Source organism: Anoplopoma fimbria, chromosome 11, assembly GCF_027596085.1.
Source record: "Anoplopoma fimbria isolate UVic2021 breed Golden Eagle Sablefish chromosome 11, Afim_UVic_2022, whole genome shotgun sequence".
Taxonomy (NCBI): domain Eukaryota; kingdom Metazoa; phylum Chordata; class Actinopteri; order Perciformes; family Anoplopomatidae; genus Anoplopoma; species Anoplopoma fimbria.
Window position 1 is genome coordinate 18,866,327 of NC_072459.1, and position 144,179 is coordinate 19,010,505.

Sequence of the window (144,179 nt, forward strand, 5' to 3'; positions counted from 1 at the left end):
GTGTACATTGCCCCGGGCAGCGAGGACAACTGTGACAGCAATAGGATGGCCTGCCTTGCTCAAGAGACCTGCAGCCCCGTCCTTGAACCCTTCACCTACCACGGCTATGAAGGAGTCATGAAGTTTGAGGATTGAGTCTGATTTTGTTGTGCACTGCTAGGTGTTAGCCCTTATCAACTCAGAGATGTGCTTGGGTTTATTTGTTGATCCATCAGGAAGCTTGTGTCAATGCTAAAATGTTTATAGAGGCTATTTAGGACAGCACATTATTACTGCTACATGTATGAGATGGTCAAGAAATAGAGTGAAGGAATTTTGCAACATTTTGTAATATGTGCTTACTTGCTGAGGTTCTCAAAGTGCATTGAGAAGATCAATACCACTATCATAATTGTGCGTTAAATACAGAGCTGGAGTTAGGACTTGGTTAGCCTAGCTAAGCATAAATTATTGAAGCAGGGGGAAGCAGCTAGCATTGTGCTTCTTGGAGGAGTTACATACCAGAAATATTTCTTAAACAGCCAGGCAAAGCTTTCCAGAGTTTGTTTTTACTCTGAGCTTGCCAAGTTACCACAAAGACCATATCTGGCAGCCAACACTAGATGATTAAACTTTTTTTTTCATGAAAACAGTGTGACTCCAATAAAACCACAAATTGTAATTTTGGCATTTCTGTTTATTTACCTGTTAAAGAAACAAGTTACACTATCTTAATCAGACAGCTTTATAGGTGCTGGAAATGTTATTCTTTACTTTGTATGGAGCCAGGTAGGCAAGCCCTATTTCCAGCTTTTATGCTAAGCTAGGCTAATCACTTCCTGATTGCAGCTCCATGCTTAACCAAAAGAGACTGGTATCAATCTTTTCTACTTTTGATAAGAAAAGAAATGCGTTTTCCAAAATGCTGAACTCTTCTTTTAAAATAGACCTGTTATTAGCCTATATGACCACAACAAGCTATAGTGAAGAAAATAACTTCATCACTCAGAATAGTCCTCCAAAAAACATAGTTATATTTGAGAAATTCAGCATTACGTTCAATCACTATGTTTGAGTAGTGCAGTAAATAATCTTTACTATCAGCAGTCTAGGACCATAGTGATAAGAAGTGTCATACTACCTTGACCGATGATATTTCTTTACCTTTACAAATTACCTTTAATTTACCTGCGATTAGGTCACTATCGCTTTTCAACTTGGAACACTGAAAAGTCACCCTCATTCATAAGGCTTCTATTATTACATGTTTTTCTAATTGTCAGCAAATTCCATTAGAAGTACGACCCTCGATATGTTCTCCATATCCTCAACCCCAAGCCCATCGGTTCCTACTCTAAACACAAAACTTCTGAAACAATAAAGGGTCAGACGTTTCCTAAAACAGCTGGTCAATGCAGTTTCTAACTTTACTCAAATAAGAGATACTGTTGCATTTGTTTTCACTTGGGTACTACTTTTTGTGGCAGATTAATTCACATTGTAGTAATCTAATATTAGTTAGAGTATTTTTGGCAGCAGCACAGTGTATGTGTGATTAATTCAACACAAACTTCAGTGTGTGTTCAGGGTATTGAAGGAACTTGTCACACAGTGTGACTCATTGGTGTTATTTTAATAAATTGAGCTCTGTGGCCACAGATGAAGAAGATATATAAGACTTGGTATACAGAAACACAACTTTTTTTCAGTAAGACCAGTTCATTGTTTGTTTTGATCTGGATCTTGGATTTGTCGACAAAAATAAATTATAAAATATCACCAGACTTACCCTTTAACTGAACAAAATATATCCCATCAATGCTGTAAAGTGTTAAGCTAATCACATGCAGCAACTGTTCAATACGTGGTAAATATAATTCAAGATATAATTCTGTAAACAAAATAAGGATTAGATTATTGACCTCTAGGGATGGTAATATCAGTCAGTCAATCTACCTCTTTGGTCCAGGCTTAATATCTGAACATTTTAGACGGATTGATGCAACATTTTGTACAGGCATTTAGGGTTCTCAGAGGATGTGTCATAATCATTTTAATGATCCTCTGACTTTTCATCTAGTGTCATCATCAGATCAAAATTGTATTTTGTCATATACTTTTTTAAGGTGGCGCTATGGGGTTGGCAATGTCAGTGTGTCTGGCGTCGCCAAGACGTTTTGGTTCATAGATTGTTGTCCCCAAAGGACGTTTTTTGATCCCCTGACTTTTCCTCTTTGGTTTATGACCAAATATCTGCATGACTAATGGCATATCTATCAGCTGTACCTTATGTTAAGTGCTAATTAGCAAATGTCTTCATACTAATTAGCTTAACTAAGATGGTGAAAATAGTAAACATTATACCTGCTTAGTATTAGCATTGTCAATGTGAGCTTGTTTGCATACTGATCCACTGTGCAGCTTCAAGGAGCTACTAGCATTCCTGTAGACTCTTAGTTTTGCTGTGCCTTTTATTGTATTATCATCAAAGTTAGCAATCCATACTGATTTTGTCTGCTTTCTTATTTTCTTCTTTTTACTTTAGTCATTGCATCAGTTAAATTGAAGAGGTGAATTTATCATTAGGGGAAAAAAACAGGTTAACAGGTATATGTGTTTGGTCAATATGTACCCAAATGGCGACGCAATTCTTTGTTCTTTTAATCTGTGTTTCTTACTTATGAACCACTGTGATATAAACTGTGACATAAACATTGTAAACTGACACTGTACAGCAGTGGTGGCTGGAGACTCCAAAAATTGGGGAGGGCAGGAGGGAAACAAACTATGTCATGTAGTATTAAAGTATTAAAGCATTATCCAGTTTCTTAAAATGTAATTACACTGATAATCATTGGATTTATTATAAAGTGTTACCGAAAATCCAGAGAAACAATTTATGGACTTTAGCACTTTGCTACAAGTTCAACTTTCCGTGGTGACTTTTCAAGTTTGAGCGATCACACTGTGAGGAGTCAGGAGAAGACAAAGAACAAAATAACCTTAGTTCATTCAATACATCCTTATCAGTTAGATATTGTGATCAATGAGCAATGCTTTGAGCTGTGTTAATGTAAGCATGCTAACATGCTCATAATGTTAATGTTAACATCCTGATGTTTAGCAGGTTCACCTTATTAGTTTGGTGAAACACTGTGCTAACATGTGCTAATGAGCAGTAAACACAAATTACAACTGAGGCTGATGGGAATGTCAAGAGATATTTGATCACAAACATTATTTTTAACAAATAAAACAAGGCAAGTGCTAAGCAAAGTGTATTTTAGAATGGACAGAAGGATGGACCAAAAAGTGTTTAATAGAAAAAGTTAACAGAATTCAATAACTGGGGAGGTGGTCTTCCATGTAATGTCTATACAAAGCCAAATCATTGTTCAAACCAAAAAATGATATTCACACATCTTCACTCACACAATATAAACAGCAGGAATCAAAGCTTGATTAAGTTATTATTATGAATATTAGTCAAAAGTAAGAGTATATAAGGAGCTTTCTCAAAATGTTATTTTCATCAGATCAAAGACAAAACAACATTTAGTAGCAGACACAGAGAAGATGAATCTGCAGGAGAATGATGTTATAAATCAAAATCACTACTTCTTTTATTTCTTCTCATAATAAAAGTTTCAGGAAGGTTACAGTCTCTACTCATGTGACTGAAATATTTTTTAGTTCAACTGAGGATTACCTTTACATTGTTGGAATTCCAGGAAGCCGTGGGTGTTTTTATGCACCTGTGTACGTGCATGCGTGCAAACACTTTTCAATCTTCTGATAGTAGTAGGCATGAAAACAAAGACCATTTAAAGCACACAGGAGTGTGAACACTTCCTTTCCTGACCGGTTTCGACACAAAAGCAACACTGAGTTTTATAAATGGCAAAATGCAAAATAGAGTAAAACAAAGGCAACAACAACAAATACCCCATATCTACAACTCTACATTAAGCTGATTCAGAATATAATTCCTCGTCCACTTCTTATATACAGTTTATGGGGGTTCTTGATAGACAACGTTATTATAACACAGTAAAATATTACTATTATCAACAAAATGTATCTATACTCAGCTGGTCCATTGCATCAGCCATATATAGCTGAATGCTAATGGAGCCGTCCCTTCACAAGGTTGCCCCAAATTAAGTAAGAAGAAAAAAAAAAAAAATCTAATTTCTTACGAATACTATTTAAACACTAGTATTTGGAAATATACCAAAAAAAAATGTAATAACTACTCAGCCTCTTCAATAGGTCATATTTTCTGGGTAACCATCAGCACCACCCCTTTATTCAATGTGACACAATGTGACTAAAAGGAGCAGTCAGTGGCATGGTCCAACTGTAAGATGTTGCCACTTAATTTGTACTATTGCGTATTGACATTGCTGTCTATCAAAGAAGCACTGGGTTTTTCTTCCATTCCACCCCTCTTAACCATAGACCCATATTTTTTATTATTTTTAGTGGGGGAGAGGATTTTTAGCAGGAGAAAGCAGGTTAATAGTACATGCCACAAAGAAGTGGTGGTAAACATCATCTGAAAACTGAGAACCTGATAAACTTGAGATGCAGCCCGGCACTGTGTGCCAAGTTTATCTAGCCATAGATCTGTAATGAACATTCCATTTTGGCTAGGCACCTATAACAAATGTTGAAGTTTAGAGTGTATAAGGGCCTATAGCATTATGAAAGAAGTATATGTTGGCCATTACTGTCCTCAATCAAGTCTCATAAGTTGTTGCAGCAATTTTGGCGTTTATACCATTTGCTAGTGCTGCTGGTGTAATAACATTAACATTCATTGCAATCCTTTCCAACTCCAATATTGAAACAAATCATTTCGTGGGGGTTGTATTGCTGAAAAAAAATAATGTATCATTCATTTCAAAGTCGCAACAGTGGCCATGCTACGCTGGAGACTATGAGGTAAGAACAAGTTTTATAACTTGGTTGTGATTGGTCAGGGAGCCCAATCCTGGAACACAGCACACTCTCAAGAATTTTGTACATGTGTCAACAGTCAATCAGTAGTCATAAAAGGTTATCCCAGTAATTTACCAGTAAATATGTGTGAAAGACGCTTTAGACCATGGAAGTCAAACATATGGTCTGAGGGCCAGAACAGGACCACCAAAGGGTCCAATCCGGCCCATTGGAGGACTTTGTAAGGTGAGCAAATTGAAAATACATTTTCAATACAATGCACTGGTCCACTGGGGGCCATGCTTTTCTAATAAGAATAGCATGAACAGAACTGTGCATCTTATCAATAATAAGTATCAGTCTTAGATTTATGATAACGGAATATTGCATAAGTGTGGTTTCAAAGGCAACATTGCAGTGAAGTGATGTAGTTTTCTGAACTCACCAGACTGTTCCAGCTGTTCTATTAATTTATTTTACCCACTTAAGTCATTACTTTCACATTACTGATTATTATTTATGAAAAATGTTGTGTAAACATTTGAGAAAGCACAAATAATCAAATAATATTATTACAGTATCGAGCTATATGGTCAAAAATATCGTGATATTTGATTTTCTCGCCGCAGGTCCTTGTTTTAGGATACGTTATTATAGATCCCACTCGCTTACGTACAGGCTACGTTGACACTGTCCCGTAGGCTGCTGTTCTGATTTGTCAAAAAGGACAAAAGTGGACAAGGTATCAGGTTTTCCAAGAAAACTGAACTAGTTTTGATTTCTTCACGGAGGTAAGTGGGAACCCAGTGTGTTTGGTGTGTTCACAGCACCTTTTCCACAGCTCAAGGAATATCATTGGCTATTCAGCGCCCCATCAGACTCATGGAGAAAAATACAAGAACTTACAATGACAACTGAGAGCAGAGATCATCAATGAATTGTTGGCAGGTTTGAGGAAACAGCTGTCTGTTTTTTAGTCGTAGCCGTGAGATCAGCGTACTGGGTTTTGTAAATGAATTGCTCATGAATTGTGACATTTTTCAGAATGTACTTTTTTTTACACTAAAATAGAGGGAAACATTTGGAAGTGTTGTTATAGGTGATTATGCAATGGTTTTACTGGTCTGTCCCACTTCAGATCAAACTGGGCTGTATATGGTCCATGAACTAAAATGAACTAAAATGAGACAGCCCTGCTTTATTTGGTCTTTGCGTTTCCCAAGAAAGTGTTTGCTTCTTAAGCACAGGAGGAGGCTGGACTATGTTCCTCATAGAAAAATAAAAAAGGCCACGTGTTGCATTCCAATTTATTCAAAATCTATTACTGAGTTAGTTTGAATTTGTTCAAACTAGACTTTTGGACAAAGTAACAGCCCTTACCTTGGGTTTTCCTTTAACCCTTTGCTTGCTTAAAATTAAACACAATTTCCGTGCATTTTAAAGTCAGTCCCTAATTTCACTTTGTCATTTTCCATAAAACAGTCAAGTTGCAAAAGGTTTTTAAAAGCACCAGGCTTCAGTATCACTTCATGAGGTTAACACAATACAAAACAACGTTGTAACATCACACTAAATCTGGTAAAAAATTGAAGACTCCAGATAAAAAAAATAATAAATGTTTAGGTGAAACCAGACTCTGTAGTTGCTCTATTCAAAACCAATTTGACAAAACATTTCTAGTTGCAGTTCAAGCCTGCTTGATCTCAAGAGACAGATACATGGAGGCACATTATTCAATTTGTATTCTTATTGAAGAACACGCAACCAGCAAGTTTTCTTCTAGCTTTAGAGTTATGAACACTGTAGCACACTGCTGTATGTTAGTGTGGAGCCGGAGCGTCCCAGGTTCAATGTGTCGTTTTTTTATAGGGATGTAATAGTGTCTTCAAATGTCAGTGATGCAAAGATGCTACAAGCACGAGACAAAACAAAGCAGAGTGGGGGGGGGGGGGAAGAAATAAAGAAGCAACAATCCTCCATTATGTCTTTATAAACTGTACAGTCAAATCTCTGTGTCAAGATAACTGCAACACTAAAACTACACAACTACAGCTGTTTTCAGAAGCCCAGAGAAACTTTGAGAAGAGAGTCCCTTGACGGTTTGAGGTCAACCGGGAGAAGACTGGACAAAGAAAAACTTCCCTGGGTGGGTCAGGCAACATGGAGCCAAAAAAAGACCCTTCAAAAACAGATGATAAATCCTGGGATTTATCCGAGGGGGGGGTAAACCTACAGATAATCCGGACAGGAAGAGAAACCAGCAGGAATCTCTGAGCTTCAGTCCCAGTGGAGCAGATTGGAGGACGGCCATGAAGGCGGTCTTTGCTACAGCAGCCTTCAGTCAGGATGATTATGGGTGTAAAAAAAACAACAAAAAAAATAAACAGTCTGAGGTCAGGTTCCAGAGAACTGGAAAGCCAAAACTAAAGGTTGAGTGTCAGAAAGCTTGTTGACTGCAGAGTAAGGACAGAAAATCAAAGATGGAGGTGTGTGTGTATGTGTGTGTGTCTTTTTTTTTTTCACATGCATTTTTATAGCTTCCTCTACATCATATCATGTATCATGTTTACAGCTCACTCTGGTTCCACATTCTGAATTGTGAACTCCATTCTATTTAAACTTTTCAATACTGAATATCAGCACACCGTCGGTCCAAAGGCAGCATCTGATTTGACACGTCATGAATTGTTTTGAGGTTGTAAAAAAACACCCAAAACCATCAGGTACTAGCTAAAGCTAGAATGAATCGTTTTGTGTTTCTCTATGCGTGTGTGTGTGTGTGTGTGTGTGTGTGTGTGTGTGTGTGTGTGTGTGTGTGTGCTTCTATGTGTGTTTTGTAGGGGTCGTCAGTAAAGAGCTTCAGCGTTGCTGTTTCTGGGTTTCTTGATCTTCTCAATGTTCTTCAGGATCATATCATGAAGAATCACCTGAAAGCAACAAGCAGAAATGTAGAGATTAACATCGTGCTGTCACATCTGACTTGAGCATTGAAGGAAAGTTCTGGTAAATACAACTCGGCTCTTATTTCCATTGTTTCAGCACCCTGCCCATCTGGTATGGATGACATGCTCATAAAAGTGAAGCCAAAACATCTTGACCGCCCCCTTGTGGCTGTCTGCAGTACAGGTCATGAATCCCACCCCCTCCATGGTAGCACATGGGACATAGACCAAACTACAAAAAGTACACCTCAAATACACTTTTCTCAAAAGATGGTTTTAGGGAGTTCACGCTGATGTATGTTAGTGTTCATTTTTATGATTGGTGTGGATTGAATTAGTTATTTGATGCTATAAAAATGCGGTGTGACCTCACAATAGACAGCTTTCATATAGTCACTGACTGTGTCGCTAGCTAGCTTAGCAGTATCTCTGACAGTAAGGTGAGGCAGCACAGGGTATTTTATAAGGTTGCTTTATCAAATTTGTACTTGAGGGAGTCCGAAACCGACATTAGCAAAGTAGAAAATATGTTTTTTTTGGGTAATATTTGGTCGCACATGCTGTCTGTATCTCCTCTGATCTCGGTGTTGGACCAAGATTCGAGCTGAGCTCCTCAGCGTATACATTCAGGTACTTTTTTTTGTGTGTATATTATATATATATATATATATATTATCCCTTTAAATCTCCCTTAAGATACCCTGAGGGTATTTTTCACAGAGGAGTACTGATTACTCCTCCATAATCTAGACATCAGGCTCATCCTGCACAAAGTCACTTCTCACCCCATTTCACTGACGCTTGTGTGGTCAAGGTTTTAAAAGACAAACTCACATATTGATTCCTGAGCTCTGAAACAATGATTTTCAAACTGATGTACTCCTTCTCATCAATCTCTGTGATGGTCCTCCTGTAGTCCTCCTAAAGAGAAGAGACACAGACGGTTAATTAGGAATACAACCGACCCAGGTTTTTCTTAGAGACATGCCAGGCTCCAGTTGCCGTCGACTACGCGCGTTACCCACCACATGAGGGTACTTGACAATTTTGGAGACCAGCTTGGCTCTCGTGATGTAATATCTGGAGATCTGGTCCAAGTAGGATGCTGCTTCAGACTCCACCGTCCTCAGCTCCGCCACTGTCTCCTCCTACAGACACATGGGACAAATGACACAAACAGACATAGAGAAAATGGACACTGTGAAACAGGAAACAGAGTATAGTTATATAATATTAACTTATTTTAGTTACAACTCATGTGTGGTTTCAGGAGTTTGAGGATTGCGTTATTACACCTCTATCATCAGTGTAAGATAGGAAGCTTTCCGTTTCCATGACAACCAGGAGATACCTGCTGTGAAGCATGTTAAGTGCTGCCCCCCAGTGTCAAACACAGGAGGACTGCAGAAACAGCATCCAATCATTGAAACATTTAGATACAGATAAATACTAGAGAGGAAAGCCAATAAGAATGAAGTCCTGTAGTGATGTGTTATGTAGTAATCTGTTAAAAATGGTGCAGCTTCACTTTAGTTTATTTTAGACTTATTAAAATGAATATGTCTAAAATTTGAGTTTCTTTGGCAGGTACGTTTGGACTGTCATCCACTGTATATAATACCTGGACTTCCACTGCTAGTGTACTTTGAGGCCGGTACTGAAAGCCAACATCATGGATTTTTTTAGGGGTATGATTTGGTCCCTGACCGACGTCCAATGTGCTATTGCCTTCAGTCTCTTAACAGAGCCCTATTTTGTCCCTGACCATCAGTTGGAATTACTGTAAACATTTAGGGGAGAACAAGAATTCCAATATGTTTCACTAAAATGTCAAGATTAGGACATGAATCCATCAATACCATAACTAAATATCTATTTACATTGGTTTACAGCAACAACAAAAAAACTAAGTGGTTAGCGGGTTTCGTTACTCTTTAATTCAGAATAAATAAATTGGGTAAACACTTTCTGTATATTACCAACAATGTGTGATTTTTAGCCTCTAATATGTAAAACATATTTTTTCCAGATGATGCAGTCAGTGAGGACTTACCTGTATGGAGACTCCAAAGTTATTTCCATCTTCTATTCTGGGGATGAGCAGCTGGACCCACATCTTTACCTGACAGAGTAGAGACAAGTAGCTGATTAGCTGATCTGAGGCTCTCAGGATGTTAACAGATCTACTATATAATCAGCTTGGGACCAGTCCAAGTTGTGCTTTTAAAAGTACCACATATTGCATGCATTGGCTGAAAACAATCAGTAAACAGTAACCTGAGGATGTTTTGGAGATGAGTCAAGTTACTGGCTAATGCAAACTCAACATTACCGTCTGCTACTTCACAATAAAAGCTTTCTACTGGCAAACGAGAACAAGGCTTTTATTTTGATGAAATTACAGAGAGCTTAGCGAAGCTTCGTTAGCAGAGCTATTGTTCAATTAAAACAGGTCTACACAACCAGATATGGACATATTCTGTGCCGTTTGGGCGGGTGATCAGTTTAAAGTGTAATATGGAGATGTAAGATGATATAACTTGGTGAGTTCTTTGCGATACCAGAGAAGATAAACAGGCTCAGAGCAAAATGAATGTAGCGCCGATGATGATGCAAGGCGACATCACCATAACTTTCCATTCAATGAGTCAGTGTGGATGTGTGTGTACGGACACTTACTGTGTTGCATTTCTCAATCAATGTCCTGATCTCTGGTTTGACTTGTTCAATCAGGTCCACCAGCTTGGTGTTACATCTCATCATCTCCTCTGGCACCACCATTGATTTGGTTCCTCCTGGAATCAAACACAGAGCCCACAGTTACAAACTCCTCTTCTCATCAAACACACCGTCCACAGTTACAAACTCCTCTTCTCATGAAAGAGTAATGTTCCTGCTGGTTCCAGTTCCCACACTCTGCTGCCTGATTTTAGATCAATACAAGACCATTGACATGCAGAGCAGGTCTTGGGTTGGTCTGGGTCTTGCCATGCCAGCTCACTATTCTTTTGCTTACTGTGTACTGTGCTCAAGAGGCATTTGCTTTAGTAGTATTTTACTGCCAATAGGACAGTCTTTTCATAATCATTTAAAGTAGGAGTGGTAAACTGCCGATTTAGGCAATATGACTTATTCATGTGAAATAAAACACAAAATGAGAATCTACATTATAAAACCGGGAAAACACACAAAAAAGGATCTGTTGAAAATCTCGTCTTCTGTTTTTACCTTGCCAGCTCTCTTGAGGGACTCCACCTTCTAGTTTCCTCTTCTTGGTGTTCTGCAGCACAAACAGAAGATGTCATTTCATTTTAGGCGTGCTGGACGCATGGCCTTGATGTTCTGTTGGTAACCCAACCCATCAATTTAGTCCAGACCGAAATACAATAGATTGTCATGAAATTGTGCGTTCACATTCAAGTCTGTGGCGTCACCCTGACTAGTCCCAAGTATGGGTCAAGCTCCCCAAAAAATTACTGGATACTACATTACCCACAATGCAGTGTGTACAAATGGGTGATCAAAAAACAGGTTCTAAATGAATAAAAGTCATAGTATTTACTCTCCATGGGCTGGTTTGTATAGGCTAGTAAGGAGCGACAGTCCATTACAGGGCAGAAAAACATTTATCATAAGTTGGAACGGGAGAATAAACTGGTTTATAGACCAGTTCCACTGTGAGGCTGTGACCGGTGTGCATCTTTGAAGACTTAGTAAGCTGATATTATGAAGTGTTTTTTGATGTGTCCTATGAATTTTATGTGTTCAACTGCGTCATCTTAAATCACACATTTCATTGTTATGCAAGTTTCCTCTGCACGTTACTCACGCAAGTTTAGTCACTTGTATTTATTTGCGTCGCTTGTGCGGGACCCGCCGGAGAGGAGGAGGGTCCTACCTCTATGTCATTTCTGTTTCAACAACGTCAGGAGGAGTCAACACTGATAGGCTTTTGACACAGTCATGATGCAAAATGCACGGTGGTGTAGTGGTTAGCACTGTCGCCTCACAGCAAGAGGGGCCCGGGTTCAATTCCCGGGCCAGACAACCTTCTGTGTGGAGTTTGCATGTTCTCCCCGTGTCAGCGTGGGTTCTCTCCGGGTTCTCCGGCTTCCTCCCACAGTCCAAAGACATGCAGCTTAGGTTAATTGATGACTCTGAAATTGCCCGTAGGTGTGAATGTGATGTGAGTGGTTGTCTGTCTATATATGTCTGCCCTGTGATAGGCTGGCGACCTGTCCAGGGTGAACCCTGCCTTCGCCCCATTGACAGCTGGGATCGGCTCCAGCACCCCCGCGACCCTTAACTGGATAAGCGGTTACGGAAGATGGATGATGCAAAATGGGCATCATTTATTATAATTATTGTTATTATATTTATTATTATTTGTATTCTTATTCTTGTTATTATTTTTACACATATTATTAACAATTAATAAAATTTAAACACATTTTTAGCTTTAAGTAACCCTTTAGGCCTTTGTTTATTGATACTTTGAAGTGAGTTTTTTCATGTCCTAGCATCATTTGACCTTCCCTACCAAGTTGGTCACCCAGACTCCCCTACACCTGCTAAAATGTACTGTAGACTCACCAAGTCCACACCATCATGGCTGTTAGTGAAGAGGATCGGCTCTGGGACTTTGAACTTGATATCTGAATGGATCTCTTTCAGGTCAACAACGTTGAGAATCGGCTCCTGGATAAAGACCACATGGAAAAGGTTGAAAATGAATGAACAAAATATATTTTATTTGTTACAAAAGGCCTGAAAAAAAAGGATGGACACAATTCAAGTATTTTTGGGGCATTGTTCTCACAGACAGTAGAGAGATGACAGGAAATGAGGCAGATAGATAATATACAGTATTTTCAAACTTGCCCCATCAACGCATTTAAAACTGCTTACATATCTAAAAATAATCACATAAATTCGCTTATTTTTTTAATAGGCAACTAATCATTAAAGTACTATAGTATCAATTTAGGACATATTTAAGGCCATGGGGAGAGCATTTCTCTATGTTTGCTAACATTAAAAGTAAAGTTAGGCGCTGCTGTTGACTTCCCGACTCAGAAAAAGAAAGAGAGAAGCAAAAGAGGGCGAGCGGAAGAATTGAGAGAGAGAGAGAGAGAGAGAGAGAGAGAGAGAGAGAGAGAGAGAGAGACAGTGCAGTGGTTCTGTGAATTAGGGCAAAAATATTTTGGGATCACTTCACAGCAGTTATGTTCTAAAGCACAAATAAATAGCCACCAAACATTCAACAGATGATTTACTGTGGAGACAGACGCTCTTAGTTTCATTTTCCTTCTCTGCATTTCAATCATTACATCCAAAGTGTATTACCGTATTTTCCGCACTATAAGGCGCACTTAAAAGCCTTTAATTTTCTCAAAAAACGACAGTGCGCCTTATAATCCGGAGCGCCTTATATATGGATTAATTCTGGTTGTGCTTACTGACCTCGAAGCGATTTTGTGTGGTACACGGCGCTCTGTCAACATGTTTTAGTAGACTTAGTAAACTACAAAGCCGCACCGCAGCAGCATCACGGCCACCGTAGTCAGGAGCGTCGCGGAGTAATACATACTGTGCTTCACCATAATATTACAGTGTGTGTGTATAAGGACCAACATGGCTCCTGTCAAGAGACACGCTTACGACGCGGACTTCAAACTCAAGGCTATCAGTATTTTATATATATGTATTTTACGTGTTATAACTGAACAATTTTGAGAGTTATTGTGAATACGCTAACGTTTGATTTAGCGGTTTCAGACTGTTTTTTTTTACGTGTTACAACTGAACAGGGTTGGGAGTTATTGTGAATACGCTCATTAACGTTTGAACAATGTTGAGAGTTATTGTGAACACGTTTAATAAAGTTTGACTGACTGACTGTTTTGTTTCGCTTAATGCGCCTTATAGTCCGGTGCGCCTTATATATGAAAAAAGATCGAAAATAGACCATTCATTGACAGTGCGCCTTATAATCCAGTGCGCCCTATAGTGCGGAAAATACGGTAGTTAATACTAAGCAGCAGGAAATGTCATTGCAGTGAGACAAAACCAAGGTTTATTAATTATTTTAAAAGTGTTTTGAGATTAAATTGTTGCTTTATAATACATCAGCGGACTAATTTCCATAGGTCTTTGGACCCCTATGGAAACGCAGACAACAATTGGCTGAAGGAATGTTCTAGTGCCTTGAAAAGTAGTCCCAGAACTGAAATTAGCGGGAACTTCTTGGTGTAAACGCTGCTATTGTTAGTGGAGGAGTCTGTCATTACCATGCTAGATTCAGATTGCCTTCGACACCAGGGATTGACAGGAAATAGCATGTAATCCAGTGTGGTATTTGATCTGAGCTACTCAACCAGGGTTTGTTGTGGTATTAAGGCGAATGTTCCTACTACAGGGTGTCACCACATCAACTAGGACTAAAATCTGTACAATCAGAACTGAATTGTGAAACGAGCTTTCAGTCACCTACCTTGAGAAATTGATCCAACTCCAGGAGCTTTTTAGGGAAAAAGCTGGCGACCAGGTGTTCGGCCTACAGCAACAAAGAGGAGAGAACATTTTGAGATACACTGAACTTTTTGCTAAAATGCTATCATGAGGCATAAACTGCACCAGAGAGAAAAAAAAGACAGAAGTAAGAAAGCAAACAGAGGATCAAATTGTGGGAGGAAATCGACTCACCTCACTGCTGATCTGCTCCCTGAATGTCTCCACCTGTAGGCAGATGGATGGGCAGTTAGAACACCTGTATATTCCTCAATGATTCCCCAACAGTGAGACACACTGGCTACTTTACTTCAGACCATATGATCTTCTGATGAGAAGACTCAATCCTACTCAATTAATTTGCCTGATCAGACAGGTGAGTACCGGTAGCTGGATTTTTTAGCCCGTCGGGGCATTTTTCTTGCTCCTGGCCAGCATTATTGTCAAGTAATGTTTAGCATCCTATTTGCATTGCTGACATTACTAAAACAGCCTAATACAATATTACAGCCTAATTCTAATATAAACCATTATGTTTCATAGAAAGTAGCCTACTACTAATTTGTTAAAGTCATTTGAAAAGTGTATACAATAATAAACAGCTGTACTGTATTTTGAAACCATCAAGAAAAAGTTTATCAAAGCTACCCATTTCATTACATTATATTTATGTAATACATAGGGCTGGGCAATAATTCAATATGATAATGTATTGTCTTTCAAAGGATATGTATGGAGATTAAATCATATATTGAGTCATCATGATACACAATAACAATGTCTTAATTAAAAAATAACAAGCACATAGCTACTCAAATTTATGACAGGAATAGCTGTTTCCAGGAATACCACAAACTATTGTCTTAAACTGAAAATTTTAAGATTTTTTTCTATAACATTTTTCTTGAAACTGTTAAATCGATTTTTGCACTAACGTTCTTTATTAACTGAGAACATACTCAGTATTTTTTATTATTATTTTTTAACCAAAAAAATGATTTATAACATGGTTATTTCCTATGGGCTAATGTTATATGTTCAATAATTACTAGTAATAGCGCTGTATCGCGAATTATTTCGTTATCGAGGTACGACATGACCTATCGAGTGTCGAAATATCGATCAGCCCTACGCAATCTGAATGATAAATAAAGAAAAGTTAATACAAATATTAATCTGGAAACGTTTCAATAAATCCTCCGCGTGTAGTGACAGACGTGATCATGAGAGGTTCCCACGGTATACACGCACAGGCATTTTAGTCACAAAAAACCAGGTGGAACGTGTAGAGTGGGAGTTGAGCTGCTCCGTGTCCAGGCCGGGGACATATGAGGTCCAGGCCCGGTGTGTCCATGAGGACTCGGACGGGCGGCTCTCACACTCACCCTGGTTTTCAGGTCGCGGTCGACCTTGAGAAGAGACGACATGGCGATGAATAAACGTCAAAACCCGCTTAGGTGTCCAGCAAAGCAAAACCTTTTTCCACTGTCGCTACAGCAAGCATGTACAGAACCGCCACTACGTTGGTTTCCGCAAGCTAGTGACGTAATCAAAAAGCGACACGACAGTGCGTTTGGTTTTCTTATTCGTACCGTCAGCAAGAAACCTATAAGTATCGGCTGACCGTCAGTAGGATGAGGCACCGCTCTCCCGGACGAAGCTGGGAAGGAAATCGAGCAAACACCTTATTGTAGCTCCAGTGACGATATTTATTTATTTATCTTTTTTAATGGAACATTTAATCAACATGTTACATTAAATTATCTCAGAAGCAATAATGTGTAAGCAAACATGTTAATGAAAATATTTGTATGGTAACCATTTAAAATTAATATTTATAGTTATGTTGCAAAAGTATATATAAACGTTTCCCCACATTTATTTTATATATAAATATATATATATATATATATATATATATTATGTATTATAATTATTGTTATTATTATCATTTGTATTCTTCTTCTTATTATTATTGTTATTATTTTTACACATATTATTAACAATTTAATCACCAAAGGTGAGAAAAGTGTAAACACAAATTAAATAACATGATATGATGATGTGTATATATATATATATATATATATATATATATATATATATATATATATATATATATATATATATATATATATATATATATGTGTATGTGTGTGTGTGTGTGTGTGTGTACACATACATACATATATATATATATATATATATGTGTGTGTGTGTGTGTGTGCGTGTGTGTGTGTGTGTGTGTGTGTGTGTGTGTGTGCGTGTGTTTGCGAAAAAATCGATTCGCCAATGCACAGCCCATCACAAAGCGCGTGGCCTCGGGTGGATTAGTGCGCGTCATAAAATAGAGTGCACGTTTCTGCGGTTTCGAGGCGGAGACGATGCGTGACGTTAGATAAACGTTTCATTTGCATGACCCGAGTTTCAACACGGATGTATTTAAGCCGAGGACAGTTAACTTGACCCGCCCCCGCCCAGTGCACTCAGAGTTTATAATCGAGTGCACATTACTTTCGATGTGTTTGTTTTTATCTGTTCACCGGTCTTAATTCATATATAATATAAATAGTGTTTTAATCATCCGATAACTGTTTTTTTTTAAAGCAAGTTGTATCTGTCTGTGAAAGAAGAGGCAGAGTTCCTGAGGGAAGAAAACTTTCTCTCACTATAGAAGGTTTTTCTTTTTACTGTTTTCTTTCAACCATGGCGTGTGAAGGAAACGGCATGTCAGGTAAGTTTTAAAAGGCACCTTTTCAACGTCTATTCAAGTCATTTTAAAGTTAATATTGATATTTTTCATTTCCATGTTTTCTTAAATCTTATTTTACACAGTGACATCGTTGTAACAATTTCGACAGCCGGAGGTTATAGTGCTTCCTGGCGTGATTTCACTTGTGTTAAGTTAATGTAGACTACACTGATACTGTTGTATCCCTCCACAGATGCGAGGATAGGAGAGGCCCTGATCAAAGAGTAAGTCTGCTTTCTATGATCTCGAGTTTCTAGAACCCAAGTTACATATACATTACATTACATTACATTACATTACAGTCATTTAGCAGACGCTTTTATCCAAAGCGACTTACAGGAAGTGTATTCAACATAGGTATTCAAGAGAACTACTAGTCACCAGAAGTCATAAGTGCATCTCCTTTCTTAAACAAGCATCTTAAAGCATAAACCAGAGCAAAAGTATAGTGCAGAGGCAGATTACTACGAAAACAATAATTGCAACAGACTAATACGAATACAATAAGTGCTACAAACTACTACGAATAGGATAAGTGCAGTAAACAAATACAAATTCAATAAGTGCAGCGAACTGATACGAATACAGTAAGTGCAACAACTAATACGAGTGCAATAAGTGCTACGAGGAAGGCTCAGGGTAGTTAGATTTCAAGAAGACCAACCACAGTCAGTTCACAATACAAAACCGAAAGCCACAAAAAGAAACCGATTAATCATCCAACTGAACTTGGGCTGATTTGCTGATTTATCGTTTATCCCTCTTTGGATTAGTGGCAGTTGCGTTTAAATTTTCATTTCATCATTAATATTTTTGAATAATAATTAAAAAAATAAACTCATGGTTCCATTTCCTGAAGACATCTGGATGGGTCCACATAGATCGTGTTAAATCAAATCAAAACTGGAGCTGTTTGTTTGATTTAGATAATTGATTAATCGTTTAAAGTACTGAAAGTAAAAGTACCGAAACAAAATTTTCTCAAATGTGAAGAGTCGTTGGATTCTTTTTCAAAGTATTACATTTTTTGAACTCTTGCTTTGAATAAACAGCAAGTTTTGATGGGCTTTTTCTTCTATGAGTGCAGTAAATCTAAAGCACAGCGGAGCACGCTCTATAAAGTATAATAAGACTTTCTTTCTACTGCCACTTCACTTCCGCTATGCTTAACATCATTTTTGTAAATGAAAACAACATTTTCTGATCCGACTCTGCATCGTTAAATTCTTTATATAAATCAAGTTTCAGTTTCACTTCACGGTCACAGTTGTTAAGCTCTTAGAGTAAATCATAAACTGTGTGTTGTATAATGACTCATATCAGGAAGACAATAAACGGACAAAAAAAACATTGCCCAAAATCTATGATGCTGTTTCTCGGAAATGGGTTTGTCAGCTTCTTGAAAGTTTATGGTTTCCTGTCACCTTAAACGTGGCAAGATGCACTGAAAACAACACAATCGTCGTTTATTTAAAGTTTATCTAGTGTTGCATCATCAGAGCTCCATCCTCATGACCATCAGCTTCTTAAACTGTTCAGCTTCTTCATTCTTTATTGTATTTTTTTCTCCATTGTTTATTTACGTGTCTTTGAATTTTCTCTGACTGTGTTTATTGTTACACACCAATACACCAAAGCAAATTTCTTGTTTGTGAAAAACTTACTTGGCAATTCACCGGATTCTGATTCTGATATAGCTTAAACCTGCATTCTCTCCACCGACCATCAGAAGGCGACTCCTCTGGTTGCAAAAATATTCAGAGTGTATGAAAGTCTATGAGAAAGTACTTCTAACTTGATTTATTACTTATCATGTTCATTTAGTGAATTATGGCCCATTTAGAGTCAAATAGACCATAAGGCATGGTGTGCTTTAGGGCGGGGCTACTGTGATTGACAGGTCTCTACCGCAGCGTGGTCTGGTCTTGGAGTTGACCATGTTTTCCCCCTAAGAACTTTAACCCTTTCACAATTCGTTTCACAGTTCATGAAAGTTAATAGTAACATGTTGGTCTCCTAAAAATGTCTTGTTCAGGGTTCAGTCGTCATTAGCTCCAACCTCTCGTGTCACTTCTGGTTCCAAAAAAACCAAGATAGCGACAGCAAAATTGACCCCGTTCCTCAAAACCGTAGCCCAAAAACCAATGGGAGAAGCCACGGTGACTATGTCCACTTCTTATATACAATCTATGGTTCATACTGAAAAATGACTACCGTATTTTCCGCACTATAGGGCGCACTGGATTATAAGGCGCACTGTCAATGAATGGTCTATTTTCGATCTTTTTTCATATATAAGGCGCACCGGACTATAAGGCGCATTAAGCGAAACAAAACAGTCAGTCAGTCAAACTTCCTCCACTTCCGTACCATTGATTCATTAATGTTGAATTCTCTCGCAGCTGCTCTATTCCCATGTTCTACTGCGTGACTGATAGCCTTGAGTTTGAAGTCCGCGTCGTAAGCGTGTCTCTTGACAGGAGCCATGTTGGGTCCTTATACACACACACTGTAATATTATGGTGAAGCACAGTATGTATTACTCCGCGACGCTCCTGACTACGGTGGCCGTGATGCTGCTGCGGTGCGGCTTTGTAGTTTACCAAAGTCGTACTAAAACATGTTGACAGAGCGCCGTGTACCACACAAAATCGCTTCGAGGTCAGTAAGCACAACCAGAATTAATCCATATATAAGGCGCTCCGGATTATAAGGCGCACTGTCGTTTTTTGAGAAAATTAAAGGCTTTTAAGTGCGCCTTATAGTGCGGAAAATACGGTAAATTAAGTCAGTCAAAAAAAGTCTGTCATTGCCTCACAATGCTAAGCACAAAGGAAAATGAGGAGAAGCCCGGGTCTCGGAATAGAAAACAAAGTTTATGTAAACATGACACGCCAATTTTCGGCACTTTTCCGGTGTGACGCCATCTGACACGTGTTGAAGTGAATAATTAATGAAGAAAAGAAAAAAGGATTTTGACAATTATTATAAGGGATTATCATACAAAACATACAATTAACATTCTCCCATCAAAGCCACCAGACTTCAGTCAGACCAAAGTCATTTTACCTCGCTGATCATCAAAACACACTTTCATTCAAACTTTACAGAAAGAAAAACTAAAACTCAAAAACCTTCTTTATTACTCTTTCCAAGGTTCCAATAATCACCGACTCATAAGCGTATACTTGCACTGATATTGGTTTTGGGTGGCTAAAATACTAGATCGCTCTCTTTAAAACCACAACACTCCATTAACATAAAAAGTAACTTACTCCTGCAGAACATAAAAGTATACATACAACCCCACTTAAAATATCCAAACTAACCCTTTCAGTTATTTCCAAACTTCACACAGCTAACTTTGACTCGGCTATTGCTAGCGTTCACATTATCCATAATCGTATTGATTAGCTTACCATGGTAACCCAGGTCACTGCTTTTTGTCAGCGGCTGAGTTGACGTTTCAATTTGCAAACCCTGTAAAAGAAAGCAAGTTGAGTCAACCTTTTAACAAGAACATATGCCATAATAACAAAAAATATCTTGTTTAAACAAGAAACCTTTCATGTTTCAAACAAGACAAATAGTACTGCTGTCAAAGTGGCTGCCGTAAAAATCACATGAGGTAAAGTTGTCTTGAGCTTGATTTGATTTTTGGTCATATGCACCCATCAATTCATTGATTAAGTTGCCTTTCACAGCTGTGACTGTGTCTTCAAATCTCTTTACAGAATAGTGTTTGTGACTACGGGTTGGGTTGGGTTGGTTTTAACGTCTTGCTCTCCTGCAGGGTCATAGAGGAGGAGCTGAGGGACGCGTCCTCGGAGGACGTCCCACCGCTCACCCCGCTGGCTGTGGAGGTGAAGACTGAGCAGGAGCAGAAGATTGTGACCCAGCTGGGCAAAATGATCCGCGTCATCGGCGACAGGGTCCGAGACGACAAGGAGTTCCAAGAGTGAGTCTCTCAGCCGCCGCGTCTCAGCGCTCGTGGTAGAAAACAGAAATGGAATGGGGTTAAATGTTCAAAGAGCGCTCTGTGAATTCTTTCATTGAAATAACCCCCCCCCACATCCTTTCTTGTGTTTCTCCTGCAGTGCCATAGACGGGGTGGCTTGTTTCTCCGGCTCTAAGTGGGACCGCTTTAAGGAAGTGGCAGACAAAGTGTTCGAACATGGGATCACGTGGGAGAGGATCGCCGTGCTCTTCTACGTTGCCGGAAAGCTGGCTGTCAGGGTGGGTTGGCTTCTTTTTTTAATCACAGAGCCTCACCTTTCCATCAGAAGGTGCGGACAGGGTCGGGACTTGTTTCTCTAAGAGGAAGGTTGTGTTTGCTCAGGCGTCAGTCTTTGACCTGCTGGCTGTAGAGGCTGTCAGTGCTTATGCTCGCTACCTAATTATTCTTGATTCTTAGAATGCAATCTGTCTTTGCACATCTGCATTGCCTTTTACATTTCTGCCTGCCAACAGAAGTATGAATGTGTTGCGGAGATTGACTTCTGCTACCTGTGATCACCCTGAACACCCTGCAAAATGTGACAAAAGCTGTTTTTTCATGACTGAAGACATTGAATATTTCATGCGCGTTTATATAAAAGACTTCTGGGAGATATTCAATTCAATTCAATTCAGTTTATTTTGTATAGCCCAGAATCACAAATTACAAATTTGCCTCAGAGGGCTTTACAATCTGTGCACATGCGACATCCTCTGTCCTTCCCTCACATCGGCACAGGAAACACTCCCCTAAAAAACCCCTTTAACAGGGAGAAAAGAGGAAGAAACCTATGGGAGAACGACAGAGGAGGGATCCTTCTCCCAGGATGGACAGAATGCAATAGATGTCATGTGTACAGAATGAGCAGCATAACAGAGATACAACACATTCAATGTATATGACATAAATGATTCATATAATAAGACTACTTATAATAACAGCAGCAATTATTACAGTAGAATTATAGCCATGAAAATAGGGATAGTAATGTGACTAATAATAATAATCGAAGTAGCAGTGGGTGTCAGTCGGCTCACAGCAGGAGGCACGACTACGGTCCAGGTACCACAACGATTCATGGAAACCTGCAGAGCGAGAAAGCAAAAGGGCTTCATATTCATATTCAACGCTCGTATGGCTGAATGGAGGCAAATCTCTGCAGCCAGGTCCCAACATCTGTTACAGCGGCACATTAAAGCTAGGGTGGGCGAAAACAGCCGTTGAGATTCCGTCGCGTGCTCTCTGGCCTCTCCCTGCCACGCTACCTGCTGTAGCTCCTCCCACCGACGTCAGTTATGCGCGTTCATGTGAATTCAGTTACATTGATAGGAAGACGAAACACGCAGGGACGCACCAACGCTCGTTGCCAAGGTGACCGGACAGTCCCACAGCCAATAAGAACGGAGAATCGGAGCCTCGCTCTGATTGGTCAAAGTGTACATGAGCGGTGGCAATTTTTGGGTGCGGCCCACAGAGGCAGGGGAGAGCAAAGTTATGAGCAGATATTCTCAGAGCACTTCACCTACATATAGCTGACTGGCTATTAGGACAGTTTTGCCAAATATTACAGTAAAGAAATTAATTAATTAATACCCACCCTAGCTTTAATGCTCATAGTGGACACGCGGCCACTTCCACGAGAATCCTGATGTGCAAGGGAAGGCAGCAAGAACAGAAGCTCTCCGGCTCTTGACTCCGACACTAGCCGGCCCTGCAGCAGGCAGCAGCTCTTTTTTTTTCCTCTCAGCTTTCTGTGCAGCATCAGGGGGACTTTTGTGGCTCGGCGGTAGAGCAGGTTCTTCAATCAGAGGATCTGCGGCTACCCTGGCTCCGCTAGTCCATGCTGCTAATGCTACGGTAGCTGTGCCTACGGTACCGATAAAACCTAAATCAAGTTTAAAGCAAAAAAACAAATCAATTCTGTTATTTCATTTATATATAGATATATTATTTTGCAAAAAAACTTAGGTTTTCGTTAAAAAATAAACTTAAACGTACGAGAAAATACCAGCCACCAAAGCGACAACTATCGTTAAGCATACCGATGTAGAACATATGAGGCTACCTTACATACAGGTAATAGCAAATATTTAAGGGTACATGTACGGCAACGTCTGTCCAAACATGTCTAAAAGACTGTACAAATTTACACTACCCATGTCGGATATAACTACATGAAAAATGGTGGATTATCTGGTCAGCTTAAAAAGCTTTACCTCACGACAACTCAATATTTTAAACCACATTCACAAGTTCAGTGGCTAAATCAACAGTAATAACTCCTTATCTCAATGTAATAAAGTATACACGTATTGTTTGGTGTGACTTCTCTATATACACATATCTCCTGCTAATTATTATGTGTAGTCGGTTGCCAACTTCCACGAGTAGAAATACAGAACGGCTGCAGATGGATATAAGCAACTTTTTATAAGCGCGTTTTGTTAAGAAGGCCATATTGTAACATTAACTCATGTGTGAGGGACGGATTAAACCTGACTGAACACAAATATTCAACCGGTGCTTATGAATGTCTCCTGAGTGCCCATAAGAGCTATCAGCATCTCTGAAACTGACCAACATGTCCAAACTGAGATCAGGGAAACATACAAATGTGGTGACAGTTCATTCAAAGCTTAGTAGGTGAGTGTGTCAAATATCATTTTGATTAATTTCTTTATATTAACATGTTAACAAAGGTAAATAACACATGCTTATGTATTTTAAATATTCTTCTGGCCACAATTTTTGTTAGAATAGGTCTATTTGGGAAGAATATATATATTTTAGATTTTCTTATGCCACCTTTGGTATTTCTATTCGATGCTTTACTCATCTGCCACAGAAGTGTAAGGTTTTGAGTTGACCTATGTTAATTAGGGGGCTTTTCCAAATAAATATTGATAAAAGTTATTGTTTGCAATTTAATGAGCATACATATAACTTCCTTTGCCCCCCCCATAATCATTTCTCTAGATCTGCCTATGCTGGGTTTTGATAACAAACTTTGGAATGACATGTTTAACAATCACACATGGGTGTAACATTCAGATGTCCACATCATTTTGTCAATGTTCCAGTTTATTTTTCAACGATAAAAAAATAATCTACAGCGTTCGGCAGCATCTTCACTTTGTGTGTGAATGTTTTTTTTGTGTGTTTCTGCTGTGCTTCAGATGGTGGAGGCTCATCTCCCTCAGTCAGTGAGGGAGATCCTGATGTGGACCGTGGACTTCTTCAGAAACAATCTACTGGCCTGGATTCGGGAACATGGAGGATGGGTATGTTGGGCCTTCTTCCATCTTCTTCTTCTCAGAGGACTTTCCTCTACTCTGTTCTGTTGGTTCTAATGAGACCTTTGTTCAGTTAGCCTCACTGTATGAGATTATACAGCTGTGTAGATAGAGCTATATTTATTTTATTTCTGTCTTCAAATTGCCCTTCCTAAGTCCCGCCCCCGTTTGCTCTGTGCTCCATAACAGTTGAGCTTAGATTTGCTACATCTAGTCAAAGGTAATATTACTACGGAAGTCACATTACACTGGTGTCACAACTTTCACGGACACATTACAGTATATGTAAGTTAAAAAAGTTAAAAATAGTTAAAATAGTTGTTGTTTTTTTCTCTGTCTGTAAATATAATATTTCAGTTATTGTTGTTTTTTCTACTGTTTTTTTTTTATTGCTTATTTATAATACTTGTTTTATTTTATTATTATTTTTTATTTTTATTTTTAGCTTGTCTTCTTCTACTATGTCTCTTGTGTGCACTTTACGCTACGCTGTTGTAAGTCTGCAAATTTCCCCGCTGCGGGACTAATAAAGGATTATCTTATCTTATCTTATCTTATCTTATCTTATCTTATCTTATCTTATCTTATCTTATCTTATCTTATCTTATCTTATCTTATGTAGTCACCTCTAAAGTTAGCTAATGTTGGGCTCAATGTAGCTGATTGGTCAAACACAGTGTACGGCTTCATTCACACAGTTTTGCTTCCTCTGCAGTGCACAGCACCACTATTAGGAAGACCGATGGATACTTCTCATAATGTTAGTTGTCACTTTCTGTACCAACAATAAAACGTTCTGTAGAGGACTGGGCTATAGATCGTGTTTTCTTTACCATTTTAATATCAGGTTGTTCAACTTTTTAAAAAGTAATCATCATTCAGTGACATAAATGTTATCCAGATAAATGTTATCCACACCTGGTGATCAGAGCGGTCTCTCCACAGATCAACAGTTTCTCGGACCTGGCGGTGGCGTCCATGCAGAGCGTGTCGTCGCTGAGCTCCCACAGCTACGGCCTCGCCCTCATCTTTGTGGCCGGCCTGGCTCTAGGAAGCGTCATCACCTGGAGACTCACCAGACAGCTCTGAGGAACGCACACACACACACACACACACACTCTCACTGCAGACCTGGGTCACCCTCGTGTTCAGAAAGTCATTATAATGTTTACCAAATAAGTAGTATTTGACCCGATTATAGTAGAAGCAGCCTGGTCTCCTAAAAATGACGTTACCATACAACAAAGACTGCATTGCCAAAGTAGTTTCGAGGAAAAACATATTCTTACCCCGATTACGTTAGTTTTTTTTACGTAACACAAATGTTTCTAAATCAAAACAAATGTTTTAATTGTATGAGAAAGTGTTTACAGAAAAAGTAAGCGTTTGTAACTTTAAAAAAACATAACAAACATACATATTTTGAGCCAAATCCTAATGATTTACCAACCATAACCAAGTAACATAGTTGTGTTTTTCACAACGTTAATCATGAGTTTAGAACTGTGACCGTAATCTGGGGGGAAAATACATTTCCCTCTTAAAAAAAAATGGAGAATGTAGTTCATTTTTATGGAAACATAACTTTGAAGGAGACCAGGTTGAGCAGTGGGTTTATTATTCAGAATCAATGAAAGGTGCCTGACCATCCAACACTTTCTATCTTCTCTAATGTTATCTATGCAAACTTGAAAACTTGAATGAAACATTGTATCATACATATTTTTCTACAAAACTTTCTGTATCACGTTAAACAGATATTCTCTATGCTCTAAGAGTAATTATGCTCTAGAAAAAACCCCAAATGGCAATGTCGACTACGTTAAGGCCTCTGGGTTCACAGTGGAAAACAAGTGCTAATGAGTTCATTTTGTGCCTCCTCATTGGATGTGACCACCCTGATTGATTGTGTGTTTTAAAATTGTTCAGCTTGATGCATCACCACACAGGTCTCTCATCCCAAATCCCTTATTTGATCGCTTCTTGCTTCTCGATCGTTGCATGAGCTGGTCGCTCCCGTCCATCATCATGAAGGACGTTCCAAATCTGCTCTGAGGACTGTGTAGGGAGGGTGGATCCCTGAGGAGGCTTGAGCAAGGAAACACCAAGCCAAGCTTCTCAGAGGGGAGACAGTTATCCTGTGCCTCTTTAGCTAGTGTGCTTATACAACAAATAAGAGCTCAACAAAACTATCCGACAAAGCTCATCAATCGACCTGCTAGGGTTGACATCGATACAGTAGAATTGAAAAGGGAGAACCAGACTAAGGAGAGTCTTGTAACAACTCGACCTCTGTCTTTACAACCCGTTATCGATCATGACTTGTCAAACCAGGTCAGACTGGGATGTCACCACAACACAGATTTTTGTTCTTACACCAGCACAGATCCAACTCGGGTATCATATCTCATATATCTTTCTATTTAATTTATTTTAAGTATAGGCTTCCATGTAGTTGTAGAATATTGGATCTGTAGGGCGGATAACAACGGACAGATTTTCTTCATATGTCATTTCCCATTGTGTCATCGATAAGAATATTAAGGGGTGTCACAATTTTGATTCGAAAATCGAAAATCAATCGAAATGAGCTTTCATTTTGAACGTCAACGTCAAAAGCAGGATTGGCAATTCTCCCGGTATTTTTTTTTTTCTTTACACCCAGGCCTACGTAAATCCAAACAAAAAAGGACGACAAAACATTGTTGTCAGAAGAACTACAATTTCTTTTTAACACATTCTCATCATAACCTAGAGTTCTAAATAATAAGTGCATTCAGTGTCTGTGAAGTCAATTTACAAACAAATACTGCCATATATTATCATCTTTCGTTTCCTTCTCAACCCCATTAGTTTAGTCCGTAAAAGAAACGTGCTTTTGAAATAGTAAACATCAGGTTCATTTAAATTATTCCAACCTCTGTACTCCACTGGTTTACTGTTATGGTGGTTTTTACAGTTTATTTGCACAAAATCATTTGTCCTTATAGGTGACCACTTCCTAAGTTATTTTAAACATGACCATGAAGTGATGTGGAAGGTCTCCTTCTCTGATATGAGTTTACTTTCTCATACATGTAATGTGAAAATATTGATGTTCTCTTAGTGCGACTTTGAGCAGTTGTAGCCTTTAATTTTGGTGGAGGAAGAACGTAGACAAAAATAAAATCAAGTTTGTCAGGGGTTTTAATTGGTGCTTTCTGGGAGTTGTAGAGCAGTAGCTGTTAATGCATTGTCTATGATACTAGTTTGTAAACTGTGCTGCTTTGATTTCATGCAAATATTCAGAGTTAATGTACAGCTAATGCACAGCTGCTCATTGAGCCATACATTGTGATGGCAGATGTAATGGGCCAGTTTCAGCTCTTCACAGATAAATGTGTCGCCAATGAATAACAGCAAATGTCTGTACAGAAAATTGCAAATATATTTTTGAGGTCATTGAGAAGCAGTGTGTCATTACATACTTTGTCCACCAGAGAGCGCCAGTATACTTTTACATTGTAAATTGTCCTACTTGGTACATTTCTCAATCATAATACTTTTAAATTAAAGGGATTCTTTGATCAAAATGTTTGTTCATGTTTTGTTTGAGTAAATCATTTTATTAAACTAAAAATATTAAATTAAAGACACATTAGATAAATAATAAAATTAAGAGAAACAACAAAGTAATTCAATAATCTTCATGTATAACAACAAATAAAAGCAGTAAAACGAGATTTAGTGCAGTCAGGGAGTCTTTAAGATGAACATATTGATATTGATGACCCCGAGGTTAATAAGAACCCGTTGTCAGAGCTGACAAACTTTTCAGGTTCATAAACATCTTTAAATTGGTAAATGGGATTATATGATATGATTTTACCCTCATCCTGCCAACTGGAGTTCCAATATTTCATGACTGCCTAATGACTCCATATCATTGTTTTCTGTTTTAATTAGTGCTTTTAAAATAATGATTTAAATACCAATGTGTTGTGGTCATGGAGGGGTCCTTGGGATAAAAGCTGCCATTTGTAGTACAGATTATTGTATATTTTCATTTACACAATATGCAAATAAACTGTAATTTTCCTAAAATATTATAAAAAAAAAAATTCAGATGACATTAATTTCATAATTCGGTATAGTGGCCTTGACAGCAAGTGTATCAGATGGGGCTTTATCTTGCAAGTACGCTCTCATTTCAATATGACGTCTGCAACGGCTCTGTACAGGCGCGTGTCTCAGCTCCATTCCACCGTTAACTGAAGCGTTTATTTGTGATTCTTTTTTTGACAGTATGTGTAAATGTGAGGTAGAACCCTAATAAAGCTGTTAGCTGCTAATGTCTAGGGAATATTTTTTAAAAGCTTTGCTTTTGTATTGTGAATATTAGAGGGCGGACTTTAATCTGAGTCTTGCACAGGTGGACCTAATCTTTCAAAAGCAGATATCCCAGGTGACATTTTTTCTAAACCCAATCCACAGCCAAAATGAAAACACTTTATATCCCATTCCACATGCCTTCTTGTTTGTGTATTTGTGTATACAAAGTAAGGATGGAAGAAAAGAACAAACCTTGTTTGTGTGCAAATAAGTGAGTAAGAATGGGAGAGGAGTGGAAACGTCATTATCCAGCCCACGCCACCAATCTTACAGTGTATGTAAGGGGTAAGAAAAAGGAAAACAGAACATTCCTTTTTGTTACTTTGTAGTTACAATACTGTATTATTTCAGTTGTCCTTATGACAATGATGGCCTCCAATAGCTGTCCACTTGAAAAACCTATGTAAAGCATAGATTGGAATCACAATGAAGAAGAAGACAAAGGCATAATACATCTCCATAGGTATACTGTAAGTAAATGATCCTTTCCTCTAAGATACCTAAGAGACCAGTAGGCCTCTGGATAAGAGGCCAGAGAAATGTTCAGATTTCACTTTACAGTCTTTCTTACTCTTCTATCCTTTTAAAAAAGCCTCTTCCTTTTAAAGTACACTATATCAGTCTTATTAAACGCTCTTTGAACTGAAATAAACTGGAGTCCTCCTCCTCCTCCTTCCTGTCATTTTCCCTACATTCCCTGTGCTAAGAATAAGCTCTATCAAGTTCATGTGTGATTTGGCTTAACATAATTATACCCCTACACCGCCACCTCTCTATCTCTCTCTCTCCCTCTCTGTCTTGCTCCCTGGTGTCTCCTGTGGTCCTATAAACGGTAGACAATTAGCAGGGAAGGGTAGTTTTATTAATTAGCCGGTAACAAGGGATGAGCAAAAGAGGGATTGATTGATGGATGGAGGTGTTGAGCTTACAGAAAGTCATATTGTACATGTTCACTGCTGTTAAGGGGTAGTATTGTAACACAGAACACATCAGAATGGACGGGAGTGCTATGGACAATAATAAGATATTAAAAACATATCCGACTCACACGTCAAACTCTCCAAAGAATGGAGAATTAACCGCATTGCTGTGTTCCATTTACGTCATATACAGAAACTGTTTGATACCTTCATACAAAGCCACGCTAGCTGTTTCCCCCTGTTTACAGTCTTTGGGCTAAGCTAACTAACCAGTTGTTAGCTGTAAACTCGGGCAGGTTTCGTTAACTAGATCAAATTAGTTTCCTCCTTAATAGTCCTCGTATCCACAAAGAACAAAAACCTATCTAGACAGAAAATGTCAAATGGGCTAACATTAACTACACAATACATGAAATAATCCCACCCCAAATTTGATGCTAATGCTAGCTGTTGTGGTTAGCCCTGTTCTATGACCGACATATAATGGATTGGCAAAGCCATAAATTATTATTTGAGTCTTGAGGCAGTCCTCACAGTGTTTGTTTTTTAATATTGGGTTTTGAGAAACCAAATTGATAAGAGGTTCACTCATTTTAGCAGCAGGGTAGCTATGACCAGGGGCGCCGCTAGGGATTTTGGGCCCCATGAAAAGAATCTTTACAGGGCCCCCAACACAGCGGCAAAATTTTTTGATGCTATTTTACATACAATTATGCATTTTAATGGTATTTTTGACTATCATTACCATATTTGTGAAAGAAGAACAGCATGACAGTGAAAAAACATGTGTGATTATATGTTAGTTAATAACTTAGTGTCATTATTTTTTCTGTATTATAATTTCATCATCATTAGGGGCCTCTCTGGGCCCCCCTCCATCATGGGCCCCTAGAATCCGTCTCCTTTACCCCCCCTTTTCGGCGCCCCTGGCTATGACCAGAGATGCCCAACCGTCTCTAGTCAATTTGCTGATATCAAACTCGGCCCATGTATATTTCCCCCACACAAATGTTCCCCAGGGGGTGTTCAAGCATTGACAAGATCCCACAAAATCAGGTTTTTATAAATTTTTTCGAATGAAAATCCTTGAAACAAATTTTGACCTGGTTTTACTGTGAATGGACTAATTCCAACTGTTTACAAGGTCTTCAGCCAGAAGGATTATAAAATCCTTTCTCAATGTATTACAAAATGCTGTGTAATGTTTTTGTGGACTTGTGGATCTGTCAGTCAAACCTCCCTGAATGGTATTTCATCTTCTTACAGGTACTTTACCTGTCACACAATGCTATATTCTGTCTGAATGCCAAGGTAAATGCTTATTAGCAAATCATTCACAGGTGTGAATGTATGAATTCACATCCATTTATGTGGGCGTGACCGATTATCTGACAGTACTTTGTTTAAAGCAGCAATGTATAGCAGGTTTAAATTTAATTTCGATCGGTTAAGGAAACTGGGCTTGTAAATGTGAGGTTGTGTGTGTGTGTGTGTGTGTGGCTGTGGCGTAGTGGAGAGCAAGGTAGTTCTCCAATCAGAGGGTGTGTGTTCTTATTGATGGGACCCGGCTTTGGCAGTCGATGTGTCCCTGGCAAGACACTTGTGCCATCGGTGTGGACTGGATGTTGCATGAATGTTAGTTAGAGTCTGATGGTGGCACCTTGCATGGTAGCCTGTCATCAGTGTGTGAATGGGTGAATGATATGTAATATACTACTGATTGTAAGTCGCTTTGGATAAAAGCGTCTGCTAAATGACTGTAATGTAATGTAATGTGTGTGTGTGAGAGAGAGATAGAGATTCCAGTGGTCGTTTCCCTCTTTCTGTCTGCCTGTGTTCATTCATTATTTATCCCTCAACAGTGTCCTGCCCTACTCCCTGCTCATTTATTATGGCTGCACAGTAGAAAAACACTGGTCGGGGCGTCCTGTGCTAGGTGCACGTCTCAGGTGATGTAACATGCCCTCTGGCAGCCATCTTGGAAATCCACAGCTCTTGGCGACATTAGCTGTGAACAACTTGACATTCTCAACATGAAATCAAAACAGCAAATTAATGGAAAAGATAAGACATAACTGAAGCTGTGGGGCTTTTACTTACAACATTATTGCAATATCTGACAGTGAACACAAGAGGGAGCCCCTCTGCACCACACACATTACTGCCACCATTCCAAAATGGTTTTCGATTAAAAAGAACATTTTCTTGTATTAACGTGAGCCTTTTTCCCTGTATGATAAATACTTTTATGATCAACACTATGAAACACCCTACGTGAACTCAGCTGCATCAACTTATATTGTATCATTAAATTCATGTTAATACGTTTTTCTAATTTCAAGTTAAGTCAACTTAAAATGACACTAGATCATTTCCTAATTTATAAACAAGTTTTTCTGTCATGAAGTCTTTCATTTTAAAATTATTAACTGAATAAATGTACAACTTTGTGTTCACTGAACTCATTAAATTATGTTTCCAGAGAGCATGTCAGCATACCTCCCTGCAGGGTTCACACACCTAACCAAACCCAGTTGATTCCTGAATGTAGCCTCACCAGTGGCTACCCTCCATCTAGCGGTTACTGTGATAACTTACTGTAATTAAATGAGTAGAAACAGTCATCACTGCAAGGTCACTGGGAGCAAGCAGCCTTGTGTGCTTTGGTACAAAGGGCCAAAGCTAGAGCAGCCTTTATCTGTAAGATCCAGGTTGAGTTTAGTTAGTTAAGGTTTTCAAGGCAGAAACTTAACAATTTTATGTTTAACCTGCTTTAAATGTTTCTCAGTGTGATAACACACTTTTTTTTAAAATACGTATATTTCTCGTTATTTTAACATATCACTTAATTTTACAAACAAAACTTGATACAACAATACAAATCGTTCCATTCAATGCCTTAACATTTATCCTCCATAAGCCTGAAAGATTGACAATGACCTCTCTCTTTGTTGTTTCATTTCCTCTTCTCTCCTCCTTTGACAAAAACAAAGAACTAGAGGCACATTAAACCGTCATCTTGTATTGCAATTTTGGGAAACAAGAACAGGAGCAAAGAGGCAGAATGCGAGAGGATGCAGAAAGGGAACAAGGAGGTCAGAGGGGGCACACAGACAGCTCGAGGTAGAGAGGAGAAGATGGAGTAGGGAGTAGGGAGGGGGGGAGGGGGGCACTGCAGTGTTTTTGGTCTCCTGCAGTTCTCTCTTTTGGCCCTTAGATGTCCCCGTGCACCACCCTGCAGTATAACAGATCCAAGAACAGATGCAAAAACTGCACCGCACAGTCAGTGTGTGTGTGCGTGTGTGTGTGAGAGAGACATCCAGGTACAGACTCTCTCTCTTTCTGTAGCAACAATGCAGTTTCATGCCCTTGATCTTCCCTCCGTCACTGATGGAAGAGGTCACTTTCTGTCGCTCACGTCGTTAAAGGAATGGTTCAACATTTAGGGAAATACACTTATTTGCTCTCTGTCTGAGTGAGATGAGAAGACGAATTTTATTTCATGTCTACGTGTTTTGTACAGAGCTGGAGTCAGGATTTGGTTAGCCTAGCTTAGTGAAAAAGCCCCCCTTGGTTACTGTTGCTATGCCTATCAAGCTTTAGGTTCTGGCAGAGCACATACGCAGTTTCCATCCACCTGTTTATGTGAAAGGAAAAACGTCGATATATATCGATAAAACCAAACTTGACAGAGTGCAATGGAAACAGTCTTAGAGAATAAATACTGATATGCATAGAGCATGTCACTTATGTCCAAAAAGGCAGCAGCCACAAACATCTGCTATGTTCCTCAAACTGTACTCTATGAACCAACTCTTAACAATCTCATGTTTATTCTTCAACTGGTTTCATGACAATTTGATTACAATTTGCTCTAAATTTGGATTTACTTTATTGTATATATATGATAAATGTAACTCCTGCAATATTTTATGTCTTAGTTTCTTATTTTATTTTTTACTTGTAAAAAAAGGTAAAAAGATACAAAACTATAGGAGTTACACTTTTTCAACTTTAAGTACGCAAATTAAGCCTTTTGTAACATTTTATTTACAACAATACAACAAGAAAACAACATCTTATTATGATAAAAAAATATATGTATTGTTGCTTAATAAATTATATTATGTTATTTGATTATGATTTTTGATGAATAATTGTGTTCATCACTTTAATGTAACAGCTGGTAAATCTGGGACACATTTTTATTTATCTATATCTATTTTGCATTTTGTACTTTTAATATTATTACTGTATAATTAATGTGTAGCATGTGGATTTTACACTGGGGACCAATAAAGCCATAGTGCTTTAATAATATATATTTGACTGATTAGGATTTTTATTGTTTATCTGAATTTGCTAAGCACCTAACACTGTCAAATAAATGTAGTGGAGTGAAAGGTAGGCTACAATATTTTCCTTTGAGATGTAGTGGACTAGATATATAAAGCGCCATGAGATTCAAATTTTCAAGTACAATCACCTAAAATTTGTACTAAAGTACAGTACTTGAATGAATGTACTGTATTTTGTTGTTTTCCTGAGATGACACTATGATGTTTGCAAATGCTGGCTAGTTTAGCTACATTACATTTGGCTTTAATCAGTGCACATTGTTATATATATATAAATATATATATATAAAATCTAACCTCAAGATTTGAAAGAACATTTGCCGAAGACATTCAATTCAAATACCAACACATTTTAGAAAACTTTGGAAATGTCACAAAAAAAATAACAAATTAGGTGCATTTCTATCAACTGCTTTGGAGCGAATAAATTAGGCTGAGTAGGTTTGTCAAAAGTTGGCGGTGTACGCTACGCATGTCTGTTATCCGATGGAGGCACTCACCACACAGCTGTACTCCTTGGTTTCATGAATGCCATGGTAACCGAGCAGGCATAAACAGAACTTTTCTTTTACCTGTGACCTGAAAGATTCCTGGTCAGGTCATTACGCACTGCTAACCCAGAGTAAACATGTTTAGGGTCAGCGTCTACAACTAACTTTTGGTTATTGGTAAATTGACTTGCTTATTTGTACAGCGCCTGTACACTACATCATATCATTCACCCATTCACACACTGAGGATACCATGTGATGGACCACTTGGGGTTTTCCTCGGATCTACAGACCACAGCACAATAATGGACTACATCGTTTCACACAGGAACCTAACATTTTTAAAGTCTGGCTCCTCCACCATTCACCAGATGACAAAGGAATATTTTTTCCTCCATAGACTTGGTAATGTTACTGAGCCTATAGCACAGCAAGGCCACATTGCTAAGCAAGACGCTTTAACTTCTGTACATGTGTTCATTCGATTTAATGTTATTCAGAGCTTTATTGTAGTAATCATGAGTTGTTTGAAAACAACGTCTTTATCAGTTTGTTTTGAAAGGAGAATCGTGTAAATGGGTCTAAAAGAAGCACTCTAAGGCTAAAGGATATCATGCTAAAAGACTGAAACCCTGTTTGGCTGCTTAGCTTACTTATTTACACAGAAGCTAGGTGGCTTTACATGCTAAAGTTTGAAGCTAATGTTAGAGCAGATAAACACCCTGTTTAATCCATTCGTTATTTTTTGGGATGCCAATGTCTAGTATTTCTGCATACAGCTGATCTGGACTCATCCCATGTGCATCATCACAAAGACAGCGAGACAAAGGCTCTTCTTCCTCCCCAGGCTAAGCAGGCTCCTCATGGACTCCACGATACTCTGCAACTGCTACAGGTCCACCATTGACAGTATCCTGACCGACTGCATCATTGCTTGGTATGGCAGTTGTAGCGACCTCAACCATTAGGCTGCACTCACAATCAAATCAGGCATTGTGGCGAAGACACCATTCCTCTGAATCATTTAACCTTTGGCAGTGGGAACCGCAGGAGTTGAAACAAAATCAACTTTTGGAGAAACGAAACCCCTTCGTCACACTGCATTGGCCAATCATCGAATTGGCGAACCAGAGCTGTACAACCCTTCTATGAGGGAACAAAAGACGTTGATCATCGTACAGCCGCTTGTTGTTAACGGGTCATTAGGCAACATCTGCGCTAATCGACGCAACGCATGGTTTGGTGAGAATGCAGCCCAAAGGCTGTATAGAGGGTGGTGAAAACCAGGACAAAGCCATCCATGGGGGACTTCAACGCCCAGCGGTGCAGGAAGAAGGCCAAAAAAAGAGCCCAACCGTCCCGGCATCAAACTGTTCTGCCTGCTGCCGTCGGGCAGACGGTACCGCAGCATCCGGTCCCGGACCACCGGGCTCAGGGACAGCTTCATCCCACAGGCCATATGGCTCATGAACTCTTTAGCTTATTACTTTGAAACTGTCCCTTTAACTTTACACTACTTTATGTCTCAGATTCCCGTTCTTTACTTGCTTTTTATATTTCATGAGCATTATTGGAGGGACCTCAAGGTCTAAGATTTTCATTGCCAACAACTGGTTCTCTGTAATCGTTGTTGCATATGTCAATAAATAACTTGAACTTGAACTATTTTTCTCTCATGTTAAAACCTCTCGCTCTCCCCCTCTGTAATTATAAAACAGTTCTCTCTATCCTCTCTCTTTCTCATTTGCTGTGAATGTCTTGTTCTTTTTGCTTTATGCACTTTTCCCATCTTCTGCCCAGAACACACACTCACAATTTTCCCTGTTTTAATTTCGCTAAGTCAGCACCCCAACCAATTTATCATTGTCTCTTCCTCCCATCTATCTATCTCCCCCCTCTCTCCCTCTCTGTCTCTTTCCTTTCTCCCCTCTCATTTTGCTTTATTTGCATGACCATCATTGAGAACAGTATCCCCAAAGCAGGTTGGACAATATTTGCACGTTACTATATACACTATAAAAACATCATATACATAATTAAACACACAATAGACTATGACTACATTATCATACTACATTGTATATTAAAGCAGTGGCTCCCAAACTTGTGTCATACCCCCCTTTGGCAATCAAAAAACACCTGAGCAGTCTTGTTTCTTTATTTCTCATACTTTTCTCACAGCAGACACTGGGCAACCCCCTTCATGAGGTCTTCAGCGGTGGTTCAGGCGATTGGTGGGACAATTGTACTTCCATTCTCACCTTTCCCGACCCTTAGTGGCAGTTTATTGTGGAAGTAGATGCTTCGGATTGTGGAGTGAGGGGCAGTCCTCTCTCAGAGATCTGTTGATGACCGAAGCCTTTACCCCTAACACCTTTTTTTCTGCCGGAAGCTCTGACCTGCAGAAAGAATCTACGGCACCCTGTTCCCACATCTCACTGGCCTTTGTCACCAGACTCCCCTCATCTGCTGGTTCTCCATCCGTACAATTGTGAAGCCGCTTTTCCGAATCTGCTCACCTCATTCCCCTACCTAAATTACCCTCAAGGCAGGGGAAAATTTGCAAAAGAAACAGCTGACATCATGTTGAATCATGTCTTTTGCTAGCATGGCCTCCCAAGGGACATCATCTCTTATCCGGGGCCCAAGTTCCCCTCTCGTTTCTGGAATGGGTCTTACATCAGCCTGTCCTTGGGCTTCCAACCTCAGTCCAATGGCCAGACCGAACACATGATTAAGGCATCTCGTCCTGTTAACCCTCCTCATGTTCCAGAAAACTCTTCTACCCACCTACAACATCCATACAGTAACGCCGTATTCCTGTTCCCCGCTACACTCCTGGTGAAATCTACTGGCGGTCTACAAAGGACCTATCTCTCAGGGTGGAAACCAGGAAGTTGGCTACCCGATTTGTGGTCCATTTCCTGTCATAAAGGTCAATAATCCTGCCTTCCCAGTCTGTGCACATCCATCCCACTTTCTATGTCTGTTCCCCTGCAATGCTTTATCTATCCACCAGAAGAAGCAGTGGTTGAAGCTGAAACGGTTTGCTGCCATCGCACTACTGTAGTCAGGCCATTTTACCTCAAATTGGCCCATCGCCACTGGAGGTTTTGACCCAGTGCACCTGAAATCAGCTTTGGTATCATATTTGATCAGGTAGTGTCCTTTCCACACTGAGCAAATTTTTAATTAAGCACTAATTGTCAAATCATAAGTTAATGAAATGATAATGCTGAACCTTTTGTTTTTCAACAAAATGATAGGTTATATAATATAAAATACAGGTTATTGTTCTAATTTAAGGTGCAAGCAGTCCAGGCGGCTCAAAGACACATACCTCTACTGATTTTGCCATCCATTCTGTACCGTGAAAGCTCCAAGAGATGCATTATTCAACAGAACTGCGTGAAAAATGAAAGCAGCATGGCTGGGAAATTTATGATACACAGTAAGAATTAGCTGTGTGTGATCATGTGCACTGAGCTCATCCATGCAGCTGACCTTATGTGCTGTTAACAAGGCATATAATTTATATTTACTTTTATTATTTACATGTATAAACTGACACAAAGAAAGAGAATTTCAAATTTTTACAAAGGCACAAATGATTAAGAATTAAACAAATTCACTCTGGCCTTGATTTTAATGAATTGTGTATAGAGGTTGTCCTAATGGTACATTTCAAATTGTCAAAAGGGTCATGGGTGCAATGGCATGCTAGCTCAATCAAAACCTGTTTTCCTGACATGGACCTCTGGTGACCGTCCTCTGTCAAGAGCAAAGGCAGAGGTAGTGTGACGTTGTTTTAGAGCACATTGTCCGCATAGTGGAGGGGTCGACATGCGTCTGACTTTGACACAGAAGAAAGCTATTTGTTTCCAGTTTCCTACCGACAAACAAAAGTGGTTCCTTTTAACCATTTCCTCAATCATTCCCTTAACTTAAATAAGCAGTTATTCTCTTAACCATGACAACAAAGGCACCCTGAACCTAAAAGAGAAACAATGTCCCACATCAAGGTGGGATAGCATATCAGCTGACTAAGAAGTAACAGTTAGAGTGAGATACAAAATCATGCAAATGAAGGAAGTATAAAGAAGTCTTCCTGATCAACCTTACGCTGATCTTCATGCCTGCCTGATCTTTACATCCTGCCCTATTGGTGCAGTCGGTACTGCACACACATGTACTATATCGTTAACAACAAATCCCTGTTGAAATCAGCAGGAGGAGAGCAAGCTAGCTTAGTAATGGAGCAGACAGCTAACGCTAACAGAGGTTGCATTGAGTTACATTATGATGTGTTCAAGCACTATTCAGCAAAATGTAGTTTTGGACAAAGGTAAACTATGATGTTTATACTATACTATACTATATTATACCTTACTATACTATATTATACCTTACTATTATACCATATACCATAAAAAATAACCAGCTCTTTCAAGTGGTTATGAGAAAAAAACAAAAACACTAGACTAGTGCCCAGTCTAGTGTTTAGTGTTCAGCAAGCTAGTCCTTAGGCTAATATCAACGAGTAGGTTGTAAAATACACAGTATAATAAGTTTTCACCACCTCCATTTTACTATCATGATGTTGGTTATTATGTCATGCCTGTGTCATTGTCCTGACAATAAGGGCATCAGATAGGAAAATGCTTGCATGGGTCGTTTTAGTTTTTTTTAGGCAACAAAAGTACTTTGTTAAGCTAAGGAAATGATGGTGGCTTTGTTTAAAATAAGTATGTTTGTTATATAAAGTAAGTACACTTGTTGTGTTACTGCTGTTAGTAAATTATGGAAACTACATAACAAAACTAAGCTAAAATAAATAAATAAAGATTTGATTTTACACAGGAAACGGACACCAGTTTTATGGGTTTGTTTGACGTTAGCAATTTCCAGCGCTCACCCAACCTATGGGGACTTTCTCACTCTTGTTACTGCGTCAGTTACTCTGACCCTCTAATAATGACGTGGATGGGTTTACATTGGAGCTAGTTGAAAGCCCGGTGCGGTTCATAGGGATACATAAAAGGTGGCTTGGTGCGTAGCTATCACATGAGTTAGACGTGAGGACAGCTTGTCTCTCTGTGAATTGGTGCAATGTCAAAACCAACACAGGTCTCTCCGGGTTGACTTTGCCTTATCCTGTCCATGTGTGTGCCTTCTATGTGTGTACTTTGTGTGCATTTGTCCCCTCCTCTATCACTCTCATACTACAAAGAGCTCGGCAGCTCCTTAGTCAGCATCTTAACTTAATTAACTGAGTGTGCGTAGGGGTGTGTGTGTTAACATGTGCTAATGGATTGTCCATCTCTGTGAGTTTTTTTGCATAGTCTGTGTTTGTGAAATCCGGGTGTGCGCATTTGTGAGTGGCCTGTGTGAAGGAGAGTGCCTGTGTTCATGTATGTGAGCGTGTGACTGCTTACGAGAACAAATAGCCATGGCCGACCCATCAGTCATTTTCAGTTACAAAAAAAAGGGTTAGAGAAGGAACGGATTACATTGTACAAAGTGTGATATTGTTAAATATGATAGAGCTAATTATATGATTTGAAGCATTTTATAAGTTTTATGAATCACGAAGTTCTAACAAAGGGATTAGTTGTGACTTAATATTTACACCAACTAACTGCTGATTGTGACTGTTGAGACCTCTCCTCACCCCGTCCAACCCAACTGTTGAGGACAGGACCACAAAGTATTTGTCCTCATCTACTTTGGTGCAGATGGCAACCTGTTGGACATTACTTTGGCCCCTAGCTTGGATCGTTCAGGAGCCCCTTTGCAAAGCATTGTGAGGCCATCTTCATTGCAGGATCACCATCGGTTAGTTCCTCTCCAACTGGGCATGTTAGGTAAGGACAAAAGTAAATTCATGCAACACAACAGCCGGTCATTAGAAGAAATAACCCACACACAGACTGATTCTCAGGAACTATTCTACAATGGTGTGCTGTCTGTCATGCTGTCTGTCTTAAGTTTTCCTTTTCATCCACTCCTACTCAATCTCTAAGTTTCCAGACCTGTCTGGCGTTCCAGAGGAATACCTGGACCTCACAGGTGTTTAGCAAGGCCCGGCCACCACGGAGAAGTACATCCACGCTCCACTCTCAGCATCAGGAATCATCCACGGGGACGAGTAGAAAACGACCCTCTAAAACTCCTAGTATTCTAAGAGTACCTAGTCATGCATTTTAGTGTCACCAATGCCTCTGAAGTATTCCAATTGTTGGTCAATGATGTGCTTTAATGTCTGTGTGTTTTTCAATTTGTATTACATTGTCATTGTTCCTAAGGGTATCATTCCTGGGGTTTGTTATCACCGCCGAGAGTGTCAAGATGGATCTAGCCAAGACCAGGCCTGTTGCTGACTGGCCCTCCAACCGCATGAGCTCCAATGGTTGCTGGAGGTTTGCTAACTCCACATTTTATTTCATCAAAAACTACAGTTTAGTAACAGCCCCCGTCACGCACTAACCTCCCTGAATACTTACTTCTGGTGGTCTCTGGTAGCCAAGGAGGCATTTGGTGAGCTAGGGCAAGGTTCACCTCGTCAAAGAGTCATGCTCAGGGAGGGATGCCTCAGAAGCTGGGGTGGGAGCCGTTCTGCCTTAACGATTAGTGGAGGACCAAATGGTTTTTCCTGCACATTCTTCTTCATCTGAGAGAAACTATGACATGGTGAATTGTGAGTTACTGGCACTGAAACTTGCCTTAGATGAGCTGTTTGTGGTTTGGACTGATGAAAAAAAATTGGATTAGATCCATTCAGTGGTAGCCTCTCTTTTTTTACCCCTTTTCTATTTTTCTCTCTCATATTGACCAGGTTTAAAGAAAATTAAGCCCAATGCTCTTTTCTGGCAGTTTCAGCCTGATGGTTCTCCCTCTCATCCTGGTAGTATCCTACTGCCTACTTGCGTCATTGTAGCAGTGACCTGAGAGGTGGAGGACAAGGTAAAAAAAGTTCCAGAGAGTGCTTTTTCCAATGACTGTCTGTTTGTCACTGCCAGTCTTTGCTCACAGGTTCTCCAGTGGGAGTACTCATAGTGGAGATACTCATCCCACCTGACTTGCCACCCCCTGGTGAGATTCACATTGGCTCTGCCGGGCCAACTGTTTTGGTGGTCTCTCATCGAGGAGGACACCAAGTTCATGGCAGCTTGCTTCACCTGCTCTCAACATAAGATAGCAGGTTGCACTTAATGGCCATGGTCACAAATATCCCTGGACTTCATCCCAGGTTTGCCTGCTTCATCCCAGGTTTGCCTGCTTCTGACGGTAACACTGCTGTCCTCAATGTTGTGGACAGATCATTTTTAAGACTGCTTATCTCATTCCATTGACTGAAATATCTCCTTCCAGAGAAACCACCTGTATGGTCTGGCCAGTGAAGTGGTCTCTGACCGGGCCCCAGAAATCACCTCTTGTTTTGAGTTTTTTGCGGTCTCATTGGGGCCAAGGTTAGTCTGTCACCCGGATCCATCGTCAGGCCAACGGCTAAGTCAGCCACTGACCTCTACACCTTTCAGTGCTCCTGAAGTTACTAGTCACCCATATTCCTTTTGACATAAAAATCAAAGACAGCACCTTGACTGTCCGACATTTATGTTACAGGCAGTCAAGCAGCGCAAGCAGCAATTCCCATTTCCCATTTCCCACTTCACCTTTAACATTCTTTGACTGTCCACAAAAAAACAATTAATTGGTAAGTAGCATAGTTAAATGCGTGGTATTTATTGGGAAGTAGCCCATTCAAGGCTACATAATAGAGCCTTAGTAATATCATGTGGTGATGAACTTGGCCATACATTTCCTTTCAATGCAAATTATTTCTCATATCCCTCTTCAGTAATCAATTTCAATGTTTCATTAAGTCTTTTTTACTTATTGTAATACACAAATATTTCATGAGGTAAACTCTTGCTGGAAATTAAACCAAGCCCTCATGTGAGTGTCATCGTGTGTCAAAAAGATTTTTGTCTGTCATGGACAGTGAGCTCACGGTGAACTTTGACCTGTGCTGCGCTGACCTTTATGGGCAAAGCCAATGGCTGTTGACCAATGCTTGAGAGTATTTTTAAGTTGTGAGAAATGTGATAAATAGTCTTTATGCTTAGGATTGTGAATGGCAGCGAAAGAGAAGTTGCAATACAATATACAACGCTGTTCACCCACGGTGACCTTCATCATTTTACTAGTATTTGGGATATTAATCATGAAAATATTAAGTGGGTTTGTAAAGTATTTAAGCGAAAGCCATGGTGGTCCTATAAAATGTTTGTGTGTGAATTAAGTCAACAATGAAAATATATACAGCGGGTAAAATAAGTATCGAACACGTCACCATTCTTCTCAGTAAATATATTTCTAAAGGTGCTATTGACATGACATTTTCATCAGATGTCGGTAACAACCCAAGTAATCCATACATACAAAGAAAACAAAACAAATAAGTTCAGAAATTAAGTTATGTGTAATAAAATGGAATGACACAGGGAAAAAGTATTGAACACATGTAGAAAGGGAGGTGCAAAAAGGCATGGAAAGCCAAGACACCAGCTGAAATCTATCAGTAATTAGAAAGCAATCCTGCCCCTTGTCAGTGCAAATTAATATCAGCTGGTTCAGTCCCAGCTGATGGCCTATAAAAAGGTGTCTCATTACCAAGGTGTCACACAAGAAACATCTTGTGATGGGTAAAAGCAAAGAGCTCTCTCAAGACCTTAGCAAACTTATTGTTGTAAAACATACTGATGGCATTGGTTACAGAAGGATTTCTAAACTTCTAAATGTTCCAGTGAGCACTGTTGAGGCCATAATCCGGAAGTGGAAAGAACATAATTTCACCATAAACCGGCCACGACCAGGTGCTCCTCGCAAGATTTCTGACAGAGGAGTGAAAACAATTATCAGAAGAGTTGTCCAAGAGCCAAGGACCACTTGTGGAGAGCTTCAGAAAGACCTGGAATTAGCAGGTACAATTGTTTCAAAGAAAACAATAAGTAATACACTCAACCGCCGTGGCCTGTATGCACGCTCACCACGCAAGACTCCATTGCTGAAGAAAAAGCATGTTGAAGCTCATTTAAAGTTTGCTGCACAACATTTAGACAAGCCTGTGAAATACTGGGAGAATATAGTCTGGTCAGATGAGACCAAAACTGAACTCTTTGGATCTCATAATACACACCATGTTTGGAGGTCAAATGGCACTGCACATCACCCCAAAAACACCATACCAACAATGAAGTTTGAAGGTGGGAACATCATGGTGTGGGGCTGTTTTTCAGCATGCGGCACTGGCAAACTTCATATAATTGAAGGAAGGATGAATGGAAAAATGTACCGATACATTCTTGATAAAAATCTGCTGCCATCTACCAGGATGATGAAGATGAAACGAGGGTGGACATTTTAGCAAGACAATGATCCCAAACACACAGCCAAGGAAACTCTCAATTGGTTTCAGAGAAAGAAAATAAAGCAGCTAGAATGGCCCAGCCAATCACCTGACTTGAATCCAATAGAAAATCTATGGAAAGAACTAAAGATCAGAGTTCATAGAAGAGGCCCACGGAACGGACTGTTTGTGTGGAAGAATGGGCCAAAATCACACCTGAGCAATGCATGCGACTAGTTTCTCCATATAGGAGGCGTCTTGAAGCTGTCATTACCAACAAAGGCTTTTGTACGAAGTATTAAATAAATTTCAGTAAGCGTGTTCAATACTTTTTCCCTGTGTGATTCCATTTTATTACACATAACTTAATTTCTGAACTTATTTGTTTAGTTTTCTTTGTATGTATGGATTACTTGGGTTGTTACCGACATCTGATGAACATTTCATGTCAATAGCACCTTTAGAAATATATTTACTGAGAAAAATGGTGACGTGTTCAATACTTATTTTACCCGCTGTATATATATATAGTGAATTTATATATCACGTGAATCAAGTCAACAGTGAAGTTCCTTTTCATATTAGAGACATGGTTGATAGTAATGTGAATGTGAGGAACGATCACTTATTTCGGTTATGGTAGTAACATCAAAATGACGTCATTCATTCATTATACATCTATATAGAATAATTCATGCGTTCCTAGACAAGCACTTACAGTATTTCTCCCCCCTCCTGGCTGGTGAGGTCACATGTTGAATGTGTCACTTGGTGTTTTTCCGGCGGAGACCAGCGGTGGTGCCGCTGTCCCTGGTGCTGAAAGCGGACGGCTGAGCTTCTCCCTCCCTTAGTCCTGATTCTCTGCCAAGCATTGTTGTCCCGTCCACGTTCAGCACCGCGAACAGCACCAACACACGTGTCTGCGGCACTGTGGCCCAAAAAAAACCGTCCTGTGCAAAGGTATTGGGTACATCATTATGTACTGGATACAAACAGTCGGGAAAAAAAGCATATCCTGAGTTTGTTTCTTTATTTTCTCTTTTTCTTCACTTAGTTATCAGTTATGCTAATACAACACACTGCAATAAATCCTCCCTTCAAGAAGGTTCGGTTTTTGTTGAGAAACTTCTTGAAAGGTGCTGATTCAACTGTATCATTTTTGAGGATGTATAGTTATGGTGCTGTCAATGGTATTGTATTATACTGATTTTAATAACCTTTTCCAACCCGCATATATCAATGATCTCAGACTAAATGACTCTCTGTATTGAACTGATGTTCAATCCTAGCGTATAACCCAAGCTGTCACCGTATACAGCATGACAGCCGAAATAGGGGGGAAAAAGTCCAAAAACACCTCTATAAAACAGGTTCAACAAAAATGCTAAACAGTATAACCTTCAGAATTTATTGCAGGACTGTTGTATTAGTCTGAATCAGCTTACATTGTAATTAAAAAACTGGTAACTGATTGGAAATGTTCTTTTTTGTCGAGGTTAGTTTTTTTTTTTTTTTTAATGAGCATTAGTAAGTAAACCGTGTTGCCAAATAGTCATTAAAGGTTTGCAATGTAAGTAGTAGAATTCAGAATATATATGGCAAATCTATCTATCTATCTATCTATCTATCTATCTATCTATCTATCTATCTATCTATCTATCTATCTATCTATCTATCTATCTATCTATCTATCTATCTATCTATCTATCTATCTATCTTTTTGTCGATATGAAAGACTGAAAGCCAACAGGACCATAGAGGCCCTAGTAAAATAGTGTGTGTGTGTGTGTGTGTGTGTGTTTCAGTGACGCTGTAGTGGACCCTATACAGCAGAGCACGGTGCTGCAGACTCTTCTCAACAGACCAACACAGCACATTAGCTCTGCACTAGTGTGTGTGTGAGAGAGAGAGACAGAGAGAGAGAGAGAGAGAGAGAAAGAGAGAGAGGGGGAGAGAAGCAGTAGAGATGATAAGGGGAGGTGGAGATAGAAATGGAGAGAATACACCATGTGAGAGAAAAAGAGTGAGAGAGAGAGAGAGAGAGAGGGAGAAAATTGGGCGAGCACTAATGATCTGACGGTCTGCAGTCTTTTCCCCCCATTTTGTGGAGCTCAGCAAATACTCGTTCTGCTTCTGGTCTCTCTTTCTCTCTCTCTCTCTCTTCGGTGGTGGAGGGACCATCTTGGAAAGGATAAGAGAGAGAGAGAGAGAAAGAGAGATAGAGAGAGAGAGGGGGAATGGGCGGTGGGCGTGAAACACTCTATCATACCCCTCCTGCTCCGTTCTAATTGAGCCAAGTGTTTTAGTAGATTGAAAGACGGTGTGGAGGAAGGGAGTGATGCAGCAGAGAGAGGGAAAGGGAGAGGGAGAGGGAGGGAGGGAGGGAGAGGACGGATGAGAGCTTTGGTAAAGGAGACTCATTTTCATGCAGGACACTGAACCGAATCTTAAATAGAGTGTTGAGGTACTGGTACTCCTTTTCCCCTGGTCTTTTACGTTTACATGGATGTGTATTTGACTACATACAGCATATCTGATTTATGTTTTAATCACAACATAAAAAAAAATAAAAAATGCTGACATAATCACGTCCATAATTACATTTTTCTGCATCAGCTCATATGTCCTGTGTTGGGTTTCACCAGCTATTCATAAATCTAACACTAAGTTTAAACCTAAAGGTTGCCCCAGTAAAGCCTCTGAAACTTCTTAGCTAGTACAGACTTTGGTAATGTGTAAATCTGTTGCTAGGAAACATCTATAGCGCCGGCCGATCAACTACGTGGCGTTAACAGGAAGTCACATCAGCATCCCAAGCTAAGATAACTTCTAAAAACCGTACAGTTTAGAGTGACTGGAAAATATCTGATTACGCTAACCTAATGTTTTCATAATTTGAGGTATGTGTGTCATTTTCAAGATTTTCATCTTGATCAAAGAACAGCTATGAAGTTTAAGCTCATGTATGCTGACCATATTCCTTATTGCCTCTTTTATTCCTTTTTTTTTTAAACGGGTCACATATTAGAATGGCTAACGTTAGCTTTGTCAGCTGGTTCGGTTAGCTTCACAACAGTAGCACGCAGCAGTTAGCGGGTGTAGATGTTTAGTAACAACTCATCTCTGTGTAATAACTAGTTAAATGAAGCTTTTCGTGTCTCCAGAGGGAGCTGTGTGAAGTCTGATAAATGTCCTCAAGTGATGTCAATTGAGTCAGTGTCTGTTGGGGTTAAAGACTTTAAGTATGAAAATGCAAAAAAGTAAGGTAGTGAGGAGGTTTCAGCTCGAAGCTACATTAGCCGCTATAGTAGTTTGTAGCACTTATTATATTCGTATTAGTCTGTTGCAATTATTGTTTTCGTAGTAATTTGCCTCTGCACTATACTTTTGCTCTGGTTTATGCTTTAAGATGCTTGTTTAAGAAAGGAGATGCACTTATGACTTCTGGTGACTAGTAGTTCTCTTGAATACCTATGTTGAATACACTTCCTGTAAGTCGCTTTGGATAAAAGCGTCTGCTAAATGACTGTAATGTAATGTAATGTAATGTAATGTAATGGCATCACATACATCAGTCTGTAGTAATCTACTGAGTTCTGTTGTTTTCGTTAATTTTTAAGTCATTTCTTATCATTAACAATGAAGCTATCTGCTAGGCGATGTTTATTGTAAAATCAGTGATCATTTTTTAAGTTGGAAATTAAAAAGGTTTACAAAAATGAAGAAATGAACTGATGTTTTTGTGTATCTGCTGACTGATTTACATCAGGACACTTCCCTTCCAAAAGCGACGTACACCGACCGGATTGGGAGGAGGAGATGGTGCCAAAGTCAAACTCTGGCTGATCATTCTGGGCAAAAATCCATCTATTATTAAGTGGCAGCAGACACTACTAAAATTCAGCATGGACAGGAAATGATGAAAATGGATCCTCTACTGCTTGTTCTCTATGGCTTGTTGGGCACTGTACACCCAATGGGTCCAAACTGTGGAAGACGAGATCGGGACCAAGTGGCAACCTACAATATACAACCAAGCAAACGCAGAGGTCGCGGCCGCTAACTGCTAAGCTGTTTCTGCTGCTGCGTCACCTGACCTGTCAGCTAATTAGGTTTAGGAGCACTGTTGACGTTAACTTGACTGACTTACGACTCATAACTTAACCATGTGACCAAAGACTCACAAGACTATCGTGTGAAAAACGAGTCACGTGACCAACGACTGTAGACTGTTAATAAGAAGTGGCCGTAGTCATCGTGACGTCAGCCATTGGTTGGTGGACAGCAGTTTTTAAGCCTTGAGTTCAGCGATTACACCATCACCATCTTGGATTACGGCCGTCGCCATGTTGTTGTTTTTTGCAACCAATAAACAGAAGTTACCATATTTGGAATGCAGAGGAGCATCTAAAGACCCTAAAGCATATTCTGCTTTATGGTCTATTTTACTCTAAATGGACCATCATTTACTAAATGAACATCATGCTTTATTGAAGAAGACTTGAAACTAGAGATTGAGACCATAAACTCTAAATCAAGAGAGAAGTAGAGTCATTTTCTCATAGACTTCTATACAATTTGACTTCTTTTTTGCAACCAGTGGAGTCCCTGCTGGTCAGTAGAGAGAATGCAAGTCTTGAGACACTTCTGCATTGGCTTCACTGGTTCAGATCAGGAGGTTGCTTCCTGGTGTGACCGTGCCCTGAGGGAGAGGAAGAGGTATGTTCAGTTCTACTAGGGTGCAGGCATCCACTGCAACCTCAGTTTAATAAATGACATCTTCAGTTGACATTTTTTAAACCGAAATACTGCACTACACTGAGCATGGATGAGTACCTCATACAACACCCCTTCAGATTAGCCAGCCCAGTGGTGGAAGAACTGAACCGGTCTGCACAGAGCTCAAAACCTCACTCTCACTCCCACACATAGGGAACGGAAAGCCACCAACCGTGAGCCAGACCTGATCACCCAAACATCAGTGCTGGACCTCTTCTGAAACCATAAAGCATAAAGACATAGAGGAGGTGTTTTGTTCAACAATGCCATGCAGTTTGCTGTTAATTCTGTATTTGAGCATTTAAAAAAAAAAAAAAAAAAAATACCCATTTAGATTCATCTCTCTCTGCTTCTCAGCTCAATGACTCTTATTTCTGTTCACTTCAAACCAAGGCTGCCGCAGATTCAACTGGAGCTACCAGAGAGCCTCAAAAGCAGATGTCAAACAGATGTGTTCAGCTGCAACGTCAGTTTTGACCTTATAATAAGATCAAATGATCCAGTAATATGAATCAAATCAGTCAGTCAATCAGACAGTCAAGTGATTCAGCGGGCAAATCTATTGATTCATAAAATCCGCATCCCACATATTCTCTCTCTGTCTCTCTTCCACTCTCTCTCTCTCTCACACACACACACACACACACACACACACACGCAGACTCCTCCTTCCTCTCATCTCTCCTCCTCCTCCTCCTCCTCTCAGTTGGCCCTGTGACTCCTTGCCGGGACGGTATAACAGTAGCCTACCGAGCGAGGGACCAGGCGGTGGATGGGGACGGGCAGTAGCCGCAGCAGCAGCAGCAGCAGTCGGGCGCGCCGACCGAAGCATGCTCCAGCGCAGTCATGACTTGCTCGGCGTCAGATAGCGAGAAGATCGTGATCAACTGCGGCGGGATCCGACACGAGACCTACCGGAGCACCCTGAAGACGCTGCCAGGCACTCGCCTGTCTTGGCTTACCGAACCCGACGCCTTCAGCAACTTCGACTACGACCCCAAGTCCGACGAGTTCTTCTTCGACCGCCACCCGGCCACCTTCGCCTTCATCCTCAACTACTACCGCACTGGCAAGCTCCACTGCCCCAACGATGTGTGCGGACCGCTTTTCGAGGAGGAGCTCGCCTTCTGGGGCATCGATGAGACAGACGTGGAGGCGTGCTGCTGGATGAACTACCGGCAGCACCGCGACGCCGAGGAAGCCCTGGACAGCTTCGAGACCCCCGAGCCGGATGAGCCGGAGATCGACCCGGCGCTCACCGGCGGGGCGGATGGCGACCTGAAGCGGCTGTGCATGCAGGAGGACGGCCGCAGGACGACGTGGTGGGACGTGTGGCGGCCCAACATGTGGGCGCTGTTCGAGGACCCGTACTCCTCCAAATACGCGAGGGTAAGTGGACAAGTGTCCCTTCTGTTCTTCTTTTTTTTGTTCCCCCTTCATTCTCCCAGTTTTCTCTGCGCCTTTACTGTTAATCAACTGCGCGCTCCTTCTTTCATGTCTTTCTTTCTTTTCTCTCTCTCTCTCTCTTTGCGCTGCGCTCCAGTGCGCCGTTTGGGTACCGTTTTTGGCCATTGCGCATTGTTGCGCGTAAAGTTACCCTTCTAAAAGTGCTCTGGAGCAGGAGGAGGTCCAATTCACTGCAGTGTTTTCTCCCTTCCTCTCCTCTCCTCTCCTCTCCTCTCCTCTCTTTTCTTTTTAATCTCTCCCATTTATATCATCGTGTGAAGATTTGACCACCGCTGATGCGTCAGTGCGCATCAGTCCACCATTCTCTCTGTTTCTCTCTCTCCATCCAGTGTCTGCATGTGTGTGTGTGTGTGTGTGTGTGGGCCAAATTATTTCTGCACCAAAATACTGTCACAGTTTTAACATGATTTAAATAAGCATGACCCTAATTTGGGGGTCCAGTTCTCTGCACCATCCGTCCACATGTGGTCCAATAAGCTATACTTCATAGATTGGTGGGTATAGCCCTGCCTCCATGTGTTCTCTCATATGCTATTTATGAAACACCTTGCACTGTATCCAGGAGCATGCAGGGTTGGTTTGTGCATGAGTGTGCCGTATAGTAATGCGTGCTGTCAGGTTACCTTTTCCTGAGTGACTGGATGTGTGTGTTGGAGTAAGATGATGGTGCAAACACTGTTGCGCCAGGTAACACCGCTCTTCTTCTATGCATCGGTTTGTCAGTTTTGTGGCTTTACTTTGCTGGCGAGCACACATCCCCATCAGTGCAGACTGGAGAACTACATGAACCAATTCAAATCGTCAGCTTCTACGTATGAGAGCTGAACATATGTAGAGCTGGTTTGAATCTGGCATGAACAGCACTGCAGATGGTGAATCCTGTAGAATCCAGTAGAAATGCGGGACATAGTGTTGTTTGGTAAGGGTCGGGATGTCGGTTTGGTGTGTAGCGCATACTATTTCACTGCGACAGACTAGGGTTTGGTGGCAAGATTCTTTAAAACGTGCGATGTGGTGGGTGAGGGTTGGTGCAGAGATGGTGGAGTCGCAGTGTGTGATGACGTAAGGGGGTCAGGGGTGGAACACGGGCGACGGGGGACGGAGACAGATCCACCGTTGACGATTACTGTCAGGATTAGGCCAAATCCAAGGCTTCCATGTAGGGATGGACTGATTCCCAAGTGTTTCAGTCCCAATACGGATACCTGGGCTTTGGGTATCGGCCGATACAGAGCACCGATCCGATATCAGCGATTGATTAATAAGTAGTAGTGAAGTGACTGGGATCATTCTTTGCATCAGCCTTGACTCAAACACTTCTTTCCTAACCTTGTAAAACAAGAATAAAAACATGGATATATACTTATATAACTGTTTATTTATTATTTCAATAATAAATCGTACCCCAGCAACTTTGTCAATAAATAAACATACTGGTTAAAACTTGGACAGGAATTGAAATTCCAGTATATAATGTATTGAGTGCTTGAACATAGAATTGAGTTGTTGCATTGATACCCGATCCAGCTATTTGAGTCAGTATTGGCCTGATATTGGTATACGTTCATCCCTACTTCCAGGATTGTGTGTTGATGATGTTAATCTCTGTTGCTCAAAGACTTAATAGCATCAGTCAGAATATTTCTAGGATGCTGATATTTTATTTTTCTCCTTCTTTAACAATCAGTTAGGGCTTCACTCTCTGCTTCCCTTTCCCACCTATCTCCTGCAGTCATGTTTTCTCTCTTTTTTGTTTTAAATATCGCTCCATTTCTCTGTTTTCTCTAATCCCTTCCTCATTTTCATGCCTTTCGCTCCACCTGTGCGGTTCGTCCTCCACCTCTCACCCTTCCTCTCCCTCTTACATCCTCTGCTTAATTGTCTCTGAACATCTATGGCCATTTGCAGAGGCCAGTGCTGCTGACCAGGGTCATTGGGACACCCACAGAGACAACATATTGACTAAGGTTGTCCTCCACCAACGAAATTATTAGTCAACTAACACTCGTACGATTTTGCCAACTAATCGATTAGTCGATTTTATCGACAGATCTGTAAAACTGGATTTCTGATGGTGCATCTTGTGTTTACCTGGGATAAGTCTCATAGGTTTTTTGGTAAAAAGTCATTCAGCATGAAAAAAGCGTAAAAAAGTCTTATCCACTAAAGTACTGAGACCAAAACAACTGATAAGCCAACTAATCGACTAAGAGCTTACAGCCCTGATATTGACTCAGTCGCTCTCTGTGAGTCACGGTGGAAATACATACACACACACACACACACACACACACACACACACACACACACACACACACACACACACACACACACACACACACGTCCTAAGCACCTTTATCCACCGTATACCGTATACCGGTTTACCGGTTTGGCGGACGTACAGAGAGCTTGGTGGCATAGAGGGAGGCCGGCTCCGCTCATCTGCATGTTCTACCAGAACAATAGCAGAGAAGCTAGAATGTTAACCAAAACACATTCGGTTTACTTATAAGCAATAATGTGATGCCTCTAGTGTATCAGTGCAAGGGCGCCTATTGTAGAGCACTGACAGATTCAGATGTTGTTAGCAGGCCAAATTACTCAAGTGTGTTTTATACACTTTTCATGTGCAGGAGGTCCCTGAATGTGCAGCTGGGGGGGGATAGGGCTGGGCAGGCTGGTCTCATCGAGCATTTGTAGCAATACCTACGAAAAAGAATGCGCCGTAAATCATAGATATTCCAGGCAAATTGTTCTATATAATCTATATAATTTGCATTTACCCCCCTGAAACATTGGATCTACATTATTGATATGCATCTATCAGAAATCTCATCGTGTAAATATTAATGAAAGCACCAATAGTCAACCCTACAATTTCCCTAAAATATCGATAAGTAGGTATTTGGTCAAAAATATTGCGGTACTTGGTGTTCCCCGTATCGCACTTGGGTGTTGGTATTTCCGGTAGGTCTGTGAGGCATGTAAGCTCATCACAGGGGACGCAGGACTCCAACATGGTTCTAGAACCACTGGTTTAGAGCACAAACTATTTTAAGAGGATTGAGGGACGATCTAACAAGAAGCTTGTACGGAGCTTTGCCCTGCAGCATCACAGGAGGACGAGCGCTCTCCTTCCATTGCAGCTGCGTCTCCTAGAAGAATCTTGCCCCATGCATTTTTATTTTCACGCATTAAAATTTGACCAGTCAGAAAATTTTAAATGGAAGCCAAACAAGCGATCGAAGAACCAAAAAGGGCATGGGGGTGGGGGGGGACTGTAAAAAAAAAAAAAAAAAGAAAAAAAAAGACAAATTGAATGCGGTGGTGTGGTGTCATGGTGTAAGGGTGGGGGGGGGGGGGGGGGGATCAGTATGACAGCTGAGGTGACTTTGAAAGTGTTGCAGTCAATAGTTTTCGGTGCCAGCGCGCTGACATAAAGATAGGTTGGTAAAGGCTACCAGCGCAGCAGGTAGGCTGAGGTCAGGCAGTCGGCTCGGTTTTTAGCTGATTGGCTCGTTGGAGAACGAACCTTCCGCAATCTCTCTGCTGAAGAAGAATGTCGGATGTTAAGAGGGAAAGGAGAATGAATTGCAGGTTCAATTACGCATATATGCAACATCCTTGCAATGGTAGCACGGTTTTTCCATCTCTTCCTCTTTTTCCTCCTGTCCTCCTCTCTTCCAAAGCTCTCTACCCCCCCCCCCATCGTTCCCCCTCTCCCTGTCGTCACCACTGACAGCTCGTGCTGCTTTATTACCGCGATTCCAGAGCTGAGTGCTGGATTGCTTATTATCGCTATTCAGCTCCCTCCGCACCCCCACCCCCCCTCCGCGTCCTCTCCCTCCTTCACCAACCCCTCCCCCCCCTCCTCCCCCCCCCCTCCCCCTCCTCTCTGGTTCTCTCCAGCCCTCTGCTTGTGCTATAGCGTAACACTGCAGTCCCCGTAGTAGCTGACTGCGCTCTAGTCTGCTGCAGAGAAGGAGGGAGAAAGACAGTGAGGGGAGGGGAGGGGGTGACAGGATGAGAGGTGTTTTTGGTTGTGGTGTGTTTGTGTGTGTGTTGAGATGAATTCAGAGTAGGAAGCAGGAGGGGAAGAAAAGAAGAAGAAAGAAGAAGAAGAAGGAGAAGATCGGGATTTATTTTCCTTTTCTGCTGAGCTGGGCATGCTGGGACGCTCCAATCCGTTTATCGATCGGTCCGCGCGTCTCGGCAAGCCTCATTCAGGTGGATGCCTCAGCTGAATGGTGCTCCTTTGTAAGCAAAACCTTCCCACACACATTCCTCCCCTCTCTCTCTCTCCCTTCACGCGGCAGGGTTTGTGATGGCAATTCCCAGCCCCTCGAGGAGGGAAACAAAACACCAACACAGTAGCAACACACACCTCCACTTCCACTTATACACACACATCCTTAGTCTTCCAGCACTCGCGGCTAAATTGCAGCACTGCTAATGTCATTTTGACCTCATTCTCAGTGGCTGCGTTGCACACGCGGGTTATTTTTGTTCCTCATCATTATACAGTCTGTGCCGTCATGGCCGGAGCGTAGTAATTAATCCTGCAGTTAGGCAGGCAAAAAGCTAAGCTAAGCCCAGTCCTGTCAGCACGTATAATACTGACCGCTGATGTGGCCAGTTTCAAGTAGTTGATATGACCAAAAAAACAACAACAACAAAAATTCTATCTAGCTAGACACACATATCTGTAAAAATAGAAGCAACAAACTGACAGTTCAGCCTCATCACGTTTCCTTTAATGAATATCAAAGAGATTTATGGATGTGGACGCAAGAAGGGACCATTGCTTTAGGCAATTAAGGCAGTAATGATCAATATTGGAAGGGGTATAGTTACAAGAGGGATTTAAATCAAAACCTTCGCATTTGATTGGACCTCCAAAAAACACTGGCAGTCGATTTGTGTCATCTTGCGAAAGTTCATCTGCATGTTCTGTCCACTAGAGGTGCAACGGATCACTGTCAATCCATGATCCCCCCTCATGGTGAACCACGGGTTAATGAGTTATTGGGCGAAGGTAAATTTTAACATTATCATGATGTGTTCACATGTAATCTCGTAAAATGTAGTGTTGGTGACAACCAGCTGCTATAATCAAGCAAAAAATGATCTGTATCATATGGACCATCAAAAATCAGCAATTAGTATCGGCGGCAAAAAAAACGTGATCAGGGATCTCTAAAATTTGTATTTGCTCCCTTTTTTCTTTAGCCATGATCCGATCTGTGATCCGATCCGTGATTCTGATCCGAACCGTGAGCTTTATGATCCCTTGCACCACTACTGCCCACGCTGCAGTGACACTGACTCCGTTGAAAGTAGTCAAAGTTTCCCTTGCCCAGTGATATTCTAAACAGACTTAGGTGTCGCTTATGGTGAACAAAGAGTTGTAGCCTCGTTTAGCTTTTGTTTTTGGATTCACTGACCACAAATTGTCCTCATTTCAAGAAGCAGCCGGCAGCTGTTAAACCCACTGTGCACTTCCTGCTCTGCACCAAACAGCCCAGTTAGAAACCAACTGGTTGACATAATGCAGCATTTAGCAGCTAAAATACATATGTTTCACACGAGTTGACATAGACCAAACCAAACCACTGGAGTACGTGTGAAAGATTGCATCCCAACTAATTTGAAAAAATAGAACATATACACATATTTGTAGAAAATAAACTGGATTAGAATTTTTGTGATATTGGTCTTCAGTAAATGTATTGTATTGTATCTGTACCTATGTAAAAGTAATGCACTATAATTTGTATGTAATCCACATACTCATGAGCCAGGACAGGTGACATAGTAGAAAGAGCAACAAAGTCTGCGAGAAGGTTGGTGTGGATGAGTGGGTCAAAAAACACTGACTTTCACCCAGGAGACCACTGTGTCCCGTGTTGAACTAGATGTCAACGTTGACCGTACTTAAGTAATTTCAATTCCGTAGTGATTTTAACCCTAAACACAATCTTTACTAAACCTAACCAAGTAGTTTTGTTACGCAAACACACTAGGGGCTTGTAAAACGGACATTAACTTAACAATGTAACTTTTCATGAGTTATCATTATAAACCATTGTATTAGTATATGTTGACCAGCTACAACACGCTGACTACACAGTACACAACTACCACCAAACTAGCTAGTTGTGACACCGCGTGTTGCCATCAAGAGTGCTAGCAAGCGAACAGTTGTAGTTCACTCAGAATATGGAATAAATAGTTAATAAAGTTATTATTAGATAAGAGTAATTTGCAAAACAATTGAAATAGCTAGCTTAAATGAATGGATAAGGTACTGCAATAGCAGGTAAAAGTATGAAATAAAACAGTTGACATAGTTAGCAAAAAACAAATGGATAAATGGATGAATAACACGCCAAATGTAAGGGTAGCTGAAGGTAATAGTAGAACGAAATATTACTCCATTATTCAAAAAGTAAGAAGGATAAGATAGCGACTAAAGGAGAAATGGTTGTCCAGCTTCTGTCTCAAATTGATGGTAACACACATGCAAACTTGTTACGGTATCCACTTATATAATTAATAGTTTTAAATAACACCTTCTTAATAACAGTTGAAATGATTGCAACGGGAGGAATGATGAGGGGTTCACCAGCCCCAAAAAATGGTACACTGCAGTAGGTGAATTCCTGCTGCCTGTCTTTATGCTAAGCTAGGCTAACCATTCCCGGACTCAAGCTCTGTGCTTAACACACAGATATCAGGTTGACATATGCATCTTAAGGAGAAACAAAAGCAATGCATCGTCTATTACCCAACACGTAGATCTGTTCCTTTAAGAGCTAAGGTGAGACAGGTGGTCAGTGGGTGGAAGCTGGCCCCCGTTTGTTAACCGAATCACCCAAAAACAATGACTTAGCCAGTTTTATTTATGGAGTGGGTACAGTGCCTCTGACCTTCAGTGTGGAAGCGCAGCGCTAGACGGTAACTGCAAGATCTCACTCCCCTCTGCAGCAAAACTATGACAACCACGTGATGATATTTAATGACACACACTTTAGCCGTTTTCAAAATCTTTTTTTCTCTCCTGACATTTTTCGGCATGTTTTCCCCTGTTTTATTTTTATTTTCTTTTTTTTTACCTTTAGCATTGCTCGCTCTCCCCCTCCCACTCCAGTGGTTTTGTTGCGCTATAGGCAATATATCCACCAGGGTCCCCCTTCCCCCTCTGTGCTTTTCAGGATAATGCTGCGACAGAGCTTTCTTTCTCTGTGTTGCCCATTGCAGGATAGAGAGAGAGAGAGAGAGAGAGAGAGAGAGAGAGAGAGAGAGAGAGAATGTAAGCGGAGAGGGCGCAGAGAGAGAAAGAGGGACACCATACTATATTTGATGACATGTCAAGAAATAAAGCGTTTAACCTCCGAGTGATCTCCACTGTTCTCTTGCCTCACGGGGGGTCAATAAAACACACACACACACACACACACACACACACACACACACACACACACACACACACACACACACACACATTGGCTAAATGCAGACACACAAACACTAGCTCAAAACTGGCTAATTGAGCGTAGAAAATAGCATGTGCAGTAAGCCCCTAGCCCTCGACGCATACAGTACGCTCACACATGCAGCAGATTACCGCAGAATGATCTGCTGTGACGTGCTGTGCGGCGTGTGTGCGTGTGCGTGTGCGTGTGTGTGTGTGTGTGTGTGTGTGTGAGAGAGTGTGTGTGTGTGTGAGGGAGGGAGGGAGGGAGGGAGGGAGGGAAGTAAGAAATGCAGCTGATCTCCTTCTACCTTACCGGCTTGATTTGAACACCCTTACCTCTTCACTATTTACACTCTAAAGACCAGATAAAAAAAAAACATAAGGAGCCGCTTAGAGTGCAACAAGAAAGCTTCCTGACAACAGTTCCCAAATGCTCAATATGGGATCTGGAATTTATCTTCTTAATTTTTTATATTTTAATATTGTTAACAAATCCTATGGAAAGACCAAACCCAAAAAAACATGTACCTGTGCAATACTCTGGACTTTTCTTCCTTGTCTGTGACACTGGTTCAAATTAATACATATATTTATGTATTATTATTATTATGTGCCAACAGTACAGTTTCATTTTCAAAAATAAAAAAGGCTCAGTAATTTCTTTACACAGCTGTCTGTTGTAATTTTTAGCCAATGATACTCAAACAGGAGGAAAAAGTGCATTTGTTGGGGACTACTTTTAGCGGTGGATTAATCCACATTTGGTGCTCAAGTAAGTATTTGGGGCAGCAGGACGGTGTATGTTTGGATTGAGTAAAAATAAACTACAGTGTATGTGTGTGTTCATGGTAATGAGCCTCACTCATGTTGCACCAGGTGTAACATGAGTGAGGCTCATTGATGTGTTTTTAACAGTTTTTGGGCAACAATGGACCTCAATGGCACAGAGGAAGAAGGTCTGACTTTGGATATCGGAAGGGAAACGTGAACCAATGTTCTGAACTCATGTTTTGACGTAGGAATCTTTTTCACAGCGGAACAGTAAACAAATTATTTAAGAATTCAAGGATAATTTATTGTCATTATGCAACACAGGGATGCACAAACGAAATTATGTTGTAGCCCATTTGCAACACAACAAACAAATGACAAACAAAACAAAAACAGCATTTTTTTATTTGCATCATAAGGAATGTAAACAGCAGCAACAAAAACAATTATCTGGGCAGATAATATGGCTGACAACTTCACATTAAAAATTCAACATGTGAAAAACATTTTCCATCAACTCTGACTGTGTTTGAGCACCAAGCATCCTGATGTAAACACAGAGTCCACCTCATCACATCCCATTAGAGTCCTGCTCTCTGTCCTGCGGTCCGCCCGTCAAGAGCAGCTTGATCCGGGATGAACGATGGATCCAGGTCTCTGTGAAGATGTGGACTCAACAGTCACTGACCTCCCGCTGCTTTTAGCCATCTTATTTTTTTGCGACCGGGCATCAGAGAGCCAGCAGTAGGCTGGGTAGTGGAGTAGCCTAAGGTCCTAGCTGGGTTAGCTTAGCTTCCATCTCAGCTCTCCTCCCAGGTGCAGTTTGGTAACGTTTGGTCCGGCAGGTCAGGCTGGGTGGTCGGCTTTGAGATGTGATCGTAGCAAAGTCCGCTTCATTATACCCAATCTTCCTTTTCAGATGTTGTAATTAACACAAAAAAAGACAAAGAATGTAGCTACCGGCTGCAGCATGTACATGCACTACCATTGCCATAGCAATGCTTTCATTATAGCGATGGTGTTCATTCAGACAGATTTGCAGGATGGAAATGAAGGGAAAATTTGTCTTCCTCCAAAGGGGGGAACAATAGTCAAAAGCACGATGAGTAACAACTGTTGGTTGTGAACACAACATTCCAGCAGCTAATGCTTTTTTGTTAAGGTTGAGGAAAGATCAAGGTCGTGACTAAAATAAAAACGAAAGGATGCTAACAGCCTTCTGTGGTGCCAAAGTCAGATGCACGCCCAACCACCCACTACACAACCTCCTCTTTATGAGTTTTTGTGGCATTAAAACATCCCAAAAAAGTCTGTTTAAGGTTGTTTTAAGGCTTAAATGTTATCAACCAACAATCTCTTTGAAAACAGGGAAATCTTAGGAACAGTTGCTATCAGCTCAGCAGCTGTTGACGTGTGCTAAGCTGTATCCTTGAAGCCCTGTAACAGCCAATAACACCATATGCTCCGCTTTAGGCTCCCGTTAGTGAATAACAACAACTCCCAGCAACACCAGTCCCATGCTCATGCCCGGACACATACACGCTCATACACACTTTCATTTGTCATGGCTGAGCAGCTGAGCCCTGTGCTCTCCAGCAGTTTGGAGATGCCAAACCGGAGCCTGGAGGTGCCCAAATAAAACTCTCACTTTTTTGTTAACCTTTAAGATGAAACATCTATAGTACAAACTGTTAGAGTAGGGTTAGTGTTGGGTTAGGGGTTAGCATGGCAGAAGAAACATTTGAAATGTTTTAAATGAATTAAAAAGAATAATAAAAAAAGGTTCTGATGAAGTAAAAAAAATTCTAGCTTTTTTGTTGTTTTGTGCCCTTCTCGCTTAAAATGGAGTAGTCATCTGATTGGCTTGATTTGTGAACTGCGCAGTGTCATGTGACTCTCAAAAACCCACACACAAATGCAGTGTAAGTAAATCTCCAAATACATTTGGGAATCCTTCTGTTTGAATTTATTAATATGGAGACTGATCTGACCCCATACTTAAGGCCTGAGTGTTTCAAACAAAGTAGTTCATAAATTTGTCTTCTGACCATGTCTTAAGAAGTTCCACTTGTTTTGAATGGCCACACTCGCCTGCAATCTTAGCCTCCTCGTCATTCAGTCTGTTTTTTGGAAAAAAATGATCCTACTTCCGCACCTGGAAGTCTCGGCATTTACCGCCACAATCGCCGCATTAAGCTCGTTAGAGATTAACTGCATCCCCACAGGAAAGTGGACGAGATCAGGTGGCAGCACAAATTAATAAAAAAAAAAATGTATTAACAACACACACCCCTACCTACCTTTTTTTTTGTATCTCACTTTTAACATTTATAGTTTTTAGTTTTTGGTCAGTTGGATGTACTTTTGGTGGGTGAGTTTATTTTGAGCATGTCAGCATGCTGATGTTAGTAGGTACTTTCCCACAGAGCTGCTAGCCTGACTGTAGACTCCTAGCTATTCCTATATGTTTGTCTATTTTTTGTCCTTCTTATGAAGTGTCATGTAAAAGTTTGTGATAGGGATCATGTTATTCAATATATATTCAAAGTTATTTTTATATGCTTTCGAAAACTGGAGGAGATCTACCTTTGTGTAAATAACATTTTGCTAGCGGAATCAAGTTATTTTGTGTATCAGTATCTGTGGTCATATTCTCAGTCTCAAACTTAACTTATGTCATGTGATGTGCTACTTTGGTACACTTTAGGAACAAATTTAACTGGGACAACTAACAAATTGCAAATAAACGTTAAATATTCAGAGATTCACATTATAGACACCACAGACTGATCTGTGTAACTATTTGGCCAAAACTGAGCACATTGACCATTCACGATCCACATGCATGTGTGTGTGCACGTGATAGGGATGGTACGACCTCTGCCTCACCTTGAGCCAGGAAAAAAACCTTTTCAAGCTGGAGTTTGAAGCATAAAATGCTCCTCAGATTGTTGTAACATATTAAAATTGTTCAAAACATCCACTAGGTATGGTTGGTTCTGTGCAGAAGTTTTTGGTCCCCTTCAGGTGTCAGAGGGACGAGCGCTCACAGTGCATGAATCCTGCCGGAGTGCTGAGCAGCTAAGCTGTCCGCTGCTGAGCCAGCCGATACAGGGTGTAGATTTCAGCTAACGGCGCTGTCCGCTGAAAAATGAAAAGCTTTACACGTGCTGTTTGTTCCCCCGTGGTGCTGTCCAGTGCTGAAGTTGCTAATGTGGGTCGCTGGCACTGAGGAGTGACACAGAAATAGAAAGCACCGCTGGAAAGTGAGGGAGTGCTGAATCAACTTCAGAATGCAATTTTCATTCTGGTTCTGAAAGCGCTTGTTTTGTGCAGGTTAATTTGTTTGTTGGCACTTTCAGATGGCGAAGCAGCTACTGAAGCAGACGTTGTCCAGCCTTTAAGTGATGAAATATTGTACCGACTCCAATTTCACTTCAAGTCTGAGACCCTTTTGGAAATGAAATGCAGCTTGTTGAGAGAAGCAGTTTTTTTAGCTTGCATCATCCCACCTGACTGGCTCTAGTCACATCACTCTGCGCCCTTTTTCTTGCCCATGGTAGGATAACACTCGGACCCTCAGGAGCCCCAAGGGCCCAAGTCCCACTGTGGCAATTCTTTAATAATCATATGATTTATTGTAAATAATATTCAAGAGAAAAATATGGTATTTACTGAAATTATGTGAGCGTTAAGGAGCCTCTACATTAGTCTAATGGCCCTGTGTCAACCTCCAGGCCTTTACACTACAGAGGATTTTTATATACGTATTGAACTTACTTACTTTGACACTGAGCCTGGCTACGCGGTTTCCTAGAGTGACATGTTATAATACACTTATGTAATATACTCAATGTAAGTTCTTAATCAGCATAGTTCCAGTAATATGTGTATTATTAACCTACAGTATGTACTTGTGATTTGATCATTTAACACTTTAGTCAACACCTGTTGTTTGATAAATGTGTTAAGATACATTTACTTCACTTTACCTTCACTTTATCACTTCAAAAGCCACAATGTGTACAAACCTATAGGATTCGTTCCTCACCTTTTGTCTTTCTCAAACAGATGTTCAATAGTTGGTGCACTACAATGACGACTCCAACATACTCTGTAACTTTGTTCTTTAATACCATCTAGAGCGGCTCAGTGGTAGAGCAGGGTTGTCTTTCAATCAGAAGATCGTCGGCTTCTCCAGTCCATGTTGATTTGTCTTTGCACAATACACTTGACCCCATATTGCCAAATTGCTTGTGTGTGGATGGATGTGAATGGGTGAATGATGACAGATCGTGTAAAAGCGCTTAGACTAGAAAAGACGCTATACAAGACCATTACCATTTACTGTTAACAAGTGTGATGAGCTATGAGAAACATGGAATTCAGTGGCAACCTCTGGTTCTGAAAAGTGAAGCCAGTGTGGAAGAGCCTTAAACTTGCATTCTCTCTACTGACCATCAGGGGGCGACTCCTCTGGTTGTATAGAAGTCTATGAGAAAATTACTCTTCTTCCCTCTTGATTTATTCCCTCAGTAAACATTGTAAACATGAGTTTATGGTCTCAATCTCTAGTTTCAAGTCTTCTCCAATACAGCATGATGTTCATTTAGTAAATGATGGTCCATTTAGAGTCAAATAGAACATAAAGCAGAATATGCTTTAGGGCGGGGCTACACAGTGATTGACAGGTAGCTTCCACTTTGTTGTTGGGTCTAGGAGTTGCTGTGTTGTTGTCTTAGAACTTTAACCCTTTCACAGTGTGTTTTCAGTTCACTAAAAGTTAATTGTAACGTGTTGGTGCCCTACTAATGTATTTATTAGCTTCACCCTCTAGTGTTACTTCTGGTTTCAAAACGGACGGAAAAGCCAAGATGCTGTTAGCCAAAATGCCGAACCTAAGGCTTAAGAACTGCAGTCGTTGCGGTGACTACGTCCACTATTTATATACAGTCTATGGTTGGAATGAGAAAGCGGTGTGGAAAACCTCTGCTTTAATGTCACCTGAATCACAGCTGTGTGTTTCCTGTAATTGGAAATTTCACCTGAATACGCATGTACATATCACAGGCCAAGCTTCCCTTATGCTTCACACACACACACACACACACACACACACACACACACACACACACACACACACACACACACACACACACACACACACACACACACACACACACAGACACACACACTCTGCGGTTAGGGTGACTTTATTGATACGTGACATTTAAAGAGCTTCCTCAGGGGAGTTATTGACCCGAGGAAGCCTTTCATAGCCATTTGACCAAACCAACAGTATTGCTCTAAAACTCAACAAAAAAGCCGCTAGCTGTACACACCACAACACAGAATTAAATTCCACATTGAGAGGACAGTTCCCCCTCCAAACCACAGTCCTCCTGTGGGTGCCATTAAAAGCGTGATGAAAGCATTCGTGTTAAATGATGGATTGACGTAGATCCAGTTGGCGTTGACTTCTGGAAACACACACATTTTTGTGGAACTGCATTATTATTATTATTATTATTATTATTATTATTATTATTATTATTATTATTATTATTATTATTATCTTTTTACATTAAAATCCAAATAGAGTAGTTCAGATATTGTCATTGTGTTCCATGAGAAGCTGTGTAAGCTGCATTGAATTGGTGTAATCAACAATTCCTCCTAAGGGAGATTGGGGGAAAGCATTGTTGCCACCGTTTGGGAACCCACATGACAATAAAGCTTGTACACACTGGCCACATGAATGTACAACCAAAACGCTACCTCTGTGGACCTCAAGTAGCCAAAAATCCATTAGAGGATCCCATCCTGCCTCCTCCACTCCATTCTTTACCTCTAAATATAGCCTTCTTTCACTCCGTCATTTCGACACACACACACCTCGTCCCCTTGGTGGGTGGTAGAGGTGCTGCAGCGCCTCTGATGCACACTCACTGAGACGAGCCCCTGGTGCATTCTCACACACTCAGACACAAACACACACACACACACACACACACACACACACACACACACACACACACACACACACACACACACACACACACACGCACACACACACACACACACACAAGTCGCCTCTTTCCATGAGGAGGAACACCCTGCAGCAGTGTTCATGGTGGGGCTCTGCAGGGTGCAGGCAGTCCGGTGGGGCCTAAGGGTTTTCAGAGCCACTACAAAGAAAACTGTATTGCTTTTTATGGAATATGATGAATTTAATTTCACAAGATATTCATCACTGAGTTTTTCAAATGTATTTCTTTGGGCGTTTTGAGCACCACAAGCCCAATGCCATGCAGTTCTGCTACACACCAAAACAATCTAGACTGATAAATAGCACTACAGTTAAGAGGAAGTATATGAATTTTTTAAAACAGCTATACATAACTCTACCCCTTTTAGCTACACTTTTGGGTTCTGGGGATGGCAACTTTGGATGGTCCACCAATTTGGTCCAGACTGAAATATATTTCAGACTATTTAATAAAGTGACATAATATTTTGCTCAGATATTCATGAGCCCCAGAGGATGAATCTTTTTGACGATCATTTTCTTCCAACACCATAGGCAATGCCCAATGTTCAATGTCCAATGTTTTAGTTTGGTTTTTAATACCTGCAAAACTGATAACAATCTCATCAGACACAGCTGTTCTTTGTATTCAGCGCTATTGTCAAACGTTAACATGCTAAGATATGCTTAAGTAGACCGACTAACATGGCCCCCATTTCTAGTCTTTAGGCTAAGTTAAGCTAACCAGCTAGGGGTTATAGCTTCATACCGAAAGTAGTAAGATCTTCTAATCTCATTCTTGGCAAGGTGCCAACATGGTGCCAACTTTAATTATTCCTTTAAAATGTCACTACAGTTTAGTATGCAGTAGCAGAAAGAAAGATCCAAAAGAAAACAAGAAGTATGAATAACTACTGGAAATATGGGGGAAAAAAGACACTAGAAGAAAATAAAGACATTCATTTTCATTTATAAAATGTTGCCCAAACATTCATGACAGACAGAGGATGAATCCATTTGATGATTATATTCTTCCAGCACCATCTGCAATGCCCAATTTTCAATGTCCAATGGTTTGGGTTATGACCAATTCCTTGCAAAACTTAGGTAATGCCCACTAGCCATAGCAGTTCTTTTTGTTCAGTCAACAAATCAAATGTGCCGGCAAAAATAAAAACAAAAATCTGGTATCTGTGGTGTCACTGGACTAAAAGAAGAATTTTTTGGGCCCGAATGAAATGACTGGACGGGATACCTACCTAGTTGTCTGTCCGTGCATTGATTGCATTTCGCCTGAGTCTTACCGGCTGTTAGCTTGCCAGCTGTAAGTGCTAACCTAGCCATGTTCAATGTTTACGTTCATAATGATAATTTTAGGGGAGTGGCTTTCTGTGGAGGCCTAAAATGACGGGCTGTTAGCATTTCTTGCTAGATTTAGCGACTTTATGTCCAATGGTTTGGGTTATGACCAATTCCTTGCAAAACTTAGGTAATGCCCACTAGCCATAGCAGTTCTTTTTGTTCAGTCAACAAATCAAATGTGCCGGCAAAAATAAAAACAAAAATCTGGTATCTGTGGTGTCACTGGACTAAAAGAGGGGAGTGGCTTTCTGTGGAGGCCTAAAATGACGGGCTGTTAGCATTTCTTGCTAGATTTAGCGACTTTATGACCAATGGTGCTAGCTCATTTCATTGGAAAAGAGTTTGCAACATTGAGCTAGGGTTTCGGTTGGATCATTTTGAAAATGTAGAATACTCTTGCTGGTTTATCCAATGTTTCAGACCCAAGCTTTAATAATGTTTGTGATATCAGTGGGTTTGCGTGTAATGGCGATTCCACAAAGCATTATCGTCAGCCATGCACCTCCCATGAGCTTTGTGGACCTTTTCACCATCTTTCAGCTCATTTGTTTTGACCTACAACTAAACTGTTTTTAGTTCAGTCTCACAGGTCTCATCAGCCTGGTTTTCAGCAGCAGCAGGCAGCTGTTTCCTCTGAAAAGCTCTGTTAAACCCTCTGTACACCTGCTCAGCAGCAAGCGGAAGACAGACACAGTTAGCGACACATGGGTGAACATAGTGGAGCATTTAGAAGCTTAAGAGTCAGATATTTTCTCAGGGGGTTGTGGGAGACCAAACCAGAGCTAAAGGGAGAGTGAGTATTGGACTCAATAGGTTGAACCAAACACAGCTCCAAATCAATGATAATGCTTCCCAGTACTGCTGGATGTGTTCACAGGCAACTCTATGCTAACATTATAGTCATATCATTGTAATAATATATTTGTCAAAAGTGGAGTTCTGTCCCCAATGCCCAAAACAAACCACCCCCTCCTAAAAACAACATCAATGCTGTGGAAAAGTTATATTAAAGGATTATAAGTTAATATGTTATAAGCTTAAGACTTTGTTAAAGATGTGTTTGATGGAACTTGTTTTTTTTCAGGCAAGTGGTGGTGCAGTTAGTTCTTAACAAAATCAACATTAACTTAGATACAGGGTATTGTTCCCAAAACAACCAAATTGCATTCTCAATAATGTTTCGATCTCCCACGTGATTAACGTTGTAAATTAAAACAACATTAAACAAAATCGCAACAAAACTACGTAGTTAGATGTAGGCAACAAAAGCACTTGGTTAGGTTCAGTAAAACATCATGGTCTCTGGACTGAGATTGGAAACGTATTTGTGATGCGTCAAAAACAACGAGAATTTGTCAGAAAATACGCTGCAGATTTGTTGTATGGGAACGTCATTTTAGGAGACCAGGCTAAGAAAGGAGGGCAAGCGGGAAAATATGTCCATGTTACCGCCTGTCTTTTTTCATTACTGCAGAGTCTGCTGTATCGCTCTCTTGCTCCTGCACACACACACACACACACACACACACATACAGTCATGCCACAAACCTCTCCGTTAGTCCTCATGTTCCGCACTGATAATACGATGATTCCTGTAAAGCCTACCTTGTATGTTTCATGTGTTCTCTAGTGCGACAGTCTTGATTGATCGGATTTGTGTTTCTGTACATATTCTGCATACTGCGGGGAAAATGTGAGTGGAGAAAAGGATCTAAGAGTGACACCAGTGCAATGCCGCAGCAGGAGAGGGAGCTAGGACGAGAGTAGATGAATATGAAGAGGGGTAGGTGATTAGAGAGGGAGGTTAAGGAGGGATTACTTCATGGGAAATTAAGACCTGGGAATTCTGTCAGGGAATGGAGATAAAGGAATCTCCATTTCCATTTTTTAGCAGTTTACATTCCCCCGATTCATTCCCGTCTTCCCCTTTTCTTTCTCTCCTGAAATCATGTGATGTTGCGTTTGCCGTTATATAAATGAATCTGCTTTAATGTCTCCATTCTGGTATTAGTCTAAGAATTATCTGCAGGTGTGTGTGTGTGTGTGTGGAGGCAGAGGTCTGTGCATGTGTGCGTTAATTGATAATGGAGATGAAATAGGTTGCTGGCCGCTGCTTAATCAGATTGCACTCAGCTGTTGTTTGTTAATGTACAGTGCGTGTGCACAGTACGTTTGTTTTACATTTTAGTGAGGAAAGGAGCAGGTCGTTTAAGATTATGTACAGAAAAGTTTGAAATAGATGCAGTTCGTTTTACTAAACAAGACCAGGGCCAACCTTTTTTCCTCCAAGAGCTGTTTTCGCAAAATGAAAGCGGCCGAGAGAGACTCAAGTTGTACATCACCAATAGCAGATATCATTTCTGTCTTTCTATAACCATGGAATAATGTTTCAGCCAGCGCAGTCGTCGCCACTAATGCAAGACACATTCTTCTTGTGGATCGAGACTATAAACTCATGTTTACAATGTCTTATTGAGGTAATAAATCAAGAGACAAGTAGGGTCATTTTCTCATAGAATTCCATTCAGTTGGTCTTCTTATTGGGACCAGAGGAGTCGCCCCCTGATGGGCGTTAGAGAAAATGCAAGTTTAAGGGGAGAGAGAGAGAGAGGACGCGGCAATCGCAAGGAGCATTTCTGCAAGGACAAATGTGAATGGCATTGTGGAGCACTGCAGCCATCAGGGAGAACAGGAGAAGTAAGCAGAGAAAAGTGCACTGCCTTCTGTTTTGTCTGCTTCACCTCAGTGAGCTGTGTTGGTGAAGGTGTAGCAAAAAATGGTCGTCATAAGAGGGTCAGACATAACATAACAGGACATAGCAAACTGATGTTTTTGTATGATGATTATAATTTGATAAAATGATATCTGGGCTCATCATCTCTGTGTTAATGCTTTTCTCTCTGTCTTTGGTTTGTCCCTCTGCATACCATCACATTCCATTATCCTGCTCTCATTCTTGTCATCCCTGAGGTCTTGTTCTGTTCTTACATCACTCAGGGGACTTCCAGCTGTGCATGCACACACACACACACACACACACACACACACACACACACACACACACACACACACACACACACACACACACACACACACACACACACACACAAGCATATACATCTCTTTCTAACACTATACCCTATATTTCATTCTACTATGTTCTTTCTATGTTTACAATTTCATCATGTCGCCAATGTCTGGATTTGATAAAAAGGAAAGACAGAGAGAAGAATGGAAGGAAAGAAGGAAAGAAGGAAAGAAGGACTACAAAAAAGCTAAAGAATGAAGACAGAACTATGACAAAAATAAAGTAGAAAGGGAAGAACGACAAAGTAAGGAACCGAGTGAAAGGAAGTCGGCTAGCTAATGTATCCCGGGGCATTTCTTTACATTAGTGTACGATTGGAAAGGCTAAGTGTACCAGAAAAATTGTGAAGAGAAAAAGCCATGCCATTCCTTTCTACTTCTCCCCCTGATGCAAGTCACCTTCATCCTCCAGAAACCTTGGAGCAGTTCACTTTATGATGCTCTTGCAGACATCTTCCTCCATTTGGAGAGAGTCTTTCCTGACCGTGAGGCTAAACAAGACCACTACCCTTCCCTCCATTATCTACTTTGGTGTGCATTTCTGGAAAGGAAAGTACGTCTTTAATTATGTTTTTGGAACATCTTCCAAATATTTGTGAGGGGAATATTTGAAGTCCCTGTTTGTTTGTTCCCACGCGATATGTCAGACGTCACTGGTAAAAATTGAGATGCATAGCTTGCTTGTAATGGAGGAACTTTTTTAGTGAACCCAAGGACATCTTTTGTGTCTTTGCCTTAATTTTCATTATAGGAACCAGGGTCTAAATTTACTGCCGGATAAATAAAAAAAAGACCCTGCACTTTGGTCTTTACAAAACTTCTTGTAAAGCTTTTGCAATTGAGTGCAACAGCATTATGGCCTTCGAGGAGAGACCTGAGCACCCATTTGAACAAAACAATTCATACGTAATGCACTTCTCCATGCAGGGAAGATTTTCCCCGGCCTGTGAGTGTGGTTCTTCAGAACAGCTTGCATCCAAATGTTGTTGGAGGACAAGTTGTACAAAGAATGCATTTTGAGCAGACACCAGCCTTTGGTCCACAGGGATAAACTAAATCAGTGTCATTCGTCTTCTTGGAGCTGTGAATATCTATATAACATTTCATGGCAATCCATCAAATAGTTGTTGAGATATTTTAGTTCTCACCAAAGCGGCTGACCGACCAACTGACATTGCCTCCCTGGCTAAAAAAAGAAATATAGATGTCAGCAGCAGCGAACCACGACACAGGACCACACTGAGGACAAAGGATGGCATGCACTAAAGAGAGCAAGAGAAGGAAAGACAGAGGTAAAACGTTGGGCACACAGAGAAACCCTTATTCCCTGATGTGTCTTTCTATAGATATTTCGAGGAAATCTTCATATTGCAGGTTCTGAGCTCAGGGTCAAACTGGGAACAAAAGTCTGCCCTTTCGAAGCAACCCATACAAGGATGTTATTGCAAGTGATTGTTTGTTGGCGCCTTCCAAAGTCATTACAAACAACAACCGAAAATGCCCATATAAGAATTCCCATGTTGTCCGCCAGGTCTTTCCCCTATTGGTGCATCAGTTGTCTTGCTCTGTGAAACATTACGCAAGATAAAACTAGCTTCGTTTTGCTCCCAATGCCACATGTCTGCAAGGTCTTACCATTATTGAGCTGGTGTTGTGTGGTCATTTGCTGCTAAAAATAAAGGTAACGGTAAAGCAGAACTACTTTAGGTATCACTATTAGAAAGGGGACAGGATGTGAACAGACGTCTTACTTGTGAGAAACAGTAGACACTGCAGTCTTTGGTCAACACACGACCAATGCAACCTTTTTCTGGTGAGGACAGTCCTAGTTTGTTGGACAGTCTGCTCTCCATCTATTGCTTATCCATTCAGACGAGGAAAACAACCAGCTGCTATGTCTCTGGGGCACCGCAGTGTTACAGAGTGTGTGTGTGTATGTGTGGGTCAGTGTGTTGATGGTTGAACTACATCCCCAGTCTTCCAGTTGTGCCAGTTCTCTCTTTGCTTTTGGGGTGTTTCAGACACAAAGAAGTTTCCATTTGTAGAGATATCTTCAGTTTACAAACACATATACATAGGGTTGGGTACCATTCACATTTGAACAAATACCTACACCGGTACCAGGAATTCTGTACTTTACCTCTCTGTAGTAACAAAAATGTGATTTCTGTCCAAACTGCTCAATTTCAACATTGTGTTTAATGAAATAATTTAGAACAATTGACACACCACACAAAATTAAAGCCTCTCCATTAACGTGAATCAGTGGTTTAGTAACCAACCCTATCGTAGCTGCCGGGTGGAAACCTTGAATGTCCAAATCTGTTACTTTCTAAAAAAAACAACAACCCGAAAGCAACCTTCATCCCGGGTCTTTCCAATCCGACCTAGCGCTGACCTAGAGGAGATGAAACAAGCCAGAGCCAGCCAGCCCTGTGGATTGGTCCAGCTAAGGGATCCTCCCACACTGAGCGGCCGTCCCTCACCCAATGAGTTGAATCCCCTGGGCTGTCTGCTTCTGAAAAGTGAAAAATCTTTGTGCTCATCATGAAACTGTGGGGATGACTGCCTCAGAAGAAGTCGTACGAAATCGCCCTTTACCTGACCCCCAGCTCTGCTGCGTTGTTCTTCATTCAAGAAGGAGGAGGGTTGGAGATCATTTGGACAATCCAATGGAGTTACTCGATTTAGTCCCAAGCTCTTTTTTACTACGTTTCATTGGTTAAATATTTGCAAAGAGAGGTAAAGGGTGACCAATAGCATTGATTTATTCAAAAACTATAAAAACTGTATATACGTGCTCAAATCTGCAGGGATCTCACCCAAGTCATGCCCCATCTGTAATTACACTGCTCCTGTTTTTCACAAGCTAAGAACACACACACTGATATACCAACGCACACACACAGAAAAGAGATCAATATACGACATCAGCGGAGCGCTCCCCTCAGCTGATGACCTCATCTAACCGGCCAGTTAAAACATCAATACAGGGCATGCAGGCGGGGCCAAGCTGTCAATCATTATAGTGGACAGTGGGGGGGCTTCATCCAGTCGTTCAGCCCCTTTTCATGCAGCTATCCTCAATGTTGCCTGTGTTACTATGGATGCTTCTCTGTCAAAAGCTCATTCAATTAAATATATTTTTTAAATTGCTTAATAGTGTTAAGTTGTACAATGTGTGTGTGTGTGTGTGTGTGTGTGTGTGTGTGTGTGTGTGTGTGTGTGTGTGTGTGTGTGTGTGTGTGTGTGTGTGTGTGTGTGTGTGGCCAACCATTACTTTGGTTTATGACAAAATACTGCGAAATAATAGACATTCCCATCAGCCTCAGCTAGGTTTTGTGTTTTCGGCCAAACAAGAAAGGATAGCATGATAGGGTGATACCATGACAACGGCTTATTCCACTGCTAGTGACAAAACAAAACAAACATTTATAACAAAAACAGACTGGTTTTAATGTTAAAAGTGTAATGAATTGCTGAATGAGGACAACAGGGAATTTTCTTTAACTGTAAATGTCAAGTTTTTCTATCATGGGAGAAAGTCATTGTGAATGAACAGGAAGTTGTTCACTCTCCTTCTCAAGGATGTTTGAATGATGAGATTTAAGCTTGTCATGAGCCCATATTATATGGCTCTGCTACCAATCTCTTAATGTAGTAAAAGATAAAAAGAAGTGTCCCCCCATCATCAAAAGGGTCTATTTTTTTTTTTATAAAAACTTGAAAACAAAGATGAATTTTGGCCCAGTGGGCCACATGTAAAAAACCATTCCTGTGAATGGATTGTGCTTAAGTGGCTGTTGAACTTTACATATTCAACAATCTTCCCTTGTTTCGATGATTCCTTAAGTTTTCAACACAATACGAGTGGTAGCAGGTATGGTCAATTAGTCCGCTGTCATCCAAGCTTAGTTTTTTTGCTAATTGATTGCATAACCTTGTATAAATCACACTTGACATTATCCTTTAGAAGTATTAACTCTGGCGGCGGTCTGTATCAATGGCAACATCTCAGTAGCAGGAAACGTCGGACAGCGCCCCTGGTGGCCTGTTCTCCCCCCCCGGTACATGCGGTGTTCACTTTGTGACAGCAGCTATACTTTTGTCTCTCACTCTGAGCTTTGGCAGCCCGGGGCACTATTTGGCAGAGCCCCGTCCTCCCTACTTAGTGTATTGGAGCCGTACCTCTGCGCCGAGCAAAGCACTGCAGCAATCTGCGGCCTGCAGCAGTGCTACGGCAGAGCAGGGTGGAAGAAGGAGGGGGTTGGGGGGGGATTATTCTCACACTGGTCTCATTTTTCAGGTTTCTCTCTGGGGTTTCCTGCTTTTTCTAATCATACTTTTTTAGTTTGAGCTTCTCAGTTTCATGATTTAGTCATCTTTTTATTCCTGTTCTCACACTTCAAATCTACTCCAACAAAGCCATTTTTTTTGGGCTCATTAAACCAAGTGGACTCAATCTGGATGCACACAGACACTTGGACGCAGCAGGTTCTGCAGTGTGGCTCGGGCTGTTTTACTGCCGTAGCCGGCGTTCGGATGGGTGGCTCTCTCAGTGCCAGAGCACTGTCGCTTTGTGACAGCACCTCTCCTCCTCCTCCTGCCTCCCTTCCATTGTTCTACCTCAGGTATCCGTTGGTCCGTATCATTATAGCGCAGTCAGGAGCTCCAGGCGTTATATTAGCCTGTAACTTGCCTTCTCCACCTATCTTCTTTACGCAGAATCTTTTTCAAGCACAAACTGCCTCTCTTAACAGATTAAATTAGCCCTGCGAAACACGTCTTCTCACCCCCCTACATGACGTTAGCTAGAGATTCTCCTAGCGTACGCAGGGGAAAGAAGATCCAAACTCCCCCGGACTGGCTGGGTTTATGACTTATGGAGATGTGTTGTGATTGATGTATTTAATCCATCGATTTATAATGAAACGACATTGAGCCTGCACTTTTGTTTTTCATCCAAAAGAGTCCCATCGATCCTCTCCCCCCACCACCACCACCACCACCTCCCTCCCCCCTCCTTGCTGATTCAGTGCAGTCCGGCTTTGCTTACGCATACGTCTGGTAAAGGCCGGACGGCAATTACTATCTGAGTGCTTTGGGAGGTGTAGGAAAAGGCTGAGACTGGTCGCCAACAGTAGGCCGCTCTCTCTGTCTCTGTTAGGAGTGGGGAGGTGAGCTTTGGCAAAAAAAACATTTCTGTCATTTCTTTGATGTATACTTTCTGATATATATTCAAAATGCAACATGGTGCATATTAAGTGTGTATTTACAAGTTACATCAAATTATTTGAAGCCTATCTGCAGCACAAAAACTCTCAAAAACCTTTTACTTCTAGAAAATTAAATAAATAGAGCTTTGCCGGATACCATTTTTGGGGCTTGATTACTAACGCAGTAGTAAATGGTAAATAGACTGTACATGTGCAGCACTTTTCTAGTCTTCTGACCACTCAAAGCTCTTTAACACTACATGTCATTCACCCATTTACATCCATCCATACACTGAGGGCAGGGGCTTCCATGCAAGGTGCCACCTACCCATCAGGACTATCCATTCATTCCCCCAATGTGGAGTTAAAGACACATCCACATGGATTATTGGAGCCGGGGATCGAACCGCCTATCCTTTGATTGAGGACTACCACTGAACCATAGACGCCCCATCTTATAACTATTTGTATTACCCAAACAGTCCATTAAATAAGGAATAGTAATCCAAGAAAATTGCATCAACTTTAATTATTACAATTTATGGTCAGGCGGTTTGGTGTGTTTAGGGTGTGTGTGTGTGTGTGTGTGTGTGTGTGTGTGTGTGTGTGTGTGTGTGTGTGTGTGTGTGTGTGTGTGTGTGTGTGTGTGTGTGTCGTTGCGGTACTGAAACACAGTGGAGGACATCAATGGTCTCCACAAAGCCAGGTCTTTGATTTCATATATGTTCGCATAGGCTACAAACAATTTATCTATTCGTTATAGGCCTACAAACATACATGTGTGTTCACAGAGCCACGCTGTAATTTATTTGATGTGATTATTTTCCATTTTTGGTTCAATTAAAAAGGAAATCCTTGAAGTCCAATTTATGTCCCCATCTCTCATTAGACATTAATAGCAAAGCAAATTACAATATGAGTTAATAATGACTGCAAGCTTGAGGAAAGTACAACAATTTTTTTCCAGTAGCTGTATCTCTGACTAAGATCTGTTTCTCTTACTGACTGAGTGAAGAGAAGGAGGTTCTCCTTTGACACTCTCCCTTCCTCTCTCTCTTTACCTCTGTGTGTGTAAGTGTGCGTTATGTATGACAGACTGATACAGGGTGGTGACTGTGTGTCATCCTTTAATCAGTTAGGTTCGATCCCCGGTTCCAATAGTCTGTGTAAGATGTGCCCTTGGTGCAAGACACTTCATGTATGAATGGTTATGAATTGTTAGCTACAGTCCCGATGGGTAGCCCCTGCCATCAGTGTATGAATGGGTGTTAATGGGTGAATGATGAAATGTAGTGTTAAAGCACTTTGAGTGGTCGAGAAACTAGAAAAGCGCTAGTACGAGTCCATTTAGCATGTAGTTGTCCTACAGCGACCCGGCCATTTGGCCAAAGCTTAGAATTTTGCTGAATATTACTCACTGAAGCTTTGAAGCCCCAAAAATGGTATTCAGGATAAATATGTCAAGCCCTAGTGTTGCTCATATTGACATATTTATGTTGCACTGTTAACTTGCTAAGGCGATTTTCTTTTAGAAGTAAAGGAACAGAGTGAAATTCAAACATATGGTTGACGCTAAACCGCGTAATTGGAGTGCATAAAAAAAAAAGTTTAGTGTCAGTTTTTAGCTTCATGTCACCATCTTTCATCAAAATTGATGCTCTGTCTCTCATGGTGTGAACACAGCATTAGGAATAGATGAGAGAGACATATATACAAAATATAAACCGTTAATACAGTATACAGTCACTCTTCGTGGTTGTCCTAAAGAAGTAATTCAACAGTTAAAGAGACATGATATGATATATTGATATCCCCAAAAATGGCAAAAGTTGCCGTGATGAATGAAAAAAAGTGAAGTTCATATTATCCATTGCAGTATCGTATCGGGACGCTGTTAATATTACCCCCGATCCCTGGTTCCTATGGTTCTGTAGAAACACCAGTACCGTCACATTTTCAGAATTTTGGCACTTTTATATGGAATATGCGATAATACCCACTGCTGCATTGTCAGTCCCTTGTTGCTTGTTTTGGTCGAAGCTGATCTTTGACACCACCTGCGTGTTGCCATCTGTCAGCAACAGCAAGAGAGGATGAGACAGCAAACAGGTCGGGGGGGGTTGCAGACTACCATGAGCTGCAGTGAGGATGAAGAAGGCAGCCAGACAAATGAACTACATAAAGAGCAAGTGATGAACGAGCATAAAACGAGGGGAAACGAAGTGGGACAAGAGGGGAAATCCTCAGAGGGAGGTAAGCGGAGACATCCCAGCTCCTGCAGCACACTGGGACCTGATGCGGTGCACCGCTCACTGCCGTCTGAAACACCACCCAGATACAAGACCACATACTGTCCGTCTGTCACGCCTCAACCTCCACCGCTGCGGCTTTCATGTCTCACTCCCTCACATATACACACATGATCACACAGCCTGTCCTGTCCTGACTTGGCAGAACTCTCACTTCAAATGTGTTTGTGTTTGCGTTTGTGTGGGCAGAGGGATCTCAGCCAACATACTGCTGTATCCTCCTCCTGGGGAGTAAACAGTATGCAAATCTTCAGCCAGGCTATTTGTAGTGAAGTCACCTTTACAAGGGGACACTGTGTATGTGTGTGTGTGTGTGTGTGTGTGTGTGTGTGTGTGAATGTGAATGTCTTTTCTGCAGTGGAAGAGAGGACATCCTGAATGCTGCGTCACTACAGGAGAGAATGTGTGATGCAATTTATAAAGTATGGCTTTGTATCATCTCTCAGCTGCTGTCGCATATCAGACACAGTGGACACACATATGTGAAAATAGTTCTACAGTCAGGATTGAAATAATGTGTCCCATTTACTTCTATTACTGGCATCTTGTTATGTTCACGTGGGACATCAGTATCTAGCAGGTCCAAGCTAGTCCTCCAAATCAAACAACACAATGCATCATTTTTTTAATTGCCCTCTAGAATGACACAGAAGTGTTTTAATGATCTGAAACCCAACCCCCTTACTACCAAATCGTCAGAGGTTACATGGCACGCATGTGACATGTGGAAAGTGAAACACGGCGTCCCTGACACGTCCGAAACTGATTCCATAGTTTCCATACTTTAGGCGTCAGAGTTTGAAGCATAGGGCCAGGGTCAGGAGTGAGAAATTGTTGTAATTTTGCAGATCACTGTTGTAAAAAAAAAAAAAGGTTTGGGTTAAAGTTTGGGTTTGGGTTAGTTTCAGCCTCGTCATGATTGAAAGACAACAACACTGAGTGTCAGTTGGAGACAGGAAACACACAACGATCTCCTGTGTGACAGTCAGACGTCCAATTCACTCCAGCCTCCCAGAATTTGATGGTGTAAAAAGAAATCACACTACGCCTTTGTTCGCAATGGGCAAGAATCATAATTTCACTATGTCTCAGCACAATGTGCTTCTGGAGGCTGTAGCTGCCTCGGCTTTGAAGCTAGAGAAAAGGTTCTGTCATCATATAAAAATAAACAACCTGGTAAATCCATTGGTACCATGCCAGCTTGTTGGGAAGGTCTGAATAAAGCTACAAATCAAGGCTACGTTTCAGTGAGGGAAAACTGGTGTGTCCATGTTTTCGGATGGTGTACCTTGACCTCTCATTTCAAGATATGTGAATAAAAATTGGTTGTATCGGTACCCAAAAGTCCCCCCTTTACTGACATGACCCTCATTATGATAATCCCATGTGGTTGTTTGCATGAAGTATAAATGTGTTATTTCTTCTATTCTAAAAATGAATGATGATTTTAAATAGTACTAGGGAGGACAGTCTCCTTTATTTATTTTTTCTTTGGTGAAGCATTGTTAACATTCAATTTAGTTTATGGATTTGGGAATTACTTTTATATATCTTGCAACATTGTCATAAAATGTGGAGCCCAGTCTCTAGAGTCGAAATCCTGCGCCTACCACCACCTTCCAACAAATGTCACGTGGTTGATCAAAGGTGCACTTTCATCGCCGTAAAGAAACTATGCCATGGAACATAATACAGTTCATTGTAATTGCAAATAACATATTAAGCCATACAAATTGGTAGAATATAAAAATAATCTGTAGTAGACAGTGTTAATGAGCCTCAAAGTATATCCACCAGCTGGAGGTCACAGGTTATTTTCTTTCATCTAGCGTACTACAGCTTTCTCTTTATGTAATTGTAATAGTAGCCGTTACTCCTCTATTCTTTCTCGCCCTCTCTCAACTAACATAAATGTCAGTGTGGGGTCAGTGTGATGCGTTCGGGCTCAGATTGCAGGCCTGGCCAGGGTTTATGACTTTAATTAGAAGCTTTTGATCCTCAGTCCCAAGCTCAGAGCTCTGGTTTCTGCCCTTTTTATTACAATTATCTCTTGTTCTTTTATTTTATTTTTGACTGGAAAAAGGTAATTCCTTAAATCATCCCCTTCTGTCTTTAAATCAATCTTCCCTGCTGACTGTTCACTTCCTTTATGCTGTTTTCACTTCATCCCTTCACTCTCTCAGTATTGACATTATTAGCTAAGTACTTAGGTAATGAGTATTTTCTGAGTCACCGGATGCTGTTTTAGTGTTATTCCTTCCTCATATGCTAACCAAGCAACCTGTGTAAGAGCACTTAAATGCTTTTAACAAGCTTGTATTTTTGCTCTCATTTGCAGATTTTAGCTTAAAGCTGGATATTTTAGTCTATATGAGCATTAATTGACTTTTGGCCACAGGGGACAGAACAGCTGACAGACACACATATAATCAACATCTTCAGTGTTATACCAAGTTCCTTTTTTAAACATCTAGCAGCCTAGAGCAAATGTCTTCCCATTGCTTTCAGTACCAAGGACAGCGCCTCATCAGACAAAAAAATTGTGGCTTGTCTCCCAATATCCATCAAAATAGAGTTCACTTAAACTGTATAATAACACAAGGGACTAATAAAGGATTATCTTATCTTATCTTATCTTATCTTAAGTTAACACAAAGCACAAGGATTACAATGGTGTAATATCAATAATGATTGTCAGATACCTTTTAAAATACACAGGCGTCCGATTAATGGCAGACTGACATTCACGGCCAGCTATTTTATATTGCTATCAGGCTGTCTTAATATGGCCATTAATGTTGTGATTTCCACTGAGCGCAAACAGGAAAATACTGTTTGCGTGGAGCGCAGCATTTCATTCCCGAGTACAAAGGAAGGAGTAAGCCCCCTGGAGCCCTTTAGTAAAGACCAACTTTCTCTTTAGCATGACAACTACAGATTAGCGTTCTTTTTAAGTGTCATAGCAAAGCCTTGACAATGACGCATTGATTGATTGACACAAATACAGACAAATCAGCGTTTAATTCAGACACCTGATGCATTTTATGAGTAACAATAATTATCATTTTATTTGATATTATTATTATAAATATATCATCATATTTCATTTAAATCTGGTGGTGAATGTTTAAAACCAGTACATTTTAGTGTTTAACAGATATTTGGCCTCTAACCAGTTGGATGTCCCTTGAAATTCGTTAAAACCGAGGCGTCCAGGAGGCATCGTGATTAGAACCGGACAACCTCAGCTGGCCTCCCTGCTGACACCGCTCCGAACCAGCTGCCCATTGCACATCCCATTCTCGTGAACAAGACCCCCAGATACTTGAACTCCCTCGCTTAGGCAGTGACCCACTCCAAACCCAGAGGCTGCAATTTACTTTGGCAGAAAACCATGGCCTCAGACTTGTACTGACTCTCATCCGGGCCGCTTTGCATTCGGTTGCAAACCATCCAGTTGTGTGTTGTAGGTCACGTTCTGAAGGAGCCAACAGAACCACATCATCTGCAAAGATGAGGAGAAAACAGTGACAAGGGACAACCCTGGTGGAGGCCAACAACCATTGGAAAAGTGTTTCACATGCAGAATATACAGTCCCATGACCCCTTAAATAGACCTGCAAAGGTAAAGAGCTGGCCTACTGTTCCATGGCTAGGATGGAATACACATTGCTCCTCCTAGATCCGAGGTTCGAGGGTCAGTTGGGTCCTTTCCAGCACCGGGGAATAAACTTTCCCAGAGAAGGTGAGCAGTGTGAAAACCCAATAATTAGGGTTCTATTTCTGGTCCCCCTTTTTAAAAAGGGTCTGCCTTTCCACAGGCACTGTCCCCAACCTCCATGGGACGCTGAACAGGGGAGAGCTCAACAATGTCCAGAGTCTTCAGTATCTTGGGGCGAATCTCATCCACCCGTTGCACCTTGCAAGCTCTGCTTCCTACATGGAGGATGTTTTGGTCAGGAGTTCCTCAAATGCTTTTTCCACTGCTGGACAATATGCACAGAAAATTCTTTAGGAGGTTGGAGTTGAAGACCACACAGAGAGTGGCTTCAGCCAGGCAATCCCAGTTCACCCTCAGTACAAGTTTGGGTTTAACAGTCCTTACCGGCAGACTCGCCCGCCATCTTATCAAACTCATCACCAGGCTGTGATCAGTTGACAACCTTGCAGATATGATGATAGGACCACAACATCAATCATCAATCTTGGTACCAGAATACCTAGGGTACCTAGGGTATTCTGGTACCAAGTACATTTACTGAACTGCCACGTGCTCAAGCATGGTGTTTGTTGTGGCCAATCCATGAATTGCATAGAAAAAAACAAACAGCACTTGGGCTCAGATCAGGCAGACCTTTCCTACCAATCACCCCCTCTAGGTTTCACCATCATTACCCACATGAGCGTTGAATTCCCCCAGCAGACCTAGTCGGCGCCCTTTCCACGACATTCCAGGTCCTTAGAGCCAGTCTGCGATGCCAGGAGTCCCCACCTTTGCCTGCTGCCCGGCTCACAATGCACCCAACCCCAACCCCAATGCCTATCCCTGCGAGCTGAAGGCCACCACAGAGTCAATCACAAACAAACATAATCTAAATGTTCCACTGTGTTCAGCAAAATGGCTAGCATTGTCGGTCCAGTGTTTGGTGCTATAGACAGCTTTTCTACTGAAAACAAAGATTAAACAAGGAGAGATCTAACGATACTAACAGACGATAGAAAAGGAAGAACACATATGAAGGAGAAAGGTATAAAAAAGAGTGACAGAAATAGAGGAGAAAATAGCAGAGACAGGAGGGACAGCAGTAGTCAGTTATGAAGAAGATAAAGAGAGAAAGCTAAAGAAAGAGAAGAGATTGTCCAGGGGAGGAATAAGGAAAGAGATTTAGGTCATTCTGTAAGACTGACAGAAGCAAGGGAATGTAAGAGGACAGAGCAGGGAGGTATGAAGGAAAGTAGGAAGAGGGAAAAGAGAAAGAGTACGATTAACTCTGTTGTCTTGAAGGTTGAACAACGCTTTGAATGTAGATGTGAGGAGTGTTTTATTTATTATTTCACTTTTTCGAAATTGTATACTATATATTTAAAAAAATTCTAGCTTTCTCTCAAAGCTTTTAGTTGTGAAGTTCTTGTTTCTGAAATATCCTTATTAAATAGAAAAAAATGTATATTATATGTATGGTGTCTTTGTGAATCTGAACAATCTCCCGTTATTTTATTAATAATGATCATTTATTGATGATTGATAATTGCAACTGCGACCTGATTTCATGCTGCAAGCAGTGCAAGTAGTTTCTCACGTGACAGAAGTACATAAAGATGGTTAGCTTACTGAGGTGTGCAGTCAGTTTCTTGCAGCTCTTCACCTAATAATTCATTGCTGCTCCTCGCTCCTCCATGACATACCTCGAACTGGTCTACTGTAAAAAAAAGAAAACAACTAAAAAGCTTATCAATTCGAATCCAGTACGGGAATGGCAGACCTCGCCACAAACAATGAAAATTAAATATATGAATACATTGAGTAGCTATTGTTCATAATAAGTGTTATCAAGCTTGTTTTCATTAAATAACTGATGATTATAATTTAACATCAAGATTGGACAAATGGCTCTGAAAAAAACCCATATCTAAATCTCTGGCATAATTATCATAGAAAGCAAATTTATTATCTTGATCTATGTAAATTTTTAATGCTGCTCTTTTTTTAAATCACTTAGGAATAGTGTCTCAATTTGTTGGCTGATCGGTCTTGATTTCAGACACTTGATTCAGATAGATGTGTTTATTTAATTCTGGTTCTAAAATAATGGTGCATCATCTTCACTGGAAAAATCCATGTGTTAATCTTCATGTGCAAAACTACTTAGTCAAACCTTTTTTAACCCTCTGCTGGCCACAGTGGTAGCCAAGGCCCTCATATCGACCAGTCAGACGATCACGTTATAATGCAAGCCGACTATGACGCCAAATGATGGCTGATTACCAAAGCGTCTGGCCGAGCACAGTGACTCACCACTATTTGGCTGCTAGTGGGTGTTTCCCACTGAAAAATCTCAAATGCAGACTGTCATCTGACTATTAACATTCAAGTCCGACTGTCCAATGGACATATTCTGATTAAGGCTATTTACCCTCTCTGGATATCTAACAAAGCACATTTAATCCTAGAGGAAATAACAGAAGATGTCCTCTAGTCACGTAAACAGCATGGCTCTAGAAATTATTAAATTGGTAGGATAGTTAATCGATCAGTTCACCACTTGGTAGCACACGAAAATATCTCAAAAACAATAGATCAGGTGGATTGCCATGATCATTTTTATGGATATCAACTTGATGTACCTCACCACCTTGAGATTGGACAGTTTTGGTATTGAGTGAAGAATCTCTACAACTATTGAAGGGATTGCCATACAATATGTTGTATGTTGCAGTTTCAGTGTCTATATAATAGATGTCATAGACCTGAAAATAAAAATATTTACCTCAACATCCATTTCAAATTAAAAGCCTTCTAGCTTTTCTGTGTAGAGAATCCTTTCATTTTTTTACACATGCTTTCATTTTGAATATTTGTAAGACCCTATGGAAAAATGCAGTGACTTGCATGGCTCCATAAATTAGTGGAGTACTGGCTGTATATTGTTGAAATGCTGTATTGAGAACACCTCAAGGGCAGTATTTGTTCAATGCGCTCTTTCTCTCTCACCACGCACATGCTTCTAATCTTTTTTCAGACTAAAATAATATAAATAACATTTATAATTGAAGGGAATGAAGCCTTCTATTATTTAGGACCATTATCAAAGGCAAAATCTATGTAGAAATGTATAGGTCTTTCGGGGCAGCGAAGCAACAACAATGCAGAAACACAGCAAATCAGCAACGCAGCAACCCAGCAGCAGCTCCGTCTGCGTGGACACCACACGTTAGCGAGCTGAAGCAGTTCACCAAAAATGAATTGAAATTTTGTTTGAATCCAGCATCCAATTAAAGAAATAGCTTGCCAAGGCAAGTTGTAAAATTAAACAAGGGGATGTTCATGCTTCTGTATCTGCTTTTAATAACTCTCCAGCACCCTGAAAATGCTCAAGAACGTCTGTGTGTGTGTGTCTGTGTGTGTGTGAATGTGTGTGTGTGTGTGTGTGTGTGTGTGTGTGTGTGTGTGTGTGTGTGTGTGTGTGTGATGTGTGTATCCAGGGCAGCTCTAGATAGCAGTGTTAAATTAGACCATGATAATAAGCTGTGGGACTTGATGAGTTCCCTGAGGATTAGAGGAAGACTTCATCTGTCTGTCTTCATCACTGACCTGACACACACACACACACACACACACACACACACACACACACACACACACACACACACACACACACACACACACACACACACACACACACACATACTTGAAGGCGTACTTACACATGCATACACTTGACTGGTTTTACATCGTCTTAAGTGGGTTGTGGAGTTTGGGTGTAACTAGGGTGTAATTAATAATATCAATGATGCTCCAGAGTCATCATTAATGTTATTAGTTACATCCATTCTTTTCATTTGCTATGACAAAATGTCCAACTTATTAGGTCAACTCTCACTGTAGATGCTCCCACTTGGCCAAAATATCCAACAACATGGTATGGTATTTCATCTATGCAGACAACACACAATTGTATTAATCTGCAGCACCCAATGGCCCCAACAGTTAGACATAGTTTATCAGACTGCTTATGGATAAGAACAGCTTTAATTTATTGGGTTTGAATCAAAGATTGTTCTTATTTTATGGGGCCCTTAAACAGCTTCAATTGGAGCCCAAAAGCTTGAATTTCTTGTTAAAATCCAACCAAATCTTCAAACCTGAACAGACTTCAGCTGGCACTTAAAGCAGCCACCAGAGTCTCAAGCAAAACAAGTAAAAGGGAACACAGAGAGCATCTTTACACTATCCCTTCAAAAATCAATCAGCACCCGATTAGTAGATTCTCTCTCTCTCTCGCTCTCTCTCTCTCTCTCTCTTTCTCTTTACTACTTAGCTGCAGTCTCGAGGTCATCAAACAAGCTACACTATCAAATGCACCACCAGTTAAAGGTACAGTGCGTAGGTAGCGGTAACTAGCGCTGCGGTTGCAGTTTGCAACCAACTAAATACCCCTCCGCTCACTCTTTTCATGACTGCGGTAACGCCACGTGCCGAGTGTGAAGCTGTTCGCCTGGCTGAGAGGCCATCCATACCGTACTAACACTGCTTCAGGAGCAATGGAAGTCGGGGAAAGCTTGCGGTACCGCAATTTTCACTCTGGAGTTTATATTACTGCAGTTTCACAACACGGGCAAAATAGGGTGGCATTCAGGTAATGTTAAAAATGGGTTATGGTACAAACATGGTGGTGCAGTATGGTTGACTTATGGAAGGGGTCCCCCTCTCTATGTAGATATGAAGGGCTCATTCTAATGATATAAAAACCTTTTCCTAGTGTTACAAATGTGTACACATAACAAATATGAATACTATATTTAATTTACTGATAATAGATCAAGGATTCATGGAATTGTTTTTGTCATAATGCAACACAGATTTGCACGACAAAATTAAATTGTAGCCCATCTGCTCCACAAGAAAAACATGACAAAACAGAAACTGTAGTCCATCCCTGTATAATTCTTTTGAGTTTGCATTAGGAGGAATCTCAACAGCAACCACAAAATAGTTCTCTGGGCAGACAAAATGGCCGACATCTTAACATTAACATTTTACATCAGGGGGAACATTGTCCATGAACTTTGACTTTGTTTGAGCACCAAGTGTCATTGATGTAAACACAGAGTTCACCAACTCTTATTTGAGTCCTGCGCTCTGTTCACCTATCAAGTGCAGATTGATCCAGGACCACAGACGAGCCAGGTCTCTGTAAATATGTTGGCACAACAGTCACCGACCTCCCGTTAGCTGGTTAGCCTGGAGTCTTATTTCATCCATCCAACTTTTCCTGCGACCGGGCATCAGACAGCCAGGAGTAGACTGGTTAACTCGGGCAATTTCAGCAAGTTTAAAAAGTTAGCATTGTGGGGAGTTGATGTGCACGCTAGCTAGCTGATGTGCACAATCAGAAATTCTGTACATCAGGGCATTTCTCTCATAGACAGTCTATGCAGTGTGAATGCTCTTATTACTCATTTTTACTTCATAGATGGTTTTGAATGTATGGTAGTATGATATTTTGAATACATTTTCATAAATATGTATCTGTGTCATGATATCACAGACGGCCTTCGATCAGCTGGTTCCTGTCACATCTGATCAACCTTTCCTCCGAAAAAAAGAAATAAAAAAGATGCTAAATATGTACCGACAGTGAATTATAGATGTGGTCAGTATCCGGGCAGCTTAGTATCTGCACGGTTGTGAGGCATGACATTGGGGAGAACCAATGTCAGGGTTAAAAAGGAAAGAAAAGGGGTTTAGAAAACGAGCCTGAAGGATGTTGAGGGAGAAACAGAGAGAGAGAGAGAGAGAGAGAGAGAGAGAGAGAGAGAGAGAGAGAGATGGGAGGGCAAGGAATAGTGGGGGGCAGGGGGATGCTGCAGAGAAGGAAATTTCATTACACACGCGTGAGCACTGTACAGAAAATGACTGATAATACGCTACATAAAATATATGAATGATTTGCCAGTTGCACGGCTGATGGAGTGTGTGTGTGTGTCGGTGGTCTACGATAAAAAACTATTGATCCTATGCTGATAGAAAAACGACATGTGGCGGAGCTTCATATGTACTACGATACGTGTGCTCACAGTAATGCATTCATCTCCTTATTCCCCCATTGTTCATGTACGCACTTGTTTCCTCTTAACACACACTGTGTATCTACTTCTTCACTTTCTCTCTTTCAACACACACACACACACACACACACACACACACACACACACACACACACAGAGGTACCTCATTACTTTTTACACTCTCCATCCATCATCCCTCCCTCCCTCCCCCCGTGTGTCGGTGCTGTGCTGTTATCAATGGGATTGCAGCAGTCAGGACATTTGCAGTGAATTAACAACATTCCTCCCCTCTCCTCAGTGTGTTGTTGGTGCCCCCTGTCTGCGGCCTGTTGGCATAACTACTGCTATCCACATACCGCAATGGCCCAACAAACCCCCACCCCACCCCACCCCACCCCCACAAGCAATCACATGAACACCAAAGTACAAAGGACAAAAGTGGTCAGAAAAATGTTGTCGGCAGATGTGACAGCTTCCTCCGCTGCAGCTTGAATAAAAGGAGAGGATGTATGCTTGAACTGTAAAAAAAAATGTAACTCTCCCCCCCCCTTCTGATTCTCTCTCTGCAGTATGTGGCGTTTGGCTCGCTCTTCTTCATCCTCCTCTCCATTTCCACCTTCTGCCTGGAGACCCACGAAGCCTTCAACACCATCTACAACAAAACAGAGAACGTCACCATCGGCAACGTGACACATGAGGAGGTACGGTGAAGTTTAAGTAAAACGTTCTTTAGTATTTCAGATGTTAATGTGATTATGCTAGGGACACTGCTTGCCTGCTTTATAATATCAGGAGATTTGTGAGGCACAGATTCAAGAATAAATGACCCAGAAATATTAAGCTGGGGCTAAGATTTCCCGATTTTTTTTGACCCAAAAATGCTCAGTCCTTCATTTCCCATCTTCATACATGCCAACCCAGGGTTTTCCTGGGAGATTCCTCTTTTTTATTGCCCTTACCCTTTTTCCAACCGGTGTCTCCCTATACATGACAACATTTCACACTTTTTTTTGCTTTTCGTTATCACATCTTGTTTCTGGCAGTGTACATTGTATAGAAGCACTACTGCTTCCGTCAAAGCAACAATACAGCTAGGGCAAATTTTGTTTCCTGGTGGCAAACAGCTGCTTGCATTACAGAACAGTTTGAGCTTTGTTTGCGGCACAAACCGTTAGAAAATGATGGGTCTCAGAGCTCAGCGGCGAGCCCCGACCCCTTGCATTGGTTTGCAAAATCCTCTCTACTTTTGAGGTCTCAAGGTTGTATCAGCATCCTTCCTTCAAGGTAAAAGCCCACACCAATACATTTGTTGTCTCCAAGCTCAAACCCTTATGGCTACACTATCGTTTGTTTTTTTCTCAGACACCTTTTCACAGGCCGAGTTTGTGCAAAATAGATGGATTGCCCCGTTAATTAAACATACCTTTGTTGTTAGAAGGTCACTCAGGTGATGGAGAAGGTCAGGTTGGTGGTAGTAATGACCCAAACTGGGAAGTTAAGTGTTGAACCAGTTATATATTCGGTTTAGCAGTACATATTTTCTCAGGATTTTGTGGCTGGACTCATTATAGAAAAGGGCAAGAACTGAATTGTTGCTCCTTTTAATGCTTGTTAGCTTGATACAGAGGTAGTTTTGAAGGTGATCTGTACCAGAAGGAGGTTGGCTGGAGGTAACTTAGGATCACCCTAAAATGAATTATGTATTTCCTTTTTTTCTGTACTCCTACATTTATAGTTACAGGAAAGACAATGTTGCTACGGAATCTTCAACTTTTTGGGAACATGGTATTTTACCTGCGGGCATATACTGTGTAATGAATGAATAAAGGAATGAGTAAAGTCATCATAGAATCAGCTAACCCTTGATTTATTTTTCTTCTACCTTGCAGATAGTGTACGAAGTAGTCACAGATGGCTGGCTGACATATGTGGAGGGCGTCTGTGTCATCTGGTTCACCATCGAGGTGATGGCACGTGTCGTCTTCTGCCCTGACAAGGCTGAGTTCTTCCGCAGCGCCCTCAACATCATAGACTTTGTGGCCATCGTGCCCTTTTACCTGGAGGTGGCGCTGAGCGGCCTGTCCTCCAAAACAGCCAAAGACGCGCTTAGCTTCCTGCGCGTGGTGCGCTTTGTCCGTATCCTGCGTATATTCAAGCTGACCCGCCACTTCGTCGGTTTACGGGTCCTGGGCCACACTCTGCGGGCAAGCACCAACGAGTTCCTGCTGCTCATCATCTTCCTGGCGCTGGGCGTCCTCATCTTTGCAACCATGATCTATTATGCCGAGCGCATCGGTGCCGACCCAGACGATCCAACAGCTGCGGCCCACACTGCATTCAAGAACATCCCCATTGGGTTCTGGTGGGCTGTGGTGACCATGACCACGCTGGGCTACGGGGATATGTACCCTGAGACATGGTCAGGGATGCTGGTGGGTGCCCTCTGCGCCTTGGCCGGTGTGCTGACCATCGCCATGCCTGTGCCCGTCATCGTCAACAACTTCGGCATGTACTACTCCCTGGCCATGGCCAAGCAGAAGCTCCCCAAGAAGAGGAACAAGCACATCCCCCGAGCGCCACAGCCCGGCAGCCCCAACTACTGCAAGCCAGATGCCCTGGCCATGGCAACCGCCTCGCCGCACAGGCTGATGGGCAATGTGCTTGGGCCGGGCATGGTGGGATCTGGCAGCATGATGGGCACCGGAGACTGCCCACTGGCACAGGAGGAGATCATCGAGATCAACAGGGCAGGTGAGTGATTGACCAGAACTGAGATCATGTGTGCATGTGAGAGTACCAACGGGCCCTTGGGGTCCGATTGTGTGGATGTGAAGGGGACAAAATCAAACCTTGTAAAGTTTTTCAAAATAAAAATCATCCATGAAAGTACCATTTTCTTATTCAAGTTCAGCATCCAAATGTAAAAGCCCAGACACACAGTACAGTTAGTGAGTGAATTTATTTAAATAAATTAATGTCAACTGAATTGCTACAAACAGGGCATCTGCTGACAAAGCAAATCTACGCAAATCTTTCCTCGCTAGTACATATCTGTTAAACTGGTTCTTTTTTTAGATTGATCAAATATTCATTCAGAAGGGCTGCACGATTATGGCAAAAATCATGATCAGGATTATTCTGGGCAATATTGAGATCACGATTATTTAACATGTTTACTCATTGACGTAGGGAACATTTTGCGCCTTTCTAAGTTAAATGTATCCGCCTGGTGCACTTCGAGAGCAAAATTAAAAATCTAGATCTGTTAAGATCTCTGTGCTCTAGTAAACAATCAAATTGGTTCACACCGTGGGGCCTTTCCTGACCCCCAAAGCTGGATCATTTGATACAAGATTATCATTTGAATTAATTGCACCGCCCTTTTGTTTAGTCTGTAAAATGTTGTAAAAGAGTGAAAAAGGCCCATTTAAAAAACCTCAGAGGTCAAATCTTCAAATAGCTTTTACCTTACCAACAGCTCAAAACACCAATCTATTAAATTAACAGTGAAATGAAACAGAGAAAATGAGCAAATCCTCAACATTTGAGAAGCTGGAAACACACTATAGAGAGAGGTTTTTGCTTTATAATAAACTTAATCGACTTAATAATCAATTATCACAATCTGTTAATTGGATAATTGTTTAAAACTCATTTAAAAACTGTTTCAATAAAACAGAGGCCTGTGGCTCATGTATGTAGTTTGAAGCAATATAACATCTGACCCTGAAACACAAACATGTAGAGGCATTTTTGCTGCGGGAGAGAATAAGAAAGCTTGAATTCTGAAGTGTTGAAACGCTGTGGTTGAGCCGTAGAGGACATGGGACATGTTTGTGTGTTTGTGGCTTGGATGTTGTTTGTCTCGGTAGAATAAAGATTTGTTTCTCTATCAGACATTTGTCATCTTTCCCCTCATCACTTTACTACTTATAGAGTTCCAAATTCTTAAGTTAATCACTTGAGTGGCCTTGGGAAGAAGAATTACATAAAATCTTTATTAAAAGTTTGTGATTTTCTCATCAAACTGATGACCAGAGGTCAGATTTCAAGCACTGAACTGATGGGAGAAGTGCGTATCTAACAGGTTTTGAAGCTGTAAATAACTTGCTGATGTCCTCGTTCTTCCTAGAGAGGAGGACACTAAAATAGATTTTAATTTACGATGGGACGAGAAAGCTGAAGAGAAAGCTTATGACTTTCATTCGACCAATCCATCCCTTCCCTCTCACGGCCAGATGCTTTACCATCGAGGCTGACATGTTCAGATTATCCTGGATTGGGTTTACATAGATATACAATTATTTTTGCCTGCGGAAAACATTGATCCATGTCGTCTCATCTCTGCTGTTTTAATTGACATGTCCATCATCTGAGACGATTCACAACTGTGTGCGTGTGTGTGTGTGTGTGTGTGTGTGTGTGTGTGTGTGTGTGCTGCGGTTTGCTGCCTGTGGTGGAGTTGCAATGTGTCCCGTTACCGGATTAAAAGGTTTTTAACTATGAATAGCCTTGAGATTAGCTTGCCACCACAGTGTTTGACAGCAAACTGACATGTAATCAGTTTACCAGACCAATCAAGCATATTAACACTCAAAATGCAGTTGAGCCAATTAAAGGTGGTGTGTGTAGGATTTGGCAGCACCTATTCAATTCAATTCAATTCAGTTTATTTTGTATAGCCCAGAATCACAAATTACAAATTTGCCTCAGAGGGCTTTACAATCTGTGCACATGCGACATCCTCTGTCCTTCCCTCACATCGGCACAGGAAAAACTCCCCTAAAAACCCCTTTAACAGGGAGAAAAAAGGAAGAAACCTATGGGAGAACGACAGAGGAGGGATCCTTCTCCCAGGATGGACAGAATGCAATAGATGTCATGTGTACAGAATGAGCAGCATAACAGTTCTTAGATACAACACATTCAATGTATATGACATAAATGATTCATATAATAAGACTACTTATAATAACAGCAGCAATTATTACAGTAGAATTATAGCCATGACGGTGAGGTTGCAGATTGAAACCGACTGAAACCTCTCCTGTGAGCTGAGTTTTTGCACACACGTTCTCATTCCAACCTGTCACATACTGACTATTTCTCAGAACCTTTGGGGTCACTTTCTAATGCAGTGCGGAGGAGTGACGTAGAGACTCCCTATTCAGCTCTGGTAGTGACAGCAACCTGTCAATCACAGTAAGCCCGCCCTAAAGCATACTCCGCTGAATGGTCTATTTGACTCTAAATGGCGGGTTTACACTAATGATACTTGAAAGCCATGTGCGTCGTAGTGGACGCCCTGCATGAGAACAGGCTTCTGAAGGAGAACCGTGACGGCCGCATGAAAACCGCAAACCGCCCTATCCATCTAGAGCCAGTGTTGTGTTTGCCGTTCTGGACGACTGAATAAAACACGCAACGCGGCACAGTTTTTTGAAGAGGCTCATTCTAAGCTAAGACAATTCCTATTTTCAGGTGATAATACACAAAAGAAAAAACATAAATATGAATATTATTTGCCATTTCTGCCAGTATGTGCCATATTTCTTTAAGCATTTAAAATCTTTCAAACGCCGATCAACTTTTATGAACTTTGACACTGAATCTATCAACAACAATGGCCAATGAGAGCCGGAGGATTCCAAAACTTTTCATGTGGAAAAACTTGAATGTCTCACAGCAGAGACTGTCGCAGATTGTGCTCCGTTATCCCCGTATATAACACCTCGTCTTAATAACCGGACGTTTTTTTTCAATACGTCAGTTCAAAACAACCGAACAAAACATTTTTGATCCGTGATGTGCTCGGACAACACGTTGTACTAGCTGGGTCTTTCAGTGAAGTGTTGTGTGAAGACTTTTGTGTCCTGTGTGTCTGTTTGTGTGGTGTGTGTTTGTGTGTGTATGTGTGTGTGTGTGTGTGTGTCCACCCCTCTGGCTTGTATCTGTAACTGTTGAGCAGTAAATCATATCAGATTAGATTTGACAGCTTGTGTTGAAGGCTACAAACACTGCTTCCCCTGTAGCAATCTTTTTGGTGTGTGTGTGTGTGTGTGCCTGCAGTGTGTCTTTTGTCCCACTCCTTTGTTTAGTCCCTCTCATTCAGTGCTGTTAAACGCTGTGCTTGAGTACGTGAAGTGTGTGTGTGTGTGTGTGTGTGTGTGTCTGCTGCCTGCTCTTGCTGCAGTGTGTTGGTCATGTGATCAGGATAGCTATCACAAGGCACTAACGTTCCTTTACACCCCCCTCCTCTGTACCCCTCTCTCTCTTCTGTCCTTTTCTCCATCCTCTCACCCTCTTTTCATTTTCTTTTTACATCCTCATCGTTTTTTTTTCTCACCACTCCTTTTTCATCTACCGTTTTTTTCCTTCTTCTGTTCCTCACCTCCAAATCCTTCCTCCTTGTCCTCCTCGCTCCTCCTCACCCCCTGTGTTCTTTATCTCCCTTTTCCATTTTTATTGCTTTCATTCTCTCAACCTAATACCTTCCCTTTTTCTCTCAATGGGTCCACCCCTGCATACTCCTCCTCCTCCTCTCCGGACCATTAATCTTCTCTTCCTTTACCTCCCCTTCTCCCCCCGTCTTTCACATATCTTTCACATGCTGACTTCTGTTTTCTTTTTCATATCATATTTTCTGTATGCTCTCCTCTCCATGTTTCCTCACCTCTTTTCCTCTCTTCTCTTCTCATCATCCTCTCCTCCCATCTCCTTTCCATGTCCCCGTAACTCTGCTCTTTTCTTCTCCTCTTTACTCCTTTCATGTCCTCTCCACGTTCCGTCTCCTCTCTACCTGCACCACTCTCAATATCCCTCCTTCCTCTTACGTCGCCTCTTCTCTGCTCAACTTTCTGCCACTCTTTTATCTCTACTCTCCCTCTTGCCCCCACATCTCTCTCGCCCTCTTTCTCCCAGATTCCAAGCAGAACGGCGACGCTGCGGCCAACGCTGCGGCCCTGGCCAACGAGGACTGCCCCACCATCGACCAGGTCCTAGGGGACGAGCGCAGCCCGGCCACGGGGGGCCTCGGCTCCAACACCAGCCGCGAGCGTTACCCGCATGACCGGGCCTGCTTCCTGCTGAGCGCCGGGGAGTTCCAGCGCACAACGGACGGGAACGTCCGGAAAGGTAGGAAGGCGGAGGGGGGGAGGCAGAGGATTGAAGGGGGAGGAGTAGGAGGAGGAGGAGGAAGAGCGGGGGTAGGGTGGTACCTGAGTGACAGCAGTGGGCTGTCGGTCGATGCATGGTCCTGATTGATATGTGCTGACAGTGTGTGTGGTGTGCATAAAATAAAAAACATCGACCACACACATATATGTTCCAACCACATGCACATCCAAATACACAAATACATACAGGTAGTGGACACAATAATAGTAACACCTGACAAAATAAAGGTTCATAGTGTTGTGTCCACACTCTGTTGAGGTACACACACCGTACAGACAAAATATGAATAGCGTATTATTGTATTTTAAAATAAAAGTAGGCCCTGAGAGCTAACACTGAGACTACATGTTACATTTCCCATCCATCATTTTGTGTGACGACTCAGCATCTCCACACTGCTCGTTTCCTTCAGACCGTTCAGCACGAAGAGCACCAATCACATATCAATGCCCAATGAATGGCATTGATATTTAACCCTATGATTCCTCTCATTCACACCGTGAGACTACTAGCTGTAGTAGAGGAAGTCCCCTTCATGCATTTGTCCTGCTTCTGTACTGCAGAGGTCCTGCAGAGGCTGCTGCAGACTGCCATGTGTGCGCTGATGTTGGAGTGACTGACTTTACTCTACTGTAACACACAAGCATTCATGACAAGCTTTTGTTTTCGTGTGAATTGTGGTCAAATAATGCCATTAATCTGCAGATTCTGCAGGGGATTCCCTACTGAGGTGGGTCAACAGTCACTCAGCAACGCTGCATGCAGGTGAACATCGGTCCTCTGTGTACACTGTATTCTATGTTCATCAAAGCTGATACAGTTCTGTGTGTTAGACTGTGCATTCAGCTGAACTGTTTCATTTCAAAACACTGCCCTTTTTTTATTATAGTGTCACCTTTCTTGTTTGATAAAGAGATGTATAACAATACAGATAAAATAGTTGTAATTCAATTTTTTTATACTTTTTTTACTGTCAACAAATCCCATGAAAAGACAAAAGAAGCCTAGCTTTTGTTTGTTCAAAAGGCTTATGTTACATATGGCCTCTTGAATTATGACTTTTGTCTGTTGTAAACAAAACAAAACAATAAAACTTGTAGGGTGGAGGTTTGGGTGTTTGGATGGGTCATAAAACTCTGTAAAAAAAAAAGGGAGAAAATACCCATGCATGCTGTCTCATTCCCAAATCTTCTTCTGTACTATAAGTCTTCTTACACTTAGATTTGTTTCCTATTATTTATTTTTATTTATATCCTCTTTTTGTAGGGATAATTATCATTCAGCCCCGGCACAAAAAGTTGGATTGCTCGGATATCCATGTCCCCCACTTTACTTCTGCTGCAATCATAGGGTGAAAATTTCAATTTGTACTATGTCTTTTCACCAAATACCTGCAAAACTAATGATTATCCCATCAGCCTCAGCTGTACTTTAAATTCTAATTAGCAAAAGTGAGCATGCTAACATGTAGGCCTGTCACAATAAGGGGTTTTCTCCTATTATCATCCGACTCTGGCATTATGCAGATATTGCACATTTCTGTGCGTTTGTATATTATTTTCGTTGTTTGGTTTAATTTATTAAGAATATTAATCCCATTCCAAGTACAATGTCTGAATAGTGTTTAGAATTCAATGTTTATTGCTCTTTTTAAGGGTATATTCATTAATATGCTATTATGTTATCATTTTATTGGAGGCATGAAATTATCTTAAATTGACAATAATAATCTTATCGAAATTATCTCTGGACAATATGTCGCCTCAACAGAATTTGTTATCGTGACAGACCTACGCTCAATGTTGTAACTGCTAAACGTCAGCATGTTAGCATTGTCACTCTGAGCATGTTGCTCCGACATTAGCATTTAGCTTGAAGCATTGCTGTGTACTGGTATGCCTCACAGAGCTGCCAGCACCGCTGTAAATCATCTGTTACAAGAGGCTTAGGGTTTTCTTAAAGCGGTTTCATGCTGTAGCTCTACCAAAAGTAACTCAAATAGGAGGAAATTGGGGACTATTTTCAGCCGCGGATGTACACACATTTGTTGCTCCAGTGAGTATTTGGTGCAGCAGAACAGTGTTTGTGGGATTGAGTCAAAATAAACTACACTGACATGTTAATTGGTGAAGGAAGGTGACACCCAGTGCAACAGTGGAGCTCTAAGGCGCGGAGTAAGAATATAAATATTTTTTTTTCATGGGATTGATTGATTTGAGTAAAAATATCTAAACGTCTGCAGCCTCATCACTTAAAGTACTAACATCACGCGCCTACTGGAACTTTCTTGCAGCAGTTGAATGTTATGAAATCTGCTTCTGGATGTCTTGTTTTGAAATGAAACTCTTCATGTGTCAGTGTGCGTCGTTTTGAATCCGATCTGGCAGACAGCCAGATCGGATGAGCGTCATTTTCTGTTCTCATGTCATAACATCAGGCTCCTTCATTGTTCTGCTCTGTCCGTCTCTCTCTCTCAGTCTGTCACTCTCTATGTCCACTCCATAGCTGCTTTTTCTCACTTTGCCATGCTGTGATTCATTAACTCTTCCTTTCTCTCTCTCCTCTCCCCACACTCGATTCTCTCGCCCCTTTTTCCTACTGCTTCTTACTCTCCCTCTGTTTTCCCTTCCATTTCACTTCCCTCATCTTCCATCCATTTTTTTCTCCCCTTTTTTCTGCCACCACCTTGACTACTGCCACCTTGTCTAAAATATATATGCATTTTAAAATTTAATCTCTGACCTTTCACCTTAAACACTCTACACACTCTATACACTCCCCACATGCTGTTTCCCTGACTCGCACATGCAAACACAAAACACAAAACACACACGCACCCACACACACACACACACACACACCCACATACACACACAGATTACTCAGAGTCCAGCAGTGTGTCTTCCTCCCTGGGAGTGGAGTGGTTCAGGCCGGAAGGGCCTCTGCTACATCAGGAGCTCAGTGTTAACTCCATCTCCTCCTGGATCAAACCGTAGAAACACAGAGGTAACCTCCACAGCAGTCAGAAATACTACCTTAAATCACTAGGAAATATTACTGAAATGAAAAACCAAAATATTAAATTAGATTCAATTGGATTACTAATGGGTTGAACTAAACTAGGCAAGATTACATACTACTAGAATAAATACAAATAGATTTGTATAGGTTAGATTATATCAGACATATTATTAGATGTGATTAAATGAGATTCAGTCTCGACTAAATTAGGTTTATATAAAAAAGATGATAATAATAAAAAGAAAAAAAACTTGACTAGACTAGATTACATTTTGCTAGATAGATTCAGTTCGACCGAGCCTCGATCATATTAGATTATTTTAGATTTTCTTTAGCCAGATTATATTTTATCGCATATTAGATTACATCAGATTAGGTTAGATTCAGACTATACTAAAGTCTAAAAATTAGATTACATTCCATTAGACCAGATTCAGTTAGACCAGAGTGAACTAGATTATATTAGATTAATGTAGACTAGATTTAAATTTAGGTTGGATTAGATTTAGATTTGATCCGATTATAGATGACATTAAATTTGACCAGCCTGGATTACATTTGACTAGACTAGGTTCAGTTAGACCTGACTAAACTAGATGATATTAGATTAAGTTTGATTAGATATGACCAGATTATATTAGTTTAGATGTTTGATTAAATTCAGACTAGAATAAACGTGTTTAATTTAACTAGACTTGACCATATAACATTCAACTAGACTAGATTAAGTAAAACCAGACTAAACTAGATTATATTAGATACTAGACCTAGACTAGATTGTTTTTTCTTAGACTAGAATGCACTAAAATAGGGAACATTTTAACTAAACTACATAAGAATTCACTAGACCAGATTGGATTATATTAGACTAGACTAGATCAGGCTACATTATAAAAGTCTATATTTAAGTAGGTCGGATGAGGTTAAATAACATTAGATTAGCTCAGACATGATTAGATTAGCAGAAGAGCTAGCACTTGACTTGACTTGTTTTGATCACACTAGACTGGACTAAAAAGCCATCATGCAATACCACTTTTTTCATATTTTTTTTACCTTGATCCGGACCAGATTAACCCAGCTACATGTGTGAAAAGCCCACTAAAACGTGACAGTAGAGTGGAGTAGATGAGAGTACAGTAGTTAGATAGCAATAATGAAGTCATAAAGTGGAGAAGAAAAGTGTTCCCACCCAAGAAACAACATCAAGATCAGGCCCAAAAATATGAATGCTCACAAAACACACACACACACACACACACACACATTACATTACATTACAGTCATTTAGCAGACGCTTTTATCCAAAGCGATTTACAATAAGTGTAAGTCGCGCACACACACACACACACACACAAACACGCAGGTTAAATGTATACAGGTGCATGCAGGTTGCTTGTTATTGTAAAGCTTTTTTAAGTGTCATTCAGCAAAAGAATGATAATGGTGTGTAGGGTGGGTGGGTGGTCTGGGGAGGGGGGGCATATGCATGTGTGTGTGTGTGTGTGTGTGTGTGTGTGTGTGTGTGTGTGTGTGTGTGTTGTCTGTGTGTGTGTGTGTCTAATGTCTACTGTATGTAGGATATATTTTCACTGGTTATTATCAATGTCATCTTATATCTACTACTAGCTCACTTGATGCTGCTGCATTTCATTAATTAAGTCTTGTCAAATTAATATATCATAAAGCTCATCATTAGAACAAATCATACGTCAATACATCCCTTGGCACGGATGATACATTTTGTGCTTCAATTTTGGGTATGCAATGGGACATTTTGAGAACTTTACAATGTTGTTGTTGTTTTTGTAGAGAAGTTATCATCAATATTAATTATTATAATCAAATAATAATTAGTTATACAAAAAATCCCAGGTCTTTCATTCAGATAACTACGTACGGTCAGCGTTAACTTATTTTACCGACTTTTTGTTGCATATATGTACTTTATGAATGAAAGTTACGTGGTCTTTTTAACCCCAACCACAATATTTTTGCTGTAAGAATTAATGATAAAGATATTATTGCAATATCAATCCAAAATGTCAATAAAATTAGAATAATGCTATCAGTCAACTTCATCCTACCTTTATTTATTATGCATTTTGCCTCTTTGTTTTTTTGCCAATTAAATAAAACTAAAAATAGGAGTGAGGGGAAAGAGTCCATAAACATACCTTTATATATAAAATGTGTTAAGAGAAGCTGCATTATTTACATAATATAACAATGTATGTGTTATTAACTTGATTATCATCAGTACCGGTATAACACGACAATCCTAATTTTTGCTAAAAGGAAACAGCAAATAAATGTATTAGGATTAGGATTAGCATGGAAGGGAGGTTGTTTTGATGTTGCTGAAATGAACTCATTCTATGATGATTTCTCTAGTATGTGTTTGCAGGAATCTTATTTTCTGTGCTCATGTCCCATCTCATGCTCAGAAATATAACACAAATAAACTGCCATAGTTACGCATCACATTCTATGTAAAGGCACATTGTTTCTGAAGTTAATATTCAATAGTTTATTTATTTTTTTGTTCTTTTGTTTAAATAAACAAAAAAACAGTGTCAGCTGACATAAAAGACCAATTGCTGCATGGCTGTGTGACTAAACGCACTGCTCTGTGTTCCGTTCATTAAGGCTATGTGTGTTTGCGTGAAAGAGATATGCCTTCCCTCTTTACACCCACAGTATGTCGTAAACACCGGGGAGAACGCTCACGGGGGTCAGAGCGGGGCGCAAAGGGTCAAAGTTCACAGTGCGTGGTCCATGTGCGATTGCGCGCTGTTGCTGCTGTTGTTGTTGTTGTTGTTGTTGTCACTGTCTCCTTCCCCAGGTTGTGTCAGGTCATGCGTTTGTGCGTTGGCTCTTGTCGGTCTGTGTTACACTATCCATCTGTCTGTTTGTCTGTCTCTGTTTTTTTTTTTGTCTGTCTCTGTCCGTGTGTCCGTCCCTTTTCTTTGTGTGCGTGTGTGTGTGTGTGTGTGTATGTGTGTGTTTGATTTTGTGTGTAGCTGTCTTCCCCTCCTCCTGCTCCTCCTCTTCCTCCTCCTTCTCCTCCTCTCACCCGGTCTCTTCACACTCTGGTACTTACAGATAGGGGGAGGCATCATGTTTTCTCCCCCACCCCTCCCTCCTAAAGCACTTTGGGTCCAGAGTCAGTCTGGTTCCATGTGGGCCATGGAGGTCTCATTCCCAGACTGCTTTTGGGGGGCTGATGCCCGGTCTTTCCACACTTTTCTTTATGTGTGGACAAAACTTTATACAACTACTTTGGTTTTCACACTCTATCTAGTCCTATTGAGATCAATCTAATATTTTATTATTGGAAATCAAAACCAGCATGTAAAAAAAAAATAGTTTTTTATGAAAAAAGAAATAAAACCAAAGTATTAAAGAATGAATAAAAATGAAGGAATAAATGGGGGGTTTCAATTTAATGTGTTTTGGGATGGGTGCCAGAGTGAAAGCGGCCGCTGTGCACCAGTTGGCCTCGTTGGCTGGTTGCTGATTGGTTGGTTGGTCGGTTTTCTTCCGTCCCCTTCTCTGGAACTGAGCTCAGATCAGATTTTCACAGCTCAGCCCGGCGGAGAACACCGTTCAGCAGACTTTTGGCTCCAAACTATTGTGTCAGGGCAGATTTGATCCTTTCACGGTCATATAAATGATCTACAAAAAAATAAGTACAAAAAAGAGAAAGGCTAGTGTTTTTCAAAAGAAAACCATGTGTTTTGTGGCTGAGCTGTGTCCGACTCTCCGCCATGCTGCGCTGGAACACTGACTGCTGTAGTGCTGCAAAGGTCTATGTTAGCCAACGAGACAGCTAATGTTCTCAAATCCTCCAAAAACACAAGAGATCTAGCAGGCTGTTTGACAGTAAAGCAGACAGATGAACAGGGAGAAAGAATGACAGACAGAACTCTAATCCCCAAAACACACACACACACACACACACACACACACACACACACACATTCTGGTAAGTATTGTCACACCTTTGGAAGGCTGTGACGAGCATAGCGGTGGCACTTTGCTCTGATGTGATGGCCTCTTAGCTTTCTCTCTCTCTCTTTTAGCTGACCACCTCAATGAAAAAACAATAACTTTGATTATCTTAAATTATCTTGTCATTGCGACTGGTCAAGATAAATCAGGCACACCTCAAGAATTTGCAACCGCACACATTTCGCATTGGGCCGCCAGGCTTTTTGCTTTATAAGATCTGCCATGGCTCTCTTCCGACCCCTCTTCCTCTTTCCTTCCTCCCTTCCTCTCGCTGACATGATCACCGATTGTACTGTACTCAGATGGGATTAAATACAGTCTCTATATCAGATCTAGGGTAGCGGCCGGTGGGAAGAACGAAAGACTTGAGCATTTTGGAGGCGTTCCGGAAGGGCTGCATCGAATCGTAGCGCTCCTTTCCAACTTCTGTGCAATTTTTATTTCGCTCCTATGCATTATCTGCTTTAATTTTATTTATTATTATTATCCCAGCTCTTGCGCCCTTGTATCAGCAAGCAATGGGTGGGGGGTTCAAAAAGATGTAAATCAGACGGATAAAACTGATGGCAAAATATAACAAAAACTCTCTTCAAGCAAATCTCTTCAACACCCACCTTTGCTTCGCCACTGCCAGAGTGTTCCTGTAGTTTGTGGCTCGGTCATGGTTTGAATTTATGAAATCTATCTATCTATCTATCTATCTATCTATCTATCTATCTATCTATCTATCTATCTATCTATCTATCTATCTATCTATCTATCTATCTATCTATCTATCTATCTATCTATCTATCCACATATCATTTAAATAGTCGATAGTTCTTTTATGTTACATTTATTTTATGTTTGTCTGCTATGTTTACTGTATCAGTCCGTCTTACTTCCCCATGCTTTGATCTTTACCCCACCATCCCCTCTCTCTCTCTCTCTCTCTCTCTCTCTTTCTTGCTGTTGCTACGGAAACAGTAGACAGGGGAATTCTGGGACATGGTGCAGCAAAGCATTTTGGGTCAGGGCTTGGTGTTTGATTGCATTATTGATTCATATTGATACAGTTGGCTTCATTTTACTAACCGCTCAGTGAAGCCAAGGGAAACCGCTGGAGAGACAAATAGAGCCTTTTGTGACGTAAATGTACAACGTACAGGGATGAAATGTGAACCAGAAAACAACACTTTATGGGTAGAAGGAGATATATGTGATTACAAATACTGGGAAAGCCAAGCCTAAGCAGATTAACTGTAGGTCATATATAAGAACTTGTTTGATAAAGTACCCCCATAAAGAGTAATGCAATGAAAGTGTTTCTTTATAGCACATTTCAGTAAAAGTGCTTTAGATCAAAATCATCGAGACAGAATGTGAAAATAAAAGCACAGAAGGATATTCAAACGTATATTAAAAGCCAAGAAAATAGAAGATAAAAAGACGGATATATAATTAGATTAATAAAAGTTACAGTGCAGTTGCAGTTTCCTGGGAGGTTGTTCCAGATGTACAGAGCATAAAAACTGATCACTGCTTCTCCTTGTTAGGTTTGACTCTGGGGACAGAAAAGACCACCTGAGAGGTCCGACTGGTTCATAATGTCTCAGGAGATAAGAAATAAACAATTCAGTGCTTTATAAACAGAAAAGAAGGAAGAAAGACAGGAGCCAGTGAAGGGCTCTGAACTGAAGTGATACTAACTGGATCCATTAGTCGCCATAAATGCATCAAGCAATTTAAATAGTATCCATATTTTTATAGTAACACGGAATAAGACACCTACAAGATAACCTAAAATTGCTAATGTTGTAACGGACCGCTAGTCGATTCGTGATATGTACGGATCTCCCCTCACGGATTGGCACGCATGTGAAACGCGGGAATAATTACACTGTTTAACGTTAACCACAACCGTGATAAATAACGTTTTACGATCGTCAGTAAAATATGAGATTAGGACATCATTTAAGCTTTTCTAGTCTCTGATCTCTGATAATGTTCCACTGTAAACAACCAATCCGTGTTTAAATTGACAGAAGAAGAGCTAGTAGCGTTAGCCACACCACTAATGCCAACAAACGGTTATATTATGACGCGTTCAGGCTCTGTTCAGTGAAATTAAGTATTGGGTGAAGGTAAAGTACAACGTTAACGTGATGTGTTCACATGTAATCCCTAAACGTGTAGTGCTGGTGAGAAACTTGAATTTTGTGTTTTTGTGAAGAAAAGAAACACTATAAATTGTTATAATAAAGTAAAAGGATACATTTTTTTTATTGTTTTAAAACGTCAAAAGGGTTGAAATGATTTTTTGAAAAGTGACACATTTTTTTTATTGTCGAGCCTTTTAGACCAGCTCCTAAAATCAAACAACGAAGGGATCTGTAATCGCAAATATGGATCATCAGGGATCGGCAATTAGTATTGGCGGCACAAAAATGTAATCAGGGACCTCTTTAAATTATATTTGCTCCCTTTTTTCTTTTGTGCTGATCTGATCCGTTATAGGATATGAACCGTGAGTTTATAATACGTTGCACCACCAGAAAAATCACCTGCTGGTATTCTGATTATCAACTTTTTGTGTAGCCTAAATGAATCGTCAAGTGTTCACATTATATTTCTACTAGATATTTTTTGTAAATCCCAAACCTTAATTAGAACCAAATTCAAACTACACCTTTGTCTGGGAGTATACTGTAGCCATTCAAAAACGTCTTGAACTATTCCCTTTAATCACTATACCGTCCTGCTGGAACCAAAAAAGAATCCCACCACAACTGTGAGAATCTGTGACTCTGCAACTTGTTAAGGTCTCTCGCTGTCTTGGTATAAAATTAGGATAAATGATCGGAGAGAGAGAGTGACCCTGCCTGCTAGAGGAGAACGCTGCCTGCTCTCTTTTAGAAAAAAAAAAGAAAAAAGAAAAACCTGCAGAGAGGTAGCTCTGGAGCGAACGTTGGTGCAGTGCCACTAGCGCCTCGCGTGGCCAGGCCTGCACACGGCACTCTCAGCCCGACTGCATTACTTTGAAAGGCAGCAGACTCACTCTGCATTATGATACGGTACACGTCTAACCCCCCCACCCCCCACCCCCACCCATTGGGAAACCTAATCAGCGAGTGGGTGGAGGTCGAATAGAAGAATGAAATGTTGCATTAATCACTCCTTTGCTTTAGTACCTCATGGTCTCCCCGTCCTGTCTCTCCTTGTTTTTTTCCTCTTCCTCTCCTCGGGCTCCTCCCCCTTGTTCTCAGTAGAAACAAAGTATTGATCCTCCTCATTGACAGACAGATACCGTTGGCCTGAACTGACTCTAAGAGGCTCACTGATGTAAGGAGATATGCTGCACCATAACAGAGTGGAGAGCCCCCCCTCCCCCCTCTCTCGCTCCCTCTCTCTACCGCAAATGAGCGATTCATACCACCTTAAATATAAACTCTCTCCGCCAGTTTTAATTCTGTTGGTCTCTCATTAACACGCAGCCTATTTTACTTTCACTTTCCTTTCCACCAACCAGTGATCGATGACCTTCGGGCTAGTATTTAATTACTATTGGTGGTCAGAATCCCCCAGAGGCCTCTTGGATTGCACACACATTATTTTATTTCCCGAGCGCAGTCGAGCCCACAGTTGTGTCAGGAGGAGATTCATGTTGACCCAGGGAAGTGTGAGCTCATCAATTGTATTGATTATGATTATAGAGCGGCAATTGTGAATTTAAAGCCCTGTAAGTAAGAATCCACATTTATAGATAACCCCGAGAATTGTTAAGAAGCACATTAGTCACTTTGATAAAGCACACTCACTGGATACAAACACAAGCAAATACAGAAATACTGCAAGTCCTACAATACACAAGAGGGGTTTCTGGCGAGCAATTAAAACTAAAAGACGCGCCCTCGTACAGTGCTCATTGGACAGTTCACAGTGGAAGATTTACTATCAAAATTCAAATCAAAATCCCCCCCAAAAAAATTTAAACAATGGGTGGCCGAGTTCAGACCGAGGTAGACAAAATCAGTTTCTCAACTCTAGACGACGGCGTATATTTTGTTACAATAGAAATAAATCAGATGTGGCTAGCTAATTTAACGTTTGGCTCAACAAGTTGAGCTAAAATGTGGCATCAGCTGATTTTTTTTTTTCATGTTTCGAGCTGTCTCTTTTCAAAAAGACAGTCTTGTAAAGTCTCTTAACACACAGGAACCCTGTGTCCTAAAGTAAGTTCCCAGGGAAAAGGATTTATCCCGGTTGAAGTTTTAAACAATTGAAGCAAAACAAAAAGTAACAAAACTACTTTCTAACCTTGAGTAAAACATCATGGTTTGGCTTAAAATAAGTCAGTTTTATTTAAGTTACAGACATAAATTAAAAGAAGTGAACACTGACTTTTGGTCTCACACAGGACACGAACAGTTGTCTCCTGGGTGAAAGTCCTGTGTTCATTTGTGCTAACTTAGACTTTATATGGTCGTTTTTTTTAAAGTTCAATACTTACGTTCTCTGTCCTTCCCAGCAATGTCATAACTTTGCCATGTTTTTCACTCAGTTAAATATTGTCCTAAAACTCACTAAAGTTCTTTGTCTGGGTAAACAGGACCGTCATTCATATTATCTGTTCACGTTCTATTGCCTGCTCCATCCTGAATAATGTTCTGCATGTGCATCTGTCCATGCATAACTATAGTGTCTGCGTTCATATGACATAGCAATGAGACTCTATGTATAATTACTTTTCCTTTGTTCTGATCCTGTGTGTTTGTGTGTGTATCTTTCCTCTTTGTCCTCTTACTGACCTCAGTTATGAATGATCTATGTCACTTGTCACATACATACACGTTACATGTATGTATGCTTTATTTAAACCCTGTGGTTCAATCAATGGATTGGCAATGTCATATTGCATCTTTATATGTCTGTATTTGAGGCAAATATTATTTCTAGACAATCTGAAATCCACATGTGGTTTCAAATTAAATTACAGGTCCACATTTGTGTGTGACCATAGTGTGTGTAATAATACGTTTTTAAAAAAGAGCTTATGTACCTATTTCCAAATAGCTGGAAGTAATGAGCATTTTGCTGTAAACTGAAACACATGTTGATATATATTTTTGCATGTGGATTGTTTGGATAATATTCGCCCCGGTTGTTCACTTCTGTGTACCCTTCCTCACCCCCTTCCCCTTTCTTACTCCCGCTCCCCCCTTTCCCACCTTCCTCCTTGGCCTTCCTGCACACCTCTTTCCACCACCACCCTTTCATCTTTCTCCATTTCCACTTGCTCTCCTTTTCTCCTCCTTAACCCGGAGGAATAATCAATTCCAATCATCACTGATCATAGACATAATTCTACATATACTGTATATCAATCCTTTCCCTTACGGCAATATTTTGCAATTTTGAAAGTAAATTGATTGTTTACACTGCATGTTAAGGTGGCAGTTAGAGAAACCGACAGAAATAGACTTTTTGTGGTTTGTTCTGTCGTTTCTATCAGTGGGTCTCCACGTATTCTGAATAAGTATTACATTTAAAAAGTCTGGGAATATTTTATATTTATCACATTGTCAATAAATCCCAAACCAGCAATGAACTGATCCTATTAACGAGTATTGTGTGTGTATGAAGCCTGATATACATTATTCCTCTGTGTAATAGAGCTAAACTTACTTACAACTAACTTCTAACTACTAAACCCAGGAATAGAGTGCTGTAAGAAACAACCATGGTAGCAAAACGGTACTTATTTATTATCAAATCATGATCACTGATGTAATTAATATCATATGGTTTAAAAAAATAGTTTAATATTATTTTATAAAGTGATAGTTAATTAGCATATTGTGACAAATTTAAATACATAACCTTCTTTAATATTATTTGCAGCGTTTTGCATAAATACCATCTACATCAGAACATAAAAGCTTATTTACCACCCTTATCTCCAGTACACTATTTGTGTTATATTTATATTTTAAAACCAGCCGGGAACATTTTGTCCCCCAGTATGAAATGACTGAAATAAACCCAGTCATTGAAACTCCAACACTTTGCAGTTTTATTTGTCTTTCAGTAGAAACTAAGATATAGAGACCTTGTTCTCAGTGTGGCCCCCTGTCAAAATAAAGGTTGAAGACATTCAAATCAAGTGTTTTGTTCTTCTTCAAATGACCCTATCAGGGGCAGTCCTTTTAATAACCTGGTATAGTGTGACACTTTAAATAAGGACCCATAGCAAACATGAACTCAATGAATAGTTCCATCTTTTGAGGCTTCATAACACGCTGATTTGTGTGCTTTTGACTGGGGCCCTCCAGGACCCCTATACATGGTTGTTGTTTTTTTTAAAAGCCCTAATTAAAACAGAGGCATAAAACAAATATATGCAATTATTACTCAGAACTAACTGATGAAAAATTATTTCATAAGGGAGATATGACAAAAAAGTATATTTCCTGACCCCAGCTGGTAGGAAATAAAAACACATAGATTAGCTAGACTGTTGGTGACATGCTCATTACCATGCACATACTGCAGTTTATTCTCTCCATTCCACATACATTGTCCTGAACTGTTTTTAAGCATTAACAAATCAAATCAAATATTCCCTCATATCTTTCTACAGGTTAAATATGTTGATATAGTAATTCTTTTTTGAGCATTTAGTTATAAAGCCCAATATCACAAATCACAAAGTCCCTTGTGGCATGGAGATACAATGTGCTCATCCCATACAATTCACTCTCCCGTCTGCTTCTACCTGCTCTCTCACTCCTCTTCCTCTTTCTCCCCCATTATCCCTCCCCCCCCTCGTGTCTCCCCATCCCATTCTAACACTGGTGTATCCATCCCATCCCCAGGCTATCCTCCTCAGTCTCTCCCCCTGCGTTGTGTTACTAAAGTCTGACTGAGTAGAGGTACGTACAACGAGCCAACCAATCACAGCACAGCTTACGGATGCGCCGCCACTCCGTGAGCGCAAGCTATAGCTTCTTGCTTCAGGAATCAACGTTTTGACTTTGTAAGATATATAACCGTTCAGAAATAATCTCATTGGTGGATTTAATCAAGCTGTTAGTTTATTGGCAATAGGTGTAGTTTGAACTCAAAAGATGAGTAAAAAAAAACTAGCAGTATTGATTACTCTAAGTATGCATATTAACTCAGTCTTTTCTTGCCATTCCCCACTGGTTCTCACAATTCATTTACTTTTAATTGACTCCAGCCATCGAGTCTTAAAGGGCCACACAGTAGGATCTCAGCCTGAGAAAACAGTTGTATTATGTCCTCTTGTATAAAAAGACATCCTTTGTTACAACCCGGGGGAGGGGTGGAGGTTGAACGACCGAGGCTCTGGTGAAGGATGCTATTCAAATTGCATTTTGGGAATTGTAGGATCTAGCAGGATCTTATTGCAGCTTTACCAATAGCTCTTTCAGTTTGCCAAATTGAGTACCCCTTTAACTCAACCAATGAGGATATTTCTGCTTCCAGCATTGTCAAAGCTAGATTTTGTAGTCCACGTACAATTGGGAATATGTCAGGCTATACATGTGCATTAATATCATACGGAAATCCATATTTAGTACTATCACCCTCAGGGTTGGGAAGTAACAAAACAATTACTACTGCTAACACTGGTATTCCTCTAGTGCAGTAAATGACTAAAGAAATGAACATGACAAGACATTTTAATCAATGGATGCAGCGGCTAACACTAGACAGAGTAGCTTCAAAGGTCTTGTGTGTGGCGGATCATAGCTGAGGCTGCATCTGCTGCAGAGCAAACTGCAGTCAGCCACTCATTATAGATGCTAAGCACTTTTCAGCTCGACTTCTTATACAGTGAGAGCCACCTTAGAAACAGTCCCTGCATTGGAATCTTTAAAGCACTGAGACGTGTAAATGCTGATCAGCAACCTGTTTTGCCTTTGTTTCTCGATTCAATGTTGATCAGCCAGATCTGTGCGCTATAATCAGAATCATATTCACAACATATCTAATGAGAGCAGTCCCTGGTCAGTGATTACAAGTCCCTACGAACTGACAGTCTGCTGCTGCTGTGTTAGAAACTGTAGGTTATTGATAATCCAACGCTGCTGCTGCTGCTCTGCAAGTGTTTGTGTGCGTGTCCCAATCAGCTAAGAGCCGCAGTGCTGCTGATTTATTCCTTTGGTTACAGGACTTGACGTCGCAAACACGGCTATTTAAACAGAATGTGTGCTGTTACACAGTGAACATTCACAAATACATACGCACAAACACACAGCATAGATGAAGCTGTAATGTACACAAAAGCATTGGATATTCATTTCAGAAGGAAATTCTAGAACACATGCATGTGCTGTGCCATACTTATGTATATACTGGGACCATAGCTGGACATTGTGCCAGTAAATTGGCTAGTGCCTAATGTCAAACTGATCAATGAACATTTTCAGGGGGATTTTCAGTACTGACCATTTGTCATCTTTAAATTAACTGTACAAGGGGCTTTGGGGAACAAAAACGACACAGTTGAAAGTCCACCTGAACATGATGTGGCCCACTGCCCTTCAAAATTATGTACATTTTCCGGGGGATTTCTAGGCATGCCCCTTTGAATCCTCAAGTGAACTGGAGCGGGAGCTCTGGGGAATCAAATGACTCGATGCTCGCGGAAAAAAATGCTCACAATCTTTTTTTAACAGCTAGGAGACATGTCATTTTCATGACTGAATTGCAGTTTTACTCTTCTGTCTTTCAGGATTGAAAACCTATTACCAATTCTAACCAAACCTGGCAGTTTATTTTCTACAAAGCAAGTTATTAAAAGGTGGTTAGTAATTCTGTGAGTCAAATTTCTATTTTTAAAAGTGCTTGATACAAAATTCAGATGCAATCTATTGCCTCCGCACAGCTCTAGACAGCGCGACGGCTGATTCAGCTGCTTGCAGCTAACAGTGCTAACGGCGCTGACATCGAAACAATGGCAAACAGTGTTCACAGAGCTAACAGTGTTTGCCTGAAGGGAACCGCAGGGTGGACACTAAGCTTCGGCAATGACACCATCGCTAGTGACAGCGTTATCAGTGGTAACCGCTCTATGAGTGCGGTGAAGAGCAGCAGCCGGGGGGCTAGCTAGTTGGGCATTCTCCCATGCAATTTAACAGTTGTGTAGCCAGCCCGGCTATTTTAATGCTCTAAATATGGTAAAGTGAACCTTTAAGTCTTAAGGATGGGAGAGAGTTTTAATGCAAACCTATAAACATGTTACCTTAACAATTTGATACTTCTTTCCACATAACAGTTTATTCCTCCCCCTACAATAATCAGACCTGCAGTAACAGTGTCCTAGAACCTTTTAGGGACCTTCCTTTCCTGCTTTACTTGTTTTAGTCAGACTGACTGAAAAAAAGCAATGAATAGACAGTGATTTGCGATTAAAATGAACCTTGAACTGACACCTTCATACAGTCATCTTTCAGGCCTACAGGAGGTGAGATTTGAAGTTAAAGATAGAATTTGGGGTAGTACATCATCAACGAAAAGCAAAACAGCAAACCAACCTCTAAACCAATCCTGTCCAAGAGAGGTCTCTAAGCGGGACATTTCACAAAGGCTGAGTTTGTCCTTACATTCTGGTCTCAGATTGGGGCCTCACTTCCTCTTTATGCAACATCCACCTTTAGTTCCTGAAACTGATCCCACGCTTATTTCACAAGGACAAATCCTTCCGTAAGGGTGTTGATGAGTAATTAAACTCTGCTGTATCGTGTGTTGGTGGGTTATGTAGGTATTGATTTTTATTTGTTTGTATGTGATGAGGGTGCAAGGTAAGAATGCCCTTTAGTACTTTACTGTCAGCTCTTCTCGTGACTTGTCCAAGGACAACATGAGTTTTTGCAAGTGGGCGCTAAAGCCAGCATCACTACAAGCCGACTCCAACATCACCACAACAAATGACAGCTGTTTGTCGGAGGGCTAAACTGATAAAGTCGCAGTTTGTCCTAATATTTGATAACAGACAGTCCGTCATGGTAGTGGTAGACCGTAGCCTCAATAGACTATAACATGGTGTCAAAGGTAGGCTTTAGTAAATTAAGTAGACGGTTAAGCAGGTTAATATACCAATAATACATAGAAGTAACCGTGTTTTTTGGATGGAAAATTTCAATATAGTAAAAACCAAAAAACGTGTAATAAACCTCTTGTGTGATTTTGGTGACATTTGAATGATATAGGTTGATAACAAGCCAACCTCTTTAACACTGTCACCTGTTATTTGGTTTTATTCTACACAATAATTCCATTCTAAATCAATCAGAAAATCTAAAATATCTCAATGATGGCTTAGCAGTGGAGCAGGACTGTCCCTCCATTCCGTGTTCATACCTTTTATATAGAATGGCAAGACAGAATAACAGCACGACACCCTTGGGGGGTACTGTCTGTTGTAATGACCGAAATAAATATTGTAATTTTGAATCCCAATTTTCTAACGTAACCAGGCAGTGAAATTATGAATTTTAATGTGTCTATTTTATTCATACATTAAGAACATTCTATGAAGCAAAAGTTTTGTATATTCCCAAAGAAGAAAAACATTTTTTGATTTATTCTGATCGTTTGGCAGCACCCCTGTGGCACTCTGAGGTTCACCGGTCGGCTGCTCTAAGTAATCACAGTGTAAAAAAAAGGATCCTTCAATCCTTATTTCAATTCAATCCTTTTTTTTATGAGTCTCTCAAAATTGCTGGAATGCTCTTTTAAAGGAACATTTTTGTTTGAATGTGTTTGTTAATGATACACATTAATGTAAAAAAAATAAAAAGATATCAGCCAATATACTGTATATCTAAGGGATTTTGAAAACCTTTATTTATCTTTATCATATTATTTTAAAACACTTAGTATTCATCAGGCTATATTTAAAATCATGTGAACTTTGCAGTCATATATCAAAGACATTACATATGTAAAGTTTCAACACATTTTTCAGAAGGAAGATCCAGCCAACATATTGAAATGTCATCTAACTCTGCCACTTCCTGCTACGTCAACCTGAACGTCAAAAAGCTGTGGCCAAATACAGCCTCGCATTGCTGCTAGCATGGCTGTAGACTTTTTTTTAATTTTTTAAACATGTTGAATTTGATCACCTAAATGGAGAGAAACACATACCTGACTTTGGAGAAGGTTTTTTTTCTTCAGTCAGTCTGTCTGTCTGTCTTTCTGTCTAACTCGACTGTTAGCAGCAGCCTGTTGTTCTAGCGGTAGACTGGCTAAAACACCTGGACTCTGAGATCAAACTATCCCCAGTGAAGTGGAGAGATTGAAGTGTTGACTGGGAGTGATTGTGTGTACCGCTAACTGTGCTCAGCTCCAGATGATTTACCCACGCAAGTTGCTCTGAGTTTCCCAAACAGAAAAAAACAATTCCAAAAATCATTAAACCACTGAGTCGGGCTGTGTTTCATGTTCCTGAACAAAGTGTACCACCACCAATGTGCTTTTGGGAATCCCAGAGCAGGTAGTCCAGTGGATGTACAAGTATGAGAATCTCATGAGATGTATTCAGATCAGAGCGCTTAGTGTCCTTCCACTGGACTAGTGCATCCCCCCCCCCCCCCACACAGTCCGTGTCGGTGCCGCAGAGCGCCACCCCTTGGTGTCTGAGGGATAGTGTGGCAACTGATAGCTGATTTCCGTAACCAATATTCCTGTTTTGTCCTGTCTCTGTCCTGTCTGTCCATCTGTTTGTCCCTCCGTCCATCCGTCTGTCTGTCTATCTGTCTTTTTCTAACTTCCTCCTTTGGTCTAAACTATTTTACTTTTGGTTTGGGCTGGTTTTATTTTGAGTTATTTATCTCTTTTTTTTTTTTTTTTTTTCCCCGACTTTGTTTCCTTTACAAATGCTTGTAACTGTAACAAATGGTTTTATATTTGCAATTTCTGATGTGCAATGCTGTCATAACATAAATGGACATATCATAACATTACTTTCTGTCATAAAAAATGCATTTCCATGCACATTCCAACCTTTTTTTTTTCTTTTTACCATATCATGAAAACATTGGTGCCGACTGTTTCATTTGCTAACCTGAATAACCCTTCATAACCCCGCTCTGACCTTTGCCCTCTTACCTGTGCCTTGTCATCTTCACGTTTAGCCACGGGTTATGAGAAGTCACGCAGCCTCAATAATATCTCCGGGATGACGGGCGCCCCGCTGCGCCTCACCCCGATCACCAACTCCACCTTTGAGCCCTTCGAGCCGCCTGGCCTCAGGCGATGCCGTTCCCCCATCCCCTCCATCTTGTAGCATAACCCACAGGGAGGCACTAACAGCAAAATGTCAACAACAACAGCAACAATACAATATAGAATGTTTTTTTTTTTCTTCTTTAGTTTTTCTGGGGAACATGCAAGGAAAGCATTAACGTGGAAAGAGTGTCTCATGGACATTTGATTCATCCTAGCTGCTCTTTCATTACCATTGCTCACATTTTCCTCTTGATGGAACCAACAAGGAATTAGCACTTCCCTTCTAGGCATCAGAGTCCTATTCTAAACCATCGCATAGCTAAACCCATTAAGCTAAGATAGACGCTTAAGCAAATGTATTTTAAAATACACCAACACACCCAAAACACCTGCCTTACTAACAGGGATAGAGTCTAGGTTAGTTTAGACCTATATGATAGTTGAGTTAGTTTACCTCTAGCTTTCCCTTTGCTACTTCTCGCCTGTATCTCAACACTGCACTCGCACTTCAATGCTTTAAGACTGACACTTAAAAATAGCTGAATGAGGACTTTTCTATTATTAAGCCTCAGAATGCACACACACCCACAGACACACACACACACACACACACACACACACACACATTGACACTAACACATTACTGCAGCATGCATGTTTTTACTCATGAGAATCTCCAGAACAAGAACATATGGTATACCTTCAAGAAGTAATAAAACTAAACATTTTTGTATACTTAAAATCAAAATGATATCCCTAAAAAAAGGTAATACCCCACACGGTAGCACCTTTGCACCTTTCAAAAAAAGCTTGATGTGTTGCATTGAGACAAAACGACCTCTGTTACACACACAGGCACACTTTAGTTTGTTCTCAGTGTCTCCCTTTAGTACAGGGAGCGAGGGAGTTCCATTAGACTCTACATCACCTCAATAACCAACTTATGAAAGCTGCAGAATCCCCTCCTCAATTTTTCTCCTGCTTCCTCCTCTGGCCTCAGACTCTGCTTACACCCTAAACTCAACGCTCACAAGATAGACTGCAGGAGGACTTATTTTTAATACCACTGACAGCTGGGGAACAGGTGTCTCTGTCAGGGTTGGTCGCAGGTCATAGGACAGTGGTATCCAACCTGGAACACCTGAGGGGTTTCAAAATGAACTAGCAGTTGAGAGATGATAAAAAAGGAAGCAAATTGAATCTAATATGACATGTCTTTTTAATTTATTTTTACATATTTGCGTTTTCCTCGGGAATTACTGGATACTTATTACATTTATTGTCCTAAAAGAAAAGAAATGTCAATATATAGATTTAGAAACAGCCTATATTATCAGCCTATTATCCTCCAAGTGTTGATTTGCAGAGTGAAAATGTACCCGTATTGCCAAAAATCCCCAAGAGTTTGGGAATCACTTTCAAAGGGGAATGTGGGATGCTAGGGGAGCAGAGTATTGGTAACACTGAGCTGGGGCTAGAGACATATTTTGTAAAATAAAAAGACAAAAGCAGCTGTAGGGAAATAGAAAACTTGGTGAACAAACGTAAACTTTGACTTTTAACCTGTAGGATTTTCGATAGGGTCTGATCTTGACCACACCATCACTCTTTAATTGCTCTCCATGCGCTCTCACCCGGGCTTTCGGCAAAAGGCTGAGCTGCATAGTCGGAAGAAAGGGATGGTCACTTCTCATTTCTTCTGCTTTTCCCTCCTTTGCCTTCTGCTTGTATTTCGTCATTAGCTAAGGTTTAAAGGAACAGTACCAAGAAAGTTGATTTGGTTTCTTTCAGAAGGTGAGAAGAGAAGATTAATACCAGTCTCAGAGTCCTCGCGTGAAGTACTGAGCTAGAGTCGGGATGCAGTAAACCTTTCTTAGCAAAAAGACTGGTAGCATAAGGAAACACCTGTCTGAAATAAGTAATAAGTTAGTCTGAAGTAAAGTAAGTAAAGCTGTCTAATGGCATGGCCAAACGTCAAGAAGGTCTGGCCAAGACGGTTACCCTAGATTTGCGGAAACGTGTCAACTCTTGAGACACTCGCTACCTGACGACCTATCCTAACCTTTGCCATTCGAGATCAATGCATAACCTAAACTATTCAAGGACAATGGCTAACCCAAACAATTCAAGGTCAATGCCTTACCTCAACCATTCCATGTCAATGGCTAACCCCAACCATCTAGACATGACCAGTAAGGCACATTTGAATCTCTTGATCATATTGTTAAAGCACATCATTTGTGTTTAAACTGTGTTTAAAGAGAGCATGGTGTGTTATATTACTTATACATACTTCATATGAAAGATTTATGGCTTTTACCCCCCCCAAAAAAATAAAATAATCTGTCCATTACAATGGTCAGGGGATCTGGATGCCACCGGAAGAGAAATGTGCAGAGAAATACTTTTAAAGTATCACTTTATCCATTGATATGAGTTAACCATTCATGAAACCTAATAAACTTGTGTTTGTTGAAAAAAGGACACTAACGATCTTCAGAAATGTATTGTCATAATTAATTAGGTGTTTTATTCACATTGAGATTATTCTTCAATTGGACTGAGCAGAAAAATTACACAGAACACATAATACAGTGTTTTGACACTTCATTATTATTGCTAGTTATTTATTAGTTACAATATTTTTTGGAACTATAATTAAGCCCTTTTCTACATTTTTGTTTGTGTAAAGAGTAAACAAACCCGTTACAATGTGATCATTTTAAAACCACTTTTAGTTAGTAGGTGTATTTTTTAACAGAGCCAGGGCTAGCTGTTTCTCCTTGCTTCCAGTCTTTATGCTAAGCTAGGCTAACCACGTCCTGACTCCAGCTAAGTTCTTAACGCACCGAAAAAGAGACGGACTGTCATCTTCTTATTACATTCTCGGAAAGAAAAGCAAATTAGTATATCTCCAGAATTATTGTTGAACTACTCCTTTAAGGTGGCAGGGTAACTGACTTTGTCTTTATCTGGAAAAAGGTTTTTGGACATTGCAGCTTAGCCCGAGTGTGGGAAGCGTGGTTTTTACTCAAGTCTGAGTTCATCCCACAACCATCACCATCATCACCACCATCACCAACAGTGTTACTACTTGCACTGACTCCAGTGTGACTCAGCAGCCAGTGGCAATATTTTTAGTTTTTGGCTTCTCTTTCTTTCCCTGTTTTTGCCCCTCCTGAACCCCCCCCAACCTCCCCCTCCCCATCCTCTTCTGTCCGTCCACCTCTTCTATGTTTTTTCGGCTCCGGCTGCTCAGTAGGAGGCACTGTGAACGGCTACTGGAGCGACAGCCCGTGGTAGAGGAAGAGCGGACAACAAACGCCACAAGGGAAGAAGAGAGAGAACATGACAACAGAGACAACATACAAACATAGAAATATGCAATGTAGATAAACCAGACTGCGGCCGTTGGACCTTTGTGTTTCTGTTCAGTTATTTTGTATCTACAGCACACACCCGTGTGCACGTGGATGTTTGTGTGTGCATGAGTGTGTGTGCCAGGACCTGCATCTACCTCTCTACTAGGATGCACAACTTGGAAAATTTCATTTTCTTTTTTTATTTTGTGTGATCACATGATGATGTCATCTTTCTGTCAGTGAGTGTACTTTTGTTTCTATAAATGTGAGGTTAAGTTTTTTTTTCTTAGATATAAGTGTTTTTTTTAACTGGAATGTTCTGATGATGCAGAAATGTTATTTATTTATTTATTGAACATCAAAAATGTCAGACTTGTTCATTGTTTTAGACATTAACTATTTGTCTGTTGGTTAAGTGTTTAAATCCCTTGTACTCATCTAGGGCTCTCACTTTCCTGCTCCTCCACCAGAAAGTAACAGCTCTCAGTTGGAAGGAAATTATTCTCTTTCGATTTGCTTTAGATTCCCATAAATGCACCATAACTAACCACCGATTGAACATAGACTCTGTTTAGGCGAGAATATCTTTAAACAAGAAGCTCCTAAAGGTGCAGAGGAAGATAAAGTGATGTTTGTTTTTCCAGAGGAACGTTCTGTGCACTGAGGCATCACCTTCCTGTTACTTTTTTTTGCATTCAAGCTGGGTATTGGGAGGTGAGAGCCCTAAATGAGGAGACTGTCTGAGGAGCATATAACTGTTACTTTAAAGAATTAGCTCAACATTTTGTAGCACGCTACGTTATGAGCTGTAGCCAGAAAGCAATAAGCCTAGTTTAGATTCAAGACTTAAGGAAGGGGGTGTCTCTCTCAAAATGCTAAAAGAAAATACACATTATTTAATTTCTTTTAGCATAAATGGAAGAAAATGTACTTCTTTTGGTGCTCACTAAGAAAAGTGACAGCACACATATCCCCAGTTTGTTATTTTTTACAATTTGCAACTTTTATTTACAGAACAAATAAGAGAGAGCTTGTTATTTAAGTGAGCTAAAGAGGTGTTGATACGCATTTTAATTCCAGGCTAGCTGTTTCTCCCCTGCCTCTTGTCGTAATGCTAAGCTAACGTAATTGCCTCCTTAGCTCTTGCTCATTTCACTCTCAAAGTATGTGATTAAGCGTTTTTTTTGTTTGTTTTTTCCCAAAATGTCGAGCTATCTCTTTAACATCATGTGACCCTGATTTGGGGTCACGGAGGATTTTCTGTTTCCTGTTTGTCCTCACGCTCAAGCCAGGGCATCACTATCTGGTTTTCCTAGTTGGAGAATCATTTCAACCCCCAGTCCTGTTAGACACACACACCACACACACACACACACACACATAGATGTAAACACACATGGACCTGTCTATCGTCACTGAACATTTCACCCTCTCCTCATCCTCCCCTCCCTTCCCAACGTCCACTTGTTGTGAGTGCGTCTGCCACTTCCCCAAAGGCCACTGCCGATTGGTCGCTTTTGTCACGGTGATTGTACATATTGTAAAGTGTGCGTTGTATATGAATCTGCATGGGTTTCCATTGCAAGCAATAAGGATACTGATATGACTAATAATGTGAGGAGGTTTGAAAAGATTTTAGTCTGGAGTTTAATGAATGTGTATATATACCGTTTAGAATACTAAGAGTGTGTATGGGTGTGTGTGTTAAGATGCATACATATGCACTAACAAAGCATGCAGGACAAAAAAAAAAGTTCACCTCTTTGAATGCAAGAAGAGGGAGAACGGGCTGACATTATGCATGCCGAAATGCTATTAGTCGGAAGAGACCAAGTTAGGTACTGTAACGGGGCCGGGTGGGGGTGGGAAAGTTTATTTTTGCAGGACGGGGCGGGGTTACGTTTCTAGTAGGTCTTGTATAGCTGCTTTCTTATCGAAACTTGAGAGACTTATGATAAGAGAAACATATTAACAATCGTAGCTTATGATATTTTGTTTTCTTCTTTTTTTTTGCTTCTCTTTTCACAGAGAACTGTTCTGAAAGCCCTGCGCTTATCAGATATATGCAAAAAGAAGCAGTAACTGTGAATTAACGCTAAGACATGACAAACAAATCCAGCTTCTTCCATCATTGTCTCGACTTCTCTTCTGCAAGAGAGAGGAGAGAGAGACCGTTCCCCTCCCCAAGATACCTCCTCACCAAATCTCCCCCTCTTTGTCGCCTCATTAGTCAGCTTCTTCGTTATCCGTCTTGTGACTTCATCCTGCCCACATCATGTTTCATTTCCCTCCGTCCTGTTCTCCTCTTCACACATGCATTTAAAGTGCAGGGAGTTCAAAAGAATGATACCTCTGCAATGTGACAATGCAATGATTCGAAACAAGCTCCCACAAAGGATGAGGATCAGGGCCAGATTTACCTGTAATGGATCCTCCGGGAGCCTGGGAGCGCGGGCCCCTTTAGAGTGAACCCACTTGGCCCCCCAGTCTCTATTTGATTTTTTCAATTGATTAAATGCAGATTTATTTTAGAAAACCCACCATGTAAGCATAATACAGTATCTTACCGAATATAAGATGACCTTGATTATAAGACAGGCCCGTTTTCAGACACCATTTTTTCGAAGACACGAAAACCCTTTCTGGCTTATTTTTCAGACTAGTCCTGTTGGGAAAGTTTTCTTGAAATAGCCTAAACTGTTAATCCAAGGAGAAAAGAATCCTTTTCTTTTGTAAACCTGAAATACTTTCATCAAAACAGAATATAAAGTAAACTCTGTAAACGTATTCACTGACGTATTTTGTGTCGTAGAACAAAACTTTCAACTTTCGTTAACCCCAGACCTTATTTCGGCAATCCATACCAAAAACCCATTGACTTTGAGAAGAGGGAATTGCAAGTGGAAACATGCTGACTCATTCTCAGGTTTTAGAACTCATCCCCTGCAGCACTCAATACCTCCCATTTAAAAATAATAAAATTGATGTCATGAATGCGTACATGTCTAATCCTCAAACTCCCACTTTTTCCAATCTTAATGTCTGTTTTAAATGCAACATCCATTAAAAATGCCGGAGAAACTAAAAGACCCCATGGAATAGAATAATTTATTCCATTGTGTTATGTTCCTATTCAAACACAACCAGGCAGATTGATTTGACAGGATGGAGAAAAAAAAGCGTGATCATTTAAAACCTTTCAATTACTTTATTGTAATGCACAGTGCCCTTACCATTTCAGTTTACATTGTGCTAAACCACTATCTCTAAACGTACGTTCAAGTTGGACGATTGCACACCAGTGCCAATGTTCAGTGCCAATGCAGGGGCAGCGTGTCCTTCATAGCAAGATGGAAAGTAAAGGGTGTCAGAGCTCGGGGTTGGTGGATGGGCGTGTTGCGCGTCAAGACTTTCATGCAGGAGAACATAGTCCTGTCACCTGTCATTTTAAACCACTCCAACCAATCTTTCCCCAGCCCTAACCAAGTCCTTTAGTTGCCTCGGCCTCTCCTCGGTCGTTATTTGCCATACCGATTATCTTTTCCTAATATAAGCCATTACCTATTTGCTAGATATTCTAGAAAGGGAAAAAACATTGTTAATGAACCCAGGGTTTTGCAGGATCAATGTTCTTGTTGAGTCTGCTTTAGCGGTGCATATTACCAAACACATTTGCTGATTTATTTCATTTTTTTGCCCCAAAATATCTTTTTGCATTGACTACCTAGTACCAATCCACACTGCAGAGGCACCCTTCAAAATTACATTTTTGTTTGTTTCTTAAATTTCTTAAGCTTCTGCCCCTCGTTGCCAATGTTCCTCTCCCCTCCATCCATTCACAACTCAGGTATCTCTTTCTCAATCTCTCCCTCTGTGCCCCCATGTTCCAGTCCACCCACGTTCTCTTAAAGATGTATTGTATGTATGAAAAAATGGAGAGATAAAAACAAAAAAAAGTCAAGTTTTCCTCTCTCTTCTGTCCTGCCATGTGCTCTGTTTTGTGGCTCTTGCCTCACCCCCTTTAAAAAAAAAAATGCTATTTTGCTTTCCTTGTCCGACTGTGCTTCCTGTCTTCTCCTTGTGTCCTCTCTCGTCTCTACGCCCTTTCCCCGATAACTGTGTCCCTCTTTCTGAGAGACTTTATCTCCCCGAAATACCATCCATCCCCCCCACCCCGAAGTCTCTCACAGCAAAAACCAAAAATGGAGTAAAATTGGAGCACCTTCGCATCGAGAAAAAGAAAAAAATAAGTTTGGCCAGACGCTGGATTTCACCGAGGATGAAGACAGGAATGGACATTTAAATGAATGAAAAAAAAAGACTCCATGTAGATTGGGAGGAGGAGGTGGGGGTGGGGGGGTGCTGTGAAACAAGGTGTTCCGAGTGGATTGTCAGCCAAGCAGCGTCAGAGGAAGGAGATGGAGGAGGAAAAGTTTGGGGAAAACAGAAAAGTATGGTGATGATGATGATGATGATGATGAGGAGGAAAGAAAGAAAGAAAGAACAGAAGCAAAAATCGCTTCTCCATGTAAGAATGTGTACCTCACTGTTGTTCCTGTGCACCGTTTTCTGCTCCTTGTGTTGTGTTTCCTCACCTGTGCGTGAATCTGTGTTGGTGTGACATTTTTCGTTTTCGTGTTCTGTGTGTGTTTCCCCGTTGTGTGCCGCACTCTTGTTTCCTTACCTTTCTTTTCTTACCTGTAGCCTTTTTGCGTGTACCACACCTGGGTCAAACAGCCTACGCAAACGCCAACATTATTTTATCCCACACAGGTGCAGGGGAATTGTCATCCGGGGCGAACGCAAACTGCACAGGAGTGATATGAATTAGAGATGAGCTGACCTGATGCAGCTAAAACCCTACTGGTCTGACGGTCAATGTGGGATGAAACCAAAAAATATAAATAATAATACGTTATTTGGCCAAGGTCTGGTTTTGTACATGTGCAGGACACACCAACTGAGATGTTCCACTCTCAGCTCTTGGTCTGGATTTCATGCTGGTCCTGGTTGGCTGCAGTCCTCTGGTTTGAGCTTTGAAATCTATTTTAATTTCACCAAGTTTGTGACCTCGATGTCCTTCGGTGTCATCAGGCTTCAAAATTAGCGTCCAAAGATTTGTTATATCAGAGGACTGAGCAGCCCCCCGAGGACTTCTGCAGATTGTATCTGTGTGTGTTGAGTTACAGAGACGGAGTGAGAAAACGTTAGCGTGTGTCACGTTCAAGCTCTGTGTTCTTGGTGTTCTTGCATGTTTTGCCGGGCTGGGCGAGCTTCGTGGTCGTGTCTTTTCTTTGCTTCGGTGGTATGTTTTGGCCCTATCATTTCTTTGCCTTGGTGTACAGTATTATGCTGCAGGTATTACAACTATTTCATACTGAGCACCACAGGAAACTAGAGTTTCGGGTTAGGAACTCACAGTCTGCCATTGTAGAAGTCTTTTAATTTCCACATTCTTGCTAAGACCTGAGACGATTTAGTTGGAAAGTTGTGCAGCAGTATCAAAGAATGAAGGGTTTCTACAATGGCTAACACTTTAAATGTAATTTACTACTATGAAGGTAACGGCCTCTTTCCCACGGCATCTATGGGATTAAATCTTTTGATGTTAAAGAAATTATTTTTTTGCTGCAATGTGAAAGGGCAATAGCCAGTGATTGCGATTACAGCACTATGCTCTGTATTCAGTGTCTCAAATGTCATAAATTAGACATAATATCAAAAGCTGCAGCTAATTTCATATAAAAAAAAACCTTTTTCTGTAGCTTTTGACCACATCTCACTGTCTTTATCTGCAGATGTCATCATCTGTCATCTTCAAATAAACCAAAAACTTGTGGTGGAACTTCTAACAACTCATAGACATCTGAAATATGTGACGAGATGACCCCAACTAGATACAGATTCTCCTGTAATGGGCTACAAACCAAAAGATTGTGAATTCCTTATTTTATTTCTGAACTATTGTTGAAAACTCCAGAAAAAGATACTAAACAGACTGTAGGTTGAAAATGTTTCGTCAAATGTAACAGAAATGTATTAATCGCTACTTGCGTAAAAGGCCAAAATATGAGATGTATACCAACAAACAAGTGATCTTTCCCCCTATTGATGCTTTTGGGAAACAGGCCTTTATCTAATGTGGACCTCAGAAAGATATCAAATAAGCTGAAATTTTATTGGATGGTGGGTAAAATGATTGTCAGTTTTGCACATTTTGTCTACTCAAATCTCCTGTTGTGTGACTTTTCATAGTCACACTCAACACCTATAGATCTGTGTTGAGTTGCACCAGCTGTTCAGAAATCCATCAGTAAGTTTCAAGTTTCAACCTGATTTATTATCAAGTTGTACCATTAAAGTTTAGTGAGCTGTTGCTTGGAAATATCTATAATACAAACAGGAAGTCATCATAGCATCACAGGCTGGCGTAGCTTGAATAAAAAGTTTTAGAGGCACAGAAAATATATATTTTATAAATGTAGGTATATGAATTAGCTATATGCATACGTGGATAAATATGTGTTTCAGAGTATTCGTACAGTTTAGAGTGAGTGGAAAATATATAATTATGCTAACCTAACTGACGCTATTCGCTCATCTAGCCAAACGTTATTGGCATAACGTTTCATAATTGAGATATGTTATGCTATTTGTGAAGTAATTTCAAATCTTCCAAGGTTAACATCATTGTTATCAACATATGTTGACCAGTACCACATGTTACCTCTTTATTAATATATGACCCGCTCTAAACGGGTCATATATTAGATCAGCTTAGCTTAACGTTAGCGCTGTTAGTTGGTCCAGTTAGCTACACAACAAAAACACCCAGCAGTTAGTGGGTGTAAATGTTTAGCAACAACTAATCTCTATGTCAGAACTAGTTAATGAGGAAGAACTAGTTTTAATTAAGTGATGTGTAAAACTCTAAATAAAACACGTTAGAACTATGCTAAATTGGAATTTACAAACAGCTGGTGCATCTGGCTCAGCAGATTTCTTTATGAATGATTATAAAAACAAAGAAAACAATACTTTACCCACCTGGATCATTCAACTGACTTACAGTATGTGTGAAATGGGCTTTGACCTTGAACTGCACCAGACCTGGATGTTACTAAATAAGCCTTCACTTAAAATCTGAAACAAAATACTTGATTTGAAAATTATTACAAAATGCTTCATCAGAAATATCTAGTTATTTCATCAAAAGCTATGGTCTGGTGTCTGAGGGTCAAGAGTCATGACTTATTCACTACAAATCATCAATAAACTCTCTTTTCTTTCTTCCCTTTCAGTGCTGAGTTTCTAAACCCCCCTTTCCTCTACGAGAAGAGGAAAAACAATAAAACGTTGAAACCGCTGCTCCTCCATCTCCCCCGACGAGATTTACTGTAGAACACGTGGAGGGAGATAGAGAGAAAGAGAAAGGAAGAAGACGAGTGGGGGGAAATCATCACTGACGCACTCTGACCTAAACATTTTCATCTTCCGTGTGACACATTCATATGCAACCTCGCTGGCCATCCCAATGAAGAGGAAGGGTCACGATCACATATTGGCTATTTTTAAAGATGGGAGCAAAAAAAACCAATCCCGCCTCTTTTGAGCTGACTTTCAGAGCAAACCACAGCATGGATGCTACCCTGTGACGGACACAGATTTGGAGACCATGGGACGAGGATGCCCTCTGTTTCACTAGTGTTGTTGCTTTTCTCTTTTTTTATTTCAAGAAGCTCCATACGCAGCTGTTGATTTCCAGTTGGTTGCCTCATTATTTTGGCACTCAAAGCACTATGCAAGGTGACGGGTGGTCCATCGTGATGTCTAACAGCTCCCGGCGGAGTCCGATCCGGTGTCGGCGCTAATTTCCACCGAGCTACAGGACTTCTAACAAGCGGGCTGAAATCTACTCATACATATCAGAAAACATCAGCCACATCACGCGTACATTTTGACGTGATCCTGATCCAGGGTTTTGATATCATGTGAATCTTCCTGGAGACAGTTGACATCTTGGGGTCTTCATGCTGTAGTGATCGGTTTTAAATATTGAGATCTCAGCAGATGTCATAGAGCCTGGTCACCTGGTGATGGAGTTAACCCAAAGACACACACGGATGGACGTACCGGACGAGGCAACTGGCTGTGACGTCTGCCAGCTAAAAAACGAAGATGTGACCGACCTCCTTTCTCTCTTTCTCGCTCTCTCTTTCCCTCTCGAGTGTTTGCGGTATCTTGACCCCCACCCCCACTGCATCTCAGCAACGCTGCTGCTCCTCCTCTTTAGCGAAACTGCATGGCATGAACAAAAACCAATTAAAACCAGAAGAAAGACAGCCAAAGACACAATGGATGGATTAAAAAAAAACAGGGGGGGGAGAGAGAATGGACGGAGTCCATGAGAAGGACCATCTTTTTCTTTTCTTTTTTCAGGCAGCAATGTCAATGCAAAGTCATCATCACCCACTTTTTAACCCCCCCAAACTGGCTGCTAATATTTGCAAAACAGCATCTCATGCAGCGAACTGCTCTCTCAGAAGGCATGATGGATGAGGAGGAGCCCCCTCCCCCTCTGAGGGAAAGAGGGAGGGAGGGGGGGAGGAGATTTCTTCAGACCATACACTCTATACCTCTGGGGATGTGGGGCGAGAAGATAGAGGCTTTTTAAAGAAAGCAGGTATTCAGCAGGGGTTGGAGAAAATCTTTGAGAAACTATTCTAGGGAAAAAAAAAAAAATGGCAACGATTGCAAATTAGAAATGCATTTTTATGACATTGTTTACCAGCATGAATATTCTGCATGACTTCTGCAAGCCATTCTGATCTCCCCCATGAATAACAGGGCTAGAAATTGAGAATTTAAATGTGAAACTTTAACAAAAATTATGTTATATGCAACAAATTAAAAAAAATGTAGGATTATGTTTAAAAAAAAAAAGAAGGATTTTCTCAATTTTACTTTTTATTATAAAACACAAATGATTAAGAAAAAAGCAACATCTATCCTGTTTTATTTTCTTCACAAGAAAACCTAAGGAGCCCCACCCCACCTCCACCCCTCCAAAATCCAAGAAGACTCCTCCCAACTACTGCAAGTATTTATTCTGCTACAGCAAGTTTGTCTACTACTTCAACTTCTCACCCGACTGCTACTCTGCTTCTTCTTCCTCCTCCTCTTCTTCTCTTTCTTCTTCCTCTTGTAGCCTTTTACCAGAACCCTTATACAAAACTCACTCCAATGGCAGCTGTGTGTGTGTCCGTGTCACAACGTGGACCCGGGACTATCAAACTGAGCTTGTACTGGACTGTGCCGTCCACTCAAGAGATGTCGTTGATCATTTGAATTGAAAATGTCTATTGTCCTATTCTTTTGGGTCTATGTTCTTAACTTTGATATCCAAGGCAATGCCACAATCTCAAGGTAAGAAAGGTCATCAGAAGACTCGGGTGGAGGATATGTAAGAGAAAGTTACAGTTGAAGTTTGTTGCAATGATCCAGGCAGGTCTGAAAAGGTACAAGATGGCTGCCTCATCATCTAGGGCTGTTATTCCACTAGCTCTGTCTAAGGAGAATGTATTCTCTGGGTTGGGATAACAATTAATTATTGTTATATGGGGTTATGGTTACATTTTTTAAATATTCTGTATGTACCACCGTAGCCAGGATTTTAGAAATGCCAAAGTCCAAATCCCCTGAGCTCAACCATATCCATATTTTCTGTAAGCATATAATTGTTAAATCATATTAAATCTAATTGTATCTATTAAAAAAGTATAAAAAAGTATTTTGCCTAAAAACAATTTAAAAGAAAACCAAAGAGTCCCGCGCAAAAGTCAAATAGACAAGCTGTTTATCTGCGTCAATCTTGCCTTATCAAGGAAGAAAAAACATTGTGTTGATAAAGTGAGTTGGACAGTGTGCGGGATTCTTTTCTTTTCAAGAGAAGAGTTTTTTATTCTCTGCACTTATCACTAAGATTTTCTCGTGTGCGAGAACCTTTTGGAAATAACGGCCTAAAAACAATCAAATTAAAAAGAAAATTTTCAGAATCAACCTTATAATCATAGACCTCAAACTAATTTCCTAATTTCATGCCAAATACATACAACATGCGCTCAGCCCTGACCAAATTCAAACTGATGTCATCTGCAATGTTTGCTCCAGTAGCTTTTTCATGGTGTAGCTTTACCAAATCTGCCCTTTGACTCTTTAACTTGTGTATTGAAGGGGAATGATGATTTATTAACCCTTGAGTTAGACATAATGTAGCCACAATATTGCTCAAGTAAACTACCCACATTGTTCAAATTCTCATAATTCTCTGATAATACCGACTTTGTGGATTAGCTCAATTGAAACAATGTGAGCCTTCAACCACACCATATCTTAACATGGTAAAAACTGAAATTGGAAAACACAGACATATTACACATGCTGCTGGTAAATCAAGGGTAGGAAAACTGAGCGAAGAAAGCCCAAGGTCGAACCAAAAAATGGAGGCTTTCCTGTTTAGCGTTCAGCTCAGCCCAGCATGAATGTATGAACAACAGCTCCTGTTCATGGTGGTTTCCAAAGAGTGAGAGGCAGCCGTCTTGGCTCTATGTGTTCAAACAGGGTTGGCCAAGTGCCGGTGTCATCAGAAGGAAGGATGCTCTGCTGGGCTGTGGGGAAAAAATATTTTCTCCAAATTTCTGGACAGTATTAATAAGGAAGATGAACAGATGGAAATACACAGAGAATTGAAATGCCTTTAAAGGTGGCAGAAGCACTTTGGGTGGACTGAAAGCTTGGTGCTGGACGGATCTGTTATCACAAAAGAAACTGTAGATTGTGCTGGTAATTGTCATTTTTTGTCTTCTCATGTCTTTATTTTGAATCTCATGTGAGAATTAATGGTTATTTTTAATGCTGTTTTATTTATGCCATTTGCACTGTATTTATAGGTATTTTGTCTATGAGACTATGTGGGCCCACCACAAAATTGTTAGAAACTTTTAGATATGGATGGATTAGTTAACAGGCCTTGCGGGCACAGGCCGAGGGTCCCAAGGTTAAGGGGTCCCCTGGGAACCTTTGTTGGATGTGACTGAAACCATTTCTTCTTCGTCAATCAAATGACTAAAAACAGACACAAAACCACCACAAAGTAACTGCAAAACACAAACATACAGAAAAAAACAACCATTAAGTGACTCATAAAGACTACAAAGAGACGTAAGCAACCACAAAGGCACTCAAAACTACTTCAAAGAAACACAAAAGCACCTCAAAGAGTAGCAGAACATCCACAAAGAGACACTAAACAACTACAAAGAGATGCAAAAAAACGACAAGGAGATTCAAAAACAACTACAAAGACATGCAAAATGACTAGAAAGAGATCCAAAACAACTACAAAGAGACGCAAAATGACCACAAGCAGACTCAACAAAACTACTACAAAGACGCACAAAATAACCGTAAAGACACTCAAACACATACAGACTCTTTCATTATTGTGGCTTTTTCCCACGCTTGTGCCCAGGGGCCCGTTGTCTGGTAATCCAATTTTTTTGGCTGACATGCAGTAGTGCTAAAAGAAAGATTTTTGTGTATGACCCTATTTGAAAAAATCTTGAATGCTTTTAGATGACGGAAAACAAACATCTGACGAGCAAACATATCTGCTCTCTCCTGTTGTTACTGCTTTTGACCAAACTCATCAGCCAGAGAAGTTCATCAGCTGTACTTCACGCTTTTCAATAAGGGCTATCAAGCTGAAATAGCCTACCCTTGGAATTTGTGGACTGCACCCTCACAAAAAGTGTTTTTATGTACCATTACGTGTTCAAGCATCGCCACATTGCTGGACTGCTAGGGGACAAAACTCTCTGAAAGACAGATCTCTTGAATTCTTGGAATTGGCCATTCATGCAAGAAGTGCTGGGCCTGCTACATTACATAGGTTTTGGTTCATATGCGCAGTAAAACCTTTCTTTTTAACTTTGATTATGTTCACATTATTACCAAGCAGAAAAGGTCCTTGGTGGACTTGATGAATTGCGGAATTGAACAGTCCTAGGCACTCAAAGACTACTTTAAGTATTTTGAAGATTAATGAACATTATAAATTGTGGCATTTAGAGTGTATGCAGCTACACTAACTGAATCAAATAACTTGAATGGCCATGACTTAAGAATACTTAAACACATGTCAGGTTACAAATTTGGTTTGCACTACGTTGTGCATTATGTAATGTTTGGTATCCATCCTCTTTTAAAAATTAGTGTATATCGTCACACTCCACAGCAGAAAAAAATCATTGTGAGTTTTTAAACATACACATCTTTTTTTGTATCATTCTAGGGTCTAGAGTCTTGACTTATTACATGGGGCCAAAACTCGAATAGAAAACAGGGCCTATCTCAGGTATACACTGTATCAGAAATCTGAGAGGTGGAATGTTGAGATGTAATGATGCTGCAGTATGTATTTTCAGGAAAGTTTCAAGTTTCAAATAATGAACATTATGATCCTTTCAGTGGATCCCAACAACGCTACTTGAAGCGTGGAAGTAAATTTTTCTGTATTTTGGTCTATACTGTGTCCAACTGTCCTTCCACACTGCACTAGGTCTCATTGCTTCCAGGGTGTTGATTTTAAATGTTGTACTGTATGTGAAAGAAATCAGTTCTGATGTTCCATATCACTTGTCTTCTTAAAGGTATAAAGTATAGCTTCAGAAATGTAAAAAACAATAGAATAATAATAGGCTAATAATAGCCTACCATATACCGTACTGTACTTATACCAAGGTGAACGCAACTTTCTTCAGTGTCATGAATTGTTTTTTATTGCTTTCAGCATTTGTTTACATATCATATATTTTGACATATTTTGTAACACATGCAATTATGATGAATTATGATCATGAAGATTATGACAATGGTTCGATAAATGCTTTTGTATCCAAGCATGCAGTGAACATAAAGATAGCTTTTGCAGGCGCAAGTTGGGTTAAAGGCTTCATGGTATTGGGCTGTTGGAGAAAAACTGTTTATGTGTCTCAGATGTGGGTAGGGGGGTTTAGTCAGGGGGGCAAATGTGGCCATTTTAGATAACCGAGACAGAAGACTTTTAACCTGGTCTCACAACTGTCTCTGCAGAATGAATGCCTACAAGGTGACGTCTATCACGGCCCTCACCCCTCACTGTTGATGTAAAACGTAAAGGTTTTCTAGCAATAAAATAGTATGTAATTGAGCCAACAATGTTAATAGACTATATTGCCAATTAGAATTGCCCCGAAATGTTTTTAGTTGCTACCTACAGGCTGTGAAAGTAATGTAGCATTAATGGGATACCACACTCATTTATTGATCGTCCATAAAGTAAGGAGTCCCATGAGAGGCAGATTAAGACAGCAAGGGTCAAAATTGAAGCAGCTGAGGCCAAGGTAGTCTGACTTTTAGTCCTTAGCATGGGTCAAGCTCTAAAAGGCTGGCTCATGCCATCCCCATAATGCAACATAATGGTGTTTGGTATTGGACCCTTGCTGCCAGGATAATTCTGCAGTTTGCAACAAAGGTTCAGTTAACAGCAGCCATTCCCAAACAATCTGGTTTAATGCAATTGTAATGAAGACTAATTCTGTTAAACCTAAGCTGATTGGTTAAGACCTCACGGAAAGTCCAGATGCCCCAGAGTCTAGAAGCTTCAAATGCTCATTACTTAACAACAAAAAAGCACAGAAATTGCAAAATGATTTATTGACATTTAAGGTTGGAAAATTCCCAATCCTTTGGTGCCCCGCAGAAATGACTTTTACGCCCTATTTGAGAAAACACTTAGCTGACAGAGCAAAGGTAGCCAATGGCTCCAATGTCTTGTTTGAGATGCTTCAATGGTTCATGGGATGTGGGTACATTGGATCCACTCCTCCTCCTCCATACTGTATTTCCCAAGGCATGTTGCTTTAGAAGCCAACCTAAATTATTCACAAAAGAGACCTGTACGGCAGTAGGAGAAGAAGTGGAAGTGATGGCTGCGCAGTGCTAGACAGTCAAATAGAAACCTTGATTATTCCACTGCAGTGTAGTGGGGACAGAGCAATAATGGTATAGGGTCTTTTTTTTTAAGGTTTTGGTTCTGCTTGCGTACGAGTGTGTCCAAGAATGTGTGTGTTTGTCTATATAAATGACTCTTGTGCAAGAAAGGGAGCATGCTGTGCAAACTGAGCTAAGCCACACCTCTGTGAGAAGACTGACATCTGAGCTAACCAATAGTGCAACTTTACTTGAAACCCAAACGACGAGCAAACATATCAGGACAAGATGCAGGGGAGCGTCTCTGCCCACTGTCACCCCTCCCCCCACCCCACCTTCCTGCGATGCTGATTGGAGTTTTAGAGGCCTTCGTGCATGTGTTTCACTAAGCCTGGAGCGATCTGATTACTGGGTGGTGCATCAAACAAGGCAGAAATAGTTTCTGCACTGCTCTCTGTGGGTTAAAACGTCCACAAATGTTGGCCACACCCCAAATCAGTGATGTCACAGTGGGTGTTTTCCCTTCAACAGCAGAAGAAAAAACACCTGGTGTGACATCATTATGTGGGTTTGGTCAAACAAACTAATTTGAACGCATGGAGGGCAGGTGGATTTACCATTTGAACTCAAGTTAAGACCTGAAATATGATATCTATTTCTTTTTTCATGCATTAATACTTTGCATTGTATAATTTCAGGCAAGCTCACTAGTTTATCCTGACAATGTGGGCCAGTGGAGCTATGCTTAATCTAGCTAACCTAGACCTTTGACAAATGGTCTGAATAAGTGAATAAGTGGACCTTAAGTTAAAATGATCTTGGCTTGCTGGTTTTGGCCCAGCTCAGCTAGCCTACGCTGTGTGGATACTAAGCTAGCCTTAAATCATACTTCTTGGGCTTGCTTTGGCCTAATACACTCAAGCTTGTAAGTGGAGTGACGCATATTTTGTCATACTATCTTTATTTCAAGGTGAAGAATGAACTTTCATGCAACCTTGATAGCGCTCTGTTTTAGTTTGAAGCTAGCAGGTTTGGCTCTAGAACTCCAGTCTGTGTTTCTTGCAGCAACCTCTCTTACTCTCCATCCCATGCTCCTCACCCCTCCTCTCTCTCTCTCTCTCTCTCTCTCTCTCTCTCTCTCTCTCTCTCTCTCTGTCCTTTCCTCCTCTTCCTCCTCCCCTCCTCCCACTACTTCAGTTATTTTGAGGAAGAAGCTTCTTTTTGCATCCCTTGTTCTTGTGTTTTTATATACTATTTATTTTTTGGAGATGAATTCTAAATGCATGCGTGGGAAACTTTAAAATGATGAATTAACTTAATTGTGAATGGCAAAGTGAAGGGAAGCCTCTCCTCTGTCGGGGAAAAAAAGCAATGGTTCTCGTCTTTCCCTCTTCCTTTCTCTGTCAGTTAAGAAGATGCAGTGACACACACTCGTTTTTTCGTGCAGCCAGGGGCATTCTTCATATTGCCACATTTCAAAGGGCAGCAGTCTGTGATGTCATCACTTTCTAGAGACAGACTCAGTTTCATGAGTCCGATCAGGATTTTCCAGAGGCTCCCCAGGACGGTGTCTAGGCTTTGGTGCTTTTTTTTTTTTTTTGGGGGGGGGGGGGGGAATCACTTCTTCACCATTTCAGAACATATCCTATGCATAATTTTGTGCCATATTTTACTTTATTTTTGACAACTTTTCACAGAATCATGGATGCTGAATTTATGAATCTGTTATTCCCACACATTTCAGTTTTTTTGTTCATATCTTGTGCTCATTTTGCTGTGCCTTCACTTAGCCATTTTCCATTTTTTTCTGTTTTATTTATAAACAGGATACGCGTCATGCTCTAGGTCCAAATGCAGCTATTTGGACTGTCCTTAGATTGGCCACTGGGTTCCATTTCACTGTTGACCAATTTATTGATTAGTCTGTTGAACAATTGATTGGTTGACAGTCCCACAACAGGGATAAATAGTTGGTGTGTGTCGACTGGAAAGAGGCAGAGAAAAAAAGAAGGATGACAGAGACAAGAGAGACAAGAGGCTTCCCTCCATTAATGAATGGGGTTTATGCTATAAATACTGATGCTGGATATAATTTTATTGTCACTACACTGGAGAGAGAAAAATAAAATAAAAAGAATAAAGAACTGTATAAAATATATTTCAATGGAATGTTTATTATTTACCTTTTCTATTTTTGAAACATGTAAAGAACAAAAGAGGTGAAACTGTAACAAATTCAACAGCATTTGTGAAAAAGAGACTTATAAAAAACAGTTCTGTTGTTAAAATGTATGAAGGTTTGACTGTGAATGCTGATTTACCTGAGCAACTCTTCTCCTTTACTGATAGGATAAATAAAACCAGATGAATAATAAAAAAAAAAAATCACAAACCTACTGGGGAAAAAGCAAACAAATTCAGTTTAAAGAGAAAACATAGAAAACTTAATAAAAACATTAAAAGCTTATGCCAAAACTTTCCATTTGCGTCCTGTGCCTTTTTTGTAGCTTGTTTGCTTTACAGCTCTGATCAATATAACAAGTAATCACAAAACTATTTTTTCAGTTTATACATTATGAGTTAAGGTACTTGTACTATACTTTAGTTTTTAATGCTACTTTATACTTCAGCTCCACTAAACTTCAGAGGGATATATTCTACTTTTTACTGCACCACATTTATTTGATGACTTTTAACTTTGTAAAGGAAGATTTTAAAAACTGGTGAGTATATGAGATACAAGGCATGTTTTAGCCTACAGTAAATTAAACCACCCAACAGTAAAGAAAATGAATAAAATAAGGTGTGCTGTGAACTGCATATATATGATTGAATGAATACAACCCACAATTGGCAAATCCCGGTTGAGAAACACACTTCACGCATGCTAGACATATTTAACACATTCCATCAGCGTTTTTGGAAGGCAATTGGCTCAAAGTCGTCGTACACTATGAGACGTTTCATACAATCTCACCAAAAACAAAATTAAACGCACCAAGCTGTCTGGCCGATTAGCAGCGTGCTAACTTGCAGTTATGATAGAGTGATAGAATTGAGTCATCTAACAACTGCTAATATATACGCAGCAACTGGACTGTATAGCATTGTAAAACACACATTTCATTCAAACTTAAAAATATGCTGCAATGTATGCAAGCAACTGGCTTAAAGTTGTCATAAACTACACTTCATACAACCTTGCCAAATTCAAAATAAACCAAGCTAACTTGCTCCTCCGGGATGGGTTAAAGCAGAGAAATAATTTCCCCATGCTGATTATTATTATTATTATTATTATACAACCTTGCCAAATTCAAAATAAACCAAGTGCTTAGCAGCATGCTGAGGTCCAGCATTAGCTGTGTCCCAATCCAGCGGCTGCATTCTTCGGAGGGTGTATTTGTAGACCATTACGTCACAGCAGCCGCGACGAGGCTGTCCCATTTCAAAGACTCCTTCTAATGCGGCTGACAAATGCAGACTACTTTTCCCAGATTTGGAGGATAAAACTGATGGATCCTTCACGGCCCAACATATCCCAAGATTCATTGCGTGCCGGTGAAGTTTTTTTTTATTTTTTTATGACATGGCGACTAGTGGACCAGCAACGGGATAATTCACATTTAAATATAATTATTGGGTTTTAACTCACGTGAATATCTATAGATACAAGTGTCAAAACTAAAAACAAGGGACCTGATCAGATCACACTTATGTTAAAATGATTCAATTAATTTACGTGACGCTATTAACTAACCAGCTAACGCTACCGAGAGCCGCTGCGCTATTTAAAGCAGCCCATCCATTTTAATCTTTTAACTTAGCTTTACCTCTTTTATACTCTTTTATGAAAACCGCAGCTGGTTGCTAGGAGACGGGAGCGGCAAAAGGGTGAGGGCGCAAAAAGCACGTGACGCAAACAGGAAATCCTCTGTCGACCAGACCGTCTCATTTCGGGAAGACTGGTTCCTCCGAAGGCTGCAGCCGCTGGATTGGGACACAGCTACAGTGTGTGCTGGTAGTTCTGTTAGCGGTTAGCCAAAGACACCGCCTAATACAAATAAAAGTAAGTGGCAGAGCAGGGGCTCAGAGGTACGCAGCAGTGCTTTAGGCCAAATTCACTGTGCATTCCATGAGCTGCCTGAAACAGCCATCGACTGTAAATCGCGGACCTAGTTGGATTACAGCTATCGCCATGTTGGCTTTAGTGAACAAAAGTGACAATAAGTTGATTGCGGAGGAGTGGTTGCGGTAGTGACCTGTCAATCACAAGGAAGCCCCGCCCTAAAGCTGCGTTATGGTCTATTTGACTCTAAATGGACCATCATTTACTAAATGAACATCATGCTGTATTGAAAAGACTTGAAACTAGAGATTGAGACCATAAACTCATGTTTACAATGTTTACTGAGGGAATAAATCAAGAGAGAAGTAGAGTAATTTTGTGTGACAGACCGCATGATCCTTGTGTGTATTCAATGTGTTACTTTGTGATTGTAATTTACATCTTTAATTCATCTACTTTTTTCTGCTCTCTTGTAAATCCCACAGAATACGATTTGTCAAATTAATTTTCAACTTTAAATCAGCCGTTTTTGCATCCTGGATTCTTAGTATATTATTTTGTCTCACTGCATTAAATGGTCTGCATGATGTCATTTCGTTCAAAATTGGGAAATAAATGCTAATTTATTTTTATGTTCCTCATTTAAAAATAAAAGAAGAAAATTCTGGTGATCCAGGCAGATCTAAATTTCTTAAATGACTTAAAGTGGCTCCATTATGCTTTTCCACTTTTTCCCTCTCCTCTAGTGTGTTTTATATATTTTGTATATGTAAAAGGTCCGTAGAGTGTAAAACCTGAAGTCCACTCCTAAAAGGAGTTACCCTCCCCCTCAGAAGCTTCTGAGCTGCCTGAAATGGCTCCATTGAATTCTCTCCTTCACTTCCATAACTTTATGACGTCATAATGTTACGGAAGTGACGTAAAACTCCTTCCGGATAGTTTGGCCCTCAAACAACAAAAGAGAGACGGAGCTGAAGCTCCGGAGGAAGAGTTTTTGGAAATGTGAAACGTTGACCAATCACAACAGAGCGGGACGCTGACCAATCAGAGCAGACTTTGCTTTCTGGAGGGAGGCGTTACAACGGAGAGAGAGGGTGAGAAGAGGTACTGCCAGTGTTGCCAACTTAGCGACTTTGTCGCTATATTTAGCGACTATTCAGACCCCTCTAGCGACTTATTTTCCAAAAAGCGACTAGCGACAAATCTAGCGACTTTTTCTGGTGTTATTGGAGACTTTTGGAGACTGACGTGAAAGCACGTATATGATAGCCGCGACTCACAGTAGCCTCGCGCAGCAGCCCCAGCTGCAGTCAGAGCAGAGAGGAGACAAACACTCCGCGTCCAGATTGCAAATGAATCGCGCATTCGCAAAGCCGCCGCTGATCCCGCCCTGGCTTTCAGAGTGGGATGTAAATGTAAATGTTTCTTCACTGTCACACTAAAATCAATCACTGCATTTGACTCACACAGCCTCAGTCACTTACTCACCTCGTCCACTGTGTGTGCCTCTCTGGGACATAAGCTAAACATCTAGCTCATCATGTCTCAGTCTAAACTGTACGCTCAAACATACAGAAAGGAGTGGGAATCTAATCAAAGGCTGGTTGAAGCCGTTTATTGGAGATGATACACGGGCATACTGCCTGTATTGTAAGGCTGATTTCTATGCCAAACGTTGTGATATAAAAAAAAAAAACATGACAACGCAAAAACATGCAAAAGCCTCAAATGCAAAGCCTTATAACAGTTCCACCCAAAGCAAGCTGGCATTAATGAGTAAAGAAATCCATAACAATTATGCAAATTAGGCGATGACGTCATTTAGCGACTTCTAGCGACTTTTAGGACAGCCAACAGTTACTTTCCTTACTGAGGAGTTGGCAACACTGGGTGCTGCAGGACAGCCAGGATGAGAAAAACAAGGCAGATTATGAGCATTAACGCATGTAAACATGTTGTAACTGTAACTTGAGATAAAAATATACACCCGGAAAATAGCATAATAGGGCCTGTTTAACAACAAGTAAAACATAGCTCCCGTTTTTGATTTGTGAGGTGCTTGTTCTTGTAATACTCATTTTGTCCACAAGAGGCTGACGCTCACCTTTACCCCATGCTCTAAAAGTCACCGATTAGGCCAATGAAATTACATATTTAGCCAAAAATAGACATAAGAGTAATGGTACATAACTTGCTAACAAACAATGTGAGCTGCGTTTAGAGTATATTGAGAAAAAATTAACCTGGAAGAAAACATGAATGCTTTGAGTCCAAACTTAAACATGCAGTAGTGTTGCCCCTCGGCCTGTTTGCCAAATGAAAGCTGAAGAGTTGCACATGTATTGTTTGCTAAATATAACGGTGTGTAAAGGCTTATAAACTGAAATTCAAAACATGTTGCCAACTTTATATGACATTGTGACCATGCCAGATTACTGAATAATATGAAACATTTATGCTTGGAAGCTTGTGGTAGTCGTTCATATGTGAGGATTTACACAAAAAACATATTCATGTATACATTTATTTCTTAAAGAAGCAGTGTAACCCATTTTGATCACCAGGATAAACTCAATGCATCACTGGAGCAACTAAAGATATTTGTACTTATACATTTTTTATTGTATCTGCAAGCAACAAGAAGTTCATATGGATATATATATATTGTTGTGAGCACATGAACTGTGGACACTGTTTTGAGAAAATATTATCCATTTATTCTCACGTCATCTTTTTACAGTAAAGTGAGGCCAATATTCCTGTCCTACACCCCCATCTAGTGGACACATACAGCATATCACTCAGTGGCATGCAGAACACCCAAACCACTTTTGCAAGCATATGGGTATTAAGCAGTTTTGTTGTTGTATTAAGGTCGAAATGTTTGAATTCTACATATTGTGTTATAAATATGCATAATGACTGCTGTCATTTTGGAACCTGGCTATTGCTATTGAATTTGGCTATTAACTCATCCCCTCGTCACAGCCAACATTTTAAAGTGCTGACAATTAAAATGTGATGTGTGGCCCAGCTGCATTATCTGTCCATTGTTTTGTTAGGCCACTGTATTTTATGTGGTAGCCCTAAGGGCCAACAGCATTTCACAAAACACAACAGCATAAAGAAAACACAACTATGAAGTGAGACTCAAACTGAAAAAAGGCAATGATTCCCACATAAGTAGCCTACTTTTTCTTCTAAGGCAAAGGAAATTCTGCAAATATATCTGACATTAAATTAGTACCCAGGAAATAGCTGGGGTGTGAGCTGCCCATTTTCCACAGTTCCTCGTAGAGCAGGTGAGAGGGGTTATCTGGGATGGCACTGATCCTCTCCCTCATCCTCCTCTATGTTACTTATAGCCCCATCACAGAGGCGGCCTCCATGGCTTTTTTGCAACTCATTGCACACGCTTTTCCACATAAGACACAAGAATCTAACATAAAGTCACCGCCATTCAAAATGCCAAGCCCATGGACTGATTGGCTTTTTACCGTGCCACCTGGCCAAACACCTGAATACCTGATTGCCGACTCGTCGATGGGTTCTGAGCGCAATAAAAAGGCCACAGGTGAGTACCTGGAACAATGGAAGCCAACAACGCAGCGAATGGCCTGTTTCCAAAAATGTAAATGTGTAAATGTAGTTTAAGATTTTGCAGTGTTTATGTTCTGTTTAGAATATGGAAATGCATTGATGCATTGATTTTAGAATGTGAATGAACTGTACTTGTATAGCGCTCTTCTAGTCTTCCGACCACTCAAAGCCATGTCATTCATACACTGATGATAGGGGCTACCATGCAAGGACATCAGGACTCTAACTAGCCATTAAGTGCAGGACAAATGCAGACACCAGTTCTGTTACGATATTTATGGACATTTATCCAAGCACACCACAACATGGACTTGCGGAGCCGGTTATTGAACCGCCAATCCTCTGATTGGAGAACGACCCTGCTCTACCACTGAGCCCCAGTCACCCGTGGAGGGAAAGCAAATATTTCCATTGTTCCTCTTTGTGCAGTAAGTACTGGTCTACACAGTGTGTAAATGTTTTCAGGTCATATGAAAACTGTGGGTGCCATACAGTGACAATTTAAAATATATATATTATTATGATTACAGTTCTGACAGTGTTTCATTGTGCAAAAGATCTGAGGAATAATGGTAATATGTATACTTCACCACACGGGGTCGCTGATCAGTCAATGATCACATGACTGAAAATAGACAAATCCCTTTTTATTGTCTTCCTTTCAGAAGACTTTTTATGATACTTTTTTTGTTAAATTAGAATGCAAATATTGTATACCCTCTGACAATCATTGAGGCGCTGGTCTAGATAAGCCATTTAGAGTTTCAGGTTTTAGATTGTCACTTCTGCTCTATTATTTTCCACAATGATGTTGTATTACATTGTACACATGTAATGTAACATACAGTATATATATATATATATATATATATATATATATATATATATATATATATATATATATATATATATATATATATATATATATATATGACCACTGGAGAATCAATGTAAATTATCAGAAATTCCCTAGTAATACCACATTGAACCAAGACCTTGATAGAAGAAAAGTCCTGCTGTGATTTGGTATTCAAAAAAACAAACATTCAGAGATTTCTGTAAAAAATAAAATTTTCTGGGATTGGATGACGAGCACTTCTGTTCTGTAAATGGATTTCTACTTGTATAGTACATTTAGTCCTATGACCACTCAAAGCCTTTTAGCACAACATGTCATTCACACATTCATACACTGATGGCAGGGGCTACCATGCAAGGTGTAACCTGTCCATTAGGACTATCTAACCATTCAAACACAGGGAGCAACCTGGGGTTAAGCGTCTTGCCCAAGGACACATGGACATGGACTAGCAGAGCCGGAGTTTGATCCTCCGATCTTCTGATTGAAGGACGACCCTGCTCTTCCACTGAGCCACAGTCGCCTAGAGACTCCTCAGAAAATAATCAAGGTCTCTAGTTTGTGGTCGTAAAGTTACATGAGGCTGTGATTATCCTAGAGGTCACAACAGGTAATTTCAAGAGTAAAAAAAACGTTTTCCTAAAGTGAAATTACTACCATGGGGACAAACATCACCACACATTATTAATGGGCTCATTGGATCCATTACAGTCTCAGCCTTCCTGTCACAGCCAATTAATGCAAACCCAAGACTGTTTAAGGACACCGGTATGCAAAAATATTAAAAAAACATTTTTAGAATAGCCATGCCACTTTGGAGCGTTACTCAGTCCTCTCCCCAACAAGCTATAGCATGACATGGTTGGGGCCAATGGATTCATCAAATCGTCTAGCGTCATGTTATTCATAACAGTATCTTCACTTTAACTTCAAAACTGAGTGTAAGTGGCGACCCCAGGGGTCTCAGAGGGGCTCCAGGACCCCACGCAGAACGTTAGGGTTGATCAGAGGCCTTAACAAGATCAATGTAAAAGGACTTTTTTGTTCTTTTGTTGATGTAAGATATCATTGATGTGTCAGATGTCACGTACAAACACTACAAATACAGAGCAGGGTAACCTGGACCATGTTCTGCTGTAACCTGTCTGCTCGTTCATTGATTACATAACCGGTTCAGACTACTCTGCCAGGAACCAGCCTTGGTTAAATATACTGGGTTCAGTGTATTTGTGTGTGTGTGTGTGTGTGTATGTGTGTGTGTGCGCAGTCAATTGCTGTATCGGACTGAGGTCAATAGCAGTTTGTTATTGTCCTTATTCGACACATCACAGTTTGTGTGGACTTTAGAAGTTGGTAAACAAAATAGATTTCACTTTGGTAGACCACCTCAGTGACCGAAAGGGGCTTGTCTTTCATTCAAGCCCTAGTTTTAAGTGTGATGGACTAATACGGAGTCATTTGAGATTGTACTGAAGACCTTTTTAAATCTTGAAACTGTAAACTGTGGCATTTGGTTTCAGCAGAATGACAAATATTGTTGGAAAAATCCCAGACACACAAAATCATCAGGCTTCAAGAAAATCCCCCGTGTATCCTCCACTTAGGTACTGTAGATCTTAATAAATACTCGTTCAACACATAATTATTGAGTATTGAGTAAGTAACTTTAATTTTGCCCTCCATTAAATGTATGATCAATTTTAGTCTGCAAGCAAAAAATGGAACATACCTTTGAGTTTATCTCTTCTGACCTGAACTCTTTCCAGCCAAACATGCTTGGTGTGGAATAGGATGTTGATCGACCCGACTTGCAAGTACAGCTGTTGTTTTCTCTCTTGGGGATCGACTCTCATTTGTAGAGAGCTTGCACAAGGCCTAGCTAAACTGCTGCATTCATGTCGAATAATAGTAGAGATTGAGGAATGCACCAGTAAGCCCAGTTGTTTATTATATTAGCTAATCTTATGGCCTTAACTGTTTCCATGGGGAATATGAACAGGCTTCCAGTTGTGCTGTCTTATAATTTAATTTTGTATTAGTAGGCTAATACAAAACTTGTCAGACTGATGGATCCCTTCTACGCATCACAGTGAGCTTGCTTTAAGATAAAAACAAAAACATGTGGGTAGATTTGTAGGTGTGTCAAAAAGTAATTTAGATATGTATTTTATAAAATCACATATTTAGGCCTATTTGACTTGACACACCCACCTAGCTCAAAACAACCAAGCTAGCTAAGGCTAACCAAGCTAACACGCTTGGCAGTATGCTGCTCAGTGTTGCTAGCCGGCTAATGGCTAACCGTGTGGTCTTGTTACTCCCAGTTGGCGTTTGGTCCCAGCACTAACAGATGAATGAAATAATACTGACGGTAAAATTTCAATCACTGAAAAAACTGGAGCACAGACTTCTCAATCAATCAAACGATCAATCAATTTATTCGTCACATGAAATCGTATAAGGTAAGGTTATAACATAGAGAAATACAATCCTGTCAGCTCCTTCAATTTTTGCGATAACATTAGCGTTATTTACCATAAGGCACATGCCTCCTTTGTTCTGTCGGATTGGTACGTGGAAAAAGCATCCAGAGTCATTGCAATGGCTCTGTCTGGTATTCCAGAATTTAACAAAGTTTAAAGTATATTAAAGTTCTTGATATCTTAAAGTTCTTGATATATAACATTCAAAGCCTGCACGTTGACCAGCAGGATGCCCAGTGTAGTGGCAGCTTGTTTAAAAGGGTTTAAAAGGGTTCTGACTCATGTAGACTACCATGTCCAACTCAAACGTTCTGTTCTGCAGGCTATACTTTCCATGGTCAGTTCCTTCTGCTGGCAATAACTAAAATACAGTCTACAATCTGCAATCAGAAAAATTGTGCTCCACATCTTGCTCTATTGATACTTAACTAGCACTTAACCCAGTCAACCCGAATTCTATTGTATATTAAATATTTAAAGGGCATACCACAGAGTACTTTTGCAATGAATATAAAATACAAAAAAATGTAAACTCAGTCACCACAACCGTTTTTTTTACTGGACTGTAAAAATGTTTATTTCTGCTGTAAAGTTGGGCATTTAAGCATTGGGGTCTATGGGGTTTGACTCGCTTTTGGATCCATCCTCAAGTGATGAATTTCAGCTTTTGGCACTTTGATTTGGCTTAATATTTTCAGGCTCGGAAGTTGCTGCTTGGGATGAACCCAATAGGGACAGCTCTCAGAGGGCTACGTCTATGTTCATAGGATCTGGGGTTGCAATACATAACTAATGTTCAGACACACGCTGCGTGATAACTGAAGTCCTGACAAACACATCCGGCGTGGTGGGCAAAGTCCCTGCATTGACCCTTGTACTGTTGTAAGCTGTGCCAGGTCATCTACACAGAGAAACACACAGCCACACACATATTGAACATCGTGTTATACAACTCTGGCCTGGTCCAGATCTTTGAATCCACCCACTCCAGTTCCAGTGTCACCAGTTGACATTTCTGTCTGGTATCAGGCAAATATAACTCAGTGCCTTATTGGAAACGCTGCACAGTGCATGGCCTGTGAGAGACACACACACACACACACACACACACACACACACACACACACACACACACACTGTCAATGACTACCAGGGACCTGCTGCCACAGACCCTGAATCAGCAGAAATGATTCTACCAAATAATAATAAAGACAGAAGTTAGATTGCTTTCAGGATGATTTATTTTTCCAAACATTTCTTTATAGAAAATAGAAGTCCTCTAAAATGAACAGTTCACTTCAAGTATACAATAAAATATAGACACTTCAAATTACTCAATAAAACAATATCTGAGTCACACTTATTTGGAAATGCACACAGTGAATCACTACATCAGTGATATAAGTGATGTAATCAATACAAAGTTATTTCCATACAGAGTCAAATATAGTCGTTGCAGTTCGGACCAGTTATAGGTCTTCAACAACAACCTGATAAAGGAGCATTCCACACTTATCAAAGCTGATTAATGGATAACCATTACTGTCTACGGAAGTTTACGTGACGTATGTCACAGTATCTGCTAAACTCTGACCAAATGATCCTTAATCATTATCAGCAACTGTGCAGGGATTCAAGAAAAGACTTACTTAGTCAATGTGTAGAAGACAAGCAAAAGTAAAACAACACAAGTTTGCATTGTATTCCCCCTGACTGATTGACTCTAACAGCCAACACATTCTCTGCCCACTGGTCAAATACCGACGCTTGGTCAGGGGCCCTTCAAACTATGGTACCCTTCAAGCGTCAGTTTTGGAACTGTAATGGAAAGCTTGTCAGTTTCTTTTGTTACATGCATATTGTCTTTTCAAAATGTATTCCTGCGTTCACAGTCCACAATGTTGTGGATGGGTTTACATTAGAGTTAGTTGAAAGCCACAGTGAGTCGGTATCAGATGCCGAGGGTCACCAACCAAGCTTTGATATCTAACGAGTTGGGAGTGAGAACGGTTGTAACAGCAGGAACACAAAGAAAGACAATATGTTCCGTTTCTTGAAGCAGAAAGAGAAGAACGCCCTTCTCTGTCAATGTAGGCACTTACTGTCCCTGAGGAAAACATTCCGCTGGCACTTTTAAACCTAAAGACCTGATTGGTTGAGAAGCACCATAAAAATAACATTCAAAGGAATCATCAAAACAGGTTGCTAATGTTTGAGTGAAATGTTTTCACAAATCCCAATCCCAATGTTGGTTGGATAATGTCCACAATAAGATACTTTCTTCAAATGGTTCAGCCCTACCATTAGCTCAATTAACCTCTCCATCTCGGTCTGTCTCTCTGGTTTTCCACTCCTGTCTGCTATCTTAAAACGTCAACCTTCCTCTATCTAAATCACACTTATAGTGAAAAAAGAGGGAGGTACAGGAAGATGACGCTCGCTGCAATCAAGGAAGTTCCTGGACAATCAGGACGCAGATGCTCTGTCTTGTTTTTTGATCACCTCGGCCACTTTTGGTCACCTCAGCTCCCGTCCACCTCCGGGGTTATAGTACTGGTCCCACAATGCCCTGTCTCTTGACCGACATTTTGTCATGGTCAGCTTGTGAGTTTTTTTTTAAAAGTCATGTCACAGGTCATGACTGAATCACTTGGAAGCGCGGTACACGGCAAGGTCCAATGGCTCCTTGGAGGGAACGCACCAATCGTCCGCCTCCAAACTCAGCTTGTAGTGACGCAGAGCGGTCTTGTTGAAAACTGGCAACCTCTCCACCGAGTCCGTGGACAATGCCTAAAGACAGACAGACAGTAGACGGTCGATGCAGGGAAAACGATACTTTTTTCCTACATTGGATTGTTAACTAATTGACGCAAACTTGGGTTTTTGTTTTTAAATTGATCTAGAAATGTTGTCAGAGCAACAAACCAAACCCGGCTTGAGCAGTAGTGTTTACAGTAAAGACTTCAATACCTGTACATGATAAAATAGGCTAAAACAATTACAATAACACTTAATGATTGGGGCCCTGATAGAGCAAAATGCTGGTGCATGAATGTGTGTGTAAACAATATAT

At 40.6% G+C, this 144,179-nt stretch overlaps 5 protein-coding genes across 5 annotated transcripts in view; 3 read left to right on the plus strand and 2 right to left on the minus strand.

Moving 5' to 3' along the window:
• Nucleotides 1–2,902, plus strand: part of aoc2 (amine oxidase copper containing 2) — an 11,124-nt gene extending 8,222 nt beyond the window's left edge. Inside the window, exon 6 of the mRNA XM_054608093.1 lies at nt 1–2,902. This exon is cut by the window's left edge and continues 150 nt beyond it. Within this exon, the coding sequence (XP_054464068.1) occupies nt 1–135 (135 nt within the window). The 3' untranslated portion in view covers nt 136–2,902.
• Nucleotides 2,903–6,897: 3,995 nt separating this feature from the next.
• Nucleotides 6,898–15,903, minus strand: LOC129098235 (proteasome activator complex subunit 3-like). Its single transcript, XM_054607221.1, has 10 exons — nt 15,761–15,903; nt 14,571–14,603; nt 14,359–14,421; nt 12,459–12,563; nt 11,094–11,145; nt 10,545–10,660; nt 9,919–9,987; nt 8,891–9,013; nt 8,700–8,786; nt 6,898–7,850 (listed from the first exon to the last, which is right to left on the minus strand). Exons 1-10 carry the CDS (start codon nt 15,800–15,802, stop codon nt 7,770–7,772), a joined length of 771 nt encoding a protein of 256 aa, XP_054463196.1. The 5' UTR covers nt 15,803–15,903; the 3' UTR covers nt 6,898–7,769.
• Nucleotides 15,904–16,760: 857 nt separating this feature from the next.
• On the plus strand, nt 16,761–27,602 carry LOC129098304 (apoptosis regulator BAX-like). The gene is made up of 6 exons (XM_054607295.1): nt 16,761–17,109; nt 17,321–17,351; nt 20,921–21,085; nt 21,225–21,363; nt 24,301–24,405; nt 25,363–27,602. The coding sequence occupies exons 1-6, from the start codon at nt 17,082–17,084 to the stop codon at nt 25,504–25,506; spliced, it is 612 nt and encodes a 203-aa protein (XP_054463270.1). The 5' UTR covers nt 16,761–17,081; the 3' UTR covers nt 25,507–27,602.
• A 21,989-nt stretch (nt 27,603–49,591) lies between these two features.
• On the plus strand, nt 49,592–112,760 carry LOC129098676 (potassium voltage-gated channel subfamily C member 1-like). Its single transcript, XM_054607757.1, has 5 exons — nt 49,592–50,134; nt 86,821–86,952; nt 88,141–89,002; nt 93,173–93,385; nt 112,609–112,760. The coding sequence occupies exons 1-5, from the start codon at nt 49,592–49,594 to the stop codon at nt 112,758–112,760; spliced, it is 1,902 nt and encodes a 633-aa protein (XP_054463732.1).
• Nucleotides 112,761–142,329: 29,569 nt separating this feature from the next.
• The window catches only part of LOC129098145 (pyruvate dehydrogenase (acetyl-transferring) kinase isozyme 2, mitochondrial-like), an 8,759-nt gene continuing 6,909 nt past the window's right edge, over nt 142,330–144,179 (minus strand). The window contains exon 11 of the mRNA XM_054607123.1: nt 142,330–143,896. Within this exon, the coding sequence (XP_054463098.1) occupies nt 143,753–143,896 (144 nt within the window). The 3' untranslated portion in view covers nt 142,330–143,752. The remainder of the gene's footprint in view (nt 143,897–144,179) is intronic.

Coding starts and splice junctions, on each gene's coding strand:
- LOC129098235 (XM_054607221.1), bottom strand. CDS start 15,802: ATGTCGTCTCTTCTCAAGGTCGACCGCGACCTGAAAACCAGG. Junction 12,564..14,358: donor AGTTGGATCAATTTCTCAAG/GTAGGTGACTGA, acceptor GTCTTTATCCAG/GAGCCGATTCTCAACGTTGT. Junction 8,787..8,890: donor TTGTCAAGTACCCTCATGTG/GTGGGTAACGCG, acceptor TCTTCTCTTTAG/GAGGACTACAGGAGGACCAT.
- LOC129098676 (XM_054607757.1), top strand. CDS start 49,592: ATGACTTGCTCGGCGTCAGATAGCGAGAAGATCGTGATCAACTGCGGC. Junction 86,953..88,140: donor GCAACGTGACACATGAGGAG/GTACGGTGAAGT, acceptor TCTACCTTGCAG/ATAGTGTACGAAGTAGTCAC. Junction 89,003..93,172: donor CATCGAGATCAACAGGGCAG/GTGAGTGATTGA, acceptor TCTTTCTCCCAG/ATTCCAAGCAGAACGGCGAC.
- LOC129098304 (XM_054607295.1), top strand. CDS start 17,082: ATGGCGTGTGAAGGAAACGGCATGTCAG. Junction 17,352..20,920: donor GGAGAGGCCCTGATCAAAGA/GTAAGTCTGCTT, acceptor GCTCTCCTGCAG/GGTCATAGAGGAGGAGCTGA. Junction 24,406..25,362: donor TTCGGGAACATGGAGGATGG/GTATGTTGGGCC, acceptor GTCTCTCCACAG/ATCAACAGTTTCTCGGACCT.